This window comes from Tachysurus vachellii, chromosome 8, assembly GCF_030014155.1.
Source record: "Tachysurus vachellii isolate PV-2020 chromosome 8, HZAU_Pvac_v1, whole genome shotgun sequence".
Taxonomy (NCBI): Eukaryota; Metazoa; Chordata; class Actinopteri; order Siluriformes; family Bagridae; genus Tachysurus; species Tachysurus vachellii.
The window spans coordinates 10,506,243-10,626,371 of record NC_083467.1 but is presented as its reverse complement, the minus strand read 5'-3'; the positions used below and the strand labels follow the sequence as shown (position 1 = coordinate 10,626,371).

The 120,129-nt window shown below is 38.7% G+C and overlaps 9 protein-coding genes across 13 annotated transcripts; 2 read left to right on the top strand and 7 right to left on the bottom strand.

The window, feature by feature from the left end:
* Window positions 1–4,948: 4,948 nt before the first annotated feature.
* On the top strand, window positions 4,949–10,058 carry si:dkey-4e7.3 (uncharacterized protein LOC402865 homolog). The gene is made up of 6 exons (XM_060876224.1): window positions 4,949–4,980; window positions 5,885–6,067; window positions 6,298–6,477; window positions 6,631–6,742; window positions 6,887–7,023; window positions 9,244–10,058. Exons 2-6 carry the CDS (start codon window positions 5,945–5,947, stop codon window positions 9,586–9,588), a joined length of 897 nt encoding a protein of 298 aa, XP_060732207.1. The 5' UTR covers window positions 4,949–4,980; window positions 5,885–5,944; the 3' UTR covers window positions 9,589–10,058.
* On the bottom strand, window positions 10,030–11,326 carry LOC132850077 (cytochrome c oxidase assembly factor 5). The gene is made up of 3 exons (XM_060876225.1): window positions 11,088–11,326; window positions 10,503–10,586; window positions 10,030–10,322 (listed from the first exon to the last, which is right to left on the bottom strand). The coding sequence occupies exons 1-3, from the start codon at window positions 11,187–11,189 to the stop codon at window positions 10,281–10,283; spliced, it is 228 nt and encodes a 75-aa protein (XP_060732208.1). The 5' UTR covers window positions 11,190–11,326; the 3' UTR covers window positions 10,030–10,280.
* Window positions 11,327–13,777: 2,451 nt separating this feature from the next.
* mgat4a (alpha-1,3-mannosyl-glycoprotein 4-beta-N-acetylglucosaminyltransferase A) lies at window positions 13,778–37,072 on the bottom strand. Its single transcript, XM_060876223.1, has 16 exons — window positions 36,935–37,072; window positions 36,135–36,421; window positions 28,969–29,136; window positions 27,486–27,626; window positions 22,972–23,105; window positions 22,465–22,511; window positions 21,910–22,023; window positions 21,110–21,185; window positions 19,911–20,025; window positions 19,676–19,806; window positions 18,210–18,317; window positions 17,757–17,950; window positions 15,554–15,632; window positions 15,118–15,178; window positions 14,903–15,015; window positions 13,778–14,694 (listed from the first exon to the last, which is right to left on the bottom strand). Exons 2-16 carry the CDS (start codon window positions 36,226–36,228, stop codon window positions 14,668–14,670), a joined length of 1,602 nt encoding a protein of 533 aa, XP_060732206.1. The 5' UTR covers window positions 36,229–36,421; window positions 36,935–37,072; the 3' UTR covers window positions 13,778–14,667.
* Window positions 37,073–37,223: 151 nt separating this feature from the next.
* cracdla (cracd like a) lies at window positions 37,224–47,426 on the bottom strand. 2 transcript variants are annotated; one of them, XM_060876222.1, is made up of 9 exons: window positions 47,333–47,426; window positions 43,499–43,625; window positions 43,224–43,359; window positions 43,015–43,137; window positions 42,110–42,316; window positions 40,559–41,975; window positions 38,552–39,471; window positions 38,375–38,462; window positions 37,224–38,278 (listed from the first exon to the last, which is right to left on the bottom strand). In XM_060876222.1, the coding sequence occupies exons 2-9, from the start codon at window positions 43,588–43,590 to the stop codon at window positions 38,097–38,099; spliced, it is 3,165 nt and encodes a 1,054-aa protein (XP_060732205.1). In that variant the 5' UTR covers window positions 43,591–43,625; window positions 47,333–47,426; the 3' UTR covers window positions 37,224–38,096. The 2 variants fall into 2 exon arrangements, with proteins under 2 accessions (XP_060732205.1, XP_060732204.1); XM_060876221.1 differs by lacking the exon at window positions 47,333–47,426 and having other exon boundaries at window positions 43,499–43,826.
* Window positions 47,427–48,253: 827 nt separating this feature from the next.
* mitd1 (MIT, microtubule interacting and transport, domain containing 1) lies at window positions 48,254–51,634 on the bottom strand. The gene is made up of 7 exons (XM_060877278.1): window positions 51,279–51,634; window positions 49,916–50,017; window positions 49,629–49,765; window positions 49,419–49,505; window positions 49,213–49,325; window positions 49,005–49,065; window positions 48,254–48,884 (listed from the first exon to the last, which is right to left on the bottom strand). Exons 1-7 carry the CDS (start codon window positions 51,421–51,423, stop codon window positions 48,789–48,791), a joined length of 741 nt encoding a protein of 246 aa, XP_060733261.1. The 5' UTR covers window positions 51,424–51,634; the 3' UTR covers window positions 48,254–48,788.
* Window positions 51,635–51,987: 353 nt separating this feature from the next.
* mrpl30 (mitochondrial ribosomal protein L30) lies at window positions 51,988–54,768 on the top strand. The gene is made up of 5 exons (XM_060876219.1): window positions 51,988–52,303; window positions 52,391–52,468; window positions 53,426–53,572; window positions 53,884–53,957; window positions 54,425–54,768. The coding sequence occupies exons 1-5, from the start codon at window positions 52,256–52,258 to the stop codon at window positions 54,549–54,551; spliced, it is 474 nt and encodes a 157-aa protein (XP_060732202.1). The 5' UTR covers window positions 51,988–52,255; the 3' UTR covers window positions 54,552–54,768.
* An 88-nt stretch (window positions 54,769–54,856) lies between these two features.
* Window positions 54,857–59,037, bottom strand: txndc9 (thioredoxin domain containing 9). The gene is made up of 5 exons (XM_060876218.1): window positions 59,002–59,037; window positions 56,358–56,561; window positions 55,974–56,092; window positions 55,618–55,872; window positions 54,857–55,537 (listed from the first exon to the last, which is right to left on the bottom strand). The coding sequence occupies exons 2-5, from the start codon at window positions 56,541–56,543 to the stop codon at window positions 55,417–55,419; spliced, it is 681 nt and encodes a 226-aa protein (XP_060732201.1). The 5' UTR covers window positions 56,544–56,561; window positions 59,002–59,037; the 3' UTR covers window positions 54,857–55,416.
* A 1,030-nt stretch (window positions 59,038–60,067) lies between these two features.
* Window positions 60,068–76,134, bottom strand: rev1 (REV1 DNA directed polymerase). Of its 4 annotated transcripts, none has more exons than XM_060876215.1 (22): window positions 75,849–76,134; window positions 72,988–73,922; window positions 72,705–72,837; window positions 71,651–71,819; window positions 66,865–67,116; window positions 66,149–66,768; window positions 65,337–65,444; window positions 65,097–65,213; window positions 64,694–64,820; window positions 64,455–64,583; window positions 64,200–64,354; window positions 63,966–64,085; window positions 63,657–63,877; window positions 63,324–63,496; window positions 62,964–63,196; window positions 62,687–62,862; window positions 62,375–62,584; window positions 62,171–62,261; window positions 61,883–62,088; window positions 61,640–61,790; window positions 61,404–61,506; window positions 60,068–61,268 (listed from the first exon to the last, which is right to left on the bottom strand). In XM_060876215.1, exons 2-22 carry the CDS (start codon window positions 73,168–73,170, stop codon window positions 61,157–61,159), a joined length of 3,789 nt encoding a protein of 1,262 aa, XP_060732198.1. In that variant the 5' UTR covers window positions 73,171–73,922; window positions 75,849–76,134; the 3' UTR covers window positions 60,068–61,156. The 4 variants fall into 4 exon arrangements, with proteins under 4 accessions (XP_060732198.1, XP_060732199.1, XP_060732197.1 ...); XM_060876216.1 differs by having other exon boundaries at window positions 61,883–62,091; window positions 73,856–73,922; XM_060876214.1 differs by having other exon boundaries at window positions 61,883–62,091; window positions 75,849–76,133.
* A 35,859-nt stretch (window positions 76,135–111,993) lies between these two features.
* sox1a (SRY-box transcription factor 1a) lies at window positions 111,994–113,556 on the bottom strand. The gene has a single exon (XM_060876213.1). It carries the CDS (start codon window positions 113,331–113,333, stop codon window positions 112,296–112,298), a length of 1,038 nt encoding a protein of 345 aa, XP_060732196.1. The 5' UTR covers window positions 113,334–113,556; the 3' UTR covers window positions 111,994–112,295.
* Window positions 113,557–120,129: the final 6,573 nt, after the last annotated feature.

Here is a 120,129-nt window from a genome sequence, read left to right as displayed (position 1 = left end):
ACCGCATCACTGCAGAAGATACACCGATCCGCCTGTCGATCTCCCGCTCCATCCTTCCCTCACTCGTGAACAAGACCCCAAGATACTTAAACTCTTCCACTTGAGGCAGGGGCTTTCCACCAACCTGAAGGGGGCAAGCCACCCTTTTCCGGCTGAGAACCATGGCCTTGGACTTGGAGGTGCTGATACTCATCCCCGCCGCTTCACACTCAGCTGCAAACCGTCCCAGTGCACTCTGAAGGTCCTGATTTGAAGAAGCCAACAGGACAACATCATCTGCAAAAAGCAGAGACGAAATCCCGTGGTCCCCAAACTGGACTCCCTCCGGCCCCCGGCTGCACCTAGAAATCCTGTCCATATAAATAATGAACAGAACCGGTGACAAAGGGCAGCCCTGCCGGAGTCCAACATGCACCGGGAACAAGTCTGACTTACTGCCGGCAATGCGAACCAAACTCCTGCTCCGGTCATATAGGGACCGGACAGCCCTTAGCAAAGGGCCCCGGACCCCATACTCCTAGAGCACCCCCCACAGATCACCACGAGGGACACGGTCGAATGCCTTCTCCAGATCCACAAAGCACATGTGGACTGGTTGGGCAAACTCCCATGAACCCTCCAGCAACCTGGCGAGGGTAGAGAGATGGTCCAGTGTTCCACGACCGGGACGAAACCCGCATTGTTCCTCCTGAATCCGAGGTTCGACTATCGGCCGGATTCTCCTCTCCAGTACCCTGGCATAGACTTTTCCGGGGAGGCTGAGGAGTGTGATCCCCCTATAGTTGGAGCACACCCTCCGGTCCCACTTCTTAAACAGAGGGACCACCACCCCAGTCTGCCAGTCCAGAGGAACTGTCCCCAGACGCCACGCGATGTTGCAGAGGCGTGTCAACCAAGACAGCCCCACAACATCCAGAGACTTGAGGTACTCAGGGCGGACCTCATCCACTCCCGGTGCCTTGCCACTGAGGAGCTTCTCAACCACCTCAGTGACCTCAGCTTGGGGGATCGACGAGTCCTCAACTGAGCCCTCTGCCTCTGCTTCCTCAGTGGAAGACATGTCGGTGGGGTTGAGGAGATCCTCGAAGTACTCCTTCCACCGTCCGAGAATGTCCCCAGTCGAAGTCAGCAGATTCCCACTCCCACTATAAACAGTGTGAGCAGGGCACTGCTTCCCCCTCCTGAGGCGCCGAGGCCAACCGATAGTCCTTTTCCATGGTCTCACCGAACTCCTCCCAGACCCGAGTTTTTGCCTCTGCAACCACCCGGGCTGAAGCTCGCTTGGCCCTCCGGTACCTATCAGCTGCCTCCGGAGTCCCCCGAGCCAACCAGGCTCGATAGGACTCCTTCTTCAGCTTGACGGCATCCCATTATTTCCGGGGTCCACCACCGGGTTCGGGGATTGCCGCCACGACAGGCACCGGAGACCTTACGGCCACAGCTCCGCGCGGCCGCGTCGACAATGGAGGTGGAGAACATGGTCCACTCAGACTCAATGTCTCCAACCTCCCTCGGGATCTGGTTGAAGCTCTGCCGGAGGTGGGAGTTGAAGATCTCTCTGACCGGAGACTCTGCCAAACGTTCCCAGCGGACCCTCACAGTACGTTTGGGTCTGCCAAGTCTGTCCAACTTCCTCCCCGGCCATCGGATCGAACTCACCACCAGGTGGTGATCAGTTGACAGCTCCGCCCCTCTCTTTACCCGAGTGTCCAAGACATACGGCCGGAGGTCAGATGAAACAACCACAAAGTCGATCATCGACTTCCGACCTAGGGTGTCCTGATGCCATGTGTACTGATGGACACCCTTATGCTTGAACATGGTGTTCGTTATGGACAAACTGTGACTAGCACAGAAGTCCAATAACAGAACACCACTTGGGTTCAGGTCAGGGGAGCCGTTCCTCCCAATCACGCCCCTCCAGGTGTCACTGTCGCTGCCCACGTGAGCGTTGAAGTCCCCCAGTAGAACGACGGAGTCCCCGGTCGGAGCACTTTCCAGCACCCCTCCCAGAGACGCCAAGAAGATCGGGTACTCTACACTGCCATTTGGCCCGTAAGCACAAATAACAGTGAGAGGCCTCTCCCCGACCCGAAGGCGCAGGGAAACGACCCTCTCGTTCACTGGGGTAAACTCCAACACATGGCTTCTGAGCTGGGGGGCTATGAGCAAGCCCACACCAGCCCGCCGCCTCTCACCGCGGGCAACTCCAGAGTAGTAGAGGGCCCAGCCTCTCTCGAGGAGTTGGGTTCCAGAGCCCAAGCCGTGCGTGGAGGCGAGCCCAACTATATCTAGTCGGTATCTCTCTACCTCCCGCACCAGCTCAGGCTCCTTCCCCCCAGCGAGGTGACATTCCATGTCCCTAGAGCCAGATTCCGTGTCCGGGGATTGGGTCGCTGAGGCTCCCGCCTTCGACTGCCACCCAATCCACAATGCACCAGCCCCTTACGGTTTCTCCTGCAGGTGGTGGGCCCACAGGAGATCGGCCCCACGTCACTCCTTCGGGCTAAGCCCGGCCGGGCCCCATGGGGTAAGACGAGGCGCGGATCTGAGGCGCGCTCGCGCTCGGCCACCAGGCGCTCGCATGCGAGCCCCAACCCCGGGCCTGGCTCCAGGGTGGGGCCCCGGTTGCGCCATACCGGGCGCCGTCACGGACCTTGTTTTAACTTTCTTCATAAGGGTTTTTGAACCGCTCTTTGTCTGGCCCGTCACCCAGGACCTGTTTGCCTTGGGAGACCCTACCAGGGGCAGAAAGCCCCAGACAACATAGCTCCTAGGATAATTCAGGCACTCAAACCCCTCCACCACAATAAGGTGGCGGTTCAAGGAGGGGACTCTTAATGCTACTTTACACTTAAATGGAACTTAACTAAACTAAAGAGAGCAGCAACTAGGAAATAGAATAGACCCCCATATAACAGAACCATTAATCATGCATAGAGTTAAAAATAGGAAAGGAAAATAATAAATGGATAAATAAATAATTAAATAATTAGAGAGGGGGAGAGAGAGAGAGAAGAATATGTGGAGATTTATGACGTAAACTGGTACAAGGAACACAGGTTCCGGCATGGTGGAGTCGGGGTTGGAGGAGGAAGTTTAGATCGCGGCAGCAGCAAAGCGCTAGAGCGGCTCTATGAATTGTAATTTAAATGGTCGGGTAATATGGATGTCGTAACCGGATTGGTGCGCGGAGTGGACAGCTGATTAATAGCTGATGCACACTTGACACGTGGCCTGACAGAACTAATGCGATGCTTGATTTCTCTTAACTTAACTGAACTTAATTGCTACAATTTCTGTTTTCTTTACATTAATTTTGCTTAATTTTCTTCATCGCTTTTCTCTTCACTTGTTTTTGCCTTTTTTTGTCACTCTTTCCTCACTAACATCTGCCAATCGTTTTAATAAAAACCTGTCCGGTCGGCATATCAGATCCGTTTTAAGCGTTGGATCAAAATTACGGATCCGCAGATGGTCGGCACCTCACGCAGCCCCTTTGCGACTCTCCATATAGGAAATGAATGACTTCCGCTTTATCGGCCGTCGTTTGTCGTGTGCAGTGGAAAGGCGGCTTTAACCGAGTGAGACGCGGGAAGCTGAGGCGGGGAAACAGAGCACACGTGGTTGTTGGGGATCTTTGTTTCGGCGGCGGCGGCTCGGATGCTCGTATCTCAAAAATTTGCTCGTATCTCAAGCCAAAAATTTGGTCGAATCACAGCTCGTATATCAAAAAATTCGTATGTCAAAGCACTTGTATCTCGAGGTATCACTGTAGTAATAGAATAAGAATTGCAACATTCATATATTTACATTTACAGCATTTGGCAGAACAAATACAGAAGTGCTTAAGTCTCTATTATTGGATACATTAACTCTGGTTCACTAGGTTACAGACTTAAGATACCATGAAGATACCATAAATCACTGTTCAAAGGTTTTTTTTATTTGTTTCTTTTTTATAAACATATATGCACCAAACAAGGAAGGAAGTGCTAGTTGAAGTGTTTCATGAATAAGTAGGTCTTTAACCATCATTTGAAGATAGCCAGTGACTCAGCTGTCCGGAGCTCTAGGGGAAGTTCATTCCACCACCTTGGTGCCAGAACAGACAAGAGTCTTTCATCCCATCATTTGTTAAATGCTTATCCTACACAGTGTCACAGGGAGCTGGGGGCCATTCAAAATTAACTTGGGGAACACTTTGAATGGGGTGCCAACTCACCACATGGTAAAGTTACACAAACTTACACACTCATTCACACAGTACAGACAATTTAAAGATGCCAATCAATCAGTGTATTATTTTTAAAGAAAATGTATGTCTGGGGAGGACTCAGGAGGACCCCTGGGAAACATGTAAAACTTGTGCACACAGTTCACACATCAAACCCCAAACCTCCCAACCCTGGAGGTGTGAGACAAATGTACTAACCACTAAGCAAACATATCATACATACTGTATCATTATATATAGTAGGGCTTGGTAATATGATGATATTAACTAAATAATATCATAATATTGATATTATGATATTAATTAATATCATAATTAAATTGTCACCAAAAAATAAAAAAATAAATAAATAAAATGAAAAAAAAAATTAAAAAGATAAATACATTTCTATAAAAAATCTAAAAACATCTGCTTTGTCATTTTATTCGAACTAAATGAAACAAAATGAATGAATTTTATTTTGTTTAATTTTAATGTGTTTGTTTATTATTAAATAAAATAATATATTTTTTTAAATAATCAAACTACATTTTTTATAACAATTTAAAAAAAAGCAGTAAACATACACATCGTCATACATATAGTTGCAAATATTTCGATTATAATTTATAATAAAATATTATAAGGTCATTGTGTCGTTAACGGTGGCGTGCAAATATCTTTACCGGAAATGGTACCGGACGTTACGAAAGAGATTCAACATAGGCGGGATTAGAGCTACTACTTGGAGACAACTACATCGAGTGAGTAGTGTTTTATATTCTGTCGCAAAAAAAAACTCTATTAAATGTTTGGTAATAAGACTGAACTAATAATTGTAGGCGCTGGACAATTAAAGTAACTAATAGTTCATGTGAACGGTGTGGTGCTGATTTAAACTGTACACTTTCTCACAATGTAGTTACCTGTAAATGTAGCAGCTACAGAGAGAAGTGTGAGAGAAGCTTGTAAAAATGACCTGAGATCCACAATGAATCAGGAAAGACTTTGTATACTTGCTTAAAAGAATGCAGAAAAGTTCAAAGGAGGAAGAAGAAGAGGAAGAAGAAGAAAAAGATTGAGAAGAAGAGGAAGAAAAAGAAGAGGAAGATGAGGAAGAAAAAGAAGAGGAGGAAGAAGAAAGAGAAAAAGAAGAAGAACTATTCCAGATGACCTTTAATTAAAATAAATTCAATGTTGACTTTATTTGAAGTCTAATTTAAAGTACTGAAGATTTAAAGGTTTTGAATAAATATTAAAAAGGTTAGAAATTCTATATGTTCAAGTGCTATTTATTTATTCTGAAAGGAGAGAAGGCAGCCTAGAACCTGTCTAGAAGCAGCCCTGGTGACCAGCAATAGATCACTGAAATCATGTTTTTCCCTTACTTTTGGTTGATGTGAATGTTAAGCGAAGCTTTTGGCCTTTTTCTGCATACTGATATGTATTGTGCTGCTACCACACAATTTATATCTCGATTATACCTGAATGAGTAGGTACAACTGTAGTCCTAAAAGTGATGTGTAATAATAATGTAGTTAACAAAGCTGTCATGAAGCAAACATCTTATCAAAAATGTATGCTGTTCAGTGTGATTGCAAAATTGCAACTTCTTTTCTTTGTAAATTGATGTTGACTTGGCTGTTAATGGTTTATGTCAACAATCAGGAAACACCATGGAAAAGAAGTTTCTGTGAAGACTGTGGAGTGGACGATGCTCAGGCTATCATGATGGCTCTGGCTGTGCCGAATGTGCAGATCCTGGGTATCACCTGCGTTCATGGCAACTCCTCCATAGAGAATGTGTGCAAAAACGTCCTGCGAGTCCTACAAGCTTGTGACCGGATGGAGGTAAGATGTGGAGTTGTTTGAATCTTGTGCACTGCATATTTTTGAGTTTTATTAGGCATTATGATTTCCAGTTTTCTGAAAGCTTAATTTATACAAATTTGTATGATTTGCTAGCTGAGAAATATGATTAATATCCTGAATTTGAGCATAGTCGTGTGGCAGGTTATTACATTTTTAGCTTTAGTTCATGGTTCTTAATCAACAGACACAGGTTTGGATATATGTTTTAGATTCCTGTATTCAGAGGGGCATCAAAGCCAATTCTTGGGGATGCTATAAATGCTTCTCTGTTTCATGGACATGATGGGCTTGGTGATGCTCCAGACCCAAACGCTCCTGGTCTGGAACTAGTACAAAAGGAGGGGGCCGTTTCAGCCATCATCCGCATCGTTAACGAGCATCCAGGAGAGGTATACTTATCACTACACATTATGTAGTCTGAGCAGAATTATTCCAGATGATTTTAAAATTTGGTCTGCAATGAGATCTGCCTTATACTTGATTTTCATTTAGAATTTTGCTCAGGGCTGCAATTCTTGTGAAATAATTGTGTAATCTTTCAGGTATCTTTAGTGGCTACAGCTCCTTTGACAAACCTAGCACTAGCAGTAAAGTTGGATCCTATGTTGCCGGAGAAGCTAAAAGGCCTGTACATCATGGGAGGCAACACAGATTGTGAGTACTTTGTCCTGTGAAAAGACACTGCTAACTTGACTCACTTGAATCATTACCATTTTCTGCTTAGCGGCCTCTATTGTGTTGGTTGATGGCTAACAGTTTTCACTGTAAACATTAACCATTATAACCATGTGTATTTAGCTAGGGGGAACACTACTGCATGTGGAGAATTCAACTTTACAGCAGACCCTGAAGCAGCGTATATTGTATTGAATGAATACCTCTGCCCAACTTACATTGCCTGCTGGGAGTTCACTTGCCACCACAGCTTGCCCTGGGTAAATATTACATTATAAAATACATTAATAAAAAAAATAAAAAGCCATGTAGGATTTAGGACAAGTTGAGCTTCTCCACATAGTACCTCAGTTCTGCACACATTTGTTTCTGCTCATCAAACACACCTGGGGTCTGTTCCAGAAAGCAGGATTGAAAAATGTTGAACTCAGAATTAAGCTTAATTACTGGGAGCATTCTGGATTAACATGTAATGTGCAAATACTTATTTGCACCTATTGATCCTGTCTGAATACATCACTCCTGGAAATACATAGTAGAATTAGTGACACTTGTGGTTTGGAGGGTTTGAGACAGAAGAAATTGGAGGCAGGCTTGTGAACTCAAAAAGCATGCTTTTATTTTTACTTTTCAGTGGTTTAACACACACACACACACCTCTCTCTCTCGTCAGATTGCTTATTTATCCCGCAGTCAGTATTTAGGCAGTAAGTAACAGGGTTCGTACAGGTTTCTTCAAGTTAAATTCAAGTCTTTAAGACCTTTTTAAGACCATTTAAATAAAAAATTAATACCTATTTCACGTCCCTACCAGCAAAGAAAAACAAAATCCTTGAACTTGTGTTCATTTATTTTTCAAATGTGGAATGGGTAAAAGATAAGCCAAGCAGTGTGAAAAATAAAAACATTTCAGTAGGCCACAAGAAAGTTTGCCGAACAATGTTAAGTTGTTTTTTTAACATGAGCTAGCTACTTATTCCATGCTGGTAATATGGGGAACTGAGAGACCCCTGAACAATAAACATCGAAAATCAGAACTCAACAATAAATTAAATTAAATTACATTAAATTAAGAAACACAGTTGGTGTGGACCCAAATGCTGTGCGCAGATCCACTCTAGTTGCGGCCATAGCTGGAGGGTCTGCAGCGCTAGCAGCAAGCTGGCTAACATTAGCGCCTGTTGCCGCTTCAGGCACATTAGCAGATAGCTGGCTAAAATTAGTTGGTTGAAACACGCAGGCGATGGAAGGAGTTTGTTTTTGTCCATTGAGAGCGTTTATGTGCTCGGGCGACTAGGCATGAGACTCTAATGCATTCATTCCCATTGTACCTAGCTGAATCCTTTTTTTGCATATGGTGCAAAACGCCTCAAAAACGTTGTTGTCCACTGGTTTTAACCAATGACGAAAAGAGTTTTTATAAAGCCACGCTTCATTAAATTTACATTTCCCCATAACCTCAGAATGAAATTGGTAGCTAGCTAACGTAAAAACAAACTTTAAAAATATAACTGCGTGCGTCAGTCAACATTTCCTGTGGAATGCTGAGATTTTCATTGATTTCTCGCGCTTCTCCTTCGCTTGTTGTGTTGTGTTGTAGTCTATGGCTGTGGTGTCGTAGCGCGTGATCTTCCTTTACTGAAGGCATCGCGTGTTCGCAGTATTTTGTACGGTGACCCGGGGCTGCGTTGCGTTCTCAATTATTGGTTCCGCCACTCTTTTATACTACGTCATTTAATCAAAATAATCGTGGTTGACAAATGAAACTTTTGAGGAAAATTACAATATGGAGAAGTTACATACAGCACAATTTTTAAGACCCAGACATCAAAATTCAAGACTTTTTAAAGACTTTTTAAGGTATTATTTCCAAATTAATAAATTCAATGCTTTTAAGACTTTTTAAGACCCCGCGGGAACCCTGAAGTAATGTTATGTAAAGAGAACTTCTTTGCCCGATGTTCCATTAAACATAACATTTATTCATTTTGTTAAATATATTTAAAAATTTGAAGTCAAGATTCTCTAAGACTTGAGTCAATTCTGAATTTTCAGTTAATTTCCTGACACATTGTGTTTTGCGCTTTGTGGACCAGACCCCTGATCTCAGAAAAGCTTGAAAAATATTTTAATGAGAGCTCTTTCACTGCTCTCTATACAAGCGGTTATAATGACATTGTGCATTTTACTTGTCAAAGTATTGTAAATAGTTATTGTACAAGTATTGTGCACCCTTTACTCACACTTCACACAAAATAAGCCTTGAAACCTTAAGGGGTTATAAATTTGCCCTTCTGAGAGAACCCTTTAAAGGTTCTGTGTAGAACTCTTCCTCACACTGTTCCCCTAACACCAAGGATGGAGAAGCCCTTTTAAAAAAGCAACACAACACCGCTTTAAGTTCCCATGAAGACACATTCAAGAGTTTAGAACATGTACTGCTTATACAGTGCTTTACACTGTGTTGACTGCCTTTACAGGGGTTCTGTGACATTTGGCTAGCTCAGGATACCGCTAAAGCTCGGTTCATGAAGAAGATCTTCCAGCACAGCATGGACCTGTGTAACAATGAGAGGGTCTGCAAAGAGCAAGTATATGAATCAGGATTTATTTCTTGTGATTCGTTTGCCATGGCAGCTGCCATCAATGACAAGATCATCGAGAGTGACCATAAGGCTGTAACTGTAGAGCTCACTGGTAAACATACCAGGGGAATGATGGTGGTAGATCACATTGATGAACTGAAGAAGACTCATAAAGCTTACATTATGAAGAAGATGGATTTAGAAGAGTTTAAAACGCTGCTAACGAATGCTTTGAAATGATTATTTTATCAGGCTCATAAAAGCAAATTAGTGTAGCTGAAATCAGCTGAATCAGATCTTGTTAGTTTGTGTATTTTAATCTGTTTTGTTTTTTTAAATTGCGACTTAATTGCAGAACTTGTAATAAATGTTCTTGTATTAATTACAACTGACAGCAGTATTTGAGTAAATGATTTTTTAATAGAATTTTACAAAAACCATTGTTTAAAAAAATCTGAACTTTCTTTTAATATATATATATAGATCGTTACTCTCCACAGCAATGAAAAATCTGCATCTGTAATTATATTGGTGCTGTTAATAAAACTAAATGAATTTCACATGTTCTAGAATGTATTGTTTAAGTGATGGTAATGTTATTAATGAAGAAGTGTAATGATGTTAGTGTTTACAGTTTTGTAAGCCACCCTTTTAAAAGACCAATAATTTTTGTAGCATGCACATACAAATAAAATGTTTATTTCAAACAAGCCATTGTGTTTCACAACATCTGTGTAAGAACATGTAAATGCTACTTTGAGTAACTACAAGGAATATCAACACACGTACATTTATCTTGTTTGGCTGACGATTTTATACAAAAAGACTTACAAATGAAAAAGGAAACAACCAAAGTGGTAACTGGGTAGTGCTGGAAATGGAAATATAGCCCAATGATTTAATCAGTGTCAAAAAAAAAATATCAGGGTCCATTAGTAGCCTTTTCTGCCTCTAAACCGAGATCTTGTGTCCAGCTACAAATTGAAGAAAAGAAAAAAGAGTAATGTCAACTTATTTTTCAACATCATGCATATTACAAACAAAACAATCAATAAACACAGAGGATCCATTTTACTACTAGTAAAAAACTACTATGGCAAAAACATGAAATTAGTTATTTGAGAACAGCAATAATTAAGACAAAAGCAACTAACCATTGACCGTTTACATTCAAAGAAAGAAACCTGCAGGCCTTTGCAGTGTCCCTCCTTCAGACAGTCACTGGGCTTTTTACCTTCCTAAAGCAAAAATAAATAAATAAAGCGTTAAAAACAGTTATGCACTTCCTGTGGGCTTTATATTAATTATATATATATATATATATATATATATATATATATATATATATATATATATATATATATATATATAAAATCAAAGCATATTGCTGTGAACATCTTGTGTTCAATTTGTGTTCTAGATTATATCAACTCACAAAAGAAGCCACTAACCGCCCTGTAACAAAAAGAATCTCTATAACAAGGTGACAAACTAAAGTAAAATGATGTAACTTAACTGTGTGAGACAGAGTCCAAGATTAGTATTGAATATAATAACAAACACATACATTACTGTCTCAATAAAATATCAACAAAACTAACACCACATTCATTTACGTAAAATAAGAACAAATCGCATAATATGCAGTGCTTTAACCCTGGAATACTGTTAGAATTAGGTTTTAATTCTAGCTATCTATCTGCTTGAGGTTTTTAGCAGTGAGCTAGAAGCTAAACAACCTTTACAACGCAGTCATGCTGAAGGAGACAGGCCTTAAAATCTTCTCTGATTCCGGCACAAGCTCGAACATCCTCCTCTTTATCTTCGTAGTACTGGGGCATTGTGTTCACTTTGCATTCACTCTTATTTAAACATTCAATTGTGTTGTTCTGTCAATATAAACTTAACAAAGCTAGGTGTACGAGCCTGTTATTGACGCTGCCATGTTTTCCCAGCAGCACTCGGGGCAGGAACGCTAGTCACCTACTTCCGGTCCTGATTGGTCCTTAGCACATAGACAACAAATAAACCCGTCACTCTGTATAGCGACTCTTTTGTAACTACAATTGTTGACAATTAAGTAGTAGACGTTTTAAGTAGATCTTCTTTGTGTATATGTATCCAAATGTACTGTAGTATGAATTTAATGCCCACACTGTAGAATATATAGTCATCCCACACCGAGCCACTGCGCATGCGCTGTTGTCATCCTCATCCACTGACCTGACTTATGGAGGAAGGATGGAATTTGTTTTGCGGTTTCTTGGCAAAACGAGAAACATTTTTTGTCTCATATTGACCTCAAGTTAACCACATTTAAATATATCTAATATTAATCTTGAATTTTGTATGTATTATTCTTTATATTATTCTTTATAATAACCTTTTGTTCTATGTTTATGTTCTGTAAAGCTGCTCTGAGACAATGTCACTTGTAAAAAGTGCTATAGAAATAAACTTGAATTGAAAGTAATACAGAAAATGGACGGATGGGTGATTTATGTAAATAAAAACGGATAAAACGGATAATGTGTGGTGTTCTTTAATTAATACAATAATTGATGACAAATTGACCTAAGATGGTGCATCAGAAGCCAACATGCAATAAAATGCCCAAACATGATTGCAGGAATTGAACTTCTGACCACAAGAGGGTTCAAATTCACAACTAGATTCTATTGTAAACGCCATGGTATGTTGGGAAATGCAATACTCTGTAATAATGAGGAAAAGAACAGGATGTGATTCGTTGAGTTTTCTCGGTAGTTTAAATAGGACTGAAATGGGCATGCATGAGTAAAATTCATTAGAAGGACTAATCCAGAGAGGTACAGAAGGTACAAGAGAAAGGTTAAATTATGTCAGGTTTAATTTATTTCTGTAATCTCCATTTAAATCTTGAAACGATGCACACATGAAGGCACATGAAAAGCTTGGATGCACCAGACAAGGGGATTTTTTTTTTCCTTCTACCCAGTGTGGGTATGTTTAAACTTTAGACTAAGTGGCGGATTTTATTCAGCCTCCTGAGAATTGAATCATCATTCTATACAAAAGCAACTATGTACAAGAATTCTGACATTAATTAAGACAAAACAGCAGTAACCCTAAACTGTCTGGTCAGATGTCATTGCTATGGCATGCTATGGTACCTTTAGTCTAGTTCGTTCTCAAACAACACAAACTGGGCAGTATTTCAAACAACACATTCTCTGAGTAGACTGTTGCATGTGCTCATTTAGGAGTTTATGTTTCCAGAGCCAAGCGAGATCACATGTTTAAAAAAAACAAACATGTAAACAAATATATACACACAGACACATTTCCAGCACATTTCACTTGTTCGGTCTATCCCGAGCAGATGATATGCTTTTGTAAGTGAAGGTGATATGCTTGACACACTTACAGATTACATGATTTCATTGGTGCAGAACAGTAAATGACAGGATTTCTCCAGCTCAAATCATATTCAAACAACAACAACTCAAAGTTATATACAATCAAATGAGATGAGAGCACATTTTCAGCAAAGTCAAAAGCCATAGAGCTCAACAGATGGAACCCTTTTTCAGTGACAATTTACTGCACATAAATGTACATAAGCATTGTGCTACTACTCTCTCTACATTAAATCCTCAGTGTGCCAGAGTTCATACACAACAGTGGACTAACAGAGTGGACTAACACTATCAAATGTTCCATCCATCATAATTCTATGGTTTTTGTATTTCCCTTCTTAAAACAGACAAGATGGCAGTGAACCAACATGGACAAAAAATGATAAATATTTGATAGTCATTGTAGCATATGGACTATGTACAGAACAGCGTGCTAAGCACAGAAGAGTGGGTAAGAAAACCTCCAATTCTAGTCCTTTTTATCCTTAGTAAGTCTACTCTTTGTTCTATTGCAGTTCTCCAAAAATCTGTGACAGATAAGCAGCCATCGTAATACATGGACTAGGTGCAGAATAATAATAATAATAATAATAATAATAATGATAATAATAATAAAAATAGAGGCTTTTCAAGGACGATACTGGGAGCCTCATGCCAGAGTTACTCTTGTATAAAACAGGGCATCTGACAGAAAGTCTTCCCATTCTACACAATAAGGCACAACGTGGGGCGGGGACCTGCACCCTTTGCAACTATGTAGAGGAAAAAACTGCCATGACCCCAATTCCTCACCTTCAATCAATTTTAAAGCATTATATATATACATATATATATATATATATATATATATATATATATATATATATATATATATATATATATATATATATATATATATATATATATAATGTATATAATTTCTTTATATATACACACACACACACACATCAAATATTTACCAAAATTATTTACGTCTTCTGAATCATAAACTTTTCACAGCATAAAATATAATAATTAAAAAAAAACCTCTCTTGTACAAATTAAACATTTATTTCAAATAAGTTAAATCACCTTTATAGATCGTCAAAATAAGTGTCCCTTCCTATGAAAGGCAAATGTTGATTGGTTTTATATCATTTGACATTGTTGTGGGGGAAAAGGGCAGGAAGAGCATCCTGTTGTACAGGAGTCCTGCACTGTGGGTTCTGGGTTTTTTTTTTTTTTTTTTTTTACAAATTCCTTTCAAAAGCATTTTGGCAAAAGTAGTCATTGTTTCTTGAACAAAATGGAATGAGTTAAAACTGAGTGCCATATCCCTGTACTGTTAAAACTCAAGTAAGCAACATCTTTATCCACTTTTTAATCAAAAAACAAAAAAACAAAAAAAAAAAAATCCTGATAAACTTTTGTAAAATATACACCAACATTTAAAAAGAAAGTAAAACAAAATACACCAAAATATGTTTGCCTTGTTTCACTGATCATGAATGGCATGTCCACGAGGAGTCAGTACATATAATATTTCTCCTTCAGGGGAAGAAGAATGACAGCCAACAGTCCAACAAACACCAACTTTCTATTAGATAAACACAATTCATCAAGGCTCAAGCTTCAGTGTCTGGTTTAGTTCCTTCAAAAAGCATCTTTTATACAGTAGTATTCACACTGATGCCCAGAAAACATGAAGGAAATTGTCTTTATGAACATGAAATCCTTAAAAAAAAAAAAAAAAAAAAAAGGAGAAATTTGAACAGAGAAATATAAAGGGATGAAAAGAGATTAAGCCAGCAATCCATAAAGTGACACACTGACTGGTAGCGTCCATGCGCTTTGATGATGTCACTGCGTTAAAATCCCTGCAAGGGCCTTTACAGCACAGCTTGGCCTCATGGGAGCAGGAATGGTGAAGACCTACACACAACTATGCAGCAAGTCTCTTTATGTGAATCTGAAGGGGAGAAAATCCAAATACAATATACAGCCATCAAAAACAACATATTTGTCAGCAAATTTAAATGTAAATGTAAATACATGTGCAAATATGTAAAACCAAAGTTAATTTGTGCTAGCCTGAGAAAGTAGGGCTTTATAAAGTGTAAGAGTAATAACAGGTGCTGAGAGGTAAGAAAAGGCCAGAAAGAGCTTTTGTGGCTAACCTCACTGATAATAGCCCACACCGCAGAGTCCTTCATGACCATAAGACGCAAAGCAGCCACAGGGTTAAGGGCAAGGTCCACTTTGCCCTCAGCCACTCCATTCTCAAACTCACCTAGAGATTCAATAGGGTTGAAGGATATTAGGAACTATCAGGAAATCAAATATATATTAGGAAATCAAAAGCTTAAAAATTAAAACTTTTAAAGCAACCTACCGATTTTGTAAAAATTGTCATCGGTGTGTTTGTACTTCTCTTTGGTCTTCATTTCTGAGTCCTGAAAGGAAACTCAAGCACTTAGAATCCATGAAACGGTCAACAAATAAAGATTAAAAAGTATAATTATAAAAATTATAAAATTATAAGCTGCTTCAGATTACTACAACTCTTGTATACATGAAGCTCAAACTTCAAAGGCTCACTAAGCCTCGAGTCCCAGCAGGCCTGTGGGTTCAAGCCTCATTAACAGAGCAGCACAACTTGCTGCTAGCTAAAATTAGCACACTAGTGCCAGCCGAGAGTACAGAGAGAACTACGGCTCACATGCGAATTTGGAACTACTGACGGGGCTCAAACTGCAAGTCAGGAGTGACAGAACATCATGACAATGACATAGTAAAAGCTTTTTTCCGCATTTTAAGAAGCGTCTCACCGGGAACGGCATAACCTCCACTGTGGTGTTCTCGATTTTATCCCCTGGGTGCTCTTGATTTCCACTGCGGAACAGGAACCTGTCAATCAAACATTAATATTTAGAGACACAAAGCCATGGATATTGTGCATGCGCCCCCCCCTCAAAATAAAACCAAATAAAATGTTTACGATTCAGTTTTCCTAAAATACCTTAAGTCTAAATTTGGATTTACTGGTTTAATAAAAAAAAAAGGGTAGAAGTAGTATGAGCTATCAAACTATGTTTAATGGACAGTGGAATCTGACAAGATAAGCAAGATGGGGAAATACTCATGTTACTGTAATTAAGTAAACTGTTTAAGTATTTGTACTGAGTATATTTTTACGTCTGTTATTTTACTTGTACTTAAGTACAAATTAAGCTAAGTAATTTACTTTGTTATTTTTAAAATCACAATTTGTTACTGAGTACGCCTAATGGAGCAATGAAAAGCCTGGCATTTGAAAAGCCTGGCATTTGAAGTGAAAAACAAAACTCCCGCCACCTTACATTTACATGAGCGGACCGTGATCGTACAGTGAAAAGGTAATTGAATGAAGGTTTGGGACACATGGAGATTCAAGACAGCAACGATGATGAATCTAAAGAGTGCAGAAATGACGACGACATAGCGGAGTACGAGTGCCCATGGCCACACCTGGAGAAGCCGATCACCTATAGAGGGAGGAAAGGTGACAGCGTGCTGATGCAGTCTAAACACTGTTTGCTATCTGCTGTGGTTTCGACTTACAAGATCAGCCTCTAATCTAAAGAAACACATTATGGTAAGAAGACTAACAACTCTGTGAGGTTTTATTTATTTATTAATACGTTTTGGTTTATGTGTTGTTCTGTGATTCGTATATAAACCACGCCAGACAGTTTGATTTGTGCGAATAGCGTGACTAGATTAATAGCGAGTTCAAAAGTGTTTTTAGTATCTTTAAATGTCTTTTATAAAATGTGTTTTGCTGTCTGGATCTCGTCTGATTCAGGGGTTACTGATAAGTCAATAAATATCTCACGCAAAATAGTAACTAGTACTCAGTAGTTTTTATGAAGTGTAAATTGTACTTTTACTTAATCACAATAAAAGTACTGGTGTTAAAAATTACTTAAGTATTATTTCAGCAATGTAACAGTACTTGTACTTGAGTGCAAATTTTCAGTACTCTTTCCACCACTAAAAATTCATCCACATAATTTGTTGTTGAGACACTGAACCCCATTCCCATGCCATTTATCTTTGATGTATGGGTTTTATGTCGGTCTCAGATGTGTGAAAGGTGTAGAGAATTTTACTGGTTCTGTAGTTAATACTTATTTGGCAACACCGTCTGCTTGCTCACTACCAGATATTCCTGAGTGTCCAGCTATACATCAGAATAATATTCAAATTCTTTGATTTGAGATGACAATTTGATTCAAATCTTCACAGTAGTCGGGTGGTTTTTACAGATTCCAATGCTTCAACACAATATATGTGAAAAAAATCTCTACGAACTTCAATGCCTATAACAGAGCGTTTGCCTCTGCTGTGATGTGTTTGTGATTCTGAGATGTTTATATCCTTCCGCGGATGACAAAATTTATTACAAAATCAAATGTAATTTTTACATTTTTAAAATGTAAAAATTTAATTAAATTTTTAAAATGCAATTCCTATCATTTAGATCATAGCTGTGTCTGTGTCTCTCTGAGGTACATACAACAATAATTTACATAATTTCATGTTCTTCATCTTCTCCCTGTATCTCAATCTCTCTGCATCTCTCTTATGTCACTGCATCTCACAACTCTTACCCACACTTTACTTTCTCTAAACGTTACTCAGACCTTTTCGCATGCACTTTCTGAATGTCTGTCTCCTTGTCAGTGTGTCATGACTTTGGGAGGAAGGTTCTTATTTTAGAAAATTATCATTATCTGAGCCTGTTTCGAAAACGAGGACAGTGCTTGTGTCTGTGTGTGCACTAGCTGTCTTTATTAGCTTTCTTATAGCAAGTGTGAAAGCCTGTAAGAAGCATATGCTGAAACTGCATGAGTGTATTCTCTGACTCGGAGTAAACAGAACAAATGAAACCAGCGCCATGTCAGAGCTGCATGTGCGGCTGCTGGCAAAGATATTTCTTTAAAGATAGACAGAGAGAAGGAAAACAGTGCAGAGCAAGACACCAGTTACCGTTCTATGCTGACTGGACGGTCAAACTTAAAGAGAACATAGTCTCCTGCCATGGGGGTAATGGCCCAGAAGAAATCCTCTCCCATGTAGGTCTTCTCCAGAGTGTGGCCCTGATACACCTTTAGAGAAGTGGACACTTCTGCTGGTGGATTAACATGGATCTTATGCAGCAGAGGCTTCAGGAAGTCCTTATCCTGAAACAGAATGACTGAGAGATTGCCATTGTTGTAGCACACTGTAGGAGCAGCTGCACCACCATTATGTGGCTAAACCTCATAATAGGGGAGATGAAGTAATCCCAAAATTCCGATTATTAAAGCCCACCACAGATACAGATTCTGCAAATTTTTTATTTAAAAAAGATACATACACACACAAGATAAAACTTACAAGTATATAATTTTATTCTGACTTTTCTATTATTCACAGTGTTCTATTATATGTGCGTTTTACCGTCAGCTTCTGGATTTTCCCGGCAAGCGAAGAGTGTAGGCCCACATGCTGGAATAAAGATGGTCTAAAGCGAATCCGCAGACTGGACTTCTGTCTCTCACAGTGTTTCTACAAAAAATAAATAAATAAATAAATAAAAAATAACAAAAAAAACTCTTCAACATGACGGATATTAGAGAGAAGTCTAAGACTGCATTCACAACTACACTTACTCTCAGGGTGATGCAGGTGATGAGACTAACAGCTGGACTACTAACTACTAGGGATGAGCGAGCACAGCATTATCTGTATCTGTTAACCATATGAATTATCCGTATCTGTACTCGGAGTGGGTGGGGCCTAACCCGGAAATAGGCGGGGATTGTCTTGAAATGGGCGGGGCTTTACAGGTAATAATTAATTTGTAATATTTATAACACTAGCTTACTACCTTTATGTTTTTATGAAATACAGCAAAAACGTGTCAGACACTCAGTGTCTGGTTACTGGTTAGAGACAGCTGAAGGTTTAAAAAAGAAAAAATCTCCGACAGGCAGAGACGCAATGCGAGTCGCATTCTACCAAGCAAGCACCACGTCTGAACGAACCCACGTTTACCAGAACTCTACTGGTTAGTAAGTACGTATTATTAACGTTACAACCCGAAGTAAAAAGCCGAAGAAACCCTAAACGTTAACGGAAAAGACCCGCGAACCCGATTGACTGAGTGAGAGACAGAGAGCTGTTCTGTGTGTGACTGTGAGTGAGCAGAGCGAGACACAGCAACACAATACATCTGTATGTGTGTAGGGGAGGGGCACTGTGACTAGCCTATCACAGAACGCTGACACAATCAGCTACCCAATGATGATTTTCATTCAATCCGAGCACAGATATTGACTCGTATTACTCGTATAATACTCGTACTCGGCAGAAGTGCTTTATCCATACCGGATACTCGTTTCAGCCGAGTATCCGGCTCATCTCTATTAACTACCACAACTTTCTGTCTTACCTCCGCAAACTCAGCTCACTCACTGGTCCTTGCAAACTTTCTGGACTGGAAATCTTTGCCTCATGCAAAAATAAGTAAAATGTGCCCTTTTAATGGGATGGATGTCAGTATACCTGGATATAACCCAGCAACAAAGTATCACATAAATGTGGAAAACACTGGTACCTTATCGCATACAAGCAACTTTTTAAACTCACTGTTGCCAAACATAAAAATTCATATTGGCTGAAGGGAGGCAGTAATGCCATCCCTTACATCTAGATAACAAGCCCAAGTTTAACCTCTTGAACTCTTAGTCACAAATAGTTTTGCTATTAGGGAAATCATAATGGGAGGTAAAGATCAGAGTGGTGCTCACACACACCCTCCTGTGTGAAAACCTTTTTGCTGGTGGCCTTTAGTACATAAAAGAAGATGATTTGGATATATATATAAAAAAAGGCAATCGAAAATATTGTAAAGAAAGACTTACGGCATCTTTCTCAGGGTTGCAAACTTTCACCCATAGAATGTGGTCCAACAGCCAATCAATGGGCTTCTCTTTGTAGAACATAAATATGAACTCTACTATGAGATTCAGGTCGGGAGCCTGAAACATCTTACCTATGAGAAAGTGTGTACATGTAACAATCAATTAAAAGCTTTGGCAATAAATACAAAAACTCTGAAATTCTTTGACTGTAGCATAGTTAAAAGCATGGTCATACCAATGAAACCTAGCTGGGAAAACTCCAGGATCATCCAGTCTTCAGAGGCCAGCTGCATGGCAAAGTTCTTCATAGTGGCAAAGTAGTTGGGCTTTGCAACAATATCATCTTCTAACTGTGAGAGAAAAAGGCAAGTGAGGGTGAGATGCAAGTTAAAAGAGCATTTATCCAGCTGGACTAATTGTATCTGGGGAGGTTCTATAAATTTAAACTACTACATTCATGATTTTAGTTCCCTATAAATCCACAGTGTCTGGAATTCCTACAAAAACCAAACGCATTCAATTTTGAGTGAATTGGTATGTTTTGTATGTTTTTACAAACAATAGTCACCCTGCTTGAACTGACATTAATTTAATGTTTCTTTTTCACTGCCGCAATGGTTGTGTTGTAATATGCCTTGGCATACATTTACATCTGGAACATCTTCAGTAAACTGTGTTACAAATGTTCCTTATCCTGTATGTATGTCAGTTAGGTCACTCGTAATAGTACAGAACCTCACCAGATGAACTAATCGAGCTAAAAAACTAAATCCAGCTAATCCAGTTTATGGCTTAAATCTGAAATTAAAAAGTTGTCTATAAACTACATAGAGCCCATACTTAAAGTATAGACAAGGCATGAAAGTGATACCTTTCCCCACTCGTAAGACAGCATGGCATGGGAGGAGAGGACAGAGAAATGGAGACACTAAACAGATTAACTACTTTGACAAATAAAATACAAAATTAAAATAATTCATGTCTGGAAAGCTTGGAAGATAGTGATAATAGAAATGTGAAGGAGGATATGGAAAGTGAAAAGAGAAAATGAGAAGTGTGTGAGGATCGTTTTAGGGACTAAACAAGAGCTGCCACACTGATGGGAGAATTTGACTCTCACTTTACCACATCTTTATTATAATGTACTTTTGCAGTGAGAACAGGTTACCACAGCAACCTTAAGGCAAAGACAGTCTTTTTTTTCTTTGAAGGACATCACAGCATGAACGCTGCCGTTTATGTAATTCTGCACAATGTGTTAAAGAAATGTAATTTTATTATTTTCACACTGTTTTTTTTTTTATTGTTTCAAAATAAATATCTATTATCGCAATAAAACAAATTATGCTTGGTAAAGAGAAAGGAATGCTTCTGGAGTGAAGTTACAAAACCATACTTAATGTTTTTATGCTCGTCATTCTTTGCTGTCGTTACCTGGACATAATAAACTCCTCTGCTGACAGCGTACATCATGAGGAATGAATAGTCCAAGTTCTGCTTTGTTCTCCACCTGTAGAAAGTACAGAACAACTGTTAAATCAATGGCTGAGCCGATATTGTCGGTGACTATCATAGGGTCAAAATATAATGGAACAATAATATTTTTGTTAAAACAGCAATTTAAGACAAAGTGAGTTCCCTGTATAGCCTATAATACAGGTTACAGCAATTGTAGGTAGTGTAAATAAATGCATGTTCTTTGTGTTTCTAAATTCAAACCGTAATATGCAAACACAAAAAAGTGATGCAAACTCATGAGTAAAACCAAGCACTGTAGGCTTCAGAGGTTTATGCAACTCAAAGAAGTAGAGACTAAAATGCAGAGTTGGTGAAACCGGATACACTCACACACCCTTTAAAAATATCCTGTATGTAGAAACAAAACTGAAAGAAAAATCTTGGAATTAAACAAACAAGCTTGGTATATCTGTGTAAGCAACTGTTGCATAGAGTTACTGATTTTCACCATCTTCTTACTCTTCACATCTCTTCAGTCACCCCACTAATATTTTTCAGAGAGTCTATAGCATATTTGTTGAGTGGGTCAGTACTTTACTTAGTCTTTTTTTGAGCCCCTATTTAACACAGCTATATAAACATTCCCCTTGTACACACAGAAAAGAACAAGAACGATAACAGCAACCGCAATAACAACACCTGAGCCAACGGTGTAATTATGATGACTGGTAGGAGAAGTACAGAAAATGGTGATGGTGAAAACGTGTGGCACTCACTTCACTCTCTCTTTGGAGTCCCCAAATGTCTCTTTGAGGTTGTTGAGGTCTGGATAGTAACTGGCAGGAGGGGAGATGACCTCCAACAGCCCTGAATTTAGCTCTGTAGAAAATCTGATTAAAAAATAAATAATTAATTAAATAAAAAATAAATACCAACTACATGAACTATAAATACTGTATGCACAAAACTATATGAACTATAAAAACTATGAGCATTTAGATGTTCCTATTGCTTGAATAAAAGGCAATCAAGCACTCTGAAGCTGCTTAGTAGTCAGACATTGTTTAGGCATACCAGCTAAAGTTAGTATGGATGGAACATATATAATCAAAGCCAAAATCCAACAATCTGTTTTTCAATTTCAAGCATTAAAATGGATATGCAAAATATGGCTTACAGAGTCTCGGTAGCTTTGCAATAGGACATACATCCTGACCCTCATGCGTGGATGAAGGAAACATTGAATAATACAGCTGCTACAATTTAAGTACTGTGGGATGTTTTTTATGCAGCCAGGAAATACATCACTGAGAGCTAAAATTATCACTTACTCTTTCTCAAGGCCTGAGACAACATGATGCACATGATTCATGTCCGTCTAAAGAAGGGAAAAAAATAACAAAACGTATATAAAAAGGTTATTACTAACAGATGTCATTAAAGAACAATAAACAATGGCCATATTCTTGCCATCTACAAAACAAAATCCAAAGTAGGATTAACTTTTATTAAAACCAAAAAATATTCAAAAATATTAACTGTGATTGTGCTTGAGGAAGCATGATGACCGATACTAAGATCTACTTCAGATTATCTCAGGCAATTAAAAAAGATTTTAAAACAATAAATCAGTTTTTATGTTTGGGCTCCATTAATAAACACTGTGTTAATTCAAAAACAAAATAGTAAAGTAGTTAATATTTAAGGTGAAACTATGGACTACTGTTAAGTACCTTAAATACAAGTTACCTTTGAAAAGGTCCCTTTGCACCTTTCCAGCACAGGAAATTCTTAATAGGAAAACACTCCCACTCCCCTATGCCAAAATGCACACTCACCTCCCCTATGAAGACTATGATCACACAATCAAGCTTCTCTTCAGGTGTGAGTTTGTCAATGAGTGAATGTAAAGTCTCCGCCAAGTACGACTTCACCTGCCGCTTGACGGTAGGGATCCCCATTACCACAGAAACTGCAGAACATAAGGTGGGAACAAGTTCTCTTTAAATTTATCTGAACACCATAAATGAAATGACATTATATTCAGTCAGGAGTTACCAGTTAGTCTAATTTGTAACAAACAGGGCAAAAAAAATTGACACTAAATCTGAAGATAAAGAGTGTAAACACATCTGAGGTACGAGCTTGATACAGTTTTTAAAAATCAAGTGATAGATCCACGTCCACAAAAAAAAAAACCCTGCATGTCTATAAATATTTTTAACATTATGGTTTGTGCTCTCTCTACAGCCCACTGCCAGTTGTCTAATCCACATTTTATTTATTATACTCCCTTCCCGTACATTCATCACATACTGCCTACACATTCATACCCATGATCCACCCCCTAATGTGCTTTACTCAAATAAGCAGAACGGGCAGCACCCAATACAAGCTGATGGAGGATGTACCCTTTAACTTCACTGTTTCTTTCCTACTCCAGACTAATAAACACTAAAATACAAGAGAGAGTGCTATTAAGGAGACAAGCCCCCAAGGCAAATGCATTACACTGACTCTATTATACAGTAGTCCTCTGATGGAAGAGAGGAAAGAAAAAGTGAACAGAAGAACCACTGAGAAATGCTTGTGTTAGCTCTTGGGCTGAGAAAACAGAAAGACAGATTGTTTGTGGAGGAATACATGGAACTAATCACATGACGCATTCAACACAAAAAGGTTAATTTCTCCTACAGCCTTTCAGAGCCTTGGACCTAGCTGAATCACGCACACCACCACGTGAGGATAAACATAGCACTTTGTCCTTTTCCACTTAGTGTCATAGGCCTTTCCAAACGATAAATCGTTTCTATGATCTAAAATATATTGTAATTGAAAACTTCCAGACAAAATAGACATCCAGTATATTGTGGACTTGTACAGAATCGCCTTGTTGTTGTGGTAACAAAAATGTAAGCATATTCTGCATGTGCCTGTGTGTGTGTGTGTGTGTGTGTGTGTGTGTGTGTGTGTGTGTGTGCGCGCGCTCCTGAAGAGTGAAAGGCTGACAGGAATATCATCACACTTCCTCAGCATGAACACAGGTAAACAAAAATATGCCCTCATTTCAGATCATTTTCTACTGCAGAGGAAGACACCAGACAGAGAGAACGTAAGTAGGTCGAAGATGAAAGGATCAGAACGTGTATGCAAGTTAGAAGAAGGAGCAGGTACCATATCATCAGCACAGTGATAGAAATTTTTTGTTTGGGGAATAAGCTGCTGATGTGGATGTCTCTGGAAGCATTAGTGACTGCCTTGCTGAGAACAGCGATTCTCCATGCCACTCTCTCACTCGTCCTCCACCCGGGGAAAAGGTGTTCCTGGGGGTGGACAAGTGATGTCCTAATTTACATAACTAAATTTAGCTCCTCCACAGCTAGGATCTAGTACAGCATTGAGGAAGGTGGGAAGTAAACACTGACTGTGGGTGAGAACAAAGACAGTACACGATGGTACACTGAGGAGAAACCATATGCATTTAAGAAAGCAGAGATTTTCATCAAGTTCTTTATCTTCTCATCAGAATGAAGGGAATAAGAGCTCATAGGTGTGGAATTGCTTTCGAAAATCTATTTCCTTAGCCATTCACATGCAGGAGAGAAAACCAGTCTTAGTTAGAAAACCACATTAACTTCAGTTCAAGCTCTGCAAAGCCAGTTTTAAAACTTCTCTTGTGATGATCACAGCCTACAAAAAATGCTTTCTATTACAGCAAGGCAAGTGAGAACAATTAACCCAATTTAAAAAAACAGCAAAGGAATCAATAGAGCAACTAAACAACCAGGAACAGTGACAAGAACACACAGTTTAATGATCTTTTTTTTTTCTGGAAATAAATTTTCCCCTTGATTTCTCCAGAGACTTAGTCATGGTCATGTGAAAAGAAAACAACTTACATACTTATTGTCTCTTAGAAGGTTATGAACAGGTGATCCCATGAAGCATTGTCAGTAATGTCATTTAAAGATAATTACGTTAATATTTATGTATTCCATGCATTTTAGGGTATAGTTTTGCAATTAGTCAATCAGCCAATCATTTGTCAGCGGTACAATGGATAAAATAATGTTTGATACAGGTCAATAGTTGCAGTTAATGTTCACATTAAATATCATAATAGGGAAAAATGTGATCTCAGTGACTGAGAGACTGTGAGATGGTTGTTGGTATAGACTGGAAAAAAAAGGGGAGGGTTGTATGCTTTACGCTGCTGCCACCTGATTGGTCAATTGAGTAAGCGCATAATTGAGCAGGCGTTTCTATTAAACAGCCCAGTGAATGTATTCAGTCAGTGTAATATATAATATATTAGATTCACTATACCTCATGTTCTAGATTCTAATTCTAAGAATTAGAATTAGATTCTAATTTGTTATAGCAACCTGGCAAGGCATGTTATGGCATGGCATTACAGATTCCTTCACAACAGGAGGAATGCCTGATAAGACTAAGAAAACCAAAATGATTATTAAATGGTGTTATAATTAGAATATAAACCCTGATTATGGGCTGAGGGAAACGCTAATGCGGTTCAGTCTCTTTAAGCGATTTCACAGTCTGGCATGTAAGTGTGGACCTGGCAGGAGAGAGAGGGTGAATTAGACAGCATTGCACTAACCATAAAAGTGCAAAGTAAGTTGCACTGGCTATATACTGACAATGCCTCTGCTATTCAAATACTGGAATGAATGAGTTTGGGCAGGGAAACATCAACTACATCAGGCTACAGCGAAACAATAGTGTGCTGTTAGGGGTAATCACAGTTGTAGAGAGCTAAACCAAACCAAAGTAAAGTTTAGATAGCTGCAGGTGGATTAAGGAGTGCTTGAACTCCTGAAGACAACATGAAGACTCTTGGAAGCATTCACAAGATGCTGTGCCTAAAGCATAGACAGATATGTCAAGAGCTAGAAACAGAATACCATTTTACTGTAGTACTAACAGAAAAACATAATATATTTACCATCATGAAAATGTGAAACTATATCATGCTCACCAGTTGAAGCAGACACTATCGTCATTCATTTTTATTGGGATCATGTTGTACCATGTGGTAACAGAGCAGTGCCTAATACTCACTAATGCAGTGTTCCTGTTTTGCCCCAAAGGTCAACATGGTGGTTAGGGGGAAAAAAAAATCCCACCACATGCTCCAATCAGTGGTTCTAAATATTTGAAACATGATCCTTGACAAAGAATTTCCCACTGCTGGCTTGTGTGTACCTACACTTATGCAACCATGTTTTCAACACTTAATATTGTGAAAGAAAACAGAGGAACTGTTAAAAATAATATCAAAGTAAAACAGTATTCAGATTTCTGTCCAGAAACACTTCATCAACAGCTTCTTTGGCCTTGTGCAAACTGAGTAAGAGCATTCAATACTCAATTGTGCAGAAAATATATGAGAGAGATTTGCAGAGGAATTAATGATTCTATTGTTGTCATTGTCCCGAAAATGTAAATATTGAACCCTTGTTTGGTCCAATTAGGGCTGCATAATGAAGAGCATTATCCTAATCATGATTCCTGGCTTCTTCAAATAATTAACATATGTCACTGGCTGAAAGCTAAGTAAAGTTCCAGTGTAAAAACAATGTCTAACCACTTTTATAACCATGAGCTAGTTGCTTATCAAATTTTATTTGAATACCCCTTAAAGGGAGGTGCATGATGTTTGAAAGCCAATGTTGACATTTGAAATCACCAACACAAACATGCCCCTAACCCAAATGGGTGTCACACCTGTATTGATAGCTCTGCCCCACACAACTACGATGGTGGAACCTGCTGGGGCAGCTGGCTGAGGGGATATTTTTATCAATAAATGAACTTAATGAGTAATACTATGGTAATACAGATCAAACATGTTTTTGTAGTACTGTGTGTTGTACCGTGAAAGGTTTAGCTCCGTTTCATGCAGAAGACTCCAGCGCTGGAAAGCTGATCCTATAGAAGCTTGACACGGGTCCTGCTTCTTGCCTTATCGTAAGCCTTTTTACGCTTTTCGTTTTTATCCGCCATGTCAATCTTTCAATCGCTTTCAGCTAATGTCACACATGCGCACTGAACACTCTCTCCGGCACATATTGACAAGACACGGCCCTTTCTGCTCATTGGCTACACGTTTATTTTGATTGTCTGCCCGACTCAGTTTTCTGAAGCATTTTTCAAACATCGTGCACACCGCCTTTAGGTAAAATTAGTTCTTAAACTGCCTAATAAAATCTGCCAAGTAATAGGATTTGAAAAGTGAGTTAAATAATCTTGATTAATGTTTTGGTCATTATTGTGTAGCCATATATTATTATATATATTAAGTGCAATATTATGGTGCTGGAGTGCTTACCTCCTGTGCGCCCCTGGCCCACTTGCACTGCAGGGTGAAGACCACCCTCATTGTTTAGTAGGTGAGGCAAATGGTGGAAGATATTTGGCACTTGCAGGGGTTTCCTTTGTGCCAGGTCTTTCAGTAGTTTCTGGGTCTCATCTGTATGGGTGGAAAAAGAATTTTGAAAATCTATATTTAAATTGAAGAACAGCCACATTCATGAGAAGAAACAAAGACTTTTCTTTAAAATCAAAAGCAACACCAACTGTTACCATGTCCCTGACCAGGCTAGATCAAGTGTAAGAAGACAAATAAATGAACAGAATTTAAACTGTTGCTCTTTTTTCCCCCCAAACATCGACAGCAAACTGAGTATTGTAGTCTTTTCTCCATCAGTTTCATTATCTATATACAGTACATATACGTTTATAGAAACATCACCCATTTAAGAAATTTAAGACATCCTCCTGAAACAATACTTAAATGTAAATGCTAGCCCCATCTCATTTACTCTGAGAGGAAGCAAGAAGGTCTTATTTCTTTATATTCACATTTGGCTTGAGTATAAATCAAGTCATAGTGACTGTGCCCAGATGGCTATAAAGGATACGGTGTGGAATAAAATATGCAGTGAATTAACCTGAGTCTACAAACATTTTGTTTTTTTTTTTTCATTTTTCTTAGTCCTAGAATGAGTCTTCATAAAAGTCTAAAAATTGAGCAACATGTACATTAGTTTCTTCTGTTATCAGCCTGGACCATGCACAACTCTGATTTGAGTCCCTGTGCATATATGTTTTATGGTCAAAAGACCTCACCTGACCATTACACATAAATGTGGTTCATCCCCAAACTGTTGCAACAAAGTTAGAATCAAACAATTGTCTCAAGTTTCCCGTTACAGGACCTATTTGGTTCAAACATGTTCCAGCATGACAATGGCCCTGAAAACAAGGGAAGCTTCATGAAGACATGGTTTGACATGGTCCTGTACAGATGGCCCTGACCTCAACTCCACTGAACCCCTGTAGGATGAACTGAAACACCAATTGCACACCAGACCTCTTCATCAAACTTCAGCTCTTGAAACTGAATGAACACAAATCTCCACAGTCATGCTCCAAAATCTAGTGAAAGTCGTCCCAGAAAAGTGGAGGTCAGTATAACAGCAACAGGGGGACCAACTTGCTTTTAATTCCTATGGTTTTGGAATAATATGTTCAAGAAGAACATAGGAGTATGATAGTCAGGTGTCTTGTGGTTATGCAAATACATTTATAAACCTACTACTTTATTAATTTATTAAAATGTTTTTATACATTTAAATATGCTTATACTGTACTGCTGTGATTTAAGGTTTTTCTACTGCACTAGATCAAGCAAGCACAAAGGAGCCTTGTCTTTTAAGTTATGAATACTTGCCTTCTACTAGAGGTAAACAGTTTGGAAGCACTCTAAGTAGTGCTCTGCCAAATGACTAAATATAAATGTACGCATTTACCTGAGAAGTTGGTGAGGGCATCTTTGCTGCCGTTGGTCTCTGCAATGGCACGTCGGAACTGTTCTAGGACGGTATTCAGCTCCGAGGAGCGCTGCAGGGTTCGGTGCTCAGCTGCACGCAGACGCTCACGCAGAGCATGAAACTCCCGTTGATATGCTACCAACTTCTCTACACAGCAAGAATGAGAGAGAATAAAATTACATTTTCCTGCAGTAAGTGTCTGATGCAGAAAGGACACCGGCAGCACATAGAATTTGATAAATGCATTGATAACGATGCTTTTACAGTAGGCAGCATTAACAGAATGCCTCTGTCTCACTCCACCCCAAAACCAATTCTGAATTTAGGTTTGATATAAACATTGAAGAGGCACAGCTGTCTCCTGTATAAAGGGAAGTTTATCAGTATATCAAGTCCATTGACAAAAAAGAGAGAACATGCCTGGAAACGTGGTGATTGATTATGAATATGGCATTATACATTTCAAGTCATACACAGTACACGGTGAAGACAAAGCAGATTACTGCAGGACCAAAGCAGACTACTTGTTAATGGTAAATGATGGAAAAGAAATTGAGTGTTTACAACAGCTGCTCGCTCCCTAGAGGTCCTTATACCTCTAACCACAAGAGAAGGGGGTGTTTTGATTCTCTCTGTCTCCTTACCTATTATATATTTGAATGCACACACAAACTCATCACTGAAAGCAGTTTGTCTTTAAATACCAGAAACAGGGACATGTTATAGGGTTATTCCCAAATACTTCGTAAGAACACACATGAAAATATGTCTTATCTTGCAGCCTTTTTTTTTTGTTTGTTTTGCAACCTTACAGGGACAATGTAGGATGTAAAGGCAGTCATGCATGAAGGAGGACACACATTTCCCCTCAGGGACAAATGCTATGAATTCTCTCTACTCTACTGACAGTTATAAAACCAGAAGAAAAGTGTCATGGCCAGCAACAAGGCCAGCACCTCTTACCATGACCATCATGCCAGTGTGTGTGTTTTAAAAAAGATGTTTTTAATATATAAATAGCCTGTAGCCTTTATACAAACAGCTAGTTTTTGTTCATCTTCATAATCTTGTTATTAATCTCAGCTTCTCCATTACTGCCTGTGATGTTCCAGGAACCTGGGGAATATCCCAGGTTAGGTCCATATCCCAAGTAGACAGCCGACAGTGTCCAGAGTTTGCATTAATAGACTATTTGGTTAAAAAAGTCAAAATTGACATACAGCATACTTGAGATCAATACTCATCATCATCAAAAAAAGCAAGATTTACATACGCTTCCGTTTGCCATCACGATTGAGATAACGCAACAACAAGAATCAGAAGGAACTATAGAACTATAATAATGTTTAGTGACTGTCCACTTTCATACAGTACATTCGCAGCACTGAAAATTAAACAGATAGACACAAACAAACTGTAACTATTACTTTGTTACTGTAAAAATAATTAACCTTAGATTTCTGCGGTTTTTGAAAAACACTCATTCACAGAACTATTGTAAAAAGCCGATAAACAATATTTATAGTTCGATATTTAAGATCACAGTCAGTCTGAACAATCGTGAAATGTCTAATCTGACACATTTAGTAAGAACGATAGTTATATTAATATCCATAATAACTGAAGTGAAAGGGGATGATAAATAAAGTGCTTAGAGTGAGCGTCAGGAGCGGAGATGGGAAAAACAAAGCCTCCCTGACGATAGTCCAGTTCTCAGGCCTAATATGGGGGAAGAATGTGAAAGTGGCACGGAGTGCTGCTGTGAGCAATCTAGCTCAATTAAAGCATTTTGGAAAGATAAAGAGCCTCTTTTTTTCTGGAACGAGGGCACAGGGGGAGAAAGGAAATTAAGCCATTGGTGTAAGCCATTCAACAAAGAGAAGGTCCTTGTTTAACAAGGTTATAACTTAATGTGCAACCCATAAAACAGACAAGTCTATCCCTCCTGTGATCTTACAAGAAACAACACGTAAAAACCCTTTCTACATCATTCTGCTACTACTCCTCCTCTCTAAACCTAGCTGAAGTGGGCAGATAATGTAAGACGGGGGAGAACTATCTGTATGCACAAAGCAGCACAACAAGAGGGAATCAGATTATAAGTAGAATATGAGCCAGAGGAGTGAAACTAACACATTTGTATTGGTTATGTATTGTATGGCTCTGCTTGCATCCCTTAACCATTAAGCATTATGGTACTGTACGTTTTCTTCTTACAAATAATCTCAAGCAAGACTGAAATGCATTGGGTCTCATGTCCCAGTGTAACCCAGTGACCATATAAGACCAGTGAACTAAGTTAAACTCACTGTAGGCTATACACTGCCCCGTACTTCCCTGCTGTCCAAAGGCATGCTTCTTATCTGTTTTTTCTATTGGTAAGATAATGGTGCCTTTCATCAGCCTGCTATTTTAGGCCCATTGTGTGCACTAGTCACCCAGAGGAACGCTAAGTGCAGTAGAAATCCATCCACAGAGGAAGAAGGGGTTCTTATATACTGTTAGTTATGAGAGAACATGAGAGTGGGATCAGGTAACAGCACAGAAACTGATTTCATACAGCAAATGTACCCACTAAAGACGCCTCTGCAAGGACGCTCCGTTCACCTTAATAATGCTTATTCCAGAACTCAGAAGGCTGCTACGGGATGCTGGAGTAATTGAATCTAGGTTTCAAGCTGCATCGAAGGTTTCAACAGGTGCTTAAACCAATGATAAAAAAATCTCAATTTTTTTTTACTGAGCTTCTTTGATGTTCATGGCAATCAGCATGGGTTAAAAGCTTTGCATTTAAAAGGAGAAAAGTAAAAACTATTGAGATTATTAACCTTTAATAATATCAGTAATAAACAACAGTCCAAAACGTTTAGCGTTGTTTAACAGTTTAATTTATCAGAAGGTGTGGTGTTCAGATTCATGATTCATTTAACATGATTTGTGACTTTCTGTTCTATCATATGCCTCAATCACAGAAAACAGGATGTGAGTGAGTGTGTATTGGCATGAAGCATCACACATAAAACACATCATATCATGTTCATCTAAAAGTACTTCCTGAATATCAAATAGAAAAATCACCTACACAAATATCCTGCATGCCTGTTGAAGTAGGATGAAGTCAATTTTGGCTATTAAAGCTTAATATTATTATTATTATTATTATTATTATTATTATTATTATTATTATTATTATTATTATATTAATAATAATAATAATAATAATAATAATAATAATAATAAAGGTTATTACTATTATTAAGTTATTAAAACTTACAAGAATGTCTGTGGAACACATGCAATATATCTATAATTTCTTCTGATTTATCCACCTATTCACAGTAGTTTTAGGAAACTCAACACAGCTCACACTGAGCACATTAAATCATCGCTTTAACACTCCAAATTTTCCAAATTTTTATTTTTCTCTAAACTTATACACTCCACAAAAAAAAAGCAGCGTGATCTCCAGATGATGGGCTAAACCCTATTTTTGTAGCATCGCTCAGCACTCAAAGTAAGTTGTACTGGCTAGAGACAGAGAAGTAGCTTTGATACCAAGACCTAATGCTAGACTAAGGGCATTTTTCTGCAAATGAGGTAGAAAGATAACAACAGAAAAATGCTCTGATGTTGTACATGCTATAACCAAACTAAAACACTTCCTGCACTTCCTGTTTATCTTGCTACTGTAGAGATACTTGCTTGCTAGTGACGTACCACATAACCTTTGTCTTTAAATACCAATTTCCTCAATGTCATTTTGATACACATGGCAAGGCTATTTGTTTACAGTGTTTAAAGTGCTATGTACACCGAACAAATTATGATGTTAGGATCTTTCTAGTTCATATTTCTATCCACTCAGGTGCCTTTTCAGTCCCTTCACATTTCAAGACAGGACTACTGCAAAATGCTGCTTGACTTGTATTCAAACTTCCTAGGTTTACCTCTCAAAGTTTTCAGATAGCCTTTAAGAATTCCTTTGACAAAAGGAAGAACCTATTGAAGTTGTTCTCAGGGCTAGAAAGGAAACTCCCCCAAGGTTGCAACAGACTAACAGGAAACACCTAACCCTGTTGCCAAACTCAGAGACAGTTAAGAAAGACCCCTCTGTATGTTTTTACAACAAAATGGCAACCAAGTAGATGAAGTTTTATAAATAAAGCTTCATTTTGCTCAAGTGTTCATTCCCCTTGTGTATGAACACTTTTGGGTACATGTACATGTATATTACTTCCCTAACAGTGTTTTCTGAACCAGTGAAAGTATCAGGGTAAACTTATTGAGCCTTCGAAGAACATCTGTAAGTTGCTCTAGATAAGGGCAAATAGCAGGAAAAAACTGCAAATGTAATTTTAATTACACTGCCTGCTAAGGTTTAAGAACATTGTGCCCTTTTTGACTTTCTAGGTTTTTAGTGTCCCTGAACACTTTTCCAAATATATCTGGAGTGCAAGCAGAACTATCTGCTTTGGAACTGCTGTCCCAGTCACCTGACCTTAAAACCTCTCACATGCTTTGGTAGGAATAGAAGATCTGAGCAAGTGGCCCAAGATGCTTCAGGAAACCTCAGAGAATTTCAGCAGGAAGCACATCAGGTACAATCACAAGAGCTGGTAAGGACAATTTTATGGCATACACTTAGTAAAACGGTTTCATGTAATAATGTCTTTGTTACCCAACCAAGAATTCTACATTATACTGAAATCCTCATGGTGCAGAAGTGAGAGACCACCTCCAGTCTTGTATACAGGATGTTACACTGCTCTTGTGAATACTGAATATACTCTACACACAGCTAGCTACACTCAAAGACCACCAGTACTCTTCAAAAAAATTATACAATACATATTAAATGGGTGGAAAACTACCAAATACTAGCAACCAAGCATTCAACTTGAACTTGGATGGTGGTTCTGTTTAAATAATTCTCTCTTTATAGATTTTATAAAAGTAATATTTTATATACAAGATTATATTTCATATGTAATCAATAGCGCTACATACAATCTAACTAGTAAATGTTTGTGTAGGATTCAAACAGCAGCAGATAAAAGTGGCATTACAGGCAGGAAATTACTCAAATTATCGTTTAATGCCTCCAGACATTTAATGAGTAAACGTGATGTGAATAATGGATAATAGAAGATTGCCATCCATCTGTTTAAAAGTGTTTTGCTAGTTTTTTTTACAATAAGCCAGTCACAGTCATAATGACCCTAAATGGCTATAGAATGTGTAACAGTAAATTTTCAAGAAACACAACCATCCTCCGTTCTCAAATGTTCCAATTGTTCAAGAATCACCACAAATAAAGTAATAAATAAAAATATAGCTGCAAGCAGCGATACTGGGGTCAAGCCGATCAGATGCACTCAGAACATGTCGCTGATGAACCATACCAAGTTTTGTAGCGATATGGCATTGCATTCGAAAAATACTGAACTTAACGTGAAAATTCAAAATGGCCAACACACAAAATGGCCGTCCAAAAATCGTTTGACTCAGCATGCCTCAAGGAGTCTAACAACACCACCTTCATGATTTTAGACTCATGTTTGCAGTAGTTATAAGCGAAAATAGCCGTTTTTAAAATCTCGTGGCCACTAGGTGGCGCTGTCACAAAACGTTGCATGCACCCTCAGGTCATGACTATAATGACATATACCAAGTTTCGTGTCGACAAGCATAAGTTTTGCGAAGATACAGCCTCACGTCTGTTTTGGTGTCCTCGCCACCATGTATGTTGCCACGGTATACGAGAACGCATTGGTCTATCAAAAAGCTTTTGATAACTTTTGGTCTGGGGGGTCTCTCTCTCTCTCTCTCTCTCTCTCTCTCTCTCTCTATCTATCTATAGAGCAAAAATAAAACCGAGATGAAGAATTTCAACAGGAAGCCATAGCGAAAATACATTTAATTTATAGAGAAGCTAAAGCTGATCAATAAAGTGTCAGAAAGTTCACACTGCTGATTGATCTCCAAATAGAATAGCAAGTGTCATCTAACAAATCACAGACTTTCCAACAACAACAGCCCAGAAATCAGGGGTCATTGCTTAAGAAACACTGCACTATAATTAAAGGACAAATCCACCTTAATCGAATTCTTGATTAATCTTAATAACTACCATATATAATATTCAGTATTCAGTGGTGTCCATTATATATTTTGTAATTAAAATCTGAGCTGGCTTTTTCGGCCTAAACGTCTTTTTCTAAATGTTGTCCACGGTCACTCTGATTAATAGCTTTCAATCTTACCCACAATGCTGTTTTACTACCTGCTGATAATGGAAGTGCGATGTAGATCAAATTTCAGCTGTATCTTAGGGAACTAGTGCAGCAACACTTTAGTACTCCTGTCTGTCTGTCTGTCTCTCTCTCAGTCTCACACCTCCTCGTCTGTACACTTTTCAATTTTCATTCTAATACAGCAATTAAAGCCATAGCACTCATCAAAGATCACTAAACGTTTGTCTGTCATAACTCAACACTTCTGCATAATGTAGCTGCATTACATTCTTGATCTTTGTTATTAATAGAACATTCCTGTCAAATCATGAGTGAGAAAACGAGTCCTAGTCCTTCAAACAGAAGTGCATTGCCAGTTACTTCTTTGAGGAATTACATGAATATAGCACTAACTAATAAAGTAGGAACAAAGTAAATCAGACACCACTTATTCTTTATCCCTTAACCTTTGCAGAGAGCCTGAAACATATCGGGGGACACGACACAAGGCGACGCCGCAGAGGGGTGAAAGACAATTTAGAAATGTCAATCAGCCCACAAAGCCTGACTTTGGACTGGGGCAAAGTCTGGACTACCAATTCAGATGGTTGTGAGTTCGATTCCCGCGTCTACCAAGCTGCCACTGTTGGCCCCCTGAGCAAAGCCCTTATAACCCTCAATCGCTCAGTTGTATAAAATGAGATAAAAATGTAAGTCGCTCTGGATCAGGGCGTCTGCTATGTGCTGGAAATGTAAATGTAGATGTAAACAAACACCTGAGGCGACACCTGATCCTTAACAAGCTGCAAATATTTCTATATAAATATATTATTGCGCTTTAGGGCGCAGTTTTCCTTTCACATTGTACATGTACACGATAAGATTTTGTAGTTAAACTGCTTTATCACTCACCCTTTCCGTTCTGCCAGGCGGTGTACCATGAAAGACTGAGGAAAGAGGTGAAGAAGATGAGGGCAGTGGCAACAGTTCCATTTCTGAGCCTCATCTCATTTCAGCGGCTGTCCGCGGCGGCCGTGGCTCCTCTCGCCTCCTCCTCCTCCAGCGCCTTCACGAGCTTCAGCGTCTCAAAAACCCGCCTCGACCGAACCGAGCCATGATCACCACGATTGCGTAAAGTCGAAGCGAATCTACTACAATAAATAGGACATGAGTCGAGACGGCAGCTTCCTCCTTAACTTCTGCAACAAAAAAGAAACATAAAATCGTGACCTACAAAGTCGATATATCATCCGGTTATTACTGACAAACCTTGTGATCATTACAGTGGATCAGAAATTCAGCTTTAAAAAGTGAATAAAGAAAAGCGACCAAGTTAATTTACCGGTTCTAGCAGCAGACAGACAGAGAGACAGCGGCGCTGTTTAGCCAATGAGCTAATGTTAGCTAACAGAGCTAGCCGCATCTCTACTTAGCCAGCTGTGGGACGTTCGTATATATCACTGGTGTTACAAACAATAATAAGGGCAGCTGGCTGAAGCTAACCCCGAGCTGTGTACTGATACAGAGACACATTATGTGTCGTTTTATAATCTAAAAATTCCTTTATATAAATCCTGTAGAGTGAATAGAGGGTGCACTCGTTAACTCAGCCCTCCTGTGTCACTAGCTACCTGTCGGAAAAAGCCAAAATGTGTCAGACACAACAGGCGTGTTGGCTCAAAAATCCCTAAAACACAAGTTTTTATACTTACACTTATATCCAGCGGACTGTTCATATACACTCGTTCGGTTGTAGTAAAATTCCAGAGGTTATTCGGGTTGTTCTGAAAACGTATTCTCTTGCTGGTGTGTAAAATCAGAGTGTACATGTACTAATGGTGAGCTCTCAATCAACCTTCACCATAGCCCCGCCCACCGGCAACCGCCTTTAACCCCGCCCACTGTGTGTGTCTCTGTGTGTGTGTGTGGGGGTGTGTGGGTGTGTGGGTGTGTTTGTGTGTGTTAGGCGCTAGATGGCAGACTCGAATGAACGCGTTAAAAATGGGTTAGAGGTTTTTATTTCAGTCCTTTACACCGTCAGGCGACATTAAATCCAAATTAACATTGTTTAAAGGCCTCATTGAAGAGTTGTGAGTTTTTAAATCCATCCTAAAAATTTACCAGTCAGATATGCTAATAACTATAAGAACTCAATAATAAATATAATGACTTGATCATGGGACTTTGTGATAAAAAAAAAAAAAAATCAATAATGATCAGCCCTTTACCAGATTCCAATTTATAACTGTTCAAATATTGCATTCTTAAATTATTGTGCTGAATTTCAGTAAATTGTGGAAAACCACTGGTCTCCATTCATATTAAAATCCAAATAGTTATTCAGACTTATTTACTGAAGTTTGTAGAAATTCAATATAATGAGAAATAATCATAACATTTTGAGTTACAATTACGTTACATAAGTCGAATTGTTTCCCTCAAACCAGTAAAACAAGTTCATTGCAAAATCCTTATCAAAATTAAGTTTAATTGTACATAATTGTCTAGTACAACTGTTATATTTTATTCATATTCCTTAAAGTTTCAACGACAAACTTATCATCGTTTTACCTCTTCTAAGAGGGATTTAATTCTGTAATTCAATATATTAACTTATAATTTAAATTGGTCACATTTATTCAAGCAAAAATTATGTCATGAATATATAAAAATGTATTTTATATATTATATTATAATACTTTAATAAAAACTATTATAACACTGTGATAATCCTGAGAACAACATAAATAAGGATATAGGGGAAAATGTGTAAATGTGTGTTTGTGGTGATTTATCACAAACTTGATAAATCAGACATTCTGTCTTCTTAGTCCTACTCGATATTTTCAAATTTATTATGTGCTCATATCTAATTCAGTCCATAGTCTTATCACTCCATGCCATAGATTTCCTCTTTGCCAGCTCCATCCAGAAAGGCTGTCTACTATCACTGTTTGACTGAAGACGTGATGAAGGGGGTGATGGTGGTGGTACTGTTTTCTTCTGCCATCTGACCTCTCGGTCTAACCTCATAGGACGAGGGGAAACTGCTAGTTCTGAGGTAGGTATAAAGTCAGGTATATTTAGATAGAAACAGAATTTCTGTCACATTCATTTTCATGCATACACACACCTATGCATTAGACCATTACCTGTGAACTTCTTATGACTGGAAATGCTTAATAATTCATCCAAAGTCTGATAGGTTTGGGAGACTGGCGTAGATCTCTGGTCTACTACCTATCAATAATGCAGAAGATAAAAAAGAACATAAACTATTATTTAAATTGTGATCCACTGTGAATAAGTCAAAAATCCAAGAGTCTCACCTTGACTGCATCAGGTTTTTGGTGGTGCTGTTGCTCTATAAGTAAAGCTTTCCTCCCAAGGTCTCCTGCATACTGAGCTTGGCTTTCTGTTAGGCTTTTTCCCTTTGACACAGAAGTCCAGTCCACTTTCCCTAAAGGCAAAGAAGATATGTTTTCCACAAAAGGCCTATGCTGTGAAAGTGGTGAGGGTGACTGATTAGCAGGCTGATAGGGTGTCAGCTTTGGGCTCGGTGATAGACGAAAAGATTGTGTTGCTTGAGGTTTTGTCACACTTTGTGCCTGAGTTTGCTGGATTGGATAGGCATGATGTATTGACTCGGATAATTGCTGTTGTGCTTCATGCAATGTTTGGGTAGATGGCATATAAATTCCTGTTGATTGCACCATTTTTTTAGCTGAGTTAGTAGACATTTGTCCTTGTCTGCCACTGAGATAAGTTAGTGGAATTTGATTTGTTGTTGAAAGAGTTTGCTTTAAGGAGAATTCTACTCCTCCTGACTGATCAATGGATGGCTGTGCCAGGCTGATGGAAGTTTTCAGAGGTGGAGATTGGGCTGGATGTGTTGCTCTTACAAAGGCATGCACAAGTGGTAGTTGGGTCTCCGGTGGAATGACAATGGGCTGTGTAGATGGCACTTGATGTTTGGGCCTTATAGTTCCTGCACTGGGCTGTGAAGACATCTGGGTCATTGGAGATGCGGCTGGCCGTGGGGCTGTCTGCAGGCCAGCAAGGTCATTCAGTGTGCATGTAAATAGTTGCTGAAGGCTTCGGGTCTTTTCGCGCGCCATAGTCATCCAGGATAGCTCAGTGGAAGCTTCTTTTGCACCTGTTAGTAGAGGGCCCTTCTCCCTAACACATGCTGGTGTACTCATAGTGATGTTAAAAGTTGAATCTGGCAAATAAGCTGATGCCTGCAAATCTGTAAAGAATATATAATAGATTTTATTTGCTCAATGGCCATTATTTTCTACAACAATGAATACAACAATAAAACATAATTAAAATGATTAACTATAAGAATGTAGCTGAGGTTTGTTTATGGAAAACCGGGATTCTTTGTAAAGACTAGGCCATGTGATTTATTGTTCTCAAACAGTAAAGCACAGCAAGTTCACTTCAAATAAAATTCTCCGCTATCTGCAGTGTTTGTATAGTAGATTAAGAACTAATATGGGTACTGTAAACAATAAAGTGAGGACATTTAATGTGAACTGAAGGACACAGATCTGACCACTGATTGGATGAATCATGGTTTACATTAGGGACATTTTCACATTTGGCCTGGATAATCAACTGTGCATGCCGCTTTTATTAAATTTAATAGGCACTTTTTTTATTCATTTATAGTGTGTTATATTATATTATTTATATTAGTGATTATTTAGTGATTATTAAAATAATTGTTTCTTAATCTGTGACATAATTATGCCAACTCACAGCTGTCCCTGGCTTTATCCTGAGATCAAGTCTGTTTACTTTTGCATTTCCTCCCGCAAACCTGTTGGTAGGAGGACTACTTTAAATGGCCTAATGAGTGAATAGGTGCAGTGGTCTGGCAACCCAGTGTGAATTACTTGACATTTTAGTCAAAATAGCTGTTTTCAATGGCTTCTTAATGTAAATGAGTTTTAAGTTTGTATTTACTTGTATATGAGTACTGTAAACACGCTGTATTTCAAAAGAAATTCTCTTTCATATATAGAGCACAAATACTTTTACCTTGTTGATTTGAAACTTAAAACAGTTCAATAGATCACACTCGTGTTCAAAATAATCTCTCACTGCAGACAAACTCAGCTCCATAGAGAAAAATGTGTACAAGTGTGAAAAAGCCATAGAGAGCAGCATAGATCACTTTCTGGTGTTACTAAGAAAGGAAAATATAATCTTGGCATCATAGCTTCCCATGTTTTATTTTGTTTGACCTCTTTAGTCACTGCTTCCAGCTGAGGAATTTTTCAACTTTAAATATGTCTGAAAGCGTTTTATAAAACAAAGAGACTTACCAGCAAATCTATTAAGTCCAGGTCTGTCTTGGTCTCTTCTGGCACTCTGAGGTCGTTTACCAAAGAATTCCGGAGACTCAGCAGAGATAAAGAGCTCAGTGTTATAGAGTGGAGGACTTCTGAGGGCTGTTTCTGTTACAGGCCCTACCTTGATGTCATTCTGTTCTACAGCTATAGGAGTAGTAGATTCTGGCAACCAAGGCATACTCCTGACCTCAGTATTGTGCTGTTTGTCTGTGACCTCTGATGGAGATGTGGTATGTAGCTTCACTTCAGAATCTTTTCTTTCCTCTTTCTGTTCCTTACCGTCCTTGTTCATTTTCAGCTCTTTATTTGTCTTATCTACCTCTTCAACTCTGTCATGAGTCTCCACTGCCATGTCTCTAGTTTTATTTGCTGGACTGTCCTTTCTTTCTTGACCAACAGACCGCAGAGTTATTGTCAGATCTCTAGGTTTGGTTGAAACTACTGGAGTGCTGGTAGCTTTTGCCTGTGATTGATCATTCCCTGTTGGCTTTACTTGTGCATTTATGTCTGCATCCTGTGTTTTGGGGTTTGATGAAGGTTTTATGAGTGGGAACACAAGTTCTTGCTTTCCTCCTGCTTGCTCCATCTGTCCAGTAAAGCTTCTAGTTCTCTGCCTCTCATGACTTTCATCTGAGGAGACAGAAAAACTTAGAGACCGTTGTTGGGTTGTGGAATCCTGTAGGCAGCCTTCCTCACTGGAGAATTTCATTAAGGAGATTTGCTGTATATTTGTTACCTCAGATTTTTTGTCTAAATGTGATGTATTTCTGTGCAGTGAAAGGGGTTTCAGTGGTTGGTCTTTAAAATAACTTTCCTGCATTGTAAATTGGACTCTGTTCCTGTCCAATGCATTTCCCTTAAAATGAGTCGTGACCGAATTCAATTCCTTGTCAGTTTTCAGCTGAGGCTGCTCAGTGTCTAACGAAATGGGACATGGAGCATATACATGGCTTGCAGTAGACACCACAATGCTTTCAAAGCAGTTAGGTTTGGAGCTATACAGACTCTCCTTAAGGTCTCCACTTCCTTTATGACTGGTTGGCCCAGCTGAGCTAGAATGTTTAACAACCATTCCTTCTGCCAAATTCAGTATCTGCTTAGTGCCTACATCTGTGGTTTTGCTCACAGCCGACTCTTTCTTTAACTTACATTGACTCATAGCACATTGGAGAGAATCATCATCAGCTCCCACCAGTAATTTTAGTGGTGAAGCAGGACATGAGCTTTTAGTTGCAGGCACAATAAGACCTTTCCCTGGCCTAATTATTTGCGAGGAGTAGGAGCGAACACGGGTCAGTTCCTTGGTGACAGCTATCCCGTTATTTTCTTCATGCGCATTGAGAGGCCTTTCCAGGATGATCATACTCTCTGAGCGAGGTCTGCTTCCATCCTGTCCGGGGAGAAGGGTGTAAGAGGCGTTTAGGCGAATAGCATTGATTAGCACTCTAAATGTCTAAATGTTAGTAGATAAATGTTGTAATTTAATTCAAATCAAAGTTATTAGATTGCATGAGTCAGACTCACTGAGGTGGGCATTCTTCTGCTCTTAGTGCTGGCTCTCTGATTCCGAGGCTTAATGGACATCCGATGACGAGCAGCAGAGTTATCCAGGCAGGGGATAGACTGGGGAAGGGTGTTGAAATCTACCCCAGGTGAGGGTGCAGAGGAATAAAATGGTGGCTGTGTGAGGCTGATTGGCTGGGGAAAAATTCCCTGTGATGATGGCTTCAGCTGAGAATAAATTAAGAATGATAAATAAAAACCTATCAAGTATATATAATAAAATCTTTTTTTTTTCCAGCTACTGCTGTGAGACAGAGGCTGTTAAACCTACCTTCCACCGGCTTATTTGGTAAATGCAAAAAATTGGGGAAAACTGAAAAATATATCTGATGGACTTGACTATAAAATAGTCAAGAAATAGCTGTTTATTAATTTTTTTTCTTTTATGATTAGAGGAGTTCTAGAGTCATTTCATACTGTATGTATTGGGTACAAACAACAGTTCATGGCTACACCCCAGTTTATCCTGAGCATAAGCCCAGCCTTGATGAAATTTGAGCTTTTTTTAAGCTATAGGTTTGTGCCAATTATTTGAGGAACATGTCCATATCGTTTAAGATAAAAAGAGTAAGGTGAATGCTGAGCCAAAAATAATAGTCCCAGTTCCACCTAACATATGACTATCTGTGGTTCCTGAGAAAACAGAAAAGTTTCAGAAACAAAAACATCAGTGTAAAAGCATAAAAGATGGTCAGAGCAAAGCAAAGGTTGCAGTATTGCAAAACTTAATACAGGATATTATCTTGAGTTTTTAAGAATTACTTGAGACATGTTAGCAATATGTTAGAGAAGAGTTATAATAAATATGTTGTTAGAGAATGCATTAGTTATAGGTATTTGGGCAGGCTGTGCATAAAGTTGGGTACCTTGGGTGGCAGTCTTTGGGACAAGGTCAGGACTTCACTGGTGTGTTCATGGTTTTCAGTTTGTTTAGTAGGCAGCACCTGAGGTGGTGGGCCTAGATGCATCTTTTGCATCTGTAGTTTTATCTAACCAAAACACACCAAAGAGCAGAGAATGTAAGTGCTTGTAATTTCGAACTGTAACTCTCACTTTGTAACTGTAACACACTCACTTGCAGTGCTTGGATTTTTCCATGTACATTCTCCTGGGTAAGAACCCATGGTGGCTCAGGGTCTGATTGATGCTGTTCTGACAGAAAGATACTGTCATGTGACAATGACCTGGTTCCCAGCCTGCTCTGGATACAGCTGAGAGAAGGATTTACAGATTTTATTAGAATGTCAATGACAGGTTTTTAATTTATTTACAGAAATCACAACAACGTCCACTATACATCCACTAAATTTCTTTAATTACTGAAACAAAACATTCATTAAATTTTCTCACCGAAAAGCATCTTTTCGGTCCAGAATTCCTTGCATAATGTCACTAGCTGATTTACTCTGCTTCATCATGCCTACATTTTCCTTTTTCTTCATTTTTCCAAACAAAGTTAACTTGGGTATCTTCTTCCCTGATGCAGAGAAAGCCATCAGATAAACAAGATGTACACTTCACTATGGGGAAACATTTTGTGATATGTAATATATAAAATATTCTATAAAGCTAGAATTCAAGACACATTTGTGATGTTATAGCATTTAAATCTAATAACATCTCTGCATACATGCATGATGGTTAACTTCTGAAGAAGAAAAACTGTGTTCCAGAGAGTCCCATTAATTCTCTTGCACAGTGTTGGTTAGAAATGGTTTAAATGATGAGTTTAGCATTAGAAAATTATCTTGATTATAATTATACATAATTAGAAAGGATTAGATGTTTAAGTAGGCCATTTTTAATTTAGCTTTTGTATGTGGCTAGTACCTGCTATATGATTTACAGTAACTGGCAATGAGTGGAACTTGTCTAATGAACATTATTGTACTAAAAATACTGAAATAATGATCACCAGTTCTGTTAATGTATAAAATATTGAGTTAATAAAATTGAGAATACATGTCAGATACTAGCTTATGCTTATGCTAGTATCTGACATGTATTCCCTACAAGACCCTACATTTGATATAAAATACAAACATATTAGGTTTAAATAGATGTGACACTGAAATAATGAAGAAACATTCTGGGGACATTCTGGCCTCTTAAATTTTCATTGTTCCTTCCCTCCTGATCCCATGTGGCCTACATATCATTTTCTTCATAGCTATCACAATTAAGAAAGGACAAAATTAGAGAGATATGTAAGACAGGGTGTGATACAAAGACATTTAGACATGTAATGTAGGATAAGAGATTTATAAACATACTACTCGCTCATATGAAAGCTCGCTGATAAAACAATGTCATACTAAAAATAGACCATTCATTTTCTCTCTTATTTTAAAAAAAATTATTTTTCTAAAAAAAAAAATGTTCTGACTAAATTAAGTTCATAAGTCCATTCTGCATTTGCACACTTTTCTCTACTCATTATGTAATAGTAAGCACCAGAAGGACAATTTAGATTTCCAAGGTGAATTGCAGCTCAAGTCATTTATATTTTAGACTGTATGTCTGCAGGAATTATGTGTATACATGGTTGTTAATGGTATGGCATTCATAACTGTTTTGATTGGTTGGTTGCACGCTTGTGTTTGAACACTCAACTTCAATTCAGCTTTGTTTGCTGACAGATTTGGAGACCCTAGGAGCCAGATCGTCGTACAACTTAACTAAATGTTCAACATGTTCTACATGGTTGTTTGAAAATTGACCTGACAAATCTCCCTGCTCAGATAACAAAAAGTGGGTCAGCACTCCAGGAGCAACACACTGCAATGTGACCATATACTGTATTTGTGTACCTGGACATTTGTGCTTGTGTTTTTATGTGCACTGTGCATCTGTTGTGAATACTGGACTGACTACATACTCCTTGAAGAGCTGCATGGAAATCTAAATAATTCTATAGCTTGCATGATACGAATGCATGTAAAAAAAAACAACAACAAAAAGGTTCATGAATCAGGCATTAGATGTCTACATAAAGCCATACTGTATATGATGAACTTCAATATGTAAGAGTAGGCTTGTCTAAATTTCCCAACATAATAAAACTTTCTTAAAGCTGCAATCAGTGATTTTGTTGTAAAGCGAGTTTCTTGAAACTTAGAATTTAAACATACAGAGCCTTGGTCTTCTGTTTTTTTGCAGCATGTCTAAAAGCAAAAACACATACCTAGATAAAAACTGCTTTATTTTGGTGCAAGAAAAGGCATTTCTTAATCAACAAAGACAGGGATGTTGGACATTATTACTTCTGTTGTTCCAGAGAGACTCAAGTTTCTCATCTCAATAGATATTTTACTGAGAACTGATACTGGATGTAAGGACAATTTCAAAAATAATATTACGAGAGAAAAGAAAATTTGCATCCACATTCAAACGTCTTGCGTAATTTATATACCGACCAACAGACATAAGCTCCTTATGAGACACTAAACAGATGTACTAAACAACACAGGAATGGGGTAAGATCACAGCAGCACCAGTTGATAAGTTAATAAGAAAAGCATCATTTACACATCAGTACAACACAATCAGAGAGGTTTATTCAACTGAAGGTTGAAAGATTAAGTGCTGTAAATTTTTAGTTTAGTTTCAATTTTTATGGACATAACTGTCTCATTTGGTCATGTGGTTGTGATTTTTTTGATTTTGTCATAGAATCTCGAAGAATTTTTCTCTTTTTGCCAAAGAATCTCTAAAAATAAGTTTCAGTTGTGTGTAGAACTTAGATTTAGATTGCAGCAATGTTCATTTTTGTGTTACGGTTCGATCGGTTAGTTTTCTATGACTCAATCAATATTGTAACTTTATTTAAAATAATAATTTTTAATATTTAGTTTGAAATAATGACAATATTGTAATGGATAAGCACTTATGTACTTGGTTCATTTCAATACACAATTTTAAAAAGTAATTATGTAAACATTTCTTTATTAAACCTCAGATTACTAATATGAGCAGTTATAAACTGAGCAATTAAAAGGTATAATACAAATAAAGATGACAGAGGATTTCACTGTATACCCGTGTTAAGCATACTACTAGTGAGCAATTACTACATATTACACACAGCTTTTTGGACATGCAACCTGTTCCAAGAGCTCATGTTCCTCATAGTAAAATACATAAATACAAAGCAGGCCAACAGATAATCCACCAAAGCATAAGCATGTGCTAACCCTCTTCAAAAAAAAAAAGAAAATACATTCATCTCTGTCCTCTGGATGGAACATTTCATATCGGGCACAGCACAAAGCACAGAGCGGCTTTGCCCCAGATACAGACCACAAATCTGTGCCATGGATCGGGAGTCTGCAAATCCTCCTCGATTCCTCCTCCTATGGACATAAAGTCAGCATGACATCTGGGTGACTTTCAGCCACCCTACATTAAAAGCTGCCATTTTATTACATCTCACACCGATGGTCCAGTTAATAAGGCACCATATTCTTCATTAAAATGACACACTTCTCTTTAAGTAGGCTAACCTTCTGGGAGTTCAGTCTCATTCTTAGTCTGACAATCTCACCGCCTTCATGTCACTGAATACAAAAAGCAGAACATCCACTTTTTTATTTTATAAATGATATCATAGTTCTCATATTGAGAACAAAAAGTTAGTCTTAATTCTACATAGTTTTATGTTCAGTAGTAATAGATCCAGATCCAGACACTCCGATGTCTTGTGGGGGTTTCGTTTGTTTGTTTGTTTGTTTGTTTTTCTCTTTTCTAAATGCCTTCAGCACTTGGGCTCTTCAGTGCCCTTGGATGATAGATCATTTAGAGAACCACTCTATTAGAAAATCAGAGATGATGAGGACTTGCAGAGATTAAGGGCGATTATACACAGATTTTAATCCTCTTCCAGGGTTATTTCACTAAAACATTTTCTATTACAAGAGAATAATGACGAGTTATGACAGAATAGGGAAATGACTGAGACACTCATGATTTTAAAGACATACACCAAGCTCTATTTCACGGACATAGTAGGTTTTACAAATTGTAAACAAAAATGACTTTTAGTCTATAGAAAGAAGTTACATAGAAACCCTGGTGGCTCTGAATTTCATCAGTTATATTAACCCAGATTATACTACACACATTGGTACAGCACATTTTGTCGATATACTAAATTGCTAAGTAGATTAAAATGTTAAGGCTACTCACGTACGACCACTTCAACCGAACTACTATCCAAAGTCTGTAGTCTGGCTCTGTGCTTCAAAGAGCTTCACCACAGCTGTATCTGTGGATTTGCGCCTTGCCAGCTGTTTCTGAGAAGTAGCCAATCAGAGCGAACCACTGCTATGTGACCCCGCCCACAACACGCACTTCGGAATGAAATGTTTTTACCATAATGACCACTAGATGGCGATATTGCAGAGGGGGAAAAAAAACAATTTTATAACGTTACACTAATCCCAGGCCCTTTAAAGCAGGTTCATGTAGCAGATTTTCAGTCTTTGTGTTTCATTTATTTAAACTGATCAGATTTTGTATTTTAATAAAACTACAATTTTAATCAAATCATGACACCTGGAAGAAAGTGTGTTACATGACTCTCTAAGCAAAAAAAAATCATTATGTTGTAAGTTTAAAGGAGACACTGTACATTTGTAACTCCTAATGTTCTGAGTGCATACACCATCACTCGTACCACAGCATCATCGTTTTCTATAATGTTTATCCTTCACAGGATCACAGGGAGAACAGAACCTATCCCAGTGGACACCGGGCACAAGGTGCGAGATAGCCTGGGGGAACTCTGATTACATTCCCACACATTCAAACACTAAGGACCATTTAGAGATGCCAATCAGCCTACTAGTTATAACTTTGCACTAGGGGTGGAAATCAGAGTAAGCAGAAAAAAACCCCAAAGCACACGGAGAACTTGTAAGTTTCATGCATGTAGGGTGGATTTGTGAAGAAAACATGCTACTCACTAAGTCACTGTGTTGTCTGCACCATGGAAACATTCTTCCCCTGCTGCTGGCTACAATTACCTTTTTTCTCCCTGTCCACTTGCTGCTTAACCTCTGTCTTGGTGTTCTGGCGCATCATGTTTTACGAATTAAACACTGCACACTGGTTTAGTATTTTATTACAAATGGAATCAAATTGCATCAAACCTCATAAAAAAGTCCACTTTAAAGTCATATAAACACGCTTTACAAAACAAAAGGTGGAATCATAGATAATCAACATGTGCTTTCAGACATCTTGATGATTAACATAAATAGAAAGATAGTTCTAGGCTATAACCAGTCTGGTTATTTATTATTTACATATCATCAGACATCATTCTGGGCTCTTTTTAAGTCCGTTTTTACTCCAGACTGCAGCAAGACCACATACGTCCCCCTCTCACGATAATCAATGTAGCATTTACACTAGTACACTAGCAGTAACACTGTTTAAAATAGAGATAAGCATTTTTCTGCACAGCACAATCAGCAACATGCATGTTAATATATTAGGCACTTAGTGCTCAGCTCTGAGATTCATGTATAAACAGTAAACCCTTAACAGAGTTAAAAACAGTAAACCAGAAAAAACCCATTAGTCCAAGCAGTGTATAGTAGGATACACTGAAGTAAATACACGAATACAAATATTTTTGTCATGTCTTCTTGGTGTGCTTTGTATGGAAAACGTCCACTGTGGTCTCATGACATTCTCTCAAGTCATAATCACAGTAGCCGATGAAGAAACGGCCCTGTAAATAAAATATAGAAAATACAGTAGCATCTAAATGAGAATTATCTAACCTTCTACTACAATTTGCTAAAAGAGAAAATAGTATTTAATAAGAGTTGTAATTTCATACAAGTCTCACCTTAGGTTTCTTGAAATAATCAAGTCCTCTGCCAATCTTGATAATCCAACCATTATCGAATCTAAGCAAATAAACAACTGTTTGTTTATACTTTACATAAATGAGAATATTTCATTGATCGTGGTTTATCTATTTATAAATTCATCTATATTTACAATGTTTTTTTTTTTTTATTTTATATTACAGTGTAACATATGATCTGTATTACCTGATCTCCCTGTCATGAATAGTGGAGGAATATTTAATGTCCAGACAAACATCTTGACTCTGCAAAGACTGGCATATTTCTGCTAGTGCACTCTCTTGCTGGGAGGAGCCATCCTACATAAATAACATTGTATTTAACATTGGATTTAAAGCACATTCACAATATTCTGTATCCCATACAGATAAAACCAACCAGGCAAAACTCACTTCATCTTGTGAGGTCAGGAGATTAATCTTCTTTACGTTACACTTGGCTTTTAGCAGCATTTCACAGAAACGCAGGAAGTTATACAGCTACAAAAGACAGAGCATGATATGATTCGATTTTTTGGAAAAAAAACAATAACAAATAAATAAAAAAAGTTTTCCAACTAAGGTTCATTAAAATAGACTATAGACTTTTTTCCCCATTGTTACCTGGTGCACATGGCGGATATAAGGGTCCTCAACCCAGACTTCAGTGAGTCCTTCTCTAATGTATGGCTTGAAAAGGCTCTCATAGCTGAAACCTGTGGCGCTGTCAGTGATTTTAATTTGCTCATGGTATTTCCCTTCTGATAATATAGAAAAGAATATACAAAGACTGTGAGAAGGAGCTAGTAACAATGATTTCAGAAGTGATGCTAAATGATGAGTTCCATGTACTGGTCTTAAATACAGTGATTTACAATGTGACACTGCCTAAGCATACATCTGTATTTTACCTTCTTTCACTTTGTTTAGGTGCACTTTTATCTGCTCAGCTCGATCCATGTAACCCTTGATTTTTTCTCTGTAGTGAACTTTTTTGGATTCATCCTTTATCGCTGAAAAAAGACGGATTAGGACAGAAAACTTGAGTCTCAAATAACTGACATATTCCAAAAAAAGCCATCAGATGAAGCAAAAAACAAATGTAATAAAACAGCAGCAAAAAACAAATGTAATAAAACTGGCTTTCTATTTTATTTATTACATTTTAAATGAAATAAATGTTAAACACATTCATAGCAGTTACCCGAGTCAGGTTGCCACAACTGTATAAAATACTCGTCTGCTTGCATTTCGTATTTAGCTCCCAAACTTTGGGGTAGTCTTCCTGATAGTGTTCCGGGCTCAAACACACTTCCCCAGTTTAAATGTAGATTAAAGACGCATCTCTTTAGTCAGGCGTACACACAATACTTCCCCATAATATTGTCCTCTAATACATATGACCAAACTGTCTTTCTGTCTTTTTGTCTTGTCTCACACTGTTTGCACCAGGTTGAACAGATGCACTTTATGTATCTAGGACTAACTTACAAAGCCCTTATAGCTCTGTCTTTGTTTTATGTAGCACCATGATCCTGGAGAAACATTGTCTCATTTTACTGTGCACTGCAACATCTATATATGGTTGAAATGACAATAAAAGCTTCTTGACATGACTTGACACATGCACATTATCATTTAGCGCTTGCTAATATTATGAACAGCAGCTACATTAATCCCTCTCCACTGCTTCTCTCTTTCAACCCATCATGAGGCATCCAGAAATTGTACCAGCTCCGATTGTCTTCCGTGCCATGAAGATTTTGGACCTCCACTGAGATGAGGAGCTGTGAGGAGCCTGAGACATCTAGAGATCTACCAGCTCCAGTTAGACTCTGCTATATTAAAGAGGAGATGCCAACTCCATGTGGTCTTAGAGGACAACAATCTCCTCATCAATACAACATTTATCAGACTGTATATTTTATATACCCTTTGAGTCCTTTGGTTCCTCTCAAGGTTTCTTCCTTCACCATTAAAGGGACTTTTTCTTCCCCACAGTCACCTGCGTCACCTCAGACTTACTCATTGGTGATAAATACAAACACATTCAAATCTATCTAACACTAATCTTGAATTCTGTATGATATTAATCTTTATATTATTCTTTATAATAACCTTTTGTCATATGTTTATGTTCTGTAAAGCTGCATTGAGACGATGTCACTTAAAAAAGCTCTATAGAAATAAACTTGAATTGAATTGAATCCTATCAAAAAGCCATGTCACCAAACTTTCGACAAGGTTTCTGGTTTTAAAAGGGGTTTTATTTACCTTTCAGCACGTCTATAAGTAGCTGAATGCCTTCCTGGTAGCAGACAAGAGATTCCTGAAAGCGTGAACTGTGATCAAGCTCTACAGCTCTCTTGAGTACAGACACAGCTGATGTTTCCATCCCAGGAAGCCAGTTCTGTGACATGGCTGTTTATCTTAATCAGGTCTTGTGAGTAAATGTAAGTTTCCCAGGTTAAAACCTTTTCTCCTACTAACCAGGTAAATAACAATAACTTATCAGGTCACGTTATACATTTTTGGAGGAGCTTCATGTATTTAAAATCAAGAGATGTAATAATAAAAAATAAACTCCAGAATGAAGCACTTCCTGTTTATTTGTTTGGTTTGTTTTGCTTCTTCATTGAATTGACAGCCAAACCATATGGTGCATTACTGCCACCTACTGGGTCACCTACAGGGCTCAAGATTTAATCAATATATCCTTTTATTTATTCACTAATCCTGTCTTAATATATAATGACTGCTGTGTTAATCCTTTGTGATTTAGTTTAAAGTGCTCAATATCTATTTTTCTACTGTCTGATTAGGGGTTTGCAGTGATGTAAAATAATTCTGTGTATCTACCTTAAAATTTAATTTATATAAATTATATATCTATATCTATAGTTATAGAGTATAGATAAACAGATTTAAGGTGTATAAAAACGTTATAAACATAGGAACTTAAATACTTAACTCGTACTTCCGATACATTTTATGTGAAGGGACCGATTTCCGTTTCCGGTCTTATTAGCTGATTTGGGTAAATAGTGCACTTGAAAACTGAATTAAGTCCTTTTATGTGTTAATTCTGAGCATTATTAATGTTCGGTCGCAGATTAGAGTGAAGTTAAAGCTCTAACGACACGTTTAAGTGGAAGGAACTGTTTCGTGTTAGCTCTTCGTTAGCCTAGCACATGTTAGCACAACAATAACCTTGGTACACATGTGAGCTTGTTATCATCTAAACAGAAGAAATGGCAGGATTGGGTCGAATCCTCATGTCTGTCTCTGCTTTGGCAAAGGTATAAATGTCTCTAGGTTTATTTTTCAGGTGAATTCTTATCTTGTATTCAGTGTAATAAATGATTTGTGTCAACTTGCTGTTGCAGAATCAGACAGAAGCTACATCAAGGCCAGTGTACATGGTTTGTAGGAGCAAATTTACAAGGTCTCGTATTCCTCCACAGGTACGTCAATTCAGAATGATTTGTTTGTGCACATAATGTCATTAGGTTTGAAAGGAAACAAAAAATAGGGGTAAAGTGCAATTGTTTTGCATTAAGTGCAATGATCTTTATATAATGGATATGTGTATTTATATACTCCTACTGTTTATATTGTCTGTATTGTCTTGTATAGTCAGTTCTGTCTTGTCTAGTCAAAGCTAAATGTATAGTGTTATTTATGTCTGTACTTTTGAGAGTCACAAACCTTCCTTGTGTGTGTCAACATACTTGGCCAATAAAGCTGATTCTGATCATCTCATCTGTATTAGGTGAAATGTACACTCAGAGCACATAGGAACACCTGCAGACCTATTTATTCATTCATGCAGTTATATAGTCAAACAATCATGTGGCAGCGGTGCAGCGTATAAAATCATGAAGATATGCACCAGAAGCTTCAGATAATGTTCACATAAACCATCAGAGAAGGGAAGAATGTTATATTTGTGATGTCTGTGAAATAAATAAATAAAAATAGAACATGTGTGGAGGATCTTGAAGGAAAAAGTGTCTCAGCATCCTGAAAACATCAAACTTTGAGGTGGATGGGTGACGACAGCAGGTTCCACTCCTGTCAGCCAAAAACAATCTGAGGCTATCATGGGCACTGAATCACTTAAAATTTAAAGCTGAATATGAAGGGGAAAAAAGTCACCTGGTCTCTTTCCAGTGTTTTAGTCCTTCACTTTCCAGTTTTTCCAGCTGTCCGGTTTCTCTAAGCCTGTGCTTATGATTTACGGGGGGAAAAAGTCACAGAAATCACACATTTTCTTCATCCTGATGGTTTGATCTGAACAGTAACTGAAGCTCTTGAGCTGCATCTGCATGATTTTCTGCATTATGCTGCTGCCATACAAAACAAGTGTTAATTCTGTTGTTGTACTCTTATTATACTAAATGTCCCTCTGCAATGTCTAGGTGTTTGAAGAGCGTTCTAAGGAACATGAAATGTACGGTGGTGATCCAGAGCAGCCACATAAACTTCACGTAGTGACGCGAGTCAAGAGTACAAAGGGACGTCCTTACTGGGAAAAAAAGGTGGTGAAGAGTTTGGGGCTATTGAAGGTGAGCAATATTTAGTATGTAGTACTACTAAAAAAAACACATGTAGTTGATGCTGGATAGTTTTATCATTTGTTTAAACATGTTGTTTGCAGTGTTTTATTTTTCTGCAATCAAGCTTCCGTTTCGATTACCACATAAAACATGAGATAAACAAAGCACTGGTAACTTTCATGTGATTTCATTCCAGGAAACAGATTAGAATAGAAAGATAACCCTTTCTCAGGATTATATTTATATGGATTTGTTTTATCACGGGGTGACTTAAAAGGTAAGAGACTTAATGACCCACTTATTGTTTTTCTTTTTGGCAGTCTCATGAACCCAGAGTACACAAGAACATGCCCTCCGTGAATAACCAACTGAAAATCATTAAGCACCTGGTTAGGTGAGTTCTCTTTCCTTATACTTTTTAAAGCATTTTTCAGTTAATAATTGAAGGGTTTGATGCAACAATCTGCCTATAATGTCTACATATTGTTACATACAGCATCTACATCACCATACAAAAAAAAAAAATCCCACATCCTTATAAAAATGTAGTATTTTCCCTTTACTTCTCCTAGTGTGAAAGTAGAACAATGCTGGATCTTGTGTTATTTGCCAAGTTGCACTGACTGGTTGGCAAAATGCTATTAATGAACTAAAATCTTTTTTTGTGCTTCAACAAAGATTCTGCTCCAGAACTGCATAAGATATAATCTGTTGGCTCAGCAGTTTTGGAATAGCACTGAGCACATAAACCATTAAAACCAAACCATTATGTATAAGAAATGAATCGCGTCAGGTCTCCAGGTGGATAGAGACACGTTAGTGATTGCTGAGTACTGAGTTTATTTTTTACTTTTTATGTAGGATCCAACCCTTAAAACTTCCCAATGGACTCCCTTCAGAAGAAATGGGAGGTTCATATCTGAACAGTAAAGGAGAGCTGGTAATAAAACATCTTCAGACGTCTGCAGCGCAGAAAACTGTGGAGTAATACTCTTCTGTCTTGTCTTTGCTGTTTATTAAATATTAATAAAACTGTAATTCTATGCTTTTTATTGAAAATTTGTTTAAAATATTTTTGTCTTTTTAGATCTGTAATTGTGAAGGTTTAATGGATATAATGGGTTATACCATGTCAGCAGGTTTGGGAATTAATATACTTAACACTTCTGAGACAAGCATCTGTATTAAATAGTTTTTAAAGAGAATGTCTCACTGAAATTATTGAACGTGTGTTAATACGCACTTATACTGACAGGAAAGTAAAACAGGACAAGTTATACACTGACACTGTGGTGAATTGAGTTTCGTTTAATGAGTGTTCATTTTGTGCTATAAAAAAATAAATAAAGCAAAGTTTAAGTTTCTGTTCACTTGAATCAAATGATAGTGATTACAGTGATGGTAGCATCCTTGGCACTTGTGAGATGTTCTTGAAGCCCTAGAGCTGAAATTAATGTGTTATTTTCTTCCCATAAAAGTAATAAATTAACTACACCAACCTAGGATCCAAATGGGATTAATCATAAATATGAAATCATGTATTTTATTTATTCTTAATACCCAATTTTAACCTTTCAATTTTTGTTTAAATAAAGTCACTTTGAAATAAGCAGAGCATTGCTACTGCCACAACACCAGAAACATCTGCTTTACAAATTCATAAATCTGTGCTGATTGTTTCTGATCTGTACGCTAGTTTTTTTTTTATTATTCTGTCTGGAATGCAATTTTTTCAAAACGCATTTATCATGGTTTAATATGAAAAATGGAAAAGAAATCTGAAATATACAAAGAAGAGAAAAACAAACCAAGTTAGTTAGTTAAAGACTGTATGAAGGCCTGATAAACGGTTTCTAATCATCATCAGATCCAGAGTCCGTGTCATTTCCTTTCCCTCTGATCGTCTTTTTCTCCAGCTTGGTGAACTTTGTCCCTGGTTTCTGAGCAAGCATAGGAGGCTCAAGGCGATTTCCACTAAAGTATAGAAATAAAGGTTCTGAGACTTCTGCCACAATATCTACTAATACATCAGATTTAGAAAATGTTTTGCCTACCTATACGTGATGATATCTGAACAGCCCAGTCTCCACTCCAGCATTTCAGTTGAGAACTCATCTGTGTTGCCTAGATCGGTGAAGCCTACTACATAGTCCTTAGTCTTCCCATCTTTCACCAGAGCTAGTGTAGGAATAACTTTAATTTTAAGTCTTTCTGTTAAGAAGGGAGCCTTCTCTGCATTTAGTTTGATGAACTTTGTCTCTAAATGCTTCTTCGCCATGATACCCAAGTGTTTGTCCAGGATTTTACATCTTAAACAAGACACATACAAGAGATTGAGTTATCTGTATGAGAAAGCATTATTTTAAGAGACAATGCCAAAACAAATCTGACCCATTGATTGTAAATGTACCTGAAAGTGGAATCCCTGTAGAAATGGCAAACCACATTCTTGCTTTCTTTAACTTCAGCAAAGAAATCTTTCTCACTTGGGATCTCTCTATAGTCACCATGGCCTTTAGAGATCCATTCCTAAGGAGTATAAAAAAAACTATTAACAACATATCTTTACTGCTGGCTAGTCATCTTTATTTAGCAAAACCATTATAAATTTAATATTATAAAAAACATGCACTAAATTTAAAAAAGTACATTTTTATATAGACTGATGCCACACAATTTAAAAGCTGTGTTAGACACATACATGTTAAAGTAACCTTACCAAATTTTCACCTCAATGTATAAAACAATTTAAATGACCTTTCATATGGACATAAATGTATCTCAGAATGCCCACCTGCTTCTCTTTCTGGGCTTTCTTAAGAGCCTCCAACCTCCTTTCCCTAAGAATCTCAAGTTCATCCTCATCCATACGCTCCAGCTTTTCCAGCTCGGTATCTAGCTGCTCCTCGACGATCCGGGCTGATTGCAGCATTTGCTGCTCCAGCGCCTTTGCTACAATATCCATTGACTGATATGCCATTTCTTCTTTATCTAATGACTGATAGAGAAGATGAATTAAAAAGTTACATAAGACAGGAACGTATTTGGTTGGGTGTCAGACGTATTTGCTATCTTTTCGAATTCGTTAATGTGTTTTATGTGATGAATGTATGAGAATTTCAAAAGCCAGGTGCCATCCTGCCCCTGATGCTTCACATGTAGACAGATCACAAATTAAATGAACAGCTGTCAGGTCATGTGCTGTATACCATAAATGTTCTCATCCGCTTGTTAAGAATATAGATTATGATTCTATATACACTACCAGTCAAAGGTGTTTGGACACCCCATGTTTTTCATATATAATATAAAATTATTCAAATATTCTACTGAAAATAATAATATATATTTTACTACAGCACAACAAAATATTTTTGATTTGCTTTTCCAATGATGGCCTAAATTTTGTTTGTTTATTTTGACTGCAGTACTTATCTATCTGTATACAGAAGTACGTATCAGTGTGACAGCTGACAGCTGAATGTCTAGCGGAATTGAATTAGGGCCATTCTGCTGTCCAGCTGAATTGATAACGGTTTGTAAAACATGTTTTTTATAACATAATGTGAACTAACATGAGAGAATAGGCAAGTTATTGTTACACTGAAGAATGAAGGCATTTCCTGCAGAAAAATTGCCCAGAAACTCAAAATACCAGAGAGTACTGTAGCATACAAAATTAAAGACTGTGTTCAGGTTTATGAGTCTCCAACCTACGTAACAGAAAGCTAAGTGCGCAAGAAATCACAGCACAGCTTAATGCAACTAAAGCTATGCCAATGTCAACAATGACAGTGCAGAGGAGACTTCTGGAAGTTGGCTTGATGGGGTGTTTAGCTGCCAAGAAACCCCTAGAGCGCAGAACAAGGTCAAAAGGCTTCTTTGGGCAAAGGAACACAAAAATTGGATTGTTGCTCATTGGAGAAATGTCTTGTGGACTGATGAATCAAAGTTTGATATTTTTGGATCTAAATGAAGCGTTTACATACGTCGCAGAACTGGTGAGAAGATGATACCAGACTGTGAAGTACCAAATGTCAAGCATGGAGGCATGGAAGTGTTATAGTATGGGGTGTTTTGGGTGTCGGTGACTGGAATTCTCAACAAAGAGGTTAGCAAAGTATTCTGAGGAGACATAATTGGACAATCTTTCATACAACAGGACAATGATCTGAAACTACTTGAAGAAAAAAGAACAAGAAGGAAAGCTGAAATTGATGACATGACATGACCAGCACAGTCACCCAACATTAACCCTTTTGAGTTAGTATGGGACAAACTTGACAGAAAGGTTAAGGCCAGACAAACCAATCAATGCTGATCATCTGTGGACACTTCGACAGTTCTAGAGTAAACTTTCAGAACAATATTTAGAATCCTTGATAAAATATTTGACAGAATTCCTAGAATTTGTTCGACAGACATATCTGCCAAAGGTGGCTATTTTTGAGGCTTTTTGTTATACAAAATATGTATTTTATTCTATGCTGTTTCTTAAAAATAAAAAATCAGTGTACAAAAACTTGTGTATGTATGTGTGTGTGTGTGTGTTTGCAAAAAATCTGTTTAGCAACACATCTGTTTCTAAACGGTTGCTCCTCTGTTTATTTTAGCTTTATAAATATTGCACTTATATATGAGAATTAGTCATTAAGCACTTTTATTAAGCACTTTTTCTTCCTGTAATCGCTGTTCCTTTTGAAAACACCAATCGGGTGTCTAGACTTGATCACTGATCTCCTCTCATCTAACCCTATTTTAAAGTACATCATAAAGTGCAACGGTGTGTAAAAGCTTTTAAGTAAACTCCCGGAGTCTTACTCTGTCGTATCCATAGAAACCAACCATCTATATCGAGTTCTTTTAATGCTAATGCTAATTCTAATTCTAGCGCAGTTGTATTGTGCTAGCACATTAGCCTGCTACCTGAGCAGCTGTTGCCATGGTTACAGTACGTCAAACTGACCTAATCTGATTCATTTTGAAGTTAAATTAATCTGTCAACAGTTTAAACCATTCAGTGAACACATTAGCAGGTGGGATACATCACAGCGAGGTACTACGGCTTTGTATGCGCAGCGGCTAACCTTATAACGCCTTATGATGAACAAAGGCTAAGTCAAAGAAAAACGGAAGCTATCCTAAGTTTTAAGTCGAAACCAACGTCTAACGACCTACATGACAAAGATGATATTATTTTTTCCTGAACTCAACTTGGGCTAAAATTGTCTATGAACCGGCCAATTAGAACCAAAGCCGTGATGCCAAGCTAGCTTGCTAACCGGTTTACACAGAAAATAAACGCTGGTGAAACATTTTTGCTGTTCATTTTGGCGTTCAAGTCGGTGTATAATACAGGAAGGCATGTTCTCTCTTAAAGAATTAAATCACACCGAAGAAAAATAAATCCTTATTAACGAGTCGGTTAGCTAACTTACCGGCGCGCGGGGTTTGGGTGAAGTGACGCAGTGGGTTTGAAAAATCCCATAATGCACCGCGCGGGATATTTACTTGGGGGGGGGGGGGGGGTCTACGTCACATGGCGTGTTATGTACAGTATTGGTTTACTTTTACATTATTAGGCAGACGCTCTCATCCAGAGCCACTCACATTACCTCATGTTTTATATAACTGAGTAATTGAGAGGGCCTTGCTCAGGGGCCCAAACAGTGGCAGCTTGGTGGAACTGGGATTCAAGCTCACAACCTTCTGATTAGCAGCCTAACACCTTAACCACTAGGATGCCACACAACCCACATGACAGGTTTTTACAAGCACTAGCTTTGTAAACAAAACAAGGTTTCTAACAACGGCAGTACCCTTTCTGTGCTGTTACGTCTGGAAAAAATACCAGCTCTGTATTACACCAGTGTTTTTAAGGTGTCGTCTTCTGCTGAACGTTTGGTCTCAGCCACACCGTCTGGTTACTCAATAAAACCTGCTTCTTATATAGGATTCTGTAAAAGAATGGTTTTGAACCTAGGCAGCTTTTGTTTTATTAAAGCAGCTGTGGAAATAACTAACCACTAAAAAAGTCATATTTATCATTAAGATCTTATAGTTCTTAGCCGGTTTAACTAGTGACTTTAAGCCAAAATAAATAAATAAACAATGCAAAAACGATTAGCTCTGTAAATAACAAAGTTCTTAAATAGAAAGCTGTAATATGTAAATAAACACATTACTTTACACATTTAAATATAAAGCTTTGAATGTGAGTAGATGTATGTGCATAAAATAAATTTATGCTGAAGGCCTCTATGGCATGTATTTTACAATTAGTTACCCTTTCTCAAAAGTTTGAAAACTCCTGATGCAAAAGAGCAAACCATTCCAACTGAATAAAGTTTTGAACAACTGTAGATACAATAGTCAATCTTTTGCATTAAAGTAATTCTATCACTATTGGTCCATGATAAAAATGTGCACATCCATGGGATGACATATTTACAGACTTATGGTCCAAAAAGTATTAAATAACGATAAATAAGAAAGAAATGTGCATGAAGAGCAGATATCCAAGTTTATTAACAAATTTTTTTTAAAAAAACAACAACATACAAATGGTCTCACAGCTTCAGGTCTTCAGGCACAGGTCAGTAATTTGAGACAGATTTTGCTGACCAAATAGATTTCCAGGCCTTCCCTTATGTATACTTGTGGCAGAATAAAATATGAAAATACAACAGGTGCACTATGAGCAGATTATTAACTCTCATCATGGAATTTAGTGACAACAATTATTTTCAAAACTGCTTAATTACGAAGTGTTCTGGAGTTGATGAAAGCTTCTACAGGCTACCCAAAATGATCATACACAAATATGATGAAATGGTCTGAAAATCTGAAAAAGGACTTTGGCAAATGATTAATTACAATTATATTATTCTTCATTTCTCATTTTTCTCTCTTACACATGACAAAATGCTGTAAACATTATATACACACATACAAATAAAAGAATATTTAGAAATATTGTCATCTACATACATGTAGTTATCTACATAATATACTTACAAAATCTGGCACTTGAGAGTTACAAAATGCTAGTTTTTTTTTCTCTTTTTGTCAAACCTTAGGCTTGACCTGTTTTAGAGGAAAAATCCTCAAATCGCCCCGTACCATGCTACCATGTTTGCCATATAATTCTGGTGTTGGTATAGCACTCGTGAAATAGATCAGAGCAACCAGGGCAAAAAAAAAAAGACAGTTCCTCTGAAGTGGCATGTTGACATCAGGATAGTTTATAAAGAGTTTCATGTTACAACCAGGCTAACAGATGGTGTCATCCTGTACTCAAACATAAGTCCCAAACTGCTGCTGATAAACTCATCATACAACTGTGTCTCTTGGTGCTACAAAAATAATCTGTTGCCTTAACAATACAAATTGCTGTTGAAAATGTAGTTGTTTAAACTTCTTTGTGTCCTTGGAGAAAGGCTTGATCCAAAGAAAATGCGCTCATTCAAAAGCAACTGGGAGATACATGGAAGCAGCCACCAGTGTTGAATATTGCCTCTATTAATCTCCTGGTGAGAGGGCAGGTTCGAGCTGTCACAGTGTCAGAAGCAAGAGCATACCTCACAAATGCTTCTATGTGATTTTCAGGGTGCTGCCATAGGTCTGTTGTACCACCACCTGCACATTGTCCAGTATAAAATCAAAGGCCATACTCCATACAGACTCCACCGACTGCTGCATTAACCTGACAAAGAGCAAATAAAAAAGAAAAAGAAAAAAGGAGATCCAAAGGTTAATTACAATTGCAATCTCAAACTCAGAGACAGGAAAAACAAAAACAGTGGTTTATCAAAAGCCAGAGAAAACAACTGTGTTTTACCTCTTCATGTATTTGATGACCAGGTCAAGTTTCTCCAGGTCTTTGTCTTCTATTAGCTCTGTGCAATACTTCACCACCTGCAGAATGTCTTCCTCCATAGGCTCTACAGGATTAAACTGTCTGTGTTATCCAAATCTATCTGTTATCTTTCATTTTAGCTACTCAATTCGGTTGGTTAAACAATAATTGGTCTGATCAACAGCCAGGAAATCGGGATGCATAAACCATTGCTTTACCTGAAATGGTAGTAACCCACTCTCGCAGTAGGGCTCGAACATCGCTGAGTTCAAAAGCTCCAGCTAAGGTGGGGACAGGGCGAGTAGTGCATTTGGGTAGCTCTTCAGGCACCTGATGGCTCAGAGTAGATGAAGGTGGTCCATTTTCCATCTAATAACAGAAATTCAGATTGATACAATGAAAACTATTGGAAACGTGTTATAAATTCTACGCATAAATGTGTAATTTAAGTCTAATTTTACCTTGAAGCCAGCGAGGGCTTCTTTGCCTTTTAGTAAGAGTGGGATGGTTTTGGAGGGACTGGATTTTGCAGGACTGTTTCCAGGGATAAGTCTCTTTAATGGACTTGTGCCTTTCTTGGCAGGACTGGCATTTTTCCTCTTATAGCGGCGCTTCGTCTTGTTAACTGCAGACTGCTTCAGGTAAAGGAGCGGGTTCCTTTGTTCCACTACTAACAGAATTATTGAGTAATGAGTAGTAGGTCATGTAAACTCGTATAATATTCCACTCTCTTTACTAACGCACAATACCTTGAGCCTGAGTATTTTGTCTGCGCCTGTAAGCAGAGTATAACTCCTCCTGTAATTCCCTGGGTAGTGCTGCAAAAACGTCTGGATCGACCTGTTAAAGCAAAATGTCAGAAATAAAAATGTACCACACATAAAACCAGGCTCAAATTATTCCACCATGTGCATCTGATTTAAAAGATAAAAAACAAGTCAGCTAAAAGATACCTGAGAGAAGTCAGGAAGTTCCAGGATGATTCCTGTGCTGACTGTTTGCCCAGGCTGGTCAGGGACAAGCAGCACAGAGGGTGCTTCTGTAAAGGATTGCTGTGATGTGACTGGGTGAAATGAGGTATCTGGTACCTGCTTGTGGTTCCATGCTTGCTCTACCTGCTCTCTCAACTCTGGAGGTAAAGCATCCAGCACAGACTGATCCACCTGAAGAAAGCAAAACAGAGTATTGTGAGTTCTTATGAAATTGGATGTGTAGCGCTCCATTTGCTCCATTAACGATCTACAAGCAGAAAAGGACATTCAAACCTGAGAGGGAGACGGCACTTCTATGCTGAGGTTGAGGTCTGCTCGAGAGTGGCTGGGTGAGTGTGTGACAGAAGGTCCCCCTTTACTTGTCCCAGGCATAGAATCTGAAAAAGTACAGCAGTTTGTGGTAGGAGAGGAAATCTCCTTTTGATTGGAAGACATTCTAGACAAATCATCTGGAAAAAATAAGAAAGAAAAAAAAAGATTGATTATTTAAGTTCAGGCTTTAAAGAACTTCAAAAAGGCATAAATCTTAAGCATGCACACAGCAACAGACCTGTTTTTTGAACATCTTTGCTATGGTTGAACGTGGGACGTCTACTTGTGAGCAATTCTCTGATAGTGCGGAAACGAGATGGGCCAGCGTCTGAGTGAGAGCTCTCCAGCAGGTGCATCTGCAGTCCCACTCCTCTCATGTCTATAACAGCAAGCTTCATGGCACGAAAGAGCTTAATGACCTCAGCTGCTATGAGCTGCCCGCAGTCTGTGGGATGAGGTAGCAACACAGACCTGCGCAAACAAAGCAGTAATACTCATAGACAACACCCTAAAACAAATGAACTACAGGGAAAAAACTGCACAGAAAATATATATCAAATATCTAAATATATTTATCAAATTAGAAGATTTTGGCAACCTTGCCAGGTTGTCACAGATGCCATGACCTCCATACTTGGCAGGCTCCACAGGAGCACCTGCTTTGCGCATCATAACTTTCATGGTAAGTCTGCGACCTCTAAGTCCTGCCCCCTGCAATCTCTTCTGAACCTCCATGGACAGGTTAGTCAGAAAAGTTTCTGCCTCCTCTACCTAAATGGATCAACATAAAGAACAGAATTACTATATGTACAAAGTTGTCTACAGTATGGGGACTGAGATATATAAAAGGAAAGCCCTGGATGGAAAACATGACAGCAAGCAAAAATGATATGAACAAATTTTGAAGTTAGATTGACTTGTGTGATCTCACAGTTGTAAAGCGGATGTTGTAGTTCATCTCGGCAGATACAGACTTCCTTTCCTTTTCACTGCGTACAAGCCGGTCATCCAGCCCTCTGCAGAAGCGGAAGAGAGTCTGTCCTGTCCGTGGGCCGAACTCCTTTTGCAGGCGTACTATGGACAACTGCTGCAGGTCCCCACAAGTAGTGACATCAAGGGAGGCTAGCTTACTGCTCATAGAGCGTCCCACCCCTACATGCAAACATTAAATGATTGTGAATAATAAATTGAGATAATGCGTGCAAAGAGACTTTATACTGTATGTCCACAGTGCATTTACCAGGCAGGCTAGTGACAGGCTGGTCTCTGATAAAGTCATCCACTTCCTCCGATCTGAGAAAATATTGGCCGTTTGGTTTTGCCTTTCGGGTTGCCATCCTAGCCAAGAGGATGTTGGAGCCTGATAAGAGACATGCAGCATCATTTTAATTATTATTATTAATAGGGTGTTAAAAAATAAGGCAAATCGGCAACAAGTGTTTTCATTCTCATTAGTTAAAAACAACTTGCTCACTCATGCCAATGGAGGCACAACAGCCAGTCCTCTCCCTCACATCTGAGCGGATGGCAGTGGCCAGCTCATCTGGCGTGATGCCCAGCTCTGCCAGGAGGGATGTGGCATCCACTAAGGCCTCATCGCAACTTAGAGCCTCAATATTAAATGTATAACTACAAAAAAAAAAAAGAAAGAATGAGCATTTATCATGAAGAACTGTTGAACAATTGTCAGCATGCCAGAGATTAACAGGAGCTAGGTCACACAGTATACCTGGCCAGAGTTTCATACATTGCCAGTGCCACCTCTTTGTATGCATGGAAATCATAGGGAACAGACTGCAGCTCAGGACACAGCTGTTTAGCCTGACCAAAGAACATGCCATTCCTCACACCAGCTTGCCTGTAATGACACACATCCTTCTTTAAGTACATTCAATTATAAACACAGTAAATTGTTTAGTTGTGATCCTTATAAAGCCTGGTAACACACAAATTAATGTATTAGATTACCTGGCCTCATAGCTACAGGAAGCAATTTCTGCCATAGAGAGAGCAGCCTTGTCATGCTCTACTCCATTACAGACAGTTTCCTCAGTCTCTGGAGAAGAGGTCAGCTCAATGTCATCACCTGTTCTTCCTAAGAGATCAATCAGCAAAACAAACATAAGCATATAGTACAAACGGAAAAAGCATTCATATCAAGCCCTGATTTCAAAATTAAGCCCCATCTCCTCTTTACTACCGAGTACCAGCCTCCTCCCGTTATTTCAGAGCAACTAACAGGCTCCTTTCAGTCAAACAAGCTGAATCAGCTAACAGCAGATATTAAGGTTGTTCTAAACATATGACAGACATTCACAGGCAAATGCAAAGTAGATTTTCCGAAATGTACTTGTACAAATATGCAAATTACCTGCTCTGTGCTGGTTTCGCTTCTTCTGATAGTACTGGAACTCCAGTTGTGGGTTGGCACCAGGGCGCTGAGCAACAAGCCCTCGCCCACGATTACTCGTCACAGCCACTGGTTTCCCTGGAGTAAGAGACATGAAGTATGCACTGAATCCAAAAAAGGAACGGTATGATCAGCAATTCCACCACATGATTAGTTCACGTGCAGTATAATATGCTCTGCTCCTTGGTATGTGGTCATCACCTCTAAGTTCAGGTCGATGTCTAATCCCCACTGACGCAAAGAAGCAGTCCATGTCGACATGCAGAATACAGGACTTATATACCTGAGGAGCAGGCATAAAAGAGGTACCTGCAAGGGAAATAATTTACTCAGACAGGACAAATATATACCAGACTGTGCATTCTACTTACAGTGCAACCATCATCACACAACAAGAGACTACAAGAGTACAGCAAAGAATCAAAATAACACATGCACAAGAACATAAAGGCACTGAGAATTAGGGATCTTAACCTCAAGTTTCCACACACTACGATTTTAATTCTTAATTTGACAAAACCACAGAATCTGTAATGACAGATTTGGTATGATATGACTAATTTTGCTCATTATTTGGTGTAGGCCAGCAATGCCATGTTCTTCTGTGAATTTGACAGCCCTTACATAATAAATCTGCAAAAAGCTAGATTTGCCAGCAGAGGTATCAATGTAAAGTATTTTCTGTTGTTGTGGTTGTGTTGTATGACTTTGGGGCAGCCCAGACAATGGGGGGGCTGTCACATCCGACCTACGTTTGAGCTGCAGCTGGACACAAAAAGCATGTGAACCACTGGAGTTAGAATAGATTGAGATAAATGCTGTTGAACCAGTATTCTTAAATAGTTCAGTCATATGCCATGAATAATTGTGAAACCGTGACACCATAACAAGCCAAGGATAGGTTGATAAAGTAAGAAGGATAATAGGCATAAGACAGGCACTGCAAAAGAACACTGGCTCACAGGTACCACTCAATGATAAACAATATGTCTAAGAACATTTAATGACATTACCTGCACAGTGGTCAGTTCTAAGCTTCTTTAGCTTTTCTTTTCCAGAAAACACGGCACCCCCGGCAGCCCGTCGCCTGCTCTGAAGGGTATTCACATACTCTGAGAACTCATTCCGCCATGTAGATATATGATGCAACCGTGAGTGAGAGAAGAACTCTGAGATAATCCCAGTCTCTGGGCCCTGTGCTGACTGTTTGGCTGTTAGGGTGATGTTAGATGTGTTATGATGACTCCCGTTCAGTCTGACTCGGCTACTTTGGCCAAGAGACCAATCTGAATCTATTTGCTCTTCTTGAAGAGCTGCAACTGTTGCTGAGGGCAGCTCATGTTGAGTGGCCCTTGATGGGCTGACTAGTAATGAGGTGCTGGCTATGGATGCTGTACAATCTGATGCAAGAACACTAGAAGAAGAACAGCCTTTTGGTTGAGGGCACCTGAAATCTGCTTCTTGGTGTGTAGATTTTGAACAAAAAACATTGTCTTGTTTTAAGGCACCATTCAGAGGATAAAAATGACCATTTTTTTGCAGATGGTCCTTTGATACTTTACATGTGTGCCGATCGTGAACCCCATTAAGTTTGGGGCCTTCCTCCTTAGAGACACTTATAGAGGAGCCATTCCTGTAGCAAAATAAAAAGGTCAAAAAGGGATGAAATATGACGAATAAGACATGACAACACATTCTCAGTAAATGCACATACAAAGCTTTTACTTACAGTCTGTTTACCATCTGCTGAATGGTTTTCTCAGAAGGTTTTGACGGCACTGTTTGAGGAACTGTGAAAGCTGGGTTTGTGAAATTATGGAGGTCACTTGGTTGTGGTAGGTTCAAATTGAACTGGGATGGCCCTTGACCCAACCCAGATTGCTCCTGTACTTTCCGAGGACAGACACTAGTAAAGTTTAGGCCTTTCTGCTTTGCATATAGCTGATATTGCAGATATGAGAGTTGCCGCCCTGCCTTTATGCTACAAGGGAAACAGTTGAATAAAATGCAAAAAAGTTTTAGCTTGAACACGGACAAACTAAACAGCAGGGTTTAAACACAAAGAATGTTCATATATTTTCAATGCAAATAAAAAAACAAAAACATCTTATAAAGGTAAGAGCTCTGTGTAGCTGTGTAAGCCGAAAGGTTTTAAACATACATACATAATACATGTGTATACACACACACACACAGTCGTATGAAAAAGTTTAGCAACCCAAGACAATTTCCATGATTTTCATTTATAAATATTTGGGTGTTTGGATCAGCACTCATTTTGATCTATAAAATAACTGAAGGACACAGTAATATTTCAGTAGTGAAATGAGGTTTATTGGATTAACAGAAAATGTGCAATATGCATCAAAACAAAATCAGACAGGTGCATAAATTTGGACACCCTTCCCATTTTGTTGATTTGAATACCTGTAACTACGTAGCACTGATTAACTGCAACACACATTTGGTTTGGTGGCTCATTAAGCCTTGAACTTCATAGCCAGGTGCATCCAGTCATGAGAAAAGGTATTTAAGGCGGCCAATTGCAAGTTGTTGTTCTCTTTGTCTCTCCTCTGAAGAGTGGCAACATGGAGGCCTCAAAACAACTCTCAAATGACCTGAAAACAAAGATTGTTCAACATTATGATTTAGGGGAAGGCTACAAAAAGTTATCGCAGAGATATAAGCTGTCAGTGTCCACTGTGAGGAACATAGTGAGGAAATGGAAGACCACAGGCACAATTCTATATTTTCAGGCCACATAAAATATTGGAGAGGCAAAGGCGAAGTATGGTGAACGGTCAAAAACAGCCCACAGACCACCTCCAAAGACCTACATCAACTTGCTGCAGATGGTGTCACTGTGCATCGTTCAACAATTCAGCACACTTTGCACAAGGTGAAGCTGTACGGGAGAGAGTCGCTTATGGTATGCAAACGCACATTTGGACAAGCCAGCTTCATTTTGGAATAAGGTGCTGTGGAGTGATGAAACAAAGCTCGAGTTATTTGGTCATAACAAGGGTTGTTATGCATGACGGCAAAAGAACACTGTGGGGCTGTGTGGCCAGTGCCGGTACTTAAAGTTGATGGTCGCATGGATTCCACTCAATATCAGCAGATTCTTGAGAATAATGTTGAGGAATCCGTCACAAAGTTGAAGTTACACCGGGGCTGGATATTTCAACAAGACAACGACCCAAAACACCCGCTTCAATTTCCATGGACAGCCTGCTTCAAATCACCCCACAGATGTTCAATGATATTCAGGTCTGGGGACTGGAATGGCCCAAAATACATTCATCCAGAATCCAGACACACATTACAGGCTATAGGAAGTGTCTAGAGGCTATTTCTGCTAAAGGAGGCTCTACTAAATATTGATGTGATTTTTCTGTTAGGGTGCCCAAATTTATGCACCTGTCTAATTTGGTTTTGATGCATATTGTGCATTTTCTGTTAATCCAATAAACCTCATTTCACTACTGAAATATTACTGTGTCTTTCAGTTATTTGATAGATCAAAATGAACTTGCTGATCCAAACACCCAAATATTTATAAATGAAAATCATGGAAATTGTCAGGGGTTCCTAAACTTTTGCATATGACTGTGTGTATGTATATATATATATATATATATATATATATATATATATACACACACACACACACACACACGTATATATATATAAAAACACACACACAGGGTGGTGTGACAAAATAATGTGAACCCATGTGTAACCCATTGTCATAGGAGTTAATATTGTGTAGGCTACTGCGCAAAAAGAAAAGTTTAAAAAATAATTATAATTTATTTATTTTCCTTTGCTCTATACTGTCTAGGTTGCAAGCCAGTATAAAGCAAGTTGTGCTCAGCAGTGGTTAGTTTAAGATATTGTTGAAATGGGGGACTTCATTATCGTCAGAGATTTCAATCATGCAAATCTCAAATCAGTGCTCTCTTAATTCCATCAGCATGCGGACTTTGCAACAAAAGGGGCAAACAGACTGAATCCTGCTTACACAAACTTCCCCGGTGCATACTGTTATGAAGCAGGCAAAAACCTGGCCCGCGAGAGCCACCTCTGCTCTTCAGGACTGCTTTGAGTGCATTGACTAGAACATCTTCAAGGAGGCTGCAACCAACGGCGATTCAGTCAACTTGGAGGAGTACACGGTATCAGTGACCAGCTTCATTAGCAAGAGCATTGATGATGTTACCGTTTCCAAGATAATCACCACACACTCCAACCAGAAGCCATGGATGACTGCTAAGATGAATTTGCTCCTGAAGTCTAGAGACTTCTCCTTCAGAGGAGGGGATAGGACGGCCTTAAGAACAGCAAGGGCCAAACTGTCCTGAGCCATCAGAGATGCAGCGGAGACACCTGGCATGTGGCAGGACATTCAGGGGATTGCAAATTATAAAACAACTTCAACTGCCTGTGACAGTGACGCCTCCTATGCAGATGCGCTGAATGACTTTTATGCTCGGTTTGAGGTGCAGAACAACATAGCGGCAAGAAAGACCATCCATCCCCTAACAACCAGGCCAATGTGAGGAGAACTCTAAGCGGAGTTAACCCATGGAAAAATGCTGGACCAGACAACATTCCTGGCAGAGTGCTCAGGGAATGTGCAGAACAGCTAGCGGATGTCTTCACTGACATCTTCAACATTTCCCTGACCAGCACCGTTGTTCCTGTGCCAAAGAAATCTACAGTGTCCTGCCTCAATGACTATCATCCCGTTGCACTCACACCCATCGTTATGAGAACCATCTACCACCTTGACTGGGCCCCCTGCAGTTTGTGTATCATCCAAACTGCTCCAGGAACGATGACATTGCTATGACCCTTCATCTGGCCCTCTGCCACCTGGACAATAAAGATACATATGTACAAATTCTGTTCATAGACTTCAGTTCAGCATGAAACACAATCATCCCTCAACACCTGATCGAGAAGCTGAGCCTGCTTAGCCTAAACACCTCCCTCCTGCAACTGGATCCTGGACTTCCTGAATGAGAGACCTCAATCAGTCCGGATCGGGAACAGTGGCATCTCCAGCACCACCATATTGAGCACTGAAGACCCTCAGGAATGTGTGTTCAAGCCCACCGCTGACTCATGACTGCGTAGAATGAATAACATCATCAAGATCACAGATGACAAGACTGTGGTGAATCTCATCAGCAAGAACGACAAGTCAGCATACAGAGAGAAGGTGCAACAACTAACTACCTGGTTTACAGCCAAGAACCTGCAAACGATCTCTGAACATTGCTAAAACTATAGAGATGGTTGTTGACTTCAGAAGACCACAGAGTGACCACTCTCCTCTGCCTATTGATGGATCCTCCATAGAGATGGTCAAGAGCACCAAATTCCTTCATGTTCTTCTGGCAGAGAACTTCACCCGCTCCATCACCAAGAAAGCCCAGCAGCGTCTCTACGTCCTATAAAGGCTGAGGAAAGCACATCTTCCTTCACCTGTCCTTACCACATGTTACAGAGGAACCATCGAGAGCATCCTGAGCAGCTGCATCACTGTCGGGTTTGGGAACTGCACCGCTTCAATCGCAAGACCCTGCAGCAGATAGTGAGGAAAGCTGAGAAGATTATTGAGTCTCTCTTCCCTCTATCACAACCACTTAAACCACACGCTGCATCTGCAAAACCAACAGCACTGTGGATGACCCCACACACCCCTAACACACACTCTTCACCCTCCTGCCATCTGGAAAAAGGTACATAAACATTCAGGCCCTTACAACCAGACGGTGAAACAGTTTTTTCCATAGGCCATCAGACTCCTCAACAACTGAACTGAACTGTACCAACCACACACACACACTCAACTGTGTGCAATAAATACACACTCTTCCAATACACATACAAGTTTACAGCACCACGCATATCAAACTTTTTACATGCAGTTTTACACACTGGTTTTTCCTATCTTGCACGTGCTGTACTGCACATTCAGTCAATTGCTGTTTTGCACACCACATATTTCAATACCTCACCAAACTGCTGCTATTACATAAGTGTAGATATGTCCAATATACAGTATGTACGCTGGTCAGCACTGTTTTTGTCTCACAATGTCTTTAGTTTCGCACTGTTTGTGCTGAGTTGCACAAACGCACTTTATGAGGCTAGGACAACTTCGTTTAAATCCTTAGCTCTGTGCTGTTCTATGTAGCACCATGGTCCTAGAGAAACATTGTCTCCTTTTTTAGATTAGATTAGATTCAACTTTATTGTCATTACACATTTACAAGTACAAGACAACAAAATGCTATGTACTGCGTCAGCTATATATTGTTCAAATGACAATAAAAGCTTCTTGACTTGATCCAACCTCTTTAAAGCAACTACAATATGTTCAGGAGTTTTAGGAATCCATTTCTTATAAATAAAGAGATCTTTCACCTTTCACAACTTTCACCTGTGTTCACATTATTTTGTCCCACTACTATATAAACACTCCTACACACGCACAGACACACCTGTCAGTGATCCATTCTGGCCGTACTACTTTCTCCCCTCTCAGTTCCTGTATTTTAAAATTAGGCAGGTTGGTGGCAATGATGTGTGTAGTTTTGGTATGAGAGTAATACGCATGAAACTGTCCTCCATGTAGCATCATTAGTCTGCGCAACTCATCTGCACTGGGATCTGCACAACAAAGAAATCCAAATTTATATTTCAAACAGGAATATGCAAAGTCATAGTAATAACTATTTTAAGCAATAAATCGTTAATAGTAAATCAAATCATGATTTGTGTTTGAATTTACAACTACATAAATTCTCTGATACAAAGTCATACAGGATTTTAATGAAATTGGCTGGTAGCTTGTTTCAGGTTTCTTTTAGAACTTGCCACAGTCTCTACAGGAAATATCTGGACATCCTTGATGATCTAAATCAAAAGCATGCAAAATAACTTAGAATTATGCACAAAATAAAACTAGCACAAAATGATCTCTCGTAATTTGACAGATATGGAGCATTTTTAGAAGGAGGAGGGGAATTAAATTGCCAAATCAAGATGCTAAGTTGGTAGACTCACCCAAAATGATTCATTGTTTTTACCAAAAGAAAAATGTGCTTTAGTGCTTTGGAAACTATTAGTTAATTGTACTAGTTAACAGTGTAGCCAGGTAAGGTTTTATTTAGAAACCTAACCACAAACATAAGTGACAGAAATTTCCTACATGCTACTGGAACCTTGACTGGAACCAGGTTTTTGTGGGATTAGTTTCGGAAGAGTGTCCAAAAAAGATGACTGAGGGCCCTGGAAAGATTGTGTACTGAGGACTGTTCTCAGATTTCTCCCTCTGTATTCTCCAGTACCATCAAGCATTACTTGAGAAGACTACGTTCCATGTTGGCAAGAGATGTTGAACAATGTTCTCAATATTTTTGAAAATATTTGCCAAAATAAAAAGCACATTTCTTCTTTTAAAAGTATATAATATCCCTCTTATGCTTTATGTTCCAGTCATCTTTACAAAAAATGCCAACTGGAATCCAGAAAGTGAGCAGTGTTTTTTCTGACCTGTGTAGCCATTAACATGGATAGCCACTCCATTGAAGATGCTGGATGAGGTCCCCAGTTTTTGCTTTTCCCTTGGAGCATCCCTCATAAACTGCTCCTCCAGCTTACTGACCTTAGCAGCCATGTAGCCCCCCTGCACGTGCACGCCCAAACACACACACATTCAATAAACAGTATCGGCTACAATAAAAGCACTTGCTAGTACACATTAACCAAGACCATGTTTCTTGGATAAAGAGAGAAACATTCATGTGATCTGGCAAAATCAGACAGAAATGCATACAATGAACAAACTGGGCAGTGTCTGGCTGACGAGCGTCTGATTACGCCTCACACATTCAACGAGCTTGGAGGCACGAGCCCGCTGGCACGGCGGCTCCATGTTGCCATGGCAACGGTAAGAACTCAGGGATTCGGGAGTTGAGTCTGAAGCAATAAACAGACAAAAGAGGGAAAAGCCCAACATACAGAGGCAACCTCTGCCTGCAGCACCACGCCAAAAATCTGCCAATTCATGTGAATGTTTAACGAAGCCATCATTTGAGGACACAGAGCATCTAAGGACACTGCGGTCTCAAATGAACTTAAAAACGCATTTTCAGTAAATACATGGTTAATATATATGATACCCGCTTTCTATTGGTAGTCTTTTTAAGTGTATTCTAGAATACAATATTTTAAACTATTTAAATGCAGATCATTTGTTTTTGCACCAATATGGAGATTTGCATTAGATTTTAAAAAGGTAATGATTCGGAATGTATTCGACACAGACAACAGCGGCAAAACAATGAGTGCAAAGAAAGAAAGAAAAATCTTGTTATTGCTCTAGGCACAGGTACCCAACCTGCCTTCATGCTGATTTTAATCCATGACATCAAATTCGGTGCATGGATATGTATTATGGATTTAAAACCACATAGAGAAGTGAATTTAATGTAATTGAATTGGGTGAGATTGGAAAAGTCATTGTGCTTTTTTGCTGTGCAGTCTGCAGAATGTTTCATCGAATGTGCCAAAATCTGATTTGAGCATCTTATATGAAAAAAATAACATTAATTGTTTCTTGCAGTGAGGTTTAAACATGCAGATCAACTTGCAATCAATCCACAATAAGCAACACGTCCTTTCAATCTACAATACCCTCTTACCCTTCCTCCCCAACCATCATCTTCACTGGCTTTCTTCCTCCATCCATCTCGACTCATACTGAGGGACCTGACAGGAAAAATGAAAGACAGAGTGTTAGGAAGTGATCTTGCATCAACATTAACTCTAAGAATCCAAACATGACTTGTGTGTGTGTGTGTGTGTGTGTGTGTGTACCTGTGCACAAGCCGTTTTTTTTTCCACAACACAGCATTTACCTTTATTATAAAATGCTAGCTTTTACAAGTCACTGCTAAGCCAGAACAGCATAAACAGCATGCATGCACAATTATGACATGTGTCAGTTGTTCCAACTTTCTCTAAAAGACAGGAATAACTAATTACAGAGCACCATTAAAATATTATAATTTGTGCTTCCTTATACTAAAACAAAAGATCCTTGTGAATGAGCAGCATCTCATGCTTTCAGTTTGTTCTCTTATAAATGCCTCTACATTAAGATTGTTCCATCTGTTTCTAAGGGGGTTTAACACATTGATCCCTGAAGCTTATTAACACAGACACGGGATGCGGTTATGCCAGAAGGAAAATCCTTCTCTCATTCCATTAGTCCATATACTTTACTAAAAACTGTCCCAGACATACAGAAAGAAAAATCCTGTGCACAAACAACCTGATTCTCAAAAGAAAACCTCAGTGACTACGTTGCACACAAAGAAGAGACATTACACCTCTCGTGAGTATCACTTAGGAAACACAACCCCTCTTTTCAGTAAGATAGTACATCCCACCCTGACAAAGAGTCTGCCTCTCCATCAATCTGCTCTCTCCCACCAACACACTCATTGTGCTTTCTGCAGAAGATAAAGCACTCAGGCAGGTGGAAACAATGTACAAAGTGCTGGTCAAAGATGGCTATCTGTCAAGAGTTTCTCATTGACCGATTTGCATTGCTAATTTGCAGAAGGCAAAGATCAGACTCACTCAACCTTAATAGCGGTTTGTAATTTTGCAAGCTCCAAGTCGTGAATTGCAATGAAACCCCTGACTCTTTCACCTTTCTTTCAACCTACTCCAGTCCCATTGTTGTTACTGTGTATTCCTCAAGAGCATTTCAGTGAAAAAGGCTAACATGGAGCAAAACGCTTAGCCAGGAAAAGAGTAAACAGAATTATAAAAAACGAAAAACGAAATCTAGTGCGTGGCATTATTGCAAATTTCAGTTTCTTGAATAATCATCTCAAACAAATGACAAAGCGTGGACTACGCTGTGAAATTTCTAGACTGTGTTGAAAAATGCACGATCATAACTCAGACCTCTTAGTGCTCCACGTTTAATGCATTTCATGAAGTGTAAACAAGTGAAAGTTGAACTAGCACGACCGGACACAGAGTTTAATAACTGCTAAATAATCCCGGGCTCTCTATACATATACTTGTGGACAATAAGATCACCATAATAAATCAGTGTGTGTTGATCCTGCACTCCTCTGCAGCACACACACACACACACACACACACACACACACACACACACACTTCTCAGCACTGCCACATACTTACTGGGTCACTGAGGTCATCCAAGTTCACTCTCATAAACAAAATGTCACCTGGCCCCATGATTTAGGAGCACTTACTTTACTACTAAACCCAAGCTGGACACACATAAATAATAAAGCACCATAGTTTACCTCCTGATATGAGTGTGACATGACATGAGTCTGGGCATGTTTTTGTGTACGTTTCCTGGATAATAAAGCAGCAAGAAGTTGAAATAATAAAGCAAGCAAACAGCACAGATTAGTCGGATTAGGATAGCTTGGTCAGAACACTGTGCCATGACCAAACTAAGCTCCAATCAGCACTGCAGTAAACACGACTTACAGACATACAAAGAGAACAAAAACCCAGTTCTAAATGACTCCAATCTAAATAAACATTGACACACAACAAAGTGTATTTGTGAGCGCTACAGTAGGCTAGCTGTTTTTAATCTTCGCTCTGGAAGCTTTGTAAGACAAAATGACTGCTCACCTATAATTTTTTTACGAATGTTAATGTGTCCAAACCGACGGTGTTTCCAAAAATCAGCAGCAGCGTCGTCGTCCACTTAATCTACGTGTGTTTTAAAAGATCACTAAAGGAACAGTCGTACAAACGGCGTCTTTCTGTATCACCGACATGCTCTCGTGGCTCCAGAATGATCCCTCTATCTGTCCCTTCCCCTGTCTCCATTGCCAATCGCCCGTCCGCGGCTCACTGTTAGCTCTTTCCCCACGTCTGTCACCACCCGGGCTGCGTCTCTTACCCGCTGCACACGACGCATGCGCACCATTTTCACGCATGCGTCTGTACCTCCCTTTGGTTGCTTTGAACTGCGCATGCGTAGTGGCAAGGCATTTGTTTATTTTTTTACATTTTTTTTTCAGTATTCGAAATCCCTAGCGTGTACGAACAGAATGAGAAGTTACTAAAAACACCCCCACGTAATTACAAATTTAGTTTTTAGAGTTTGCCAATCCTTTTTTTTTTTCCATACATACTATACCATACTATATTTTATTATAGTCACCTGCAATAGTTTTGAATTCATAGGTATATCAAGGGTAAATTTGTCACATTTCTTGCCTTCTTAATCAGTTTTATGCAAAGGAAGGATGTGTTGAGTCCATAGCTCTATTAGTGCTACTACAACCGCTGTACAAATGCACTGCTGGGCCCCTGAGCAAGGCCCTTAACCCTCAGTTGCTCAGTTGTAAGTCACTCTGGATAAGGGTGTCTGCTAAATGCCATAAATGTAAATGTAAATGTTATGGGAAGAAACACTTAGTTGGGTAAATTGAAAGGTTTATCATTTCTTCAAGAAATTAAGGTCAGTCAATCTGAAAAATCTCAAGAACTTGTATCCCCGGGTGCAGTTGCCAAAATCACCAAACACTATGATGAAACTGGCTCTCATGAGGACCGTCGCAGGAAAGGAAGACCAAGAGTTACCGCTGCTGCGGATGATAAGTTTACTAGAATTAATAGCCTCAGAACCTGCCGATTTACAGCACCACATATTATTGCCCGCATAAAGGCTTCACGGAGTTAAAGTGGTACATATATATCAACATCCATTGTTCAGAGGAGACTGCATGAGTCAGGGCCTCATGGTCAAATTGCGGCAAAGAAGCAGTTACTTCTCAAAAACAACAAGCAGAAGAGACTAAGAAACACAAGGAATGGACATTAGATCAGTTGAAAACTATCCTTTGGTCTAATGACTCCAATTTGTGATTTTTGGTTCTAACCGCTGTCTCTTTGTAAGACATATAGAGGGTGAACAGACGGTTCGTAAATGTATGGTTTCCACTGTGAAACATGTAAGAGGAGGTGTGATGGTGTGGGAGTGATTTGTTGGTGACACTGTTAGCACACTTAACCAGCATGGATACCACAGCATTTTGCAGCGACATGCCATCACTTACTGCAGGCCATAATTTTTTTTCCAGCAGGACAATGACCCCAAACACAACTCTAGGTTATGTAAGAGCTATTTGTCCAAGAATGAGAGTGATGGAGTGCTGCATCCGAAGACCTGGCCTCCACAATCACCTGATCTAAAACTAATTGAGAGGGTTTGGGATGAGTTGGCCTAGAGAGTGGAGGAAAAGCAGCCAACAAGTACTTAACACTCCTTCAATATTGTTGGAAAACCATTCCAGGTGACGACCTCACGAGGCTGACTGTGTAAAGGTGGCTACTTTTAAGAATTGAAAAAAATATAAAACATATTCTGGGTTATTTTTTGTTGAGTACATAATTCTATATTTGTTCTGTCGTTATCTCAATGGCTTCAGTTTTAATATACAATGTTAAAAACAATAAAAATAATGAAAAATATTTTTTAATTTTGTCTTATTGACTTATTGTCATGTTCATGAAACCGGTATGGCTTAAATAATGTCACATTCAATTGATGATTGATTGGCATTAATGGGTCCAAAGTGAGCCAAGAAAACTTTCCCCGCATGATAACCTCCATCCATCATCTCCATACCAGCCTGGACTTTACCGTCAGTGTACCCCAGCAAAAACAAGAACCAGATGAACCAGACTCACCAATCTTCGGCTGTTCAGTTTTATTTAAGCCTGTGCCCACTGCAGCCTCACCATTCTGTTCTTGGCTAACAGAAATAGAACGTTCTGTTTTTGGCTGGATTCTGTTTAATTTTGGTGGAACGGTGGTGCAGCAGTTGTTAGATTGGCTAAGATTAGCTGCCTTTAGGATAAAGCACTTACGGGATTTTAGTAAGAAAGTCAAGTAAATTTTAGGTAATTAAAGGTATCTGTACTCAAAGCAATGTTGAAAGGTTGAAGGCAAGCTTTTGCCTTAATTGATTTGAGTAAGTTTAATTCGTCAGGTTTCACAATGTGGAGACATTAGTAAATGTTCCACTAGGTTCACCTCCATCAGGATGATAAGTCCTTGTTGAAGTCGATGTTTGGAGACTAAATACTGAGTAATTACCCTCCACAAGTCACTTCTAATTCTACCATTTGAGAAGTTTTAACCCATATTGTACCCTGCCATACAGAGAGTTGTCTAATCTCACTGGATCCCGCTTGGATGTTATGGTTTATATCACAACATTGTTTTTTTTGTACGATATATATATTTTTTTATTGAAGAATGTATGTATTGTTATGGTCATGTAAGTTGCACCCTATCCTTATATAGAGATTAATCAATGTTTTAAGCTCATTGGTTCATGGACTGGTCAGTTAATTTTGATGTGTGATTGGATGGGGGCGGGTCTTTGTTGCAGGAGGAGGTGTAATTGAAGACAAGGGAAGAGGGAGTCGGACATACAGGTGTATCTCAATGAATTAGAATGTTGTGGAAAAAATTTGTTTATTTCAGTAATTCAACTCAAATAGTGAAACTCATGTATTATATAAATTCAGTACACACAGACTGAATTAATTTAAGTCTTTGGTACTATTAATTGTGATGATTTTGTCTCATATTTAACAAAAACCCACCAATAAATAAAATTAAATATGGAGACATGCCAATCAGCTAATCAACTCAAAACACCTGCAAAGGTTTCCTGAGCCATCAAAATGGTCTCTCAGTTTGGTTCACTATTATACACAATCATGGGGAAGACTACTGATCTGACAGTTGTCCAGAAGACAATCATTGACACCCTTCACAAGGAGCGTAAGCCACAATCATTCATTGCTAAAGAAGCTGTATCCAAGCATGTTAACAGAAAATTGGGTGGAAGGAAAGTGTGGAAGAAAAAGATACAACCAACCGAGAGAACCACAGCCTTGACAGGCTTGTCAAGCTAAATTTTTTCTTAGAGAATTTGCAGATTTTCTTTCAGACCTATTGGTTAATTTTGATAAAGCATTAATTGTAGGAGACTTTAACATTCACGTTGACGATACAAACAATGCTTTAGGAATCACATTTACTGTATGGACCTAATCAACTCATTTGGGCTTAAACAAAACATCACTAGAGCAACTCATCGTCTTAATCATACACTAGATTTAATAATATCACATGGAATAGATGTCACTGATATAGATATCCTACTTCAAAGTGATGACATCACAGACCATTACCTCATAATGTACACACTACCTGAAGAGCAGACGAACTGTGTCTCAACACTATATCGACTCGGTAGAACTACTATTCTGACCACTAAAGACAGATTCACAAATAACATGCCTCATCTGCCTGGACTTCTTACTGTACCCTTAAACACAAACGATCTAGATGTAATGACTAACAGCATAGGCGCTATATTCACTAGCACATTAGACACTGTTGCTCCCGTCCGATTAAAGAAAGTTAGCGACAAAACACCTGCATCGTGGTATAATAGTCATACTCACACCCTCAAGACCTCGAGCGAAAACCACAAGCGAAAGTGGAGAAAAACTAAATTAGAGGTTTTTAAAATTGCGTATAAGGACAGTATGTCCAGCTATAGACAGGTTCTAAAAGCTGCTAGGGCTGTACACCTGAGCAAACTCATAGAAAATAACCAGAACAATCCAAGGTTTTTTATTTAGCACAGTGACTAGATTAACAAAAAAACAGAAATCTGAACACACTATTCCATCAAAGCTCAGTAGTGAGGACTTCAAGATTCTTCACTGATAAAATTGAAAGCATCAGGAACAAAATAGTTGATGAAATTATTGAAAGAAGTGTTACATAAAGCTGGTGAGCCTCTTCTTAATATTAGTAACTCCTTGCTATCTTTAGGTTATGTCCCTAAGTCTTTCAAGTTGGCAGTTATTAGGCCACTCATTAAGAAACAGAATTTAGATCCTAATGAACTATCAAATTACAGACCTATTTCACATCTTCCCTTTATGTCAAAAATACTAGAAAAGGTTGTGTCTGTTTGTAATGAGTCTGTCTGTATTCTGCCCTGTTTCTGTCTGTTGGCCTGCCTTGCTGTTAATTGTTTGCTCCGCCCACTCATTTATTACCATGGACACTAACTGAACTCCATCTCTCTGGGTGTTATATTAGACAGCAACTTGTGTTTTGAAAATCATATCGCCATTACTTCAAATACAGCCTTCTTCCACCTTAGAAATATTGCCAAGCTGAGAAACATCCTGTCTGTCTCTGATGCTGAGAAGCTAGTTCATGCTTTCTTGACCTCTAGACTGGACTGTTGTAACGCTTTACTAGGTGGTTGCCCTGCATCTTTTATTAAATAGGCTACAGTTAGTACAAAATGCAGCTGCCAGAGTTCTCACTACGACAAGAAAGTATGATCATATAACCACAATTTTATCATCTCTACACTGGCTACCTGTTAAGTTTAGAATTGCCGAATTGAGGCAGTAGTTAAATCAAAATGAGCCCCTACCAAGTATTGAGTACATATACAGTAAATGAACATACTTTCCCCAAGGCCAACAATTCACTAAAAATGTTTTTTTAATTGGTCTTTTTTGGAGAAGGGGCAAAATAGTTTATTGCCACAAAGCTCACAAGCATCGTCCAGGCCTGCCCCTTTTTTTCTCTTTGTTTCCTAACTTGTTCATGAACACAAACTTGTTTCATGTAGGTATAGAATTATTGTTGTAATTATTGTTTTATTCTTTAGTTTTTCAGTACTTTATTTAGTAACGACTATTTGTTTAGTATTGTGAAGTTACACTGCTAATTTCCTTTGTTTAAATTTATATTGGAGTCTGTTATTTGTGACTGGCCCAAGAGCTGTTTTGGATCTAGTTAGTGAACCCAGAGCACTCTTATCGTACAGGTGTGAATAGGAGTGCTACATCACCATATAAGACAAGCTGACAATTGAATACAGAGCCTGCCTACTCTGCAAAAAGCAAAGAGTCTACTGGACAAACCCACTTAGCAGCTGGAAGCTTTTTGTTTCATCCCATCAAAAGCAGGAAATATATCTGATTCTACCTGTTTAATCAGTGGATCTTAGATTTAAATAGATGATCAGGTGTGATCATCTCTTTTTCTGGATCAGATTGGACACCCTTCATCAAGTGACATGTGCTAGTCCAGAGACACTGGTCACAGAACATCAGCTGGGATGGTTTCAATGTACACATTGACCTGATGGGTGCCTCCATGCAAGTAGAGCATCGAATACACTTAGCAGTCTAAAGTGGAAGAAATTTAGAAGTAAAAACCACTCGGATATATGTCAACACCTGGCTGATGTGGAGCCAATAACTCAGAATCTTCTGATGGGATGTCCTGACTCCTCCATCTTATAGCATCTGAGCTCTTTTACTCAACACAGCAAACAAAGAAAGGGCTGAATGTGACACATTAGGGAGCTTTTGTGTAGTTTGCCGCTGTGAGGTCACGGTCACCACGTGATGACTTTGTTAGTTTTTTAAATGGCAAGAAAAGGAGAATTCTGAATGTCTCCACTATAGTTAAAGTACCCTGACAGTTCAGAAATTAAAAAAAAAGGTAGAACTATAATGAAGGTCATTATTATTGTGGCAACCCCAAACATGGAGCAGCCAAAAGAAGAAGAACAACGACATCATGTATTAATTCTTCTCTGTAATGTCATGTTAAAAACTTTTCCTGCTCAAACCCCTGATTTAAATATGGAAAGGTTTATAAGAATCAATTAATTCTGTTAGAGCAAAGAAAAAACACCAAATCATGTAACCATTTGGATATTACCTCCTGTTCAATATCTTATAAGATTTAATGAAGATAAAGAATTAAAATGGCATACTATTTAAAGAAGAAGAACAACAACTTCAACAAAAAGTAGACTTTCTGAAATTGGTTGTTGAATAATGAGACAATTATAACAATGATCTTAGGACAATCAAGAGCCTCACTGTTTGCTTGATTGATTGATTTATAAAATCATTTTACAACTATTGGTTACTCTGCATTGTAATTTATCCACTCACATTAAATGTCACAAATTGGATACAGGTTCCAACCTCTTAACCTGAGGTCCTGCTTTGCAATCTCTGATCACAAGGTTGTGCTGTTTAACCTGTCTATTCCCTCTCTATTTTGCAAAGACAATATCACTTTCAGAAACATAAAAACCCTTTGTCTGTCCACGCTGAAAAACATGCTTAAGTTGTTTCCTATACCTCTCTCTCTTCATGCTCTGATCATCAACAAGAACAACATTTTCTCCACTGCCTGTAATCAACTAGTTCCCCTCAGAACACGTGCTGTGATTGACCTTCACTTTTTCCCCTTACTGGTCCACTCCTCTGCTGTGAATGCAACAGCTAGAACATCTCAGCAGGAAGATATCCCTGACAGTGCACCAACTACAGAGATCATGGCACAAAAGAAGCACTTCAGACTACCACTCAATTATCATTAGAAATGACCAGAAACCATACAGAGCCCTTTTTTTCAATCATCAACAAACTGCCCTGACCTTACAATGTTTTTGTCTTCTGTCTTCTCCAGAGCTCTTTTGTATGTGTTTGACATTTTTATTTCCAAAATAGAATATTAGCAAATCCACAATATGCCTTACCTCTTCTGTCACATGCCCAATCTATGATTTTATATTTATTTAGGAGAGTTATGTTGTTAAGTTGATTAACCACCTGCTACAAAGAGTCAATGCCAAAACTCTTGGTTTAAACATGCATGCCTTCATTATGCCCTTCTTATAACCAAGGCTGTCAATGCTTCATTTAGTGCTGGCTTAAAATCAACTCCAATCTCGCTGCAATCACACAAGGTGATAAAGAGCCTGAACTTGACTCTGAAGAGCTCAGTAAATGCAGGCCAATTTCTAAGCTGCCCTTTCTTGGAAACATACTGTACTTGAGTGTACTGTAGCAGCTCAGCTTAACTCTTTTTTATTAGAGGCTGGAAATGTAATTTCCACCTTTTCTGGGGTGCCCAATTCAGCATTCCTTTGAATTGTATTTTTGTGTCATGTCACATATAGATAATAAAAGACATAAATGATTCATATAGACATTATATAGTTTATCAAGTAGACTGGCTTTAATATTTTGGAATTTTTTTAGTTTTATCTAGAGAAATATATTTATAGAAATTTCACAATAAGTACATAAAAAAATAAGACATCAAAATTAACAAATTGAAGGCGTTACATTCAACAAATAAAATTCTGCGTAAGGTTATCTCAACAGACGTCTCACTCTGAAAGCCAACAGTGTCCTGACTAATTTTATATCGGACCTGTGGCAATAAAATCATTTATTTTTTTATACATATTGAAAATGTCAGATACTTTGATTTCCATTCTGCATTTGTAGTCAATTGCCAGTGTACTGGTAAAATGGGCTAAAGGTTTAGGCCAAATAGAAGTATTGAAACTGCCCTCATCATGGTTACTAATGATGTATTATAGCTCTCACTCACTCACTCATTTTCTACTGCTTATCCGAACTACCTCGGGTCACAGGAAGCCTGTGATCTCACGCATCATTGGGCATCAAGGCAGGATACACCCTGGACGGAGTGCCAACCCATCTCGGGGCACACACACACTCTCATTCACTCACGCAATCACACACTACGGACAATTTTCCAGAGATCCCAATCAACCTACCATGCATGTCTTTGGACCGGGGGAGTAAACCCCCGAGGCACGGGGAGAACATGCAAACTCCAAACCCCCATCCCTGGAGGTGTGAGGTGAACATGCTAACCACTAAGCCACCATGCCCCCTATATTATAGCTATATTCTGTAAATAATGAAAAGAGGCCTAACAACAATCAAGAGGCCTAACAAGAAAACCTTAAAGGTTCTTTGTACAGGATTAGTGTGTGTGTGTGTGTATGTGTGTGTGTGTGTGTGTGTGTGTGTGTGTGTGTGTGTGTGTGTGTGTGTGTGTGTGTGTGGCAATATAATCAGACAGCTCCAACTACCAACAATAATCTAATAATAATAATAACAATAATAATAATAATAATTATTATTATTATTATTTTTATTATTATTGTTATTATTATTATTTTAGAACAAGACTACTGACACACACACAGCATGAACACAACAAGAGAACAGTACTAGAAATCTTAGTTTTTAAATCGAAAAGTGTAAGACAAGAAGGATTCTACACACATAATAAAAAATTTGTAAATAAGTAATAGATATATAAAAGAATAAGAAGAATAAAAGTTAATAAAGAAAATGTTTTGAGTTATATTTTGTTTAAATGTTTTCAATTATGATTACAGTGTTTTTACATGCAGAAGTGAATTTAAAATAAGTTAAAAAAAAGTATATAAGGAAATACATAAAGCAGCAACAATAAACAATACAATTTAATACAAAAAACATAAACAACACCAACAACAATCAAATTTGTGAACTATAATAGACAACTTTAATAGTTTATTTTAAATTATTCATGTGTCCATTAGATGGCAGCATTGCCCTGTAAAGTGAGTCCTTCTGTCCTGGTTCTATCAGGTACCAGCCAAATAAGACAGATGTCATGGATAATCCGTCAGTTGATCATTTCTATGAATTAATTAACAATTTGTAAGTTCTAATAAACTCATGTAGCCAAAATTTTAACCATTATCATTTAAATGAATGTTTTAGTATATGAATGAACATAGAGATTAGAGAATTGTGTAATATCAAGAACCAGAAAACAGGAACCACTGGCTGGTGGTGGTAAGCAGCATTTACACAAAAAAATGAGAATAGTGAGCAAAACAGAGTGTGGCAAAAAGCCAGAGAATGCAAGAGAATTTGGGAATAACTGTAGCGGCCAAGGGCTTAAAGCCTCACAGTTGTGATTATGCACAGCTGGGAAGAGATCTGGATGGAGAAAAGCTGAGTCTGGCTGAGCTGAATTGAAGAAGTTGACACCAAACATGTGTTTTCTTGAAAACGTCAAGTTTGTCTACAACCGTAATCCTGGCAGGTACACAAAGGTAAACAGAGGATGGATTTGATCTGCAGTGTGACTGCTGTAATTCTCTCTTTATCTCCTCATGTCTTCCTCTCACTCACACACTTACACAGAGGTTTCTGTATCCTGGGTATCCTTTTTCTGCAAGATAATACCAGCCATTTATACATATTCGAGGCAGTGAGATTAATACGGAATGGGCAAAATGACAATGAAATCAGATCATACAGATATCTTAATATAATTAGATAACTAAAGTAATTGATTGTTGAATAGATATGACAAAATATGTTGTTGATAAATCGTAAAACAACAACAACAACAACAACAAGAATAATAATAATAATAATAATAATAATAATAATAATAATAATAATAAGAAGAAGAAGAAGAAGAAGAAGAAGAAGATGATGAAGAAGAAGAAACTTAAGTTAGTCACTGTAAAATCCTTATAGGCATAAATACATTCTTCACTCCTTATTTTCTACAGAGACTATGTCAGTTGATCTGCCTAATAATCAGTGTACAGTTTGAATGACCAAAAAACAGTCTATTTTATTGAATTTCAAAATAGAGATAAACTCAAAATCTTTAAAAGATTTAATTATTAAATATGAAAAAGCAAAGCAGACCAAACTATTTAAAAAGGCCTTGAAATAGCATTCAGCATTTACCAGTTATAAAGTTGCATTAGTGATCACCAGTCTGACTCAGATTCCTCTGATCACTATCAATAGATGACATAGTTAAGGGTGAACGGACAACTTCAACATCATTAACCTTGGTCCTGATTGAGTAAATTGCCCAGAAATTCCATCAGGTGAGTCTGTGTGTCCTATTCATGCCCTGTTCTACCATACAATGGCATCTGTATTTATCACTATGATGAAGATATTATTGATTTCATAAACTCTGACACTGCCTCAAAAAGAAAGGACCACACATTTAATAGCTCACGAATACTTACACGAAGACAACACACTCATAAGACACTCACACAGCCGCATCCTAATTCCTGTGTGTGAAGGGGAAAGAATGGCTGACGAGCCAGAGACACACTCAGAGACAGAGTAAGAAAGAGGCCAAAACAAAAATAAAAGCCTTGAATAAAAGAAAGAAAGCAAGAGACAGAGTCACAGATAGAAAGAGTGAGTGAGAAGGGGGCCTTTGCCCAGGATTGCCATCTTGTCACTCTCTCGGCATCTAATGGAGATGATTGATTTTCCCGCTTACTCTTATTGTAGGGAACAGCCGGTGTCAATAACAACATGGTATCAGACGCATGGCTTCTCACACCAGGAGAGAGGTGGACTGTGAGAAGGAGACACAAAGCTCACTCGGACAGAGAAATGCAGAATGGAGTCAGACAGTATTAGACTCTGATGTGTATGTGCCATTGAGCATAATTTTGAAACCAGAGATTACATACGCTGCTTGTGCAAAGCAATGAGGGCATGCAAGTATTAGGCTCTTCTACAATGTGGAATTCTCACCTGCTTCTTAATTTTAAAGTCATTATTATGCTCAAAAATTTCAGCAGAGCAGCAGGGAAAAGACCTAGAGTAAAATCTTTAAGAGCACTGCCATGAACTGGAGTGTGTTTCATTTATTTCTGTGTAATAATAATCCATGATTGGTGTAGCCTCTGTTCTCTGCATGAGAGGCACTGAGAAAGGCGGAAATTACCATGTTTCTGAAATGTGGCTGAGCACAGAAAAGGATCTCTGTAATTGAATACTTTCACCAGACAGATTTCCCATTTTCCAATTTCCTGCCAAGCATGCTGGTAATTTTGCCATTTCATCCACGATTCTGTTATTCCAGAAAGCCACACATCCTGAGACGTAGTACAATTCTTGGGAGGTAATTGGACAGTACAGGTGCAAGGATTCATTTACATTTACAATTTCTGCATAGCTGCACCGCTCAGGCTGGCTACACATACAGCATCAGAGGCAGACTAAAACCAGTACTTACATGCTATTAATCATATAAAGAAAGAGAATTTAATTAATTTAAAGGGAATTAATATTAAGGGCTTGATAAAGTGCTTAATTCCTAATAAACACACACACACACACACACCCACACACACACACGCACAGAGTAACCAAGGACTTAGATATATATGATGAATAATTCATTAGCAATTTAAAGCTGTCATGGAATGTCTCATCATCAGAGGGATGCCAGAATTCTAGCAGCTTCATTCTGTCTAAAGATATCATGTTTTCATGACCTGCAATGTTTGCAAACCCATGTGTCTATTAAAGGACATTTAGGAAGATCTCTCACATGAAAACCTTTGTTCCACAGGCTTTCAGAAAGGAGACAGAGAGATTTCAATCATTTCAATAAAAGAATTATACTACAATGAATAATAGCGGCAACTTGTATGCAAGAGGTTGTTCCTTTCTTCAACTGTCACCCAATTTATCCTTATCCAATTTAGCCTTTTGTTCATGTTTTTTACTCTCTGCATAAACATATTTCTCAAATACTGTACATATTAACAAATTATATTCAATTCTAATCTACCTTTGTTATATTATATCTAATATTTTGTGGCTTCTCTCCAATCATAGTCAATAATTCATTACAAAAAGAATACAGTATTATAGTCAAGAAGAGCTTATATTATATTATATTATATTATATTATATTATATTATATTATATTATATTATATTATATTATATTATATTATATTATATTATATTGTTATAGGCACTAATTAAGTGTCCTACTTTCTTCTATAACTGTTTTTCCCCCCGAAACTCTGTAGGTGTACCTGACCAAGTGAAACACAATTTATAGACATTTACAAGACAAATTTGTCACATGGGGCATCCAACTTTTCAACAGAATATCCATCCATCCATCCATCCATCCATCCATTTTCTACCGCTTATTCGGGGCCGGGTCGCGGGGGCAGCAGTCTAAGCAGGGACGCCCAGACTTCCCTCTCCCCAGACACTTCCTCCAGCTCTTCCGGGGGAATTCCGAGGCGTTCCCAGGCCAGCCGAGCGACATAGTCCCTCCAGCGTGTCCTAGGTCTTCCCCGGGGAATCCTCCCGGATAGACATGCCCGGAACACCTCCCCAGGGAGGCGTCCAGGAGGCATCCGGAACAGATGCCCGAGCCACCTCAGCTGACTCCTCTCGATGTGGAGGAGTAGCGGCTCTACTCTGAGCTCCTCCCGAGTGACGAGCTCCTCACCCTATCTCTAAGGCCCAGCCACCCTGCGGAGGAAACTCATTTCGGCCGCCTGTATCCGGGATCTTGTCCTTTCGGTCATGACCCAAAGCTCATGACCATAGCTGAGGGTAGGAACGTAGATCGACTGGTAAATAAATTTCTTCACCACAACAGACCGGTATATCAACCGCATCACTGCAGAAGATACACCGATCCGTCTGTCGATCTCCCGCTCCATCCTTCCCTCACTCGTGAACAAGACCCCAAGATACTTAAACTCCTCCCCCAGACCCCATACTCCCAGAGCACCCCCCACAGATCACCACAAGGGACATAGTCGAATGCCTTCTCCAGATCCACAAAGCACATGTGGACTGGTTGGGCAAACTCCCATGAACCCTCCAGAAACCTGGCGAGGGTAGAGAGATGGTCCAGTGTTCCACGACCGGGACCAAACCCGCATTGTTCCTCCTGAATCCGAGGTTTGACTATCGGCCGAATTCTCCTCTCCAGTACCCTGGCATAGACTTTTCCGGGAAGGCTGAGGAGTGTGATCCCCATGTAGTTGGAACATACCCTCCCGTCCCCCTTCTTAAACAGAGGGACCACCACCCCAGTCTGCCAGTCCAGAGGCACTGTCCCCAACCGCCACGCGATGTTGCAGAGGCGTGTCAACCAAGACAGCCCCACAACATCCAGAGACTTGAGGTACTCAGGGCAGATCTCATCCACCCCCGAGGAGCTTCTCAACTACCTCAGTGACCTCAGCTTGGGGAATCGACGAGTCCACAACTGAGCCCTCGGCCTCTGCTTCCTCAGTGGAAGACATGTCGGTGGGGTTGAGGAGAACCTCGAAGTACTCCTTCCACCGTCCGAGGATGTCCCCAGTTGAAGTCAGCAGATTCCCACTCCCACTGTAAACAGTGTGCGCAGGGCACTGCTTCCCCCTCCTGAGGCGCCAGACGGTTTGCCAGAATTTCTTTGTGGCCAACCGATAGTCCTTCTCCATGGCCTCACCAAACTCCTCCCAGACCCGAGTTTTTGCCTCCGCAACCACCCGGGCTCAAGCTCGCTTGGCCCTCCGGTACCTATCAGCTGCCTCCGGAGTCCCCTGAGCCAACCAGACTCGATAGGACACATTCTTCAGCTTGACGGCATCCCTTACTTCCCGGGTCCACCACCGGGTTCGGGGATTGCCGCCACAACAGGCACCGGAGACCTTACGGCCACAGCTCCGAGCGGCCACGTCGACAATGGAGGTGGAGAACATGATCCATTCGGACTCGATGTCTCCAACCTCCATCGGGATCTGGTTGAAGCTCTGCCAGAGGTGGGAGTTGAAGATCTCTCTGACCAGAGACTCTGTCAAACGTTCCCAGCAGACCCTCACAGTACGTTTGGGTCTGCCAAGTTTGTCCAACGTCCTACCCTGCCATCGGATCCAACTCAGCACCAGGTGGTGATCAGTTGACAGCTCCGCCCCTCTCTTTACTCAAGTGTCCAAGACATACGGCCGGAGGTCAGATGAAACAACCACAAAGTCGATCATCGACCTCCGACCTAGGGTGTCCTGGTGCCATGTGTACTGATGGACACCCTTATGCTTGAACATGGTGTTCGTTATGGACAAACTGTGGCTAGCACAGAAGTCCAATAACAGAACACCACTCGGGTTCAGGTCAGGGGGGCCGTTCCTCCCAATCACGCCCCTCCAGGTGTCACTGTCACTGCCCACGTGAGCGTTGAAGTCCCCCAGTAGAATGACGGAGTCCCCGGTCGGAGCACTTTCCAGCACCCCTTCCAGAGACGCCAAGAAGGTCGGGTACTCTACACTGCCATTTGGCCCGTAAGCGCAAATAACAGTGAGAGACCTATCCCCGACCCGAAGGCGCAGGGAAACGACCCTCTTGTTCACCAGGGTGAACTCCAACACATGGTTGCTGAGCTGGGGGGCTATGAGCAAGCCCACACCAGCCTGCTGCCTCTCACCGCGGGCAACTCCAGAGTAGTAGAGAGTCCAGCCTCTCTCAAGGAGTTGAGTTCCAGAGCCCAAGGTGTGCGTGGAGGCAAGCCCAACTATCTCTAGTCGGTATCTCTCAACCTCCCGCACCAGCTCAGGCTCCTTCCCCCCAGCGAGGTGACATTCCATGTCCCTAGAGCCAGATTCCGTGTCCGGGGATTGGGTCGCTGAGGCCCCCGCCTTCGAATGCCACCCAATCCACATTGCACCACCCCTTTACGGTTCCTCCTGCAGGTGGTGGGCCCACAGGAGATCGGCCCCACGTCGCTCCTTCGGGCTGAGCCCGGCCGGGCCCCGTGGGGTAAGACCCGGCCACCAGGCACTCGCATGCAAGCCCTAACACTTGATATTAAGTTTCTCATAAGGGGGTATTTGAACCGCTCTTTGTCTGACCCGTCACCCAGGACCTGTTTGCCTCGGGAGACCCTACCAGGGGCAGAAAGCCCCAGACAACATAGCTCCTAGGATCATTCAGGCACGCAAACCCCTCCACCACAATAAGGTGGCGGTAGACAGAATATAAGTTGACGAAATAAATTTTTTTGAAAGATGACTTTTGTGGTGACAGGATTTAGAATTTAATACTAACCATTTACATTGACATTTACATTATGACATTACATAAACCAAATAATATATCAAGATGAACCAGATCATGATGAAGCATGGCTGATTATAATAGACTGTTAAAAGCATTGTATTATGGGCAAATTTATATCAGGTCACATTGACACAGTACTGGACATGTGTCTAAGTGACTACTAACTGACTACTAAAATAATAGAAAATAAAAAACTAAAAGAAATTAAATATCTTGAAAATCAATCTTATATTACACATCTATCTTTTGTCATTAATCATTATGGCTATTGCCATGTAAAGAGTCACCTGCTTTACTAAATTTTATTCTGCTTTATTTCACAACCAACAAAGATATTCATATTCCAACCATAATTGTACCAATCCTACAATGCATGACTTAATTTGATCCTCCACCCTCCACCCAAAAGCCCTAGACAACTTACTGCTGGAACCCCTGGAGAGCAGGCATGTTGAAATACCTACCCATCCAGACTTGCTAACGTCTGCGTGCGCACACACACACACACACACACACACACACACACACACACACACACACACACACACACACAGTTACCAAGCAGTAACCAAACAGTTCAAATACCCACCCACCCGCTCACACATCCATTCATGCACACACACACACACACACACACACACAAAGGCCATCTTTGTTCACCCCGCTGTGCTATGTGTCTTTTGAGATGGGCTGAAACTGCTCGTTAAAGTCTGTGACATCCATTGGGGAGATCGACCCCCTACTGATCATGGTTTACAGCTTTTTTTTCTCCATCAGAAAAGCAGAGCACAATCTGCCTTGTAAGAAAAAGGGCTAAGAATTCCTCAGAAACGAGATGACTTTTTGAATGAGAGAGCTTTATTAATAGTCAGGTTTTGAGCAGACCTCCCTTGTGTAAGTTGACAGTCACAGCGGTCTTTCTCAAGAGGAGCAAACTCAACACTGGAGATGTTCTCACTACTATCATCCATCAGAGCAGAGACTGAGAACCCCAGTGCTGTCCCATTCCCATGCCTGCACTGCCAGTCAATCAATGCATCAGTCAGTAAGTCAAACTGTTAACCAACAGGATCAAAGCAGGTTCACTTTTAATGCATTGCCTCGTTAGGCATCTGGCCAGATTGTTATCAGGATCAATGAGGAAGGCTGTTGACCAATGCTGATTAACTTAACAATCAACTGCTAATGAGAAACACAAAGATTGCTTCTTACATTGATTTCTATTCATCCTCTAAAAAAGCAGATTAACCTCCATGGAGAAATCAGTCTGCATTTCTTTAAACCGCATAAACTGTGCCCATCAGATTTTTCCATGACCGGAACATTTCTCTTCATAAAGTAAGAGAAAGGATAAACAAAAACAAAACTGGTGTAATGAAAGTGTTGGGGTCTGCTTTATTGCGCTTGGGAAGGTGGCAACATGACACTGACACGTAATCGATGTTCAAGGTCTTTCTCTACTGCCATCAAAGTACTGTACATTTCCTAAAGGCAAAAAGTGCTCTCATGCAGCACTCTCAGCTAGACACTGGAGCACAGGGCTATTGTCATGAAGATATGGGTTCAAATGAGGAAAAGGATGCGGTTAGGAGAAAGTCTGCTCTTGGCTATCGCTGATAGACTATCAGAAAGAATTGAGGCAGAAGGAAGGGAAGAAAGAGGAAAGGAAGGCAAAGTGGGAGGGAGGGAGATGTAAAGCAGGTGTCTCTGGGGAGATACGAAGCCCAAGGCACATGTACCTGGCTGACCACACCTTACTCGTTTCCTCCCCTCTGTCCTCTCTACAGTCACCGGATCCAACATGAAAGATTGCTCCTTGTCCTTAACAAGCAGGAAGAAAGAAAACACTTCCAAACCTGGCAGAATAGACAGCTGCGGGTTAGGAGGAAAGTGAAGCTGAGTAACAAACAGCCTGCACTCACATCCTCACAGGTATCATTACGGAAAAGACACACACACTAACACAAGTACAGACAATGGTACGTTGCAAGTGCTTACAATTGTTTCTAAACACAGGGCTTTATATCTATTTATAACTACAAATATAAGCAGACCACGTTGAATTGACCTGGAATAGTTCGGAAGCCATCGCTTAGATGAAATGACTAAACTAGCCATTCTTGGTTTAGCAGAGATTGATAGTGCACCTAAGATAGCTTAATGGGTCTGAACATTTTTCCAAATATAAAAGGATGTAACACCATGGAAATACTTATGTTGTTATCTAAAGGTAATTCCATTTTGGTGTAATTCACTGGCCTATAATAGACCTAAATGTTGAGTAAAATTTCAACACCTCTACATTAAAATGTTCAATGTCTTTGTAACCTCAGAGGAAGAGTGGTATGGCTGTTGGCTCTCTGTTGAGTGCAGGATTATTATATGATTAATGTTGTTATTTCCACTGAGAGCACATAATCAGTTTATTCATGCTCTGATCCCTTTAGACAGAGTAGAATGAGTTAAAACTATCAACATAGAACCTGAACAGGAAACATTTCTGCATGATTATTTGTAAACCTATAAAGGTGTGAGTGTGTATCTGAGGCTTCTTGTGTGCAGGAAGGTGGGTTTACACTAAAGCAGCAACAGGAGAGTGGCAGCTCAGTTTTCCAGATGGTTCCTCTGGAGGCAGATTATCTGCACCATCACGGCAAGCTAAACCTGAGACTGTTGAAGTGTGTTTCGGGGGGCTGTAAATACTGTGGGCACTTTGGTGCCACACTGATGCTCCCACCCTGCGGCCTGTAAGTGATCTCTGCCTGGCCTGTCTTAGCTATGAGGTAGACTTTCCGCCCCTCCACAAGCCTGGTCATGGGATAGGTCTGTTGCCTCCAACCCCCCAACTTCTCCATCCCACCACAGGATTGGCTTTCTGACTATCTGACATGGCTGACGTGTTTCCAAACTAACTGAAACACAGGGAGGCTTGGGCAGGTAACTGAGCATATGCGTGGTTTTAAATGTGAGTATGTATTTTAACATGACAAAAAAAATCTGATAGACCTCTCACTGTTAGGAAATTGGACAATAGAAGTAGTAAAATAGGTTTTTGAGAGAAAAGAAGGTTTGAAAGATGTGCTTGTTTTTTAAGGAATGAATTTTCCTCACCTTATAAATGAATAACTAGCTTGTTGATTTGCAGACTTGGATGCCTTATCTGACTCCCTGGAGTTCAATAATTACACAGCGTCTACAGTTACAGCGGCCATGTTTGATATGAGTTTATCTGAGCTGTCTGTCAGGCAATTAAGGTCAGCGTTCAGCATTCTCCCAATAGCACAGTCACAGCCCCAGCAAGCAAGGGAGCGGATCAAAACCACCACAGATCAAATTAGGTCACTCAGTCTCAGTTTCCACCTACAGCCCCCCTCCCCACCATGACAGCACACAATGCTGCTGATAAAACTTTTCCTAAATGACTCTTCACCCTGTGTGACCTATACAATTCACACCCATATTACCTGAGCAGTCCTGAAAAAATGAATCCCAATTTTAAAAGCAATTAATGAAAAAATAAAATAAAATATTTTTTGAGAATTTGATGTTGTTTTTCAAGGCATTTCCATCATATGAACAGCTTTATTTAGTCAAATGATTATGTACAGTATATGATTGTTTTGGGCCATATCCAGTATCAGTGTCATTATTTCCAACTGTTAAAGTTGCTACAGGTGGGTGTGGGAGAACAGTAATTATAAATAGAACATTTGACATGACCCAGATAAAAACGTGCATCAGGCAGGTCAGAGCAGTAAACAACTTAGTGCTTAGATAATAAAGACTAACATGAGAAGAAGATTCACTCCATGGATCGCCATAGCCTGGTCAGTTTCACTGTGTAAGGACTCACACCTGACACTCTGTAAACATATTTCTTTGTCTGTACATGTGTGTGTGTGTGTGTGTGTGTGTGTGTGTGTGTGTGTGTGTGTGTGTGTGTTACTCCTTTGATACGTGACATGGTATACTGAACCACAGATTAACTGTTTGACACCATGATAGCTTGGTAAATATACAGTCATCCTTTTTCAAGTCCATTAATTTTGGGGGTTTTTTTTAGCCACTGCTGATTTAATTGTCTAGGCTAAATTTCAGAATGAGATATGCAAAAAATTAAAATGAAAAAATCTTTCAAACTTTTTGTACTTTTTGTAGAATTGGTATGTGTGTGTGTGTGTGTGTGTGTGTGTGTGTGTGTGTGTGTGTGTGTGTGTGTGTGTGTGTGTACCTAAGTATGTTATTCGCATGTGTTACTTTGTATTCAGGCTTTTTAACAACCTGTGGTTAGACTCTAATGATTCAGGTTGGCAGTGTATAAAGCAACAAGCCACACTGAACAATAACACACCATATATGTGTGTGTAATGGAGGGACTATTTGATATAAATAGTAAATCTCCACAGTGTGAATACCTGTGCTTGAGACACAAAGTTATGCATTTGTCACCCATGAGCTCATTCTCCCATTTTTTCCACAGATATAGAACTCTGTATTGAACTCTGTTAGGAATTAGGGAGGAAGAGATGAAAAGCAGAGGATGAACAATCACACCCCTCCACTTCCACACATTTAGAGTTCTGAGAAAATCAACTACCTGAATTATAATGTATTAAATAGGGGAGCATGCAGGGAGCACATTGAAAGCAAAGTTAATATTCAGAAAATAATAGACTAAAAAGCAAATGTCACCTCGTGGGCCATGAGCACATGGTGTGAAGCTTAAATGAGCCTTGATTGCACAAGGCAGTTTGCATCTCAGCATAGCGCTCAATTAAGCTGAATGATTAGCATTGCCTCTGACTTGTCCAGTTCTATGTCATGTCATAAGTCTTGGAGTGTGGCCTCATAGCAGGAGTCTGATTTGACCAAATCCCTGGGCAGCAGCTTATATCACTAATGAGGCCTTCCACATTCAGCGCTCCACATATATGACTAATGGGGCCTTCGATATTCAGTAAGACCTTAGGCCTGCAGGAAACTACTGAGAGCTGCACTGAACACAAGCTATCAACAGCGCAACTCAGACCACTTTACGCCATTTACTCCGCATGAGCCTTTCCTGCTTTGCTTTTAAATATGAACTTAAAAGGACATTCCTTAATTAGAGTCCACACCATGTCATCTGAATGAATACCGGTGTAAGTACTTTTCTGATTCTAATTAGGAGATCTTGTACCAGGTTAAATCCCAAGAATAATACTTCAGTAAAGGTTCACTTATACCTAAACAATTAAATGTTTTTCCATATAGATAACATGGAATTCTAATAGAATTCATTGGTGTTGAACTATGATTTTATTTGAACCATATCATGACATTTATCTAATGTCAAAATTTTCACATTTGCTCTTATTTCTAACAGGCACTCAGGCATTAGCAGAAGTCAAAAAACTCTACAGTAGCTGCACATGCAAAACCATTGCATCTTTCACTTTGTATGCTACTTTGTTGTGTGTGTGTCTGTGTTTGTGTGTGTACTTGTGTGAAATGTCTCTGAATGTGTGTGCACATTGCTGAGAGTGAAGCAGTGTGCACTGCATCTCCTTCAAACGTCTTCCCAGTCAATGGCAAAAACAAAGGTCAGGACTTTGGAAATGTCACTCAGTCTTTGGCTTGGCACTTAGAGGGCCAAGGGAACCTGGGGGGGGGTTGGCCTGGCTGCAGGTTCCGGGGGGACGGAATAATGTGTTGCGCAGTGGCTGCTGCTTCCTCTTCCCCTGGTGGCTGGGGGCAGGCAGTGAGGCGCAGTGGGGGCTCATTGTTCCGCTGCCTTTTCCATCAGCTGCCAGAAGGGTAGGGGGCCTGACTAAATGGGCACTCTAAAATAGAGCACAGCCGGGAGGGAGCCCTCCTAAGTATATAAAGTACACCTAGAAAGTGTGGAGAGAAATTTACAGACCTAGAATTTAACCATACATATGACACATATATAGCATTTGAAGCAGTCATGTTTTATTTCCCTATCCAACATATGCTACTGACTCCAAAAAGGCCACTGCAAGGATGTGTAGTTAATCATGCTCAGTGTAGTGCGTACCCATTCTTTGATTACATAATAGTTTTATCTTTATCTTAATATAGTAATGTTCAATGAAGAAAACTCAAAGCATGCTTTAACAGTAAATATAATAAAACATTTTACTTAATAATAAACAATGATTTCTGTACAAATGTAGTTTTTTTATTTTGGATGAGCAGTGATGTACATTTACATTTTAAATCTTATGCTACATATTGTAGACCAAGCATGAATACAAACACTTTTATGTTTTCTTTTATATATATATATATATATATTCCATATATAGCTGTTTTATAATAAATCATTTAGTATGTGCAGAAATCATTTAGATATGCTAAAGAATTTCTGCAGTATCCTTCAGTGTTCAAACTGGTACAATACTTTAAATGTGTTTTGAAGTTTAATAATGTAATCGGCATGGTATTCTGGGAGAATATTTAAAGTACTGATTAGATAATATTGTAGCACTGAAGGAACCTCAAGTTGCTGATTTTTACATTTTCCAATTCTTCCATGATTTAAGTCGCACAGCTTTAGTTGTGTTATACAAAGCAGGGTGAGCACAAAAGGTTTAAACTGGAGGTAATGCTATGCAACACAAAGTACTATTACACTAGGTAGGTAGCTAAAGTTTGCTAGGTGTCTCATATTTGAATTAGATAACCATTTTTTTTCTATGATATTTAGGACCGCGACCCACATTTTGTTCCACTTTTGTGCTAATTTTTCAGTAGTTTCTTATGGTTCTAATTTTTTATTGTGTAACTTGATATCTTATGCTTGTTCTTATGTGAACTGAAATGAAATGAATACTGGAAAGGGGGGGTGACTGATTGCTGATCAGATGATTATTTCAGGACAAGTAGCTGAAACAGAGCCATGCTTGTCGCTGGCCCATGGGTGATGAAGGCAAGAAGGGGAAAAGGAGGAGCCATGGCCCTGAGCACACCTGAGCTTGCATTACCTGCCGTCTCTCAAGCAACATACTGAGAGCGTGGAAACCTGAGTGCAGTCATGGGAGGAAATCTGGCTGTCTGTCAAGTGCCTTTGTTTGTGGTTCTATGAACAGGTCAGATTGGGTTTCCCTGCACATGAAACAGGGCACCTAACCACGGACAAGGCAGAGCAGCACACACAACACCTACAGTATTTGTCAATACTATGTCAATAATAATAACCACAATAATCAGTACAATGTTATATATGAGTGTACTCATATATAAGATATTGTATGCTCCAGATATTACAGTAATGTATCTAGATTTATTCTAGATGTTTGCCTTAAGAATCTGGTAGTCACATATATACAGTATTTAATTTTTTATGTATTTTTAATATATATTTAACATTAAAAAAGAAAGTTTTCCAGACAGAGAGAGTCCTGGGTGAACACCCATCTTAAGCCCCTTTTTATTGAAATGTGTAGAAAGCAGAAGATAAAAAGTCCTGGGTTCTGAATGGGACAATCAACATTTTTAGCTGAGAATATAGTAACTTCAATTTTCAGCAGTTTTTCAAGAAGTTAAATTTTTCAAGAACGACTACTTTCAGAAGTACAGCCCAGACCACGATGTTATATATTTTAAAAGTGAAAAAAGTTCTGCTAGAAAAAAGTGGAGCACAACGGGAAATGTTTAAAACTTTTTTTATTCACCATCTGAAAAAACAAACAACACAATAGTGTAAGTCCGTAGAATGTTTTTTACAGAAGCTTTCAGAACACATTTCAGCACATCTTTAATGGAACGTAGATTTGAATCCAATAATATGTACTGTCTCTGTACATCATGGATAGGCCAAGTAATAGGTTAGCACTTAGAGGTACTGTATATTCAGTTGTACTTAATGTTTAAATAATACAAACATCTAGATACACTCGTACTACAAACATTTCATGTAAAATTATGAATCAAGAGTGTTCCCATGATACATCTGAGTGAGTGGATAATTTATTGGTGAGGGCTTTAGCCCCTTACTGTTCTGATTAAAAAGTGACAGAAAATCTGAGTGATTATTTAGGGAGCGACATCAAGGATTCAGATGCACCAAGAAAGCAAACTGCTGAGGGATAGGATGGAACATGCAGCACCGACATAGTAAATAAAGAGTTAAAAATTAAATAAAGGGTGTGTGTTTATATCTGATTTAATAGGCAGAAATGTTTTAAAGCCACTGCCACATGTGGGAATAACTCACTTGCTCCTCTTCCCGGCTCTCACTCTCTGTAGTCTTGTTTATACAACTTCTTATTGTGGTTTCCCTTCTTCCTCTTTTTTTTTTCCTGCTTCCCTCTCCTCTTTGTCTTTTTTTTTGCTTGAGGGAAATCTGCAAGACTGCCAGCAACAGTTAATCCTCTTCCAAAGCACCTTAACTATGCTGGGAATTCTGAGGATGCTGAAGAAAACAACAGGAACAGCCGTGCACTTTACACTGGCTTACTCTGGCAGGGGCGGCTCTGTCTTCAGACGCCGTGCCTTTTTAATAAGGAGTTCAAAACAATCTGCTGTTGTGTGATAACTGTGTGTCTCTTGAGCGAGCGGGGAGAGGGGCCATGCTGAGTTCAACAGCAGCATCTCTAAAATCCCATTACAGCAGTTCACCTGAGATTACATAGCCTTGAGTTGAAACCTTACCTTCAAGTCTGCACAGAAAACACAATAACACTCAAAATGTTACATAACTACCTTCATGATCAAATACTGCCTATCTTTTGATGATAGTAATTTTGCAAATAAAAAGGTAGTGTGTATGCCCGTGTGAGCGAGATCTCTTGTATTTAAAGGTAATCTCTTCTGTCTGCTCCTTCCTATTGTATAAGGATGCTACTGTTCAGAGACATTTAGCAGACATTCTTTTGGTGACACTTTCCAGAAACACAAAATGGACCACTTTTATTAATATTACAGTAATTCTTTTTTTTTTTTTTTTGCTACTTCAAAATTAAGGTGGTAAAACACCATAATATCTATAATTCCAGTGCATTTTCAAATAAATTAATTACTTTTGGGATTTAATTACATAAATTCGATAATTACCCTACATTTACCCTACAGCAACATTAGTGAGTAGTGTATAGTGAATTCATCAAAATATTAGTATACATTTTTTGTTTTGAACTAAAGAGTTTTTAGTGCTGTTTTTTACAGTTTAGTGCTGTTTTTAGTGTGTACATTTTACTTGTGCTCAGAAAATTGCCACCTAGAATCTTTACAACCTTTCTCAATAGCCTTAGTTTCTTAGATTCTTAAATTACACAGTTTTACCTGGAGACATTACAGATGTTGTAAACGGCATAAAAGAAACCTCTCAGCAGCATAAAAACAAGGTCTTAGCATAGCTCTATCAATCATCAGAATCAAACAAATAAGAAAATGACATGAGCCATATTAATGTGATTACATATTCCTTAAGAGCTCCAGCTGTGCTTTATATTTATCATTCCAGTCATACACTTATGTTATTCTTCTTAAAGAATGCAAGACACATCTTCCATCAAAAATCATAATGATTAGTCAAGACAGTTATTTTTGAAATCAATAAGTTGTCATTAGCACACCTAAATGTAGATCGGGTAGGTGAAAAGGATGGTGAGCTCAGGTGGAGTTTCAGTGCGCTGTTCATTATGCCTGAATGGTGACCTTCAGGAGTGCACATCTCTGTAATCATCCTTCACTCTCCATCTCTCTTGCTAAATGCTAACTGGATCTTTTCAAAGCAGCCACTGAAAGGCAAAATTGTACTATTGAAGAAGTTTATTAGAAATTGATTTACTCCTTTCAAGTAATGTAGCGGACAGAAGACTTAAAAAACTTCCATGGAGATGAGACAATCTTAGCTGAGCTGTATTCATCCTCATGGACATGCTTAAAGATGGAAACACTTTTGGAAACCAGTGAAGGGGAAACCAGGGTCAGTAGACAGCTATGGAAAAGGTGGATTAGTGATGCCTTAGTGACACACATGCTCAGGGGTGAATCTGGTGCTAATAGGTTTGGTATTAGTGATGAAATAGTAGTGCAATAGAACCTCTGTGTGTGTTGCAAGTCTCATTTTTCTATAATCTCATCAATACCATGTTTTTGTAACTCGGAGATAACAGAAATGCTGAGGATGGTTCTAAAATGTATAAAATAAATAAATTATATCATATATGAGATATAAAATCTTAGATTGAAAAATAGAAAAGATTTATCAAAAAATATCATATGTTTTTTCTTTAGGGATTAGAAAAAACACCATTTTACTTACATCTTGTTGGTTTTCTTCAATTACATAACAGTACAGAAAGATTGGTTGTGATTTGGTTCTGAGAATTAAGAAATATAGAGAGCAATTCTTATAACGCATGTTTTTAAAAATCCATGGCGACAACTATGTGATAGTCAGCCCAGTTTTGATTTTAATTTCCACTGCCAGCTCTAAAGTAATTTCTGTGTTGTGTAAAGTACATACATGTTTTTTAGTCACAAAAGACATGTTTTTATTGTTCTTGCTTGTATTTTCTATCTTGTAGTACATTTTTGTCATGATCACCTGCATTTGGTCTACATATTGGACCGGATTGGACATGATGATGTGAGCCAATACAAAGGAAATCCTTAAATGATTTTCAGTTTCCAATGGCTTAATTTACAGAATCGTTATCATCATGAATCGTTATCAGTTGTAATATTGATCCTTAGCCTTCTTTTTCTGCATTTCACTATTGACATGTAGGCATACTGTACATTTACATGCATTCATCTAGCAAATATGTACAAATGACACAATTATTCAACATTATATTGAGCAATACTGAAGACAAGGGAAAGTATGGGTAAAAAAGGTTGAACTGTGACTGTTCTTGTAGATGATATGTTTGCACAGTAAATAAGTACATTTTAATCATTTCCTCATACGTCATCATGATTTTTGTCTTTACTACTAAATTCTTTCCCCTCATCTGGCTTCTGTGAAAATTCTAACTTTTCTCTAATTGTGACTGAGGATAAGTTATATATAATTGGTTAACTATAATTGGCAAATAAAGTGACAAATTGCATCGGTTTGTATCTGATATTTTGGTTGGTATACGTGGTGTGATTTTAAAATCTAAAATGAAATCTAAATTTAGTAAAAAATTTAAGTTATTACTAAGATAAGCTAAACTGTTACAATCATTTAACACCCCCCCCCCCCCACACACACACACACACACAGGCAAAAAGAGGGCTAAGTGTGTTTTAGTATCGGTGTATGTCTTAGGAAGAGCTGAGTCCTCGTGTGATGCTTTCAGGCGAGGCAGGAATCTGCAGAGTGAATAAATATAAAAGGTTTTTACAATATCCCAGAAATACAAGTAAAAGATTGTCACACTTACCATTTTGTGGCATTACCAGGTGCCATTTATTTAGAAAATATATTGTGTTCAGGCTGGAACATATTTCCACAGATGACTCTATGTAATTTAATGAAGTTTCATTTGTTACTCTGTAAGCAACCATTAAAAGAATTTGACCTTATGCTGGTAGGATGGCCTACAAAAGTGAAGAGAGACTGTGTAGTATATTATGACAGATTTTGTCTGACTAGCACCTGCAAGATTGGCAGATTTCTGTGGAGGGGTTTGTGAAGGAAATGTGGTCATCAGTTATTGGCTCGATGTTGTAGTAGTAGTAAAGGGGGAAAAAAATCAGGCTTCATGTTAAACAATCAGGTTGTAGAATATATTAAAAACAGTAACACATACACCAGTTTTTGATTTAAAAAACCTTCCAATCCAACATTTCAAGTAATTACATTGTAATACACATATACTGTAACTGTGGATGTGGCATTAAAATGCACGTTATTTACCTGTAATTAAGATATTTAATTCTAAAGGAAATGGTGAAGAGATTGGAGTCTGAGTGAAGTGCCTTAATTCAAACTTAAATTGATACCAGACTCACAAAAAGCACATACTTGAACAACCTAGTCTGGTTAAATATAAGAGCTAGAATTTTAACTAGTGTTGAAGTAAAACCTTTTTGAAAGATTTTTGAACCTTTAATAACTTTAAAACCTCTTAAATAAACGTTTTGTCTATTTAATACATGAAAGATATAATTGGACATCAACTTGACCACACTAAATCCGTCTAAGGAAAAAAATTAAATACTCTGTATGAAGACTGTTACAAATAAATTCTTTTCAGCTTTCAGTGAAATAAATTTCTTCTCTCTATTATGAGTCCAAACGGTGCAAATCATGCCTTAATTGAGCTTTCTCAAGGCCTGTGTTTGCTGATCACACACTGTAAGTACGGGTCAAAGGTCAGCAGTGGTGAGAGCTATCAGTGACACCCAGAGGAAACGAGCCGGCTGTTTCTATCATCACCTCCTGACCTCTCATTTACCTAATCTCTACTGAAAATAATCAGATATCCCAAGGACAGCACCAGTCCAATGTTTGCGGCTGTATGTGAGACAAATTTAAGACTGTGATAAGTTATTGAATTGTGTTTTTATTTGGTCTGAATAAGAAGAATGGAGAAGCAGGTTTAGCTGTGTTGGAACTTTTAGGTCTCTGTATGGATTGACAGATTCTTTTGGAACCTACTGCGAAATACTGCCACAACAGCAGTTCAGACCAGAAGAGCAATATGGCTTCGTAGCCATTTCACATCCATCTATGTGTTTTTCTATGTGTTACTCTTGCCTGCACCAATATTACTCTACTTTTTTACCCTGTGCCTCAGCAGCACTGAATCAATGAGCTGAAATTGATAAAAGAAGCCTACAGTGACAGTGGAAATGGTGCATAATTTGCAACATTTTATTAGACTTTTTATTAGACTTGAACTGGTTGTATTATAGATACTGTCCTACTTTGACATGCTGTATGCAATCACTCAATTGGAGCACTGATTCTGCGGGAAGGCAGGCAGAATTCAATATATGTGAATATTTATGTCAATAGTGTGTGATAAACCCATACTGCTGTTTAACCCTGTCATGTAATTGTGTCTACACTCATAGACCATTAACTTAAGATGTTTAAAGAAACAGATTTAAATCAACTCTATATCACTGTTATATTCACTGGTATTTAAACTGGTATATATTGTTATATATATTGTTATATATACTTTTCTATATAATTATATATAGAGTTATATACACACTTGCTGATTTGTATTATTCCATTCAATCTTGCTACATATCATGACTGTGACAGACTCATGACTTTGTTTTCAAAAAGATGTCATCAAGTAAAAAATTTGTACTTTTTTGAAGATGATGTCATATCAATTGATCTATGTGTTAAAAAGTGTATATTTAAATACTTTGGGCATCAACACTGCATAAAATTATTTAGTAAGGAAACCTGAATCTAAAAACTGAATCTATAAAGAGATTAATAGTAACTCATTTTTAAGGATAGTTCAGTTATATGCTAAACTGTTCAGCAATAGTAAAACGTTGTAATTTTTTTCTGTTTTAAAGTTTTTGTTTTACTTTTTCTTTTACAAACTATTGCCAGAGTGAAAGCTGTTCAATTCAAAGCCACCATGTCACAATAATACTATCAAGTACTAGACCTGATATATGTATAGCTTATGTATCATTATGTCCTCTAGCCCTGATGATGAGGATACTCCAACTATATGAGATCTTTACCCTTTTAAAATGTTGATATCTTCCATATTACTCACATAGCAACAGATTTTGCTCATTCTTTTAAATGTTACATTTTCTTTAAATATGAAAAGCAAGATTTTTTTAAAAAACTTCTGTACCATCTATAACAGGCTAGCTAGCGCAAAAATCCCATTCGGTTTATTTTGACAAAACTCCTGTGTTAAACTGTCTTAACTTGCCAAGACATCTAGCATTCTGGCATCTGTAGTCTATAACTGTAATTCTGAATTATGTTTGCAAACTTTCCAAATCTTTGCAATTCCAAAAGAAAATCTTTGGCTTGAAGAAAAAACATTTCATCATGACACTATGACTAAGTCATGAATCTACATACAGTACAGAATGAATCTACAAACAGTACTTTGTCCATGAAGTAAACAATAGTACATCTGGTACTAATGGATAGCATCCTATATTTGACAGTTAGAAAACTAGAAAGACTCTTTAACACGCATACAAACACAAAATCCTTCACTCATATGTTGACATTGTGAGAATGATTACTGGTCTTATTTGCTTCAAGGTAAAGCTGTCTCTCAAAGCATTTTTGAATCCTAGAGGAAAGTGCCCAGCCGAGCTAACGATCCTTTGTGTATGAGCCCAAGGAGTCCCTCCACACATAAGACCTGAAACAATTATTCAGGAAACTACTTATTACACACAGCATGTCAGTTGCCCTCACTAGGAGTTGGCTACCACAAACCAGATTCCATTTTTCTCTCTTTCTTTAGCTCTCGCTCTTTCTCTCTTTCTCTTTCTCTCTCTCTCTCTCTCTCTCTCTCACACACACACTCACACACACACACACACACACACACACACACACACACACACACACACACACACTTGTTGCTCAACTAAGCCCTTGTATATTTGTATCAAATGAACAAATGTACTTTTTCAAATGCTTCATCCAAAGTCCAAAGCATATTTGAATATGTACACCAAATTTCATGTGCACTTCCTAGGATATGATGGAGCAAAAAGTCTCTAAAGTACATTTGGCACACACATGCCTGTGGAGTCAGATTAGATATGCTCTGCCTCTACTCAAATATTAGCAAATGATTAAATCAGGTTTTCAAACTTCTGGTTTTAATACTGCAAATTTATGAGGAATGTGTTTTTAACATAAAGACTTATAAAGAAGGGACTGTATAATGGAAGGAGAGAGAGAGAGAGAGAGAGAGAGAGAGAGAGAGAGAGAGAGAGAGAGAGAGAGAGAGAGAGAGAGAGAGAGAGAGAGAGAGAGAGAGAGAGAGAGAGAGAGAGAAAATGGGACAGAGATAAGCTGTAAAGCAAGAATACCTAGTTCCTGAAAAACAGGGCATAAAGTACCCTCCCATTACAATGTCATTTCATCCCAGCACAGTCTTTAAGTAATAACTCTCAGTGGGGTGTGCCATTATCGCCCCAACCCCTCTGCCCTCCATCCGCCACACTGTCTTCAAGGCAGGTGCTCCTGTTGTCATCAACTGTCCACGCAGTCTCCACTTCCCCTCTGCAACATCCCTTCTGATGGTCTGCATGCTTCAATTTTCCACCTTCCCTCCATTCCTTAAAAAAAAACTCAGAAAGATGGACACCACAAAATCAATAATCAATCCCTGACCATTAAATCCTTTGTTGTGGTTTCTCTCTATCTGTCTCTGTCTTTCAGATGTTAAAGCACAAGTTTTTCCCCAATCACAAAATACAGAGGCACAGTGCAGCCCCAAAACAGCAAACAATTCAAAAACCCATTTGTGAACCCCTGCTGAGAACAAGTTTACCTCATGAGATGGGTCAAACTATATACAAGGAAAGTGATTTACAGTTGCCCTTTGGGTTGTTGATGGCTCACACCATTTGCTTATTGCTGTTTGATTTCAAACCAAAACAGTATGCAATTAGAGAGATGCCTAAACAATTCTTGCATCATTAACTAAAGCTATTATCACTCTTGTTTTTTAACCAACTACAGACAAGTGTGCAAGAGCTTTTCTAATCAACAATATTTTGACCATAATGAGATGTGAAAACATTGTTTTAGTGGTAGTAGAGCAACAAAAACAACAAAAAATGTGCCATGTATGTTCTAATAAAAAATTATGCAATACTTAACTTAATAAACACTCTCTGTCTAATACATTTTACCTTATATAGACCTCATAGTACTTAAACCTTGCAGATTAATTCACGTTAAAAGACCTAATAAGAAAAAAAAATGCATACAAGGATGAATTTCACATAAACACTGATGCTAACCTCCTCCCTCCTTTTTAGTTGCTTTGTTTGGACTACTGAGATGTAAGAACTGAGACGTGGTTTGTGCTAGGCATTTCAGAACTAGGACAGCTCCCCAGAAGCGAGAAGGTACGCGCGTTTGTGACTAGAAGTCGAATTTTTATAAGACATGCATACTCTGAATTGCCCGCGTTCACATAGCCAGACATACAGTAATAAAGAGTTGCAGTTGTTAGGGGAATGTGTATAGAGAACAGAGGAGTTGCAGCTGCCCTAAGGTCTGAAGATCTCCGCAAAATCGGGATCAGTATTCGCCATTTACTTCAATTAGCATAGTCGGTCGCGCCTGAATGACGAGCCTAGGCGCTTTTGTCCCCTCATCACCCGAGGACGACGGGGGTGACAGGACCCAGGTGAAGCCAAAGTTACTATAGATTAAAGGATCTTTTTTTGGTGGAAGACATGAATGCAGAAGTACGCACAGAGAGCCGGGACCCAACAAGATCTCTGTTTGCGGAACTGAATTATTGTCACAAATGTTATAAAAATGTATAAAAGAAACGCCGAGGAATGGGTTGACTGGTCTGCAGCCTTTTCATGGAAAAAAGTATTTAATAATCCACTGAGCTGTCTTTTGACCATTAGACTCACCCATGGTTCTAAAAAGGATAAATAAGCCGTATAAATTGGGATATTGTGCGCTTTTTTCACACATAATCCAAACACTTACGGACCCACGTGAGTGGAAAACTGCTGTCCAAACTCTATTACAGTAATTAGGCGTATCACGCATCACAGTTTTCATAGGCTGGCTGGAGCTTCAGTTATTCTACCGTTTAAGGATAGTAGCTTATTATGTTGTTAATCAGGAAAAATACAAACACAGCGTCATGCGTGAGAATTGCGTTAGGAAGTTGTGAATGAGAACATTCAGATGCAGTAAATGAGGGAAATGGGCAGATGCGGCTGATTATCACTGCAGACTGTAGTGTTGCCGTAATGAGCGAGCAGACCGACTGTTCGGATGCTGATTAGCGGCCCTTAGGGAGCCTCTGTTTTTCTTGAGTAATTGATAGTTAGACTCTGCTTTAATTAAAAACGCTGCCTGGACCACTGATGTCATATTTTGCGGAGCAGAGGGAATAAGAGAGAATGGATTAAGAAAAGCGACTGCGTTTTTGTGTGTGTGTGTTTTTCTGTGTTAACCCTCATCACTACGTTATTAAATCATTAAAACACTAGTTAACTGCAGCTTAACAAAATGTGCTTAGGTTATACAAATTTTCATATGCCACAAATTAGTAACACGGTGATGTAGACTACAGCATGCAATAGGATAGGTTATAATTCAGGCAGAATACAGTCTTACATTTTTAAGGAGCTGCAATAAAAACCGGCCCTGTTACTAAAAATTTCCTTTTTGCACTCACTTATGGGAGGGCATTTGTAAAGGTGGCGTTTTCCCTCAGCTTACACACCCTTTTCCCACCAATTTCCCGGGACACTTTGGCTTTTTGTGTGGTCCCCCCGCCTTGTCCCGCTCTGGAGGGCTGCCCCCTATCTAACGCACACCTGTGTGACTGGCCCGATCCCTTCACGAACTCGCTGGGGCTTGTAATCAGCTTTGTGAAGCTATTGAGGCCACGGCTCAGTGCAAACTTCCCAACCACACAGCGCGCTCGACCACTGAATGGCAGCGCAGCGTGGGGGCGCCTCTCCAAACTCCGGTCCTGCCAAATTCCTGTAGAGTCTCCCACAATCACCCCTACACAGACACAAATAAGATTGAGAAATAGAAGAAGAAGAAGAAGAAGAAGAAGAAGAAGAAGAAGAAGAAGAAGAAGAAGAAGAAGAAGATCTTTAGAGACTTTTAACATTATAAAAAAATAGGAAGAGACGATCGTTGAGATAAAGTTAAGTGTAACAATTATTTGTATCATGGTGGAGATCAGGCCTATTTGAAGCTCAGTTTGACCTGGGATATCTTTGTGAATGCTGTGAATGTGAATTTTACTGAGGTGTTTCCCAAACAGTCTGTTGCGAAAACATTACATAGGGCCCTGTGAATGCAGGAAAGATGTAATTTTAAAGTTTAACACTTTGAAGCTCAGCACATTAAGTCTGCCTGCTTAACACAAATATAAGAATACAATACTGCTAATCTTGGCATATACCACAAAATCTGAACAGAAAGGAGCAAAACATTGCAAAATAAAAAAAAAACCGTTAAACTAAGTTGTGGGGGGTTTAGGGGCGCATTGAACGCCAAACCACATTTTTTGCCTCTTAAAAGCCTGCTAGAGAGTCGCAGACTGCAGAAATTGCGGCGCAGCAGCATCTCTCCTCTTGGAAGGGCGCAGGATTAAGAGGCCGCGAGATTGTTAAACATGTCAACGTGTAATTGCACGATAAGGCCCTCGCGAGGAATTTATTGGCCCAGTTGCTATTTCTATTCCCCCCTAATCTCGTTCAGCACATTCGTTCCGTGCAATCTGTCTCCGTAATCTTCTGCGACAGAACGGCGACCAATAGCGGCATACTGGCTTTTTTTGGTGAAGGGAGAGAAATATGCAGAGGCGTGATAAAGTGATGCTAATTATCCCCATTTAGGACAGCGAGAGCGAGAGATCGGGGAGTGCACGAGAGAGAGGCGAATAGGAGCCAGCAGCAGCCAAGGCTCTCCCAACGCAAAATATATCGGTGGTTACAAGATAAGGACATCGCCCCTTGAGACAATTTATTGGTTGGGGTTCACCGCCATAACCAGCAGCTCCACCACTTTGGCCACCACTTCCAACCCCATTCCATCCTTTTTACGCACACCCGCCCCACCGCTTTGGTGGAGGAGTAAATTATTTTGGTGAAATTTACCAGAACGCTTTGGCTTTAACCTGGCAACGTGCCCTAAATCGCACCCCGCCTCTGTGCTTTCAGTGCTAATCCGTGTCTCTTTTCGGGGGCACCAAAAATACAAAGAGCTGCAGAGAGGGCAGTCCCTCAGCTCTACTACTCCACTTCTCAGGCAAGTAAAAGTGTAGGCCTATTAAGAATCAGGATCACTCGGTCTTCGTGACAATTCTTTTTTAAGAAACTGGATATAACATGATAATATGTATTTTATTTAATAATAATAATAATAATAATAATAATAATAATAATAATAATAATAATAAGAAGAAGAAGAAGAAGAAGAAGAAGAAGAAGAAGAAGGAGAAGAAAAGAAGAAGAAGATTATATTTTACACAATGTCTATAATTGTGGTAAAGAGTTTATAGTTATAAAAGCATTTCAGGCAAAATCATTTATTTTTAAGTTTTAAGTTACCTTAAAACTTTTCGAATTTTTCGTTTATTGAAGTTAATTTATAATAGCTGCTGTCAACAAGAAACTAAGTAGGATTCACTAATGGTTAATGTTTTTTTCATACCATGAGCATTAAAGATTCTGAAGATTTTATTCTTCAAACGTTGTGTATGGGATGGGAAGCTGAACTGAACTGGGGGTCTGACACTTGTTGCTGAACTTCCTCCGGAGTAACAGTGAAGCGATAATAGACTGTGACCTGCTGCTGACCCAGAGGTCAGAGCGTCTGCTAGTTAATCCCACGTCCCCTTACACACTCCATTCAACTCACTTTCTGTGATTGAGCACTCAAAAATACATGAGCACAAGATGGTCCACGACTCCCAAATAATGCACGGTAAATGAGTGCATGTTATGGTCTACGACACACAGAAAACTATATGTAATAAACTGGCCCATTATTTTACTTATAACAATATATCAAATTCTTATAACCCACCCAATATAATTGAAAGGGTGTTGATTAATAGAAAAGGCCGTTTGATAGAGTATAAGTGATTCTTGGTTTTCATATACTACAGTTTGTATTGTATGATCATTTTATGTCAAAATACTCTGGCATTTCAAGTCCGGGATGGTGTTTAAATGAACCGGTTTTAATACACTATAAAACTTTAGGACGTTTTGATATGTTTAAATTTACTATCAGCTGTTTAAACAGAACGGCATCCACAAACATGTTTGTGTTGTTAGCTTTTCAAAAACGCAGATGAACATTACTGTTATGCTTTTCAGTTTAAAAGTTAAGCTTATACACCTAAATTATGAATAAGGCTAAAATCGTTTATAAAAAAGTTTATATAAAAAATTTGCTTGGCCTATAGCAATTATAACGCATGATCTTGGATTATAAAGAATCATTCAATTGCCATTTAATTAACAGTTTTTTTTATCCTTTAATAAACATGTCAGATAAACACGTTTTCGGTGGAAATAATAATTTATTGTGTAGGATAAAGTCAAGGAGAGCAGATTTAGTACAATGTGAAGAAACAACCTGGTCTTTTACTTTACAAACTTAAGAAAGTAATTTTTTAAAGTAATTTAACTTTTTTGAGTAATTTTTTATTTCCCCACATAACTTATAATAATAATAATAATAATAATAATAATAATAATAATAATAATAATAATAATAATATTAATAATAACTGATGGAAAGATTTTAATAAATTTTATGGACAGTCTAAAGTAAGACATTTTACCAAGTAAACTTCCTCAAAATGTCCCACTAAAAGAAATAACGACTAACAATTGAAATATAGTGTGTAATTAAATGGTCCTTTACGCTGAGGAGCAAATAGTTGCACATTGTTCTCCAATAATGATGTGAGAGAATGAACGGAACAATTCCGAAATGCCATGAACAAAATAACAAAACTAACACATTTTAGAACCATAGTAACATTCTTCCAAATTTTATTTAGACAATGAGTCAGCGCAAAGTGAGAATGTAAACTGGCAGGAATGCATTTCATAAATTATATACAGCAGCAGTTGCGTGCCAGTCTTTTCCAAATATTAAAACTTATTCACAATTTACAGTAAATGTTACAGCATATTTCAGGTACACAGATTCACGTGTACAAATGTTTCAAATGTAATAGGCTATGCAAGAAACTCTTTATAAATTACCAGAAACATTTTTCCAAGTTATGCTAGATGTGATCTTACTAACTTAAAAATGAATTTGCACAAATAAATATGTGAACAGAAACACTCCAGTCAATGGGTACATCGCGGGGTTTTTTGGCATGGCCAGGAAGAATGTCAAATTAGAATTGATGAACAGTATAATTTATAAAAACATGTTAGGTCTAAGTGACAATATCGGCTCTCGATTTCCTCGGAACGGAAACCAAACTATTTTTATCTTAAATTACAAGGACATCTTAAAACATTCTGTACAAAAGTAGTTAATGGCCATCGAAAAGAAGTCAATATTTGGTGGTGTGTCTGAATCCCCCCCTCCCTTTCTTCAACAATTTCAAATGTGCGTGAGCGGGACAGTTCCGTTTACTCCGGCCGTCGTGCTCTGATAGTGTTGCGGTAAAGCGTGCAGTCTGCTTTGAACGGACGGCTCTCCGGTCTCTCCAGCCGGTAAATACATGCTAATCATCTCCCTCAAGTCTCCCTGGCACGGGCCTCTGGAGTGCGTGCTAACTGGAGGACTTACGTTCGGCTCGGTCTTGACCAAAGAGCTCAGCGTTCCGATGGCGGCCGACGACGGAACACCCGCATTTTGGTGTTGGGAATAAGAAATCCCTCCGTAGCCGGGCGGCGACGCGCTCATGTAACTCTGTGAACTGGATATGGGGCTGTACTGCAGAGCGCTCATGTCGTAACGGTGCATTGGCTGCGGGTTGTGCGGATGATGGTGGTGGGCATGCGGGTGGTGGTGGTGGTGTGCCCCGCTGCCTGGATGCTGACCATAGGCAAGCTGTGCCTCCTGCATCATAGCAGCAGCAGCGGCAGCGGCAGCGACTTGGCCTGAATACGCACCGTTTGCCCAGCCGTTCATGTGCGAGTAACCGGCGCCGGCCGAGCCTCCGTGACCCCCGGGGCTTTCTAGCCTCTGGCCTACTCCAGCTGCGCTCATGCCCACTCCGAGACCAACTCCCGCTCCCGTGGCCGCTCCGCCGAGCAGACCGCCAGCCAGAGAGTACTTGTCCTTTTTAAGCAGCGTCTTGGTTTTGCGCCTCGGTCGGTATTTGTAATCCGGATGCTCTTTCATGTGCAGGGCGCGCAGCCGTTTTGCCTCGTCGATAAAGGGCCGCTTTTCAGCTTCTGACATCACCTTCCACTCTGCGCCGAGTCTCTTGCTGATCTCAGAGTTGTGCATTTTCGGATTTTCCTGAGCCATTTTCCGGCGCTGCCCGCGGGACCACACCATAAAAGCATTCATAGGACGTTTGACGCGCTCTTGGTTAGCTTTGTTCCCCGTGTTCGGACCTGTCTGCCCCGGGTTTGTATTAGTCTGTGGACCCGGGGAGTGCAAGTCCGTCTCCATCATCATGCTATACATTCACGTGGTTTTCGGACTTCTCAACCAATACAAAAAAGCATTAACTTTCGGCGCTGGTCCGCCGGAGCAGGTGCAACACAATCTAGTCAAGGAGAACTCCGGAATGAAGTGGAATTTAATCCGAACAGTGGCTGTGAGTTTGAAGTTCTGATGGGATTTTTTTCCCCCGTAGTCTGTTTTGTCTTGTCCCCAACAGCGGTTTTACATCCACGCTAATTGAAAGCGCATTGGAGCTACTTTCCCTAGTGGAGCTGAGGAGTTAGTTAAAGTGGCGGCCATATGACGGGTTTTGACAGCGATTAAACCGAGTCAGCGGCCAATGGCGTGCAAGAACGAGAGCGATTTGCATGGTGATCGGTGCAGTGACGTAGAAGCGAGGACATACCTAGTAGGCGGGGTGCAGCAGGGGTCAACCACGCCCCTCTAATGGAAACCAGAGAGCGGGAGACCCTGAAAGATTATGGCCGGTTGTTTCCCCCCCAATAGATTATTATTATTATTATTATTATTATTATTATTATTATTATTATTATTATTATTATTATATATTAATAATAATAATAATAAAACACTTAACAACATCCTATTTAAAAGTTTCAGTGCTCGATTCACTTTAACATTTAACATGATTTAAGTGAAAATAAAGAGTAAGATCTCGGAAATAAATAGTTTAGAATAAAGAAGAAAAAGAAAATAACGAAAGGAAAAAAGTTGCGTTTAGATCGAATTTAATTCCCTGCTGAATATGACAACCAATACAATATCATGAAAACCTTAATGTCAGTGGTTTTGCTCAGGGAAAATGGTTAAGAAAGACCATTATAACAAATAGCTAGCCGATTTGATTCTGTGAATGCGCTTGTCTTCTGTATACATGATACAGGAACCAGGATACAACTGCGCACTATGTTCACCTGCATCCCACAAACGCTACATACAATGTCTATCGGCATGCGTTCTGTAGGATCCCAACCGTTGGCTAAAATTACAAAAGATTGCCTATATGTTCAGCAAACACGTTTAGTCAAAAAGCAATGCGATTGCATAGATGTCTAAAAGGTGTCTTAGTGCCGTCTGCTGGCAGTTCACTGTTTGGAATATGTCATGGTTCTCAAAGACAGCACCACAGTACGAAATACACGTTAAAGTGCCTTATACTGAAACAACTGATTAGATGCAATATATACATCTGTATGATTTTTACTCGGTATGTTGTTTGCAACGCACGATATTAAGACCAACTGCATGTTACAATCTATTGGCAAGCGGAAAATCTCACACTGTGCACAACGCAGCACATGTATAATTCGAATTTCACAGCTGACCTGCCCTGAAAACACCAATCAGCCCCTAATTGAAGGCAAAACAAAAATATTCCTGCCCCGCTGCGCAGTTAACGATGCCAAGCTGTATGGCTTTTAATTAGGTTAATACCGATATGCATGAGAAAAAATAGTCATTCAACGTGAATCACACAGCAAATTGTGTAATTGTGCTTAAACATATGACAGTGGTAAATATCATATCTGTCACTCGCAGAAGACGAGATCATTTAAATTACAGGTAAGCAGAAAGTTGAATATAAAGAATATCAATTATTTTCCCCGTTTTCCCCTAATAATATTAAACGGCACCTGTGAAATTTGATACAGAGTTCTAGAATTACGTCTAAATATTTTATGTGGTGATGCTCTATATATTGCTCACAATAAAAATATAGAACTAGGGAATTAGAAGTTGTCTTTTTTCTTTTCTTTTTTCCCTAAGAAATCACAAAGCAATACGTTTGCGCCTAAATAAGGATCTATTAAAATATGAGAATATACATTGTAATGTTTCTTATAATATATGAAAATATGATCTCACAGCTAGAACATATGACTTCATCTCTTTTATATTTTTGAATGCTTTCGTATATTTTAAGTCGTCTTTATTTTTATCAACTAAACCCAGCCAGTGATGGCCGAGAAAAAGCAAGCTGCTGTAGTATACTACTACTACTACTACTACTACTACTACTAGTACTACTACTACTACTACTACTACTACTACTACTAATAATAATAATAATAATAATAATAATAATAATAATAATAAAACACGTTAATTAATTATAGTTATATATTATTCCTTTTTTAAAATTAATTTGTTGTTTGTGTTGTTGGTTGTTTTTTAATAAAGAAAAAACAAACTTAGTGCTCATACCAATTCATTTACTATTTCTCTTTACTAAAATTTTCTTTATTTTCAAATGCTTTTAGAAAAATACTTGACGAGGGGATTAGTAAGATTAGACGTTTCCGTTTCGCTTGGATTAAAGTCAATTGAAACACACCGTAACCCTCGTGGGACACATTTACTTTGTCCTTGTTATTTTGTGTCCCTTGCTGCGCGCTTTGGAGAAGTGCAGATTGAGCACGTGGGGGAGAGGGAACGGCGGTGGTGCGCGCACGAGTGCAGGGGTCACAGCAGTTCCCCTAAACAAACAGCACTGACCCTCATAATTGTTCAAGGGTTCTTATTTGTTGGATTAAGATGGATGCGCTCTCTTTCTCGAAACACAAAAGATTTTGCACAAACCCCACAATGGCACTATCCATATTAATAAGCTGCTTTCTATTAGACATGTACTTGGTTCTCTTGACAAGTAAAACTACTATTACTTCTACTACTAGTACTACTGCTATTATTATTATTATTATTATTATTATTATTATTGTTGTTGTTATTATTATTATTATTATTATTATTGTTATTATTAATAATAACAATAATAATAATAATAATAATAATAACAACAACAATAATAATAATAATAATAATAATAATAATAATAATAATAGCATATTAGAACATGTTTGCAAGAAATAATGCGTGGACAAAAACTAACCATAGACCCGACTTTTTATTTCAGAAAATAATTATTACCCCAGCAGTGTACCCTCTTCCTCCCTTTGCTAAACGTCTCCCAAAAGTGGAGAGTCTCTTGAACTTGTGAGCAGGCAGTTTAGCATCACCATCTGACAGGTGTTAGCGGCCGCGCGCCTCACAAAATATAATCACGCTGTAGGGAGAGTGGAACAGTAAAATGGTCTGGGAGAGGAGTTTTGGATATCAGATATCAGAGATACCAGCGTCTAATACACAAATGCACCAAACACAAATTTCCACTACATGAGTGAAAAATCTGAAATCTATAGACTCTGTGTCGTCACATGCCGTCTGATTCCTTTTCCCAAAACATATTTGTGTAGAATATTTTCGATCTGATTGAACTAATCGGACACGTGCGAGTCAGAATTTCAGTATGACTTAAAATATAATTTGGCCAGATTAAAAGTAGAATATCGCAGTCATAAACCTCACTGATTAAAGAAAAAAGTAGGCAACACTGTGTCACTCATCTTTTGCATTATATGGATGAGACATTTCACCTGTGTAGTTCAACATAATTTATATTTATATACAGTTACAGCCTTACTGTATAGAATTTACAGTTCAAACCTATTGGCTACAGTTCGTATACGAACAACTGTATTAACATAGGGTAATGTTCTATAATTTGTTAAACGCAGACCTCAGTGACGGTTGGTGAGTTAATACAACACAAAACTGTGAAAACCACTTCGATGAAATTATATCACCTAAATATTCTCTACCTCGGATAAGCGGTAGAAAATGAGTGAGTGAGTGAGTGAGTGAGTGAGTGAGAATATTCTCTACCTAAATAAGGTTTCGGCGGCGTATTTATGAGATTGAATTCCATTTTAAACTTTGACATTATAACTGGCTAAAGAAATACACATTTAGTGTATACCTTAATAACTTTCTACAACTATTCTGTTCAGATATTTATTTATGTCTCATTGTCTACTGAGTAAATCTGTTAGTCTTGTCTAGGCGGGTCTATAACGGCGCGACTTCCTCCGACGCACGGCACTTAACCCATCGCTTATACAATAGCATTCGAAATTCACAGTGCAAATGTCTAATTTATCATTTATCCAGTTTACCCAAAGACCTTTAAGCGGCTGTATCTCAGTTTTTGACTTAATTATAAACACCAGGCTTAGTCATAGGCAGTGTGGTCAGTTCCAGCGCACTGGAGTTGTTGCTCCAAACCGGGTTGTTTTGGCGAGGATTAGTGATTTAACACATCACGCGTTCGTATCCAAATACCAGCATATTAATCCCGATTATTCCGATTTTCCTAAAGCGTATAACCAATGAGTTTCGGCAGTAATTTTTCTCTCTAAAATAATCTGAATCATTACATTCCGGATCAAGCAAACTTACGGGAGTTCCACGGTTCCTGTTTTGCAGTGCTGGAAAACTGTTGTTGCTCGTGACTATTGCTCCATCCCTCTTAAAAACTAGTTTAGTGCGCCAAAGCTGCGCAAGCCCGGTTCATCCATCCCACCACTCACTACACACTGAGCAGAGAAGCAAGAAAATGAAATTTATTATAGACTCGAAAGACAATTTCAAGTCATTGTTTCTCTCGACGAAAGGGCTCCTTCTTACATAATGAAGCGCCTTTTGTGTGGCGCGAAACAATGGCAAACAAGTATTCTAATAAATAGCCACTTTTTTGTTCCCTCTCGAGGATGAATGGAGTCGAGCAGTTGGGTTTGAAAGCAGCTGCGGCGCGCACAGGAGACGCTTGGGGGCGGAGCCTCTGCGCGCGGCCACTCTGCTCTATGGAAACGGACTTGGAGAGCGGAAGCAGCAGCGGCAGAAGCAGCATGACCGCATCCTTGATCGCCTCAAAAGTCTATCAGCTACTACAAGGCTCCAAAGAGCACAGCACAAATTAAATAAAAGAATCCCAAACAGACGGTCTTTCATTTACTATGTGTTCACAGTACAGCACTTATGCGCACAGACTCATTTGAACAATAAAAAGGAAATGTCTTAGTGTGTGCCTCTGAAAAAAGCTCAATAATAACCTCTCCTCCAAACTGGAAAATGAGGGACGCATCATTCAATTTCTCGCTTGTAGTCCATTATAAAATTATGTCAATAAACAGTACATTCAAAGGATGTACAATAAACTACAAATTACCACTTTAAAGTTTAGGAAAAAAAATCTCATTACAGACACGCTATCAATCACAGTTGTGAAGCATTCAGCCCAAAACTGAACCACTGAAATTTACATCAGATATGGCTGTTGTGTTTCCAAATGTTGTGAAAACTTTATATGTAGCCTTTTACAGCTGGAATAGTTTTAGCCCTTAAGACAGCTTTATAACAGTTAATGTGCCTAAACTATCCAGAATTTCCATATTTCTCACAGCTCACAGACACTCATGATTAGCCTTTGTCACTCTAATTGACATCTCTCAGACACATAGAGCAGGCTCAGTTATGCCTTTTTAGACTCGTGGATATCTCTTTTATTATATGTATACCCCAGTGAAAGGGCAAACTGTTGGTCAATTTAGAAGCCTCTCTTTAAATCTTTACAGACCATCAGTTATGAAATTCAGTTGGGAATGAGCAAGATTCTGATAGTGTGGTGACTGAGGGAATAGACTGTTTTGTGTGATTAGTACACTATTGACCATGAGACAAGGTTTAGGCCTCAAAAAAAGTGTCTGTGAGTTTGTGCTGAGGAGGGCATGTATGCATCACATAAATTAACACGACAAATCTAAATTCATTTAACATTTTCAGTAATATTTAACTTACTTGCTACAAGGGTCACTGTAGGAAGGGGCTGAACGATTAATAGGCTCAGAGACAGAAAGTTGCTATGGAGTACATTACCTAAAACAGACTTTTGGAGTGGAGGGCAAGCATGTTTTTCTATGGATCTAAAATATCTTGTCTAGTGCAACATTGTTAAGTCAGCATGTTGAAGCCTAGTACAACAATTGGAAAAAAATTCTATTTGTGGCAACTGCTACATAGAGAAAGGTAAGTGTAGACCAGGATAAATAAAAAAAAATCTCCTCAGGTGTTTCAGATAACTGACTAGTAATGTAATGGCTTCAATTTAAAGTTGGAAGTTTTGAACTTATTTTTCTAAAATAATAATAATAATAATAATAATAATAATAATAATAATAATAATAATAATAATAATAATAATAATAATAGAGAAAAAAATCCAAAAAAAGTCTAAATATTTCCATACACAACTTGCTGCTTATTTTTAAGGATCTATAAATATCCTTTAAAAAGTGTCCAACTATTGCCAGGTGACAATTATAGAACACTTTTTGCTAAGAGTGTACCATGTGTCTTTGACAGAGTAATGGAGTGTGAGCTCTGAGGGAACCACATCATCTCCATCTGATGCTAGATGCTGACAGTATGTTGTCCATACACCAGAAATGATCTAGAATCGCTCATTATCAACTAACCTTCACTAATATGATGTTGTTGTTGTTGTTGTTAATGATGATTTATATGATAAGACAATTTATAACTAGAAACCTAATTTCTCTAAAGTATAAATGCACAGGATTTACTGAACAGTATAAATTAAAATTAAAGCATTAAATAAACCAAGATAAAAAAAATTATAATAAAATAAGACACCACACACTGAAGTTATTGTGAAATTCTAAAATCAATGCAAATTAAAACTTCCATTCCAAGTACTCATTACATGTTAGTCAGTACAATAAAAGTATTTTACGATTTTTTCTTCCAATAAGGCATACTCCCCTACTCTCTACCTGTTTTTTTTTCTTTTCCTATTTACCTTAACATTTCGAAGACATAATTTGAAACAAAAATACCCCAAAAAGCTAAAGATTAATAGACTATAGATAATTATAGAATT

Coding starts and splice junctions, on each gene's coding strand:
- si:dkey-4e7.3 (XM_060876224.1), top strand. CDS start 5,945: ATGATGGCTCTGGCTGTGCCGAATGTGCAGATCCTGGGTATCACCTGC. Junction 6,068..6,297: donor AAGCTTGTGACCGGATGGAG/GTAAGATGTGGA, acceptor TATATGTTTTAG/ATTCCTGTATTCAGAGGGGC. Junction 7,024..9,243: donor GCCACCACAGCTTGCCCTGG/GTAAATATTACA, acceptor CTGCCTTTACAG/GGGTTCTGTGACATTTGGCT.
- LOC132850077 (XM_060876225.1), bottom strand. CDS start 11,189: ATGCCCCAGTACTACGAAGATAAAGAGGAGGATGTTCGAGCTTGTGCC. Junction 10,587..11,087: donor AGCATGACTGCGTTGTAAAG/GTTGTTTAGCTT, acceptor TTTTTGCTTTAG/GAAGGTAAAAAGCCCAGTGA. Junction 10,323..10,502: donor TTGAATGTAAACGGTCAATG/GTTAGTTGCTTT, acceptor TTCAATTTGTAG/CTGGACACAAGATCTCGGTT.
- mgat4a (XM_060876223.1), bottom strand. CDS start 36,228: ATGAGGCTCAGAAATGGAACTGTTGCCACTGCCCTCATCTTCTTCACC. Junction 22,024..22,464: donor GTCTCAGGCCTTGAGAAAGA/GTAAGTGATAAT, acceptor TTTTTTAATCAG/ATTTTCTACAGAGCTAAATT. Junction 20,026..21,109: donor GAGGAGTTTATTATGTCCAG/GTAACGACAGCA, acceptor TTTCTCTCACAG/TTAGAAGATGATATTGTTGC.
- cracdla (XM_060876221.1), bottom strand. CDS start 43,644: ATGGCTTTCTCTGCATCAGGGAAGAAGATACCCAAGTTAACTTTGTTT. Junction 43,138..43,223: donor GAAAAATCCAAGCACTGCAA/GTGAGTGTGTTA, acceptor TGTTTTGGTTAG/ATAAAACTACAGATGCAAAA. Junction 41,976..42,109: donor GCAGAAGAATGCCCACCTCA/GTGAGTCTGACT, acceptor CTCCCCGGACAG/GATGGAAGCAGACCTCGCTC.
- mitd1 (XM_060877278.1), bottom strand. CDS start 51,423: ATGTCACAGAACTGGCTTCCTGGGATGGAAACATCAGCTGTGTCTGTA. Junction 50,018..51,278: donor ACTTATAGACGTGCTGAAAG/GTAAATAAAACC, acceptor GTCTTTTTTCAG/CGATAAAGGATGAATCCAAA. Junction 49,066..49,212: donor ATTCATGACAGGGAGATCAG/GTAATACAGATC, acceptor TTATTTGCTTAG/ATTCGATAATGGTTGGATTA.
- mrpl30 (XM_060876219.1), top strand. CDS start 52,256: ATGGCAGGATTGGGTCGAATCCTCATGTCTGTCTCTGCTTTGGCAAAG. Junction 53,573..53,883: donor AGAGTTTGGGGCTATTGAAG/GTGAGCAATATT, acceptor TCTTTTTGGCAG/TCTCATGAACCCAGAGTACA. Junction 53,958..54,424: donor ATCATTAAGCACCTGGTTAG/GTGAGTTCTCTT, acceptor CTTTTTATGTAG/GATCCAACCCTTAAAACTTC.
- txndc9 (XM_060876218.1), bottom strand. CDS start 56,543: ATGGCATATCAGTCAATGGATATTGTAGCAAAGGCGCTGGAGCAGCAA. Junction 55,873..55,973: donor TACAGGGATTCCACTTTCAG/GTACATTTACAA, acceptor GTCTTGTTTAAG/ATGTAAAATCCTGGACAAAC. Junction 55,538..55,617: donor TCAGATATCATCACGTATAG/GTAGGCAAAACA, acceptor TCTATACTTTAG/TGGAAATCGCCTTGAGCCTC.
- rev1 (XM_060876214.1), bottom strand. CDS start 73,170: ATGTTGGGCTTTTCCCTCTTTTGTCTGTTTATTGCTTCAGACTCAACT. Junction 63,497..63,656: donor ACAACATCCGCTTTACAACT/GTGAGATCACAC, acceptor TGATCCATTTAG/GTAGAGGAGGCAGAAACTTT. Junction 61,507..61,639: donor GTGGGTTACTACCATTTCAG/GTAAAGCAATGG, acceptor TTAATCCTGTAG/AGCCTATGGAGGAAGACATT.
- sox1a (XM_060876213.1), bottom strand. CDS start 113,333: ATGTATAGCATGATGATGGAGACGGACTTGCACTCCCCGGGTCCACAG.